At 43.5% G+C, this 144,179-nt stretch overlaps 2 protein-coding genes and 1 pseudogene across 5 annotated transcripts; all 3 read right to left on the bottom strand.

Annotated features, from left to right (window-relative positions):
• Nucleotides 1-15,045: 15,045 nt before the first annotated feature.
• Nucleotides 15,046-16,824, bottom strand: LOC140716756 (tubulin alpha chain-like). Of its 2 annotated transcripts, XM_073029583.1 has the most exons (4): nucleotides 16,587-16,824; nucleotides 16,344-16,492; nucleotides 15,610-15,773; nucleotides 15,046-15,121 (listed from the first exon to the last, which is right to left on the bottom strand). In XM_073029583.1, exons 1-4 carry the CDS (start codon nucleotides 16,822-16,824, stop codon nucleotides 15,118-15,120), a joined length of 555 nt encoding a protein of 184 aa, XP_072885684.1. In that variant the 3' UTR covers nucleotides 15,046-15,117. The 2 variants fall into 2 exon arrangements, with proteins under 2 accessions (XP_072885684.1, XP_072885683.1); XM_073029582.1 differs by lacking the exon at nucleotides 15,046-15,121 and having other exon boundaries at nucleotides 15,442-15,773.
• Nucleotides 16,825-68,135: 51,311 nt separating this feature from the next.
• Nucleotides 68,136-111,019, bottom strand: LOC140716758 (baculoviral IAP repeat-containing protein 5.1-like). Of its 3 annotated transcripts, XM_073029589.1 has the most exons (6): nucleotides 110,972-111,019; nucleotides 108,339-108,379; nucleotides 87,674-87,794; nucleotides 71,160-71,269; nucleotides 68,767-68,884; nucleotides 68,136-68,307 (listed from the first exon to the last, which is right to left on the bottom strand). In XM_073029589.1, the coding sequence occupies exons 4-6, from the start codon at nucleotides 71,267-71,269 to the stop codon at nucleotides 68,212-68,214; spliced, it is 324 nt and encodes a 107-aa protein (XP_072885690.1). In that variant the 5' UTR covers nucleotides 87,674-87,794; nucleotides 108,339-108,379; nucleotides 110,972-111,019; the 3' UTR covers nucleotides 68,136-68,211. The 3 variants fall into 3 exon arrangements, with proteins under 3 accessions (XP_072885690.1, XP_072885689.1, XP_072885688.1); XM_073029588.1 differs by lacking the exons at nucleotides 87,674-87,794; nucleotides 108,339-108,379; nucleotides 110,972-111,019 and adding an exon at nucleotides 76,720-76,808; XM_073029587.1 differs by lacking the exons at nucleotides 87,674-87,794; nucleotides 108,339-108,379; nucleotides 110,972-111,019 and adding an exon at nucleotides 76,581-76,801.
• A 7,909-nt stretch (nucleotides 111,020-118,928) lies between these two features.
• Nucleotides 118,929-121,460, bottom strand: LOC140716755 (WD repeat-containing protein 1 pseudogene; annotated as a pseudogene).
• Between the last annotated feature and the right edge of the window lie 22,719 nt (nucleotides 121,461-144,179).

Below are 144,179 nucleotides of genomic sequence, written 5' to 3'. Positions count from 1 at the left end.
AACCCATTCTAAACCAGCAAGACACCTCATGACATTTATCACATTTTTACATTTAGCAACTACATATCTAACATGTTAATCTCAAGTCAAAGTGCACTCCCAAAAACCAAAAACTTTCAACTCTCTCCAGGTTACTTCCATACAGAGTCAGATTAAGTCCCCTGAGCTTCTTCCTTGTAAAGAACATGGTTTTTGTCTTCTCCACTGAAAATTTAACACCCCACTTTGTCCCTCACTCTTCAACTTGATTAATTCCATCTTGCATTTTCATAACTATATGTTCAATATTTCTCCCTCTTTTCCACAAAGCCCCATCATCTGCAAACAATGACCTCCCCACTTATGTTGGTATATTTACGATATATCATTTATCAAAATGGAGAATAAAGTTGGACTCACTACACTCCCCTGAAGCGTCCCGTTTTCTACAACATACTGGCTTGATAGCTCTAAGCCTATCTTCACCTGAATAGTTCTCCCATTTAAAAAGTCCTTAACCCAATTGAACATTGCCCCCCCAATTCCCATTAAATGCAGCTTGATTAGGAGCACCTCCTTCCATAACATATTATGATATTATGAGCTTTCCCAACATCAAAAAAACCTGCAACCACTGTCTCTTTATTTACTTGTGCTTTTCTTATTTCATTCTCTAGACACACCACTGGATCCATAGTATTCCTTCCTTTCCTGAACCCACTTTGATACGTAGCCACCATACCTCTACTCTCCAGAAACTACACCAACCTCTCATTTATCATACGTTCCATAAGTTTACATATATGAGACATCAAGGCAATTGGCCTGTAATTTCCTGGCCTGCTGGCATCTTTTCCAGTTTCCTTATTGGAATAATTATTGCCTCTTTCCAGCTCCCTGGTATTCTCCCTTCATCCCAGACTTTGTTATACAGAAGCAGTAGTTTCTCCAGACTTCCTTCACTCAGGTGTTTTATCATACTGTAGTATATTTCATCTTTACCAGGTACAATCTTTCCTGTTCTATCTAGTGCCTTCCTTAATTCTCCCATGCTGAAAGGGACATTTTGCACACCGTCAAGGTTAGTTTTCCTTCATAAAGCCTCCATATTTTCAGCTTTTATTCTCTCTCTACCTCTTCTTCCCTTCTCAAACAAATTATCAGAACTATGTACCATAACAAAAGTACTTGCCAACAACTCTACCTTTTCCTTATTTGTTACTGCAGTCACATTTCCTTTTTTTTGTAATTTATTTATTTATTGAAGTTCATCATCAAACAAACATTTCCATAAGATGTATTTCAGATATTGTACATATATCATATATATCACAAATCTCCACAAAGTATTTATCTGAGGTACACACTTATAGAAAAGAGTGGAAAGAAAAACAAGCAAAAGGAAAGAACTATGTACAAGTAGGGAGTGATTTTTTTTTACAACAGATTCATTGATTTGTGAGAATAAAATCAGGCCTATGAGGCATTATGTAGTTAAACCATTTTTCCCAGTATGAATCAAATTGTTCCAGCTTATGATTAACAGATGCTGTTATCTTCTCCATTTTGTAAATGCCCATTGTAATTTCCATCCATGTATTTAAAGTTGGGCTCTCCCGTGATAACCATTTCCTAGTAAGAGTCTTTTTACCAGCCACCAACAGTATATTCATTAAATATTTATCTCTTTTCAACCATTCTTGAGGTATATATCCAAAATACATGGTCTTACTCTCTAAGGGTATTTCACATTGAAAGATGTCTTGTAGGGCATTGTGTATCCCCCTCCAATAGTTTTTGATAACAGGGCAGTCCCAAAAAATACGATAATGATTTGCATTTTGATTTCCACAATTTCTCCAGCAAACAGGGAGGTTATTATCATAATGGGATTTCTGAGAGGGTGAAATAAAATATCTTATCAAGTTTTTCCATCCAAACTCCCTCCATTTCTGTGAACTGGTACACTTCTATTGATATCTCCATATCGTTGTCCATTCTTCCTCAGATATAATTATCCCTCCTTCCTTCTCCCACTTTGTTTTAATGTATGAAGTTGAATGTGTTTTAAGATTTGACAACCCCTTATACATGCTTGAAATGATTCTACTACCATTATCTGAATTATATGCTTTTCTAAAGAGCTCTATCAAGCATGTATTTGCCTTGGTTACATTTTTAAGCATCTTATTAACATATTGTCGCATCTGTAACTACCGATAAATATCTTGTTTTTCTAATAAGTGTTTCTATTTAAGCATTTCAAAACTGAACAGTGTTCCTTCTTTCATTATGTTGCAAAGAACTGTCATTCCTTTAGCAGTCCAGTCCTTAAGTCTAGCATCCAATTTATTTGGTGTAAAATCCGAGTCATATGCACACCATTTAAGAATTGCAATATCTCCCTCTAGATTATATTCTTTTATAGTAGTTTTACATATTTTAAGAGTCAATTTCACCCATGGGTTATCAATAGTATTTATGTACCTTTGCAGGTTGTTATCAGACAAAATTGCTTGTAAGGGGATGGGAAGTACCCGCTCCTCAATGTTTTTCCATTGAGCGTCATATGATGGGTTGCACCAACATATCACAGCTCTCAACAGTGCTGCAAAATAATAATCTCTAAGAGAAGGCAAGCCCTATCCCCCCTTTTCCTTTGCTAATTGCAAAGTTTTGAGACAAACTCTAGGCCTTTTACCCTGCCAAATATACCTTGATAGCATCTTGTTCCATTCATTGAATTGATTTTGATTAATCTCTATTGGTAGGGTCTGAAAGAGATATAACAGTCTGGGCAGTATATTCATTTTAATAGACTCAATCCTTCAACTGAGACTGAAGAAAGGAATCAGGTTCCATCTTGCCACATCTTCCTTAATTTTTTTATATAAAGGCTGATAATTACATTCTGATAATTTTGCCAAATCTTTTGGCATAATAGTGCCCAAATATTTGAAAGACTCTGTGTGCCATGCCCAGGGGTATTGACTTTCAATTTCTCTTGGTGGGCTATAGTAATATGAAAATAATTCGGTTTTATATATGTTGATCTTGTATCCTGATAATTGACCATATTGTTCAAAGGATTGCATCAAATTAGGTAAAGAGTATGTTGGTTGACCTAGATAGATCAAAATGTCATCCGCATAACAAGCCAATTTATGCGCTGTCCCTTTAATAGTAATTCCCCTGATATCTTCATTTTGTCTGATGTATTGAGCTAATGGTTCCAGATATAACGCGAAGAGTAGTGGTGACCATACACAACCCTGTCTCGTGCCCCTTTCTAGGGTAAGACTATTTGATAAATATCCATTGATTTTAATCCTAGCAGTAGGATTGTCATATAGTGTCTGTATAGTTTTAATAATTGTATCTTGGAAACCAAATCTATGTAAAACTCTGTAAAGAAAATTCCAATTAACCAAATCAAATGCTTTTTCAGCATCCACACTTATCACTATTGCTTTGATTTTTTTTGTATATGATCCATAATGTGAAGTGCCCTTCGTATATTGTCTAGTGTCTGGCGTTGTCGTATAAAACCAGTCTGATCATTACATATCAGTATGGGTAGAAACTCCTCTAATCGTTTGGCCATGATGGAGGTAAATAACCTATCATCTACATTAAGAACGGATATTGGTCTAAATAACCCGCATTCCATTTTATCCTTGCCTTCTTTCGGTATAGCTGAGATTATCACTTCCTTCCAACTGGGTGGCATTTGTGCCTCTTTTAGAGCCCAATTCAGTGTGGGGAGTAAAACAAGAATTAACTCATTTTTGAATTCTTTGTACCACTCTGCTGTATACCCATCTGATCCTGGTGACTTGCTTCATTTAAGCCTATTAATTGTAGCTTTTAATTCAACTTCAGTTATGTCAGCAGTCATCGTTCTATTTTGTTCTTCGCTTAAAGTGGGTAATTCTAGAGAATTCAAGGTGGTGTCAATTTGGGTTATGCTTCCCCCTGGAACTTTGGAATATAGAGTTTTGTAAAACACTCCAAAAGCTTCTTGAATTTCACTTAGCTTATTTTTTTTTTATCATTTTCATTCTTGGGTCCCTAATTCTATGAATTGTATTTTCTGCTATCTTTTTTTTTCAGTTTCCACGCCAGTATTTTCATAGATTTTGATCCACTTTCATAATGTCTGTTTCAGAAACTTTAAGTTTTTCCTGATTTCTTGCACAGCCAAATTATTTATTTCATTCCTAATTCTTTTAATTTCCCCTAATGTATCCTGTGCCAAATTCAATTTGTGTTTTTTCTCTAGTTCCTTCAGCCTATTTCCTAATTCCTCTAATGTTTTATTCCTTATTTTTTTCTTATCTGAAGATATCGCTATACTTTTCCCTCTTAAGACCGCCTTCAGTATCCCATAAAATGGGAGGTGAAACCTCTCCATTATTATTAAATTCTAAGTAGAGACCAATTTCTTTTTTAATTTGTTCCTTAAAGTATGGATCATTGAGTAGACTTGAATTTAGTTTCCAAATAGTATTCTTTGGTTGTAGGTCAAAATCAACAGATAAATATATAGGTGCATGGTCACTTACATCTATTGTCCCAATTCCACAGGTGTTTATTTTGTCTTTTCCAAATGTTATGAAACAGTCTATTCTTGTATATACAGAATGGGGAGCAGAATAATGTGTGTAATCCCTTCTGTCAGGGAATAGGTCCCTCCATATATCAATTAAACCAACATCCTCAAAAAGTGTATTAACTTTCTTATGTAAAGATTTTGTTTCATAGGTTTTTCTATTGGAAGAGCCTAAGTTTGGTTGTAGTTGTAAATTTAAGTCTCCCCCACATATCAGGAGACCTTTTGTTTCCGTTACCATAATATCAGTAATTTTCTGAAAGAAACCAATATCACTTCCCGGGGCTGTGTATATATTCAATAGAGTAACTGAATTGCGGTCTATATTCCCCCTTACCAGAATATATCTGCCCTCTTTATCTCCCATTTCGAATACTTTTTCAAAATTTAGCTTACTTGAGATAAGAATAGCAACTCCTCTCCTATGTCCTGATTTATATGAGGAGAAAAACAGATTAGTGAAGCTCATTCTCTTTAGTTTTTTATGCTCATTATCACTTAAATGAGTTTCCTGTAAATAAACTACATGGGCTTGTTCTTTTTTTCCATTTTGGATAAAATTCTCTTACGTTTGATTGGATTTAATAGCCAATTTACATTAAAAGAAATGAATTTTACCTTGTCCTTAGCCATCTGTATTTATGTCACTATATCATTGAAATTAGAATAAAACTTAATTGATCTACTCCCTGAACAAATAAGAACCAAGAAACGCAAATAATAACAAAAATGGCAACGAATGTGTGATTCCAAGGCTGAGGTCTCTAGTAAATGACCCTGTGTTGAGCTAAAGGAAATGTCTAGCTGTGGGGGATACCCCTCCTACTTGTGAATTGAGGGCCCCCATTGTAGTATTCATAAAAGTCAGTGAACAAATCCATTACACAGAAAAGATTTCCCTGTGTACTCCTCATATATATATATATATATATATATATATATACACACACACACACCACACACACCACCCACCACACCCACACCACCCACACACACATATATATTCACATTTTGGTGGGGATAAAGGAGTAAGTGAGCGAATAAAGAATAACAACTAAGTAATATAAAATCCACATTATAATAAGTATTTCTCGAGATAGCTATCTCACCATGTACTTTTGCTTCTGTTTAGCTTCTCAACATTTTTAAAGTTAGCCAAACCTTATGGCTCTTCTGAAGGGGGTGAGAACTGTCTTTGGGAAACTCCCCATCTCTTCCTGATATATTTCTCTCGGCCTCCTCCCTTCTCAATTCTCACATTACTTCCCAAGCGGTGCGGGATAATTCCTCAGTCAGGCTTTCCCTCGTTTTGGTCATGCTGACGGGCAACCCTCTGGCCTTCATGTCTGTAGTCGCCTCTTCCACTGTCTGGTACAACCGCGTCCCGTTGTCATAAAACACTCGAAGTTTAGCAGGGTACGGAGTTTGAAATCTAATCGTATTTTGCTTTAGTACTCGCTTTTCTTCAGAGTATTCTTTGCGTTTCTGGAGGACCATGGGGGGGGGGGAATCTTGGTCGAAATATATTAATTTATCCTCTAAAAACACTCTCTTCTTACCCCAGGCCCTTCGTAGAATCTCTGCCTTGATGCTGAAGGAATTTAATTATTACTGAGCGTGGCTTTCTATCCTGGGTATGTTTTGGGACTAACGCGCGGTGGGCTCTTTCGACTTCCAGCTTCATAGCTGGGGGAAGATCCAGCGCGTCCCGCAGTAACTTTCCGACAAACCTCGTCATAGACGAGCCCTCCGCTCCTTCTGGAACGTTGTAGATTCTGATATTTTTCCACTGTGATCTCCCCTCCAGGTCAAGCAGTTTACCTTCTTGGTGATGTATGTTTTTTATTGTCTTACTCAGTATCCGTTCCACGTTTTGAACGTGATCTTCCACCTTCTCAATTCCAGTCTCTGCCACCGCTATTTTTTGATTGACGCTGGCGAGCTCTGCCTTAATATCACGGAGCTGCTGCTTTATATCTTTCTGGACCTCCATTATTTCTGTCAGGATTTCGAAGATATTCACCGCTTCGTCTGAATGAGGCCCAGCGTCCGCCTCGCTCACACGCGGTCGGGTCGGAGATCCGCTCGCTGCACTCCTCTCAGACGCAGGCTCCGCAGTGTCGCTTTTTTTATTTCCATTCTTGCCCCTCTTTTCAGTTCAAATATTTTAAAAAATATTATATTTGACGGGTTAACGGGGCTTAATACGCGTTTTTCCGGAGGAGCTAGTGACTTAAGCGGCCATTCTCGACGATGACGTCACCGGGAAACCCCGCAGTCACATTTCCATCTACCAGGACTGGGTCCCTCCATTCTCTCCTGTCCCCTCCCATCCTCTTTATCATCCCCCGCACCACCCTACTTGGGTTGTGTTTCCGATTGAATAGCAATACTTTTTCCAGTGCGTCCTTTTAGCATGTCTGATTGTCCTCCTTACTACTGCCTGAGCTTGTTTGTACTGAATCATATGTTGGAAGTTATGAGTTCTTTTAACCAATTTAAAGGCCTTATTTCTATTTCTCACTGCTTCCTTACAATTATCATCCCACTGTTTTATTACTCTCTTCTTTGTTCCTCCTTTACTTTTAGGTATGGATTCTAATGCAGCTGATATTATAGCTTGTTTTAATATGCTGTCAAGTGTTTCTATGTCCATCTCATTGACCTGACTTAGATATCTATTATTTTTGTCCAGAAACTTCTCCCAATTGTCTTTTTCAAGGATCCATTTCCCACCTATATTCTTCCTGACCAATGAGGCAGAAATATTTATCTTGCACCAGATTGGGTAATGATTATTCCCTACAGTTCCTTCTTGGTACACTAACCACTCACATACTGATGCAATAGAGTTTGATACTAATGTAATATCAAGCACAGATTCCTTACCTGTATTAACATCAATTCTAGTACTACTGCCATCATTTAGGCACACTAAATACTTCTCATCTAGCAACTCCTCTATTACTTGACCATTGATGTCTGGTCTGTCGCTCCCCCATAATACATTATGTCCATTAAAATCACCACACCAAACAACGTTACTACTATTCTGCCCTTCTATCTCCACAAGCTTGTTTACCTATAGCCTTTTGCATGGATTATAATAATTCACAATCACCAACTCTTTCCTTTCAGCCCATACTTTTACTACCACATACTCTTGTTCACTTGCTATACCTAGTATTCTATAAGGAATACCTTGCTTTACATAAGTTGCACGTCCTGCTCCTCCCCACCCCGCTTCTGTCTCGCCTTTCTGCCTCATAACCATATAAAACAAAATCTAAATTAGGTTTAACCAGGTCTCCTGGATACACACAACATCTGACTTTTCTCTCCTACTAGCTATAAACTGCTTGAAATCTTGTCCACTACTAATCAGGCTTATTGCATTCCATTGAAGAAGTAGCATTATTGGTAATATCAACCCACACATACTGTCTCTTGACTTGACTGTACCCTGAGTTCATCATTTACCTCTTCCCATTTTAACCCTATCATACCCAAATGGCGCCCTGCAGCTTTCACAATAATCTGAATCCTTTCAGTTTTAGATTTGATCTCACAAGTTGCATTTACCACTCCTGCTATAAAGGTCACCAAGGTCTTCTCTACCCATGCATTCTTCTTACCTTGCCTTTCTTTAGCTGCCACTTGGTCTTTGCTACATCCTCCCTCATTCATTTTCTTCTGTCCTGCCTCAGCATATCAGATATTTTCCTTCACCCTTATCTTCTGCACCTCCACCTCTTTTTTCACCACTTCACATCCCCAGTATGCTACGCTATGGTTACCTCCACAATTACAGCACTTTGGTCCCACTCCCTCTCCACATTTTCCGTATTCATGTTCCCCACCACACCTTGCACATCTTCTCTTTTCTTTGCACACTTTGGCCACATGCCCAAACTCCTGGCAATTGAAACTCCTTATAGGTTTTGGTATATATTCTCTTACATTGTATCTCAGAAATCCAAAATATAACTCCTTTGGAGGCACCTTATCCTCAAATTCTACCAGAACAGTTTCAGTCTCCCTTTTCTCTGCTCCCCTCGTCATTCTTTTCACACTCTTCACTGAACTATTCCTCACCCTTAAGTTCTCCACTAGCTCCTTCATATTAACACTGAGGGGAACCCCGGAGATCACCCCCTTGCAACCATTGACCCTTTGTGCTCCAACTCTTACAACCCTGGACACTTTGACTTTCCCAACATTAGTCACCTCCATTGCCTTCTCCATCTGCTCTTTAGTTTTACATCCTATCAGCAGGTTTCCATCTCCTAAAATTCTCTCATGGCTCACTTCCCCTACTTGCCCTCTGATTATTTTTGTTAGATTAAGCATATTGATTTTCTTTACTCCCCCTTCCCCCTCAAATCTTACCACTACATTTAGCAATTTTGCCCTTGGGCCCTTCTCAACTTCTCTTCCCTCATTTTCTGATACACCTACACTAGACCCACCTCCTTTCTTTCTCTTCCAACCCATCACCTTCCTATTCTTAGTCCCTCTCCCCTCCTCTTCCCACTCAAACTCTGTGCTGCTGCTGTCACCATCAGTCTCCCTCCCTGCCATCCTATCGGAGTTTGTAAGGAACCGTGTATGAATATCATTCCGAACCTATACAGGCTGTCAGTCGATATTCCCACAGAATGCCCCCCACAACACCCCAGCCACAGCCCAGCAAATAAAGTTGAACCCAGGAGCTATTTACGTAGCCAGCCCAAAATGAGAATCAGGTGCCTCAATTAGAGCACCTAACAGAACAAGGGAAAACTGGAAAACCTGGAATAAGGAACAATGGACCAGACCGTGAACCTGAATGCAAATTTCATGGACCGGACCGTGAACCTGAATGCAAATTTCATGGACCGGACCGTGACAATTAAACACTCTGGACATTCTGTTTGGGACAGGTTTTAGATTACCTCCCATTATGCCATCTCTGGCGGTGTTCAAGGCTTCCCTCATCATATCAGTATCTTCTGCTTCCCAGATCCTTTCTGATGCCATCAAAATTGGCCTTTTCTCCAACTTAGAGTCTCAGCCCGCAGACCATACCTATCTTCATTGCATATTTACTTTGAAACTGATGGCATTATGATCACTACATGCAAAGTGCTCCCCTGCACAAATTTCTGGCCCTAAAGCAGAGCAAGTGTCACACATTCTCTCGTTGGGATTTCTACATACTGATTGAGGAAAAATTCCCAAGTATATTTCACAAGATCTTTCCCATCCAGTCCTTTTACAGTATGGGAGTCCCAGTCAGTATATGGAAAGTTAAAATCACCTACTATAACAACCTTATGTTTCTTGCAGCTGTCTGTGACCTTTTCATGAATTTGTTCCTCTCAATCCCTAGAACTGTTGGGTGGCATCTGATTTAGCCCCATTAATGTGGTCATACCTTTGTATTCCTCAGTTCAACAGATAACATCCTAGTAGATGAGTTCGCTGATCTGTCCTTTCTGAGCACTGCCATGATGTTTTCCCTGACTAGTTACACCACTCCTCCTCCTTTAATCCCCCCCCCCCCCCCGGTCTGTCATGTCTAAAACAATGGAACCCCGAAATATTGAGCAGGCAGACCTGTCCATCCAACCAAGGTGCACCATGGATACAATACCATAAAACCAAGATGAAGTAGCAAATTGGATTAGACATTGGCTTTGTGGGAGAAGAGAGAGATTGGCCATGAATGGCTGCCTCTCTGACTGGAGGCCTGTAACTAGTGGAGTGCTGCAGGGGCCAGTGCTGAGTCCATTGTTGCTTGTCGCCTATATCAGCAATCTGGATGATAACTGGATTAGGAAATTTGGGGATGACTCTAAGATTTGGGATGTAGTGGACAATGCGGAAGACTATCATGGCTTGCAGAGGGATCTGGATCATCTAGAACAAGGGACTGAAAATGGCAAATGGAATATAATACCGACAAGTGTGAGGTGCTGTACTTGGTAGGACCAACCAGGGTAGGTCTTACACAGTGAATGGTAGGGCACTGAGGAGTACGGCAGAACAAAGGGATCTGGGAATACAGGCCCACAATTCATTGAAAGTGGCATCACATGTAGCTAGTGTCGTAAAGAAAGATTTGGGCACATTGGCCTTGATAAATCAAAGCACTGAGTACAGGAGATGGAATGCTATGTTGAAGACGTTAATGAAGCCTAATTTGGAGTGTTGTGTGCAGATCTGGTCGCCTACCTCCAGGGAAGATGTAAATAAGGTTGAAAGAGTACAGAGAAAATTTACAAAAATGTTGCCGGGTCTGGAGGTCCTGATCTATAAGGAAAGATTGAATTGGATGGGACTTTATTCATTGTAACGTAGAAGATTGGGATGAGATTTGATAGTACAAATTGATGAGAGATGTAGACAGAGTAAATGCCAGCAGACTTTTTCCACTGAGGATTGGTGGGACTACAACTAGAGGTCACAGATTAAAGTTGAAAGGTGAAACGTTTAAATTGAATATGAGGGTGTTGAGAGTGTGGAACGAGCTGCCAGCACAAGTAGTGCATGCGAGCTCGATTTCAATGTTTAAGAGAAGCTTGGATAGTGATGGTAGGGGTATGGAAAGTTATGGTCCCCATGCAGTTTGATGGGAGTATGTAGAGAAGGCGGTTTAAAAGGTTTCGGCATGCTCTGGATAGACCGGATGGCCTGTTTCTGTGCTGCACAGTTTTATGGCCCTAAATGTGTCGACCCATTTGCTAAGGTCATGACCTTTCCTACAATATTGAAATATACACAGCTCAGGACATAGAACCATAGAACATTACAGCACAGAAACAGGCCTTTTGATACTTCTTGGCTGTGCCGAACCATTTTTCTGCCTAGTCCCACTGACCTGCACCTGGGCCATATCCCTCCATACACCTCTCATCCATGTACCTGTCCAAATTTTTCTTAAATAGTAAAAGTGAGCCCACATTTACCACTTCATCTGGCAGTTCATTCCACACTCGCACCACTCCCATGTTTCCTTTAAACTTTCCCCCCTTCACCATTAACCCATGTCCTCTGGTTTTTTTCTCCCCTAGCCTCAGTGGAAAAAGCCTGCTTGCATTCACTCTATCTATACCCATCATAATTTTATATCCCTCTATCAAATCTCCCCTCATTCTTCTACGCTCCAGGGAATAAAGTCCTAACCTATTCAACCATTCTCTGTAACTCAGTTTCTCAAGTCCTGGCAACATCCTTGTAAAACTTCTCTGCACTCTTTCAACCTTATTAATATTGTTCTTGTAATTCGGTGACTAAATCTACACGCAATACTCCAAATTCGGCCTCACCAATGCCTTATACAAACTCACCATTACATTCTAACTCTTATACTCAGTACTTTGATTTATAAAGGGCAATGTGCCAAAAGCTCTCTTTACTACCCTATCTATCTGTGACGCCACTTTTAGGGAATTTTGTATCTGTATTCCCAGATCCCTCTGTTCTACTGCACTCCTCAGTGCCCTACCATTTACCTTGTGTGTTCTTGCCTTAGTTTGTCTTTCCAAAGTGCAATACCTCACACTTATTAAACTCTGTATTAAACTCCATCTGCCATTTTTCAGCCTATTTTTCCAACTGGTCCAAATCCCTCTGCAAGCTTTGAAAACCTTCCTCACTGTCCACTACACCTCCAATCTTTGTATCATCAGCAAATTTGCTGATCCAATTTATCACATTATCATCCAGATCATTGATATAGATGACAAATAACAATGGACCTAGCACTGATCCCTGTGGCACACCACTAGTCACAGGCCTCCACTCAGAAGCAATCCTCCACTACCACTCTCTGACTTCTCCCATTGAGCCAATGTCTAATCCAATTTACTACCTCACCATGGATACCTAGCCACCGAATCTTCCTAACTAACCTCCCATGCGGGACCTTGTCAAAGTTGCACCCTGCTCAACCTTTTGATTCCAAACTTTGAGTTCTTAACAACACCTGTCTCCACAACTTCTCCGCTAACTGTTCTGGCCCTCTGGTTCCCATCCCCCTGCAACTCTAATTTAAACCATTCCTCTCCGCTCGCCCCCCCCCCCACCCCTCACCGCTAGGATATTAGTCCTGTTCCAGTTCAGGTGCAAATCATCCATTCCAGCTCCTGCCTTAATTGGAAGACAGCCTAATGATCCAAAATCCTTATGCCCCCACCCCACGCCAACTCTTTAGCCACGCATTAAACTGTATAATCGTTCCAGTTCGAGCCTCACTAGCACATGGCACGGGTAGCAATCCTGAGATGACAACCCTGGAGATCCTGCCCTTTAACTTTGCACCCAATTCCCGGAACTCAGTTTGCAGAACCTCATGACTCTTCCTACCTATGTCATTGGTAACTACATGGACCACGTCCTCTGGTTGCTCACCCTCCCACATAAGAACGCCGAGGGCTCGACCCGAGATGTCCCGTCCTTAGCACTGGGAGGCAATCCACGATCCAGGAATCTCATTCTCGTCGACGGTTCCCCCTTTCTGTTCCCCGAACTAACGAATGTCCTATGACCATTAGCTCACCTTTTCTCCCCCTTGCCTTCTGAGTCACAGAGCCAGACCCAGTGCCAGAGACCCGGCCGCTGCGACTTTCCTCTGCTGCCTCATCCAAAGTAGTGTACCTGTTGTTGAGCAGCGTGGCCACAAAGTTACTCTACACTGGCCGTTTAAAGCCTTTCCCCTTCCTGGCAGTCACCCAGTTTCCATGTCCGGCACCTTGGGTGTAACTGCCTCCCTGAGCAGACCGTCCAGCACATCTGGCAAAATGCCTCATCGCCAGACCTCACCAACAGGCACCAGGATCTCGCCTGGTTGGCGGTGAGAGGGAGCTTCCTCGTCAGATTCCTCCTGTACGCCCGGGATGTCATCTCCACATCCCGCTGCCCACGTGAGGACTGCAGTGAGGAGGAGTCGGTGACCCATCTCTTTGCACACTGTGAGTTCGCGGAGGTGTGGAGGAGGATGGAAGGGATAGTGTCGAGATTCATCCCCAGCAGCTGCGTAACCGAGGACTCCCTGATTTACGGGCTGTTCCCGGGGACGCACACGGACCAGCATCCGGTGCTGCTGGCAGATCATCAACTCGGTGAAAGACGCTCTTTGGTCGGCCCGAAACGTGATGGTCTTCCAGCACGTGAAGATCTCCGTGGGAGAATGCTGCCGACTGGCACATTCTCGGCTGCAGGACGATGTGCTCAGGGACGCACTCAAACTTGGTGCAGCCACCGCAAAGGCCCGGTGGGGAAGGACAACAGTTTAAGGAACTAAGGAGCTGATTATGAACTTTGGAAAGTCATGGGATGACGAGTACGCTCCAGTCTACGTTAACGGAGACATAGTGGAGAGAGTGTCCAATTTCAGGGAATTCACATCTCGGAAGACATTACATAGCCCACTAACACCACAACAGTAGTTAAGAAAACACAGCAACGTTTGTTTTTCCTCAGGACGTTGAAGAAAGCTAGTCTACCTGAAAAGATGCTGGTGACCTTTAACCGCTTCACCATAGAGAGCATCTTAACATACTGCATCTCTGTGTGGTATCTCAGTTATACAGCAGCTGACAGGAAAGCACTTCAGCGGGTCGTCTCTAGCACACAGATCATCGGGACGCAGCTTCCAGCCCTGGAGGACACCTACAGCTCACGCTGCCTAAGGAAAGCTACAAGCATCTGTAAGGACAACACACACCCATGCAATAATCTGTTTGAACTTCTTCCACCTGACAGACGTTATAAGATTTTCTATGCCCATACTTACAGATTGAAAAATGGCTTTTTCCCCAGAGCTATAATTGCTCTGAACCAATCGATCAAGCATCATGGATAAATCTGTTACATTGCTACTTTTAATACTGGTGTTATGGCTGCCATGCATCTGAGTTGCGCTTTTGTCCTGCTGTACATTGCATGTACTGGCTGGTTACTTGATTTTATTTATTTATTTTATTTGTTGTTTTATAGCATTGAGTACGAGCGTTGCAAACTCATTCTCGCTGCATTGCTGCATGACAAATTGTGCTGTGCACTGACAATAAAGGTATTTCAATTTCCAGGTTCGTCTCCTGCAGGGTGGCGGGGACTATACCCCTCAACAATGGTGTGAAAAGATGAACCGACATAGTGCTACATGAGTGGTTGAAAGTGTGGAAAGGCTTAGCTGGTTAAGGAATGGGAGCCAACGACTGGTTGATGTTTTATTCTTGACTAAAGATTGGGAGTCAACGCATGATTTATTGTAAAGAACTTTATTTTCTGAATAAGGACTTAGAGTCAACGAATGGTTTTTCTGTAATAATTTTATTTTGTAATATTTATGAATAAAGTATATTTTTGGGGAAAAAATCTGTCACCCCTTCAGCCTCCCGAATGGTCCGGATTTCATCAGCTCCAGCTCCAACTCCTTAGCACGGAGTGTTAGAAGCTGCTGCTGGATGGACTTCTCGTAGATGCAATCGTCAGGGAAACTGGAGATCTCCCTGCCTTGCCACATACCGCAACAGAAGCATTCAACTATCGAGAAAGAAAAGCAATTTCAAAGGCTGTTGAAATCTACCCACTGCTTTTCGCCTTTTCTCAGTCAAGCTTCTCACTGAAGCCTGGTAAAGCTAAAGCCTCTGGATCCCCACTCTGACTGTGTCTACTCCCACGACAGTAGCTCCGACAGCCCCTCCCGCATTTTAATTTGTTGTTGCCGATCAATCCTGAACGCTGATTGGCCGCTGGACAAAACTACCGCGAGTCGCTGCTCTTTCTACTCAACCGGCAAACTTTATCTCAGTTCTCCAAACCCAACAAATAAAATATCGGAACAAACATTACTTAACCACCTTTATTGACTTTATTAAACCATCAATTTCTAAATCACGAGATCTTATTCTTCCTCTCTTCTGTCCAGCTCGGCGGAATCTACCGCCACCTCTTAGTAATCCTTCTCCAGCGAGGCCATGTTCTCCCGAGCGTCTTGGAACTCTCCCTCCTCCAGCCCCTCGCCCACGTACCAGTGGACGAAGGCCCGTTTGGCGTACATCTTGTCGAACTTGAGTTTCAGCCGGGTCCAGGCCATGCAGATGGCGGTGGTGGTGCTCAGCATGCTGACGGCGCGCTGCATCTTGGCCAGGTTGCCGCCGGGCACCACGGTCGGGGGCTGGTAGTTGATGCCCACCTGTGGGAGGTAAATTTGCATCAATTATAACCTCATTCCAACCAACTACAGTAATTCCACTTCATATGCCATTGCTCAGTTGGTGCCTGCCTATTCGTGAAGCGAACACAACTCGCTGACGGGCAGACTGAAGAAACTTGCATACGGGGAATGTATTCAGGCGCGGATGGGTCTCACCTTGAAGACCAGGAACCTCCGCAGCCCCGTGCACTGGTCCGCCTGCGGGCAGAGAATGTACAACTGGATGAGCGGGGTGGGGACGAGAGGAACGTAATGGGCGTGGAATTGCCGTGTGGGCGAGCAGAAGGTGAAATATCCGTTACGGGATGAAACGAGGGAAACGGGTTAAAGAACGGCTGAGTTTTGATAGTGTCTTCAAAGGAAAGGTAAAAGAGGTTCCCGGTACGGAGGGAGATTGTGCCATGAGTTTCTCTGCAAGCGGGAGCTGCGACATTGCGAATCCTGGACCAGCCGGTGAGTTGTGGTTGCGAAGCAGAACTCAGAGACGCATACGGTATGGGATACAGTGGGAGAGGTGAGCGTGGGGCGCCCGACGATGATTTGTAGTACCAGCTTCCGGATGCGATCCAGGACCAGGTCCACGATCTCCTTTCCGATGGAACAGTAGCCCCACGCGTAGTTATTGGCCTCGTCCTCCTTGCCCGTGATGAGCTGCTCGGGGTGGAAGAGCTGCCGGTAGGTGCCGGTCCGGACCTCATCTGTGTGGGGAGAGAGGAAGCAGAGAACGGGCGAATTGAACACAGTCTCTGTTAAGTCAGCGCGAGATCAGAGTTCAATGCCCGCCGGCCTTACCGACCACGGTGGGCTCCAGGTCGATGAAGATGGTCCGAGGAACGTGCTTGCCTGCCGCCGTCCAGTTGAAGGTGTTGAAGGAGTCACCGCCCCCTCCGATGGTCTTGTCACTCGGCATCTGTCCATCCACTTGGATGCCGTGTTCCAAACAGTACAGTTCCCAGCAAGCGTTGCTGATCTGGCACCCAGCCTGGCCGACGTGGACTGAGATACTCTCGCGCTGCAGGGAAGGCAACATATGATATTAAGATACAAGGGAATCGTTTTCCAGAAGTGCACTCCCGATCTGTTTGCCAAGATATTTCTATAATAATTCCAACATATCTCCAGATGCCATTGTCCAGAGCGCCCTCGCCCCATTCGCACACTAAACTCTATCCAATCAGGATTAACTCAATGGAGCGTCCCAAGGTGTAACGATGCAGGTCTGTTCCACCCACCTCTGCAATTCATACACACTCTGCCTTCCCTTCGCCACTGGTACAGTCGTTTCCTTGGGAATAACAGACCCGCTTTTCCTGCGCATTCTCTTAGTGCGCTCTCCTCCTCCATCGCCGGGTCATTTTGGATCTCCCAGAGTTTACAGACCCGCAGTACATTTCCATTTCCCCCGGGTTCACTCAGCCTTCTCGTCCCAGCAGACATTCACTGCCCGGTTCCCGTTCCCGCTCCCGGTGCCCCGCACTCGCGCGCCTCCGATGTTTCTCCCGCGCGCTCTCACCATTTCGCTTTCCTCGAGCAGTTCTCACAGTGGCGACGCGCAGCGCCAATCGGCCCCTTTATAGTCCCCGGAAATGAACGTTGGCTTTCACTCGACCTGTGATTGGACAGAGAGGACAAAGGGGCCCCGGTTTCCGTGGGGAGCAACACCCAAAATTCGATAGTGCCCGTTGCTGATTGGTCCGTTGTGGAAAACGCTGAACAATTCAGCGGATGGCTCTCCAGCCCCTCCCCCACCTCAGTGCACCAAATTAAACCATGCGTCACCAAACTGTTGCCAATTAAATGCAACTCCAGTTAAAATACACCCAACATCTGCATTCTTTATTAATCCACATCGATTCAAACAACCAATTAAATGTAACTCCAGTTAAAATACACCAGCCAATATGTTTACCCAACATCTGCATTCTTTATTAATCCACATCGATTCAAACAGATCAAATATCACCTAGTAGCTTCAGACTAATTGGTTCTTTAGTCTCAGAACCCTTTAGTCGCACAATCCTTTACTTCCAAAAGCGTCACCTGTACTCAGATGTCTCTCTCCCTTAATAAACTCGGAGTTTCGTCTCAGGCTCATCCACAGTGCCGGGCGCGGGAGCGGGGACGGGAAGGCGGAGCGATCTCCGGGGAATGGAAACGTACCGCGTGTCTCCAAACTCCAGGCGATCCAAAACGACCCGGCGATGGGAGGGCAGGGCGCACTGAGCGGAAAAGCGGGCTTGTGATTCCTTGGGAAACGGTGGCGAAGGGAACGAGTCACCGCTGCTAATCACCTGCTAAGGAGCCTCTCTATCCATCTCTTTGCAGCCCTTTCAAACATTGCTTCATACTTCATTGCCATTTACCCAGCTTTAATTCTAATCATTGAGGATATTTCTTCTTCAAATTCCGGCGCGTGGCGTCACGCAATTACCTCGAACATAATTATCTTCATTGCCAGCAATGCAGCCGCGATTCCGGTCCTTATCCTTGCAAAGCATTTCCTTCTAGAGTCTTCCTAACCATGGACCTGTGCAGATTCATTGTTGTAATGGTACCCGCCTGTTCTGGCACATCGTTCCACATCTCCACCAACTTCCGTGTGGAAAATTTGCCCCTCAGAGCCACTTTACCTTTTCATCTTAAACCTAGACCCCCAGGTTCTACAACACCACCCGCTCCACCCCCACCCCCCGCGGGTGAAAAGGACCATCCAGTTTACACGTGCATTCTCGTGGCATTTTAATCCTCTTTACGATCATCCGCCAGCCTCCAATCATTACTGCAGCAGCAGCGCCCATCTCGATAAATCTTCGGACCATTCAATCTTACGCAATCAATGCGATCCCTAATAATCGCTAGTCTAGTTGCGATTTTTTTCCCCATTTGTATTTATTCTGGGGACGAGCAGAGTGTGAGGGAGGAGATTTGGGGGTTTGGGGATTGATGTTGAATCTGACGATACCGTGTGGAGGAACTGTTAGTTTTACTGTGAGGGAGGGAATGAGCAGATTTGATGTTCAATCTGACGTTTCCGTGTGGACGATCTGTTAGTTTTTGTTTAGTGAAGGGATTGAGGAGTTTTGATGTTCAATCTGACGTTTTCGTCTCGACGATATGTTATTTTATGTGTGGGGGAGGGGCTTGGGGAGTTTGATGTATAATCTGAAGCTACGGTGTGAAAGATCAGTTTTTGTGTTAGGGAGGGCAGTGTGGAGGTCTGATTTTCAATCTGATGTTTCCGTGTGGACGATCTGTGAGTTTTTGTCTGAGGGAGGAGATTGGGGGTTGTTTGGGGTTTGATGTTTAATCTGACATTGCCGTGTCGGCGATCTGTTAGCTTTTGTGTTAGTGAGGGGAATAGGGAGGGTTTGATGTTTAATCAGACCTTTCCGTGTGGACGATCTGTTAGTTTTTGTCCGAGGGAGGAGATTGGGGTAGGTTTATGTTCAATCTCACAATTCCCTGAGGATGATGTTAGATTTCTGTGAGGGAGGGGATTGGGGAGGTTTGATGTTCAATCTGACGTTTCCATTTGGACGATGTTAGTTCTTGTGTGAGGGAGGAAAATAGGGGTTTATGGTGCTTGATGTTCAATCTGACATTACCCTGTGGACGATCTCTTAGATCTGTGTGAGGGAGTAGATTGGGGGTTTGGGGTTTGATGTTCAATCTGACGTTTCCGTATGGACGATCTTTCAGTTTTTGTGTGAGGGAGTTGATTGGCGAGGTTTGGTGTTTGTGTCATAGGGATGACGTGGGAGCGGACCCAAATGAAAGACACAGACACTGAAGTACCAGGAACAGGACTAGGCGTGAGAAGGAAGCAAGGGAAGTGGGGAAGAAACGACACTGGACATGACACAGGCCGTGGACGAGACAAGGATTCCAGGCCTGGGCTAGGACCTGGCTAGGATAGGCACCAGGACATGGAACTGGGGACTAAGAGCCTGGGCTTGGACTCCGAGCCAGAGACTGGACAAGGACCCAGAACCTGGGTCTTGACTCGGGCTCGGACTCCAGATCTAGGCGAGGAAAAGACATGGCTACAGGATGAGGAGAGGTGACAGGACTGGACGTGAGAGTCCTGGACAGGACAAGGGAACCCCAGCACCGGGCTGGGCAAGGTACTCCTGGGCTGGACAAGGCACAAGACAAGATGAGAACACAAAGCCGTGGCTTGGACAGGACAAGGTTCTTGGACGTGGCAAGGATGGGACGAGACCCCGAAGCCTTGATTTGGTCGAGGGAGAGATAGGAACGCAGAGCCTTGGTCAAGGGAGACACAGGAACATGGAACACAGAGCCAGGACCCCTCTTTGGGTACAGGATTTAGGGCCGGGACTCATTACACAGAACACAGAGCCGGGACCCCTCCTTGGGCACAGGATGTAGGACCAGTACTCATTACACAGAATGCAGAATATGACGAGACAGTTCCCAACTCAAGGTAGCGGCAGACGGCCGGACCTATCTAGCGAAGGCGTGGACACAGAGACAGTTCAAAACAATGAAAGACAGATCCTTATCTTGCTCTGGTGGTTGAACATGACCGCAGTGAAGGTAAGGCTCCAGGCGAGGCGAGGCGAAGCAAGGATCCAGGCGAGGCAGTGAATCCTTAAAAGCAAGTTTACGGACCCTATACAGATTACGGAGGGGGAGACGCACCACCGCCATCTCCATGGCCTGGACCCGGCTGAACCTCGTTCGACAAGATGTACGCCAAGCAGGCCTTCATCCACTGGTACGTGGGCGAGGGGCTGGAGGAGGAAGAGTTCCAAGACGCTCGGGAGGACATGGGCTTGCTAGAGAAGGATTACCAAGAGGTGGCGGTAGATTCTGCCGAGCTGAACAGAAGAGAGGAAGAGGAATAATAAGACTTTGTAATTTTGAAATTGATTGTTCAATTATATTAACTATATTGTTATATACAGTATCATATTTAAGATAATAAAAATAATTAAGTTATGTCTGTTCTGACTTTTTATTTCTTGAGTCACCACAAGTTTGGGGAAACTTGGGGAAGGGTGGTGAAATGAGTAAAGGCAAATAACTGGAGAAGACGGAAGCTGAGGAGAATGGACTAGGTGTGGCCATTAGTGGTGCAAATTTGTGTCAGATGCACAGTGGCCACTTTATTAGATACACTTGCTCGTCATTGCAAATATCTAATCAGCCAATCACCAGGCAGGAATGCAATGCAAAATAGCCATTGAGATGTTCTTTTCCTTGGCAGTGACCAATTGGAGATCGACAGCTCACTCAGTTTTGCCGATTGAGTAGAAAGTTCATGAACTGGTGTCTGACAGGCCTCAAGGTGAGACCCATCCGCACCTGAATGCATACCCTTCTTATGCAGATTCTTCTGTCATAGAACCATAGAACATTACAGCACAGTAACAGACCCTTTGGGCCTTTTTGGCTGTGCCGAACCATTTTTCTGCCTAGTCCCACTGACCTGCACCTGGGCCATATCCCTCCATACACCTCTCATCCATGTACCTGTCCAAGGTTTTCTTAAATGTTAAAAGTGAGCCCACATTCACCACTGCATCTGGTAGCTCATTGCACGCTCCCACCACTCTCTGCGTGAAGAAGACCCCCAATGTTTCCTTTAAACTTTTCCCCCTTCACCCTTCACCCATGTCCTCTGGTTCTTTCCTCCCCGAGCCTCAGTGGAAAAAGCTTGGTTGCATTCACTCTATCTATACTCATCATAATTTTATATACCTCTATCAAGTGTCCCCTCATTCTTCTACGCTCCAGGTAATAAAGTCCTAACCTATTCAACCTTTCTCTATAACTCAGTTTCTCAAGTCCTGGCAACATCCTTGTAAACCTCCTCTGCACTCTTTCAACCTTATTAATATCCTTCCTGTAATTCAGAGAGCAAAACTGCACACAATACTCCACATTTGGTCTCACCAATGTCTTATACAACCTCACCATAACATTCCAACTGTTATACTCAATACTTTGATTTATAAAGGCCAACATACCAAAAGCTCTCTTTACTACCCTTATCTACCTGTGATGCCACTTTTAGGGAATTTTGTACCTGTATTCCCAGATCCCTCTGTTCTACTGCACTCCTCAGTGCCCTACCATTTACCTTGTATGTTCTACCTTGGTTATAGACAATAGACAATAGGTGCAGAAGTAGACCATTTGGCCCTTCGAGCCTGCACTGCCATTTTGAGATAATGGCTGATCATCTACTATCAATATCCCCATATCCCTTGATTCCCCTATCCATAAGATACCTATCTAGCTCCTTCTTGAAAGCATCCAGAGAATTGGCCTCCACTACCTTCTGAGGCAGTGCATTCCAGACCCCCACAACTCTCTGGGAGAAGATGTTTTTCTTTAACTCTGTCCTAAATGACCTACCCCTTATTCTCAAACCATGCCCTCTGGTACTGGACTCTCCCAGCATCTGGAACATATTTCCTGCCTCTATCTTGTCCAATCCCTTAATAATCTTATATGTTTCAATCAGATCCCCTCTCAATCTCCTTAATTCCAGCGTGTACAAGCCCAGTCTCTCTAAACTCTCTGCGTAAGACAGTCCAGACATCTCAGGAATTAACCTCATGAATCTACGCTGCACTTCCTCTACAGCCAGGATGTCCTTCCTTAACCCTGGAGACCAAAACTGTACACAATACTCCAGGTGTGGTCTCACCAGGGCTCTGTACAAATGCAAGAGGATTTCCTTGCTCTTGTACTCAATTCTCTTTGTAATAAAGGCCAACATTCCATTAGCCTTCTTCACTGCCTGCTGCACTTGCTCATTCACCTTCAGTGACTGATGACCAAGGACTCCTAGATCTCTTTGTATTTCTCCCTTACCTAACTCTACACCATTCAGATAATAATCTGCCTTCCTGTTCTTACTCCCAAAGTGGATAACCTCACACTTATTCACATTAAACGTCATCTGCCAAGTATCTGCCCACTCACCCAGCCTATCCAAGTCACCCTGAGTTCTCTTAACATCCTCATCACATGTCACACTGCCACCCAGCTTAGTATCATCAGCAAATTTGCTGATGTTATTCTTAATGCCTTCATCTAAATCGTTGATGTAAATTGTAAACAGCTGTGGTCCCAATACCGAACCCTGTGGCACCCCACTAGACACCACCTGCCATTCTGAGAAACACCCATTCACCGCTACCCTTTGCTTTCTATCTGCCAACCAGTTTTCTATCCATGTCAATGTCTTCCCCCCGATGCCCTGAGCTTTGATTTTACCCACCAATCTCCTATGTGGGACCTTATCAAATGCCTTCTGAAAATCGAGGTACACTACATTCACTGGATCTCCTCTGTTTAACTTCCTGGTTACATCCTCGAAAAACTCCAACAGATTAGTCAAGCATGATTTACCCTTGGTAAATCCATGCTGGCTCGGCCCAATCCTATCACTGCTATCTAGATATGCCACTATTTCATCTTTAATAATGGACTCTAGCATCTTCCCCACCACCAATGTCAGGCTGACAGGTCGATAGTTCTCTGTTTTCTCCCTCCCTCCTTTCTTAAAAAGTGGGATAACATTAGCCATTCTCCAATCCTCAGGAACTGATCCTGAATCTAAGGAACATTCGAAAATGATTACCAATGCATCCGCAATTTCCAGGGCCACCTCCTGTAGTACCCTAGGATGCAGACCATCTGGACCTGGGGATTTGTCAGCCTTCAGTCCCATCAGTCTACTCATCACCGTTTCCTTCCTAATGTCAATCTGTTTCATTTCCTCTGTTACCCTATGTCCTTGGCCCATCCATACATCTGGGAGATTGCTTGTGTCTTCCTTAGTGAAGTCAGATCTAAAGTACTCATTAAATTCTTCTGCCATTTCTCTGTTTCCCATAACAATTTCACCCAATTCATTCTTCAAGGGCCCAACATTGTTCTTAACTATCTTCTTTCTCTTCACATACCTAAAAAAGCTTTTGCTATCCTCCTTTATATTCCTGGCTAGCTTGCGTTCGTACCTCATTTTTTCTCCCCGTATTGCCTTTTTAGTTAAGTTCTGTTGTTCCTTAAAAACTTCCCAATCATCTGTCCTCCCACTCACCTTAGCTCTGTCATACTTTTTTTTTAATGCTATGCAATCTCTGACTTCCTTTGTCAACCACTGTGGCCCCTTTCCCCCCTTTGAATCCTTCCTTCTCCAGAGGATGAACTGATTTTGCACCTTGTGCATTATTCCCAAGAATACCTGCCATTGCTGTTCCACTGTCTTTTCTGCTAGGATATCCGTCCAGTCAACTTTGGCCAGCTCCTCCCTCATGACTCCATAGTTTCCCTTGTTCAACTGCAACACTGACACCTCTGAGCTGCCCTTATCCTTCTCAAATTGCAGATAGAAACTTATCATATTGGACGAACTGTTAGTTCTTCTGTGAGGGAGGAGATTGGGGGCTGTTTGGGATTTGCTTAACCTGACCGTTCTGTGTGGACGATCTGTTAGTTTTTGTGTGAGGGAGGGGATTGGATGGTGTTGGTGTTGGGGTTTGATGTTTAATCAGACATTTCCGTGTGGACGATCTGTTAGTTTTTGTGTTAGGCAGGGGATTCGGGTGGTCTGATGTTCAATCTGACATTTCCGTGTGGATGATCGGACAGTTTTTGTATAAGGGAGGGTTTTGGAAGGGGTTTGGTGTTGTATGTTTAATCTGACGTTTCCATGTGGACGATCTTTTCGCTTTTTTGTGAGGGAGGGGGCGGGGGTGGTTGGTGTTTGAAGTTTAATCTGACTCTTCCGTGTGGACGATCTGTTAGTTTTTGCGCGAGGGAGGGGATTGATGGGGTTTGGGGATTGAGGTTCAATCTGACGATTCCGTGTGGATTATCTGTTAGTTTTTTGTGTGAGTGAGGGGACAGGGGGTGGGGTTTGGCGTTTAATCTTTAATCTGACATTGCCGTGTGGACGATCTGTTAGTTTTTGTGTGAGGGAGGAGATTGGGTTTTTTAAAAAATTCCTTTATTACAAATATCAGTGCCATACAATATATACAAAACAGTGACTAACGCAATTACTTCACTACAAATAGACAATAGACACTACACCAAAATGTTCCCATCTCAATCAATAATGGCATTCACACCCGCGGAGCCCAACCGTCTCGGAACGCCTCTAAGGTCACCGTGGACTGCGCGTGTTCCTGTTGAATATTCATCCGATCACGAACATATCACGAATGATCCCCTAAACATTGCCAGGCAGTCTGCTCGGGGAGATCCTCCCGCCACCCGTTTCCAAGACCCTCGGATGGCTGATTTCACCAGCTCCAGGAGCAAATTAACAAGGACATCCTCATCCCTCCTTAATGGATGACCATATATAAATAGGGTGGGGCTAAAATGCAACCAGAAGGCGAGAAGCAGCCCACGTAAATACGCAAAAAGGGGCTGCAGCCTCACACACTCCAGGTACATGTGGTACACGGTCTCCTCCAGCCCACAGAAGTGACATGCGGGTGGGAGATCTATGTACAAACTAAAGAACTTATTACAGGGCACCGCTCTACGCAGCACCCTCCAGCCGAGATCCCCAAGATGCATGGAAAGTACTCCCTCGTAAAGGGACTTGCATTGGGGACCCCCTGACCTCCAGGTTGAAAGACCGACTGCCATGGCATGTCGGGACGGTGGACAAGGACGAGGAAGTAGAGGGTGTGGAGAAGCAGCCCATACAGATACCTCCTACTTGTATCCCTGAATGGGATTGTGGGTGTCCAGGAGAGACGTCTCAAGTTGTGTGGACTCGGCTCTCAGATAAGGTTGCGGGGCCTGGGCCCGACAAGCAGCTCAGCCTGAGTAGGGCAAGTGTCGGCCAGGACTCCGCCTCTGCCAGAGGAGGGGATTCCCGGCCTGGGGCAACCACGTTCCAGACTCTCAATAAGTCCTGAGGTAAACCGGGCAGACTCCGCAAATTAGCACGGCTGATGCCCGCCGGTGGTAGCCGCATCTCTTCGTGAAGACAGCAGCCCCTCCAGAGGAAGAATGTCGCCAACTCGTGCCACCTGGGAGGGTGCTCGGCATACAGGAATCTCTGCAGAGTCCTGAGGCGGAGAGCCACAAGTCACGTACGTACACACGCCAGTGACTGTCCGCCCTCTCCCACTGGGAGACTCAAGACCGCTGCAGAGACCCAGTGCTTCCTGTTACCCCAGAAGAAGTCTACTAACTTCTTCTGCATTCTCGCAACAAACGGGGCAGGAGGGGCCAAGGTGACCATCCGGTACCACAGCCTGGAGGCCACCAGCTGGTTTATGACCACCACCCTGCCTCGATAGGAAAGCACCCTGAGAAGGCCTGACCAGAGCCCCAGCCGGGGCATGACTTTCGTCTCCAGGTCCTGCCAGTTCACCAGCCAGGTCTCCCCAGAAGGACTCAGGTAGACTCCTAGATAGAGGAGACGTCTAGTGCTCCACTCATAAGCTCTCATCTCCTCCGGCAGGGAGTCCACCTGACACTGACCCACTAAGAGTCCGGAACATTTTGCCCAGTTGATCCTAGCGGAGGATGCCGCCGAGAAAACTTCTTGGCACTCGCGCATCCTCCACAGGTCATTGGGATCTGTCATCATGTGGAGTACGTCGTCGGCGTAGGCCGAGAGGACGACCTCCATGCCCGGTTCATGCAGAACCAGACCTGTCAGCCTTCGCCGTAGGAGGCTCAGGAATGGCTCAACACAGATCGCGTACAATTGACCGGACATGGGGCATCCCTGATGTACTCCTCTTCTGAAGGGTATGGGCTTGTTAAGATCCATTGATCTTAACAAGGCACTCTGTGGCAGAGTATAGAAGCCGAACTCGGGCCACAAAGTGTGGTCCGAGCCCAAAGGCCTGCAGAGTGCCCACCAGGAAACTGTGGTCTACCCGGTCAAACGCCTTCTCCTGATCAAGAGAAAGAAACGCTGTCGGGGACCCAGTCTCCAGTTGCAAGTGGATCAGGTCCCGTACTAGGTGGACATTGTCCTGGACGGAGCGGCCCGGGACTGTGTAAGATTGGTCAGGATGGATCACCTGTCTCATTACTGAACCAAAACGGTTGGCCATTGTCCGGGCGAAGATTTTGTAGTCCGCGCACACGAGGGAGACCGGGCGCCAGTTCATTAGCAGGCGGTCTCCCTTCTTGGGTAGTAGAACCACAAAAGCTCTCCGACATGAGAGGGGCATTTCCCCAGTGGCTAGGTTCTCCCCTAGAACAAGGTTGTAATCACCCCCCCCCCAGGACATCCAAAAAAGCATGATAAAACTCTACACTCAGACCATCTAAACCAGGGGATTTACCCCTCCGGAGTTGCCGAAGGGCAGTAGACAGCTCCTCCCGAGTCAGGGGAAAGTCCAGACGCGCTGCGCCCTCTAGGCTGACCTTAGGCACATCTTTCCAGACCTCATTGCAAGTCTCTGTATTTGACGGATCTGGTGAGAATAGGACCGATAGAATGAGCAGACTTCTTTGTTAATTTCATCGGGGTCCGTGATGGAGGAGCCATCAGCAGCCAATAACTCCACTAGCTGCTTTTGAACTCCCCGCCACTTCTCCAGCGAGTAGAAGAAGGGAGAGCCGCGGTCCAAATCTTGCAGTATTTGGATCCGTGACCTCACATATGCACCTTGGGACTGCTGGAGCTGCAGATTCCTTAGAGAATCCTTCTTCTCCTGGTATTCCTGCGGTAGCTGTTGGTCCTCAGCGGTCGGACCAAGACGGGATTCTATGTCAAGCAACGCTCTCTCAAGCCGCTCAATCTCAGAGCCCCGCCTCTTTTTCGACCCCATAGTGTATCCCGACATAAAAACCCGATGTGGGCTTTGCCCTCATCCCACCACAGCCGTAAAGAGCAGAACTCCCTCTGTCTCTCTCTGACCAAGAACGCTCGGAACGAATCCCGGAATCGGCTGTCCTCCAGCAGCCGGTTGTTAAAATGCCAATACCCTGATCCCACTCGAGGGTGCAGAGGAGTAAATTCCATCCACACAAGGTGATGATCCGAGCACGAAACCGGCCGCATGGAGGACGCAGACACGCAGGAGACATAAGCCCGATAGATATACAGGCGGTCTATCCGGGAACCTCCCTCTCTAGATCTTCTGGAGAAGGCGCTGGAGTCGGGGTGAAGATTCCGCCAGCTGTCCACCAAGTCAAAGGAGCCGACTAGCTCCTTTAACTTTTTTGCAGATGCTGGGTCGCGTTGGAGGCCCGAGCGGTCCTCCACCTCGAGGGTACAGTTGAAGTCTCCCCCGAGGATGACGCAGTCCCCAGGATTGATGGAACTAAGCAGAGTGGGCAGCTGACAGAATAGGCGCGTCTGCATCACCCGCGCCTCGGAGCATACGCATTTATAAAATGCAGAGGTACTCCATCCAGGCACACAGCCAGGTGGAGCAGACGGCCTGGCACAACATCTTGGACTCTTACGATTTCTGGCTGGAAGGTCGAGGTCAACAGAATCGCCACCCCGCTAGAGTTGGAGCTGAGGTGGCTCATGTAGACCCCGCCCTGCCACTCCAGCAGCCAAGAAGGCTTGTCCCCCGGGATGGTATGGGTTTCCTGCAGGAAACTCACCGCAAATCTCCCATCCCTGAGGATTGTTATATCTGTGGAGAGAGCCCTTGCTACCGTTTACATTTAGACCAGCTATGGTAAGTTTCATGGCAGAAGCACACTAGGCCTCAGCACCAGCACCCTTCCCGCTGAGAGCGGAAGCGCCCTCAACCACACTACTCCGAAGAAAACCAAGAATTTTTTTTTGCTTTCCGGGCCCGACTGGTACCATTGCTACCCTGTGACCCACCACCTCCCAAAGGAGCGAGGCTGCTTTTCACTCTGATTTCCCTCACCAGATCATCCAGGAAAGATTTCAGCTGCCGCCTGTCATTCCCCAACACAGCATTCCTCTTCCCCTTCCCCTTCCGTCTGAGGATGACTCGCAGGGACTTCACGAGCCTCAGCATGCTAGACCAGCGAAGCGAGGCTAGTTTAGGCCGATGCTTTGCACCCTCAGAGGTGAGAATTAACTCTCTAATCTCCTCCACATGTATCAATGGGGATTTCTCAGGAGGGGCGAGGAAGTCCATTGACTCGCTATCAAAGGAGTCTCCCTCCAACCCCTCACTGCAAATAGATCCCCCATCTTCCTCCTCGTGTGTTCTAATAGGTGGCTGCACTTGTGACCCACACTACGCAGCGGGTCCCTCACTCATACCTTCCTGCTCCACCGTCGCATCAGTCTTATCCACAGTAACGACAATGGAGGGATAATCCCCAGAGATTCCTTGCAGGCCATTAGTTGATGGGGTTGGCATGCAGAGGATATGACAGGTATGAAGGGGACCCCAGTAGCTCTGGTCCAACAGATTCACCGGCAGCCTGATGCTGACAGTGAGAGAGCTTGGCCTCCTCTCCGTTCATATTATTCAATACACTTGCCTCCAGGGAGGCGCTTACTACCAAGTCCTGCGTGGAGGGCTCCAGGTCTGTCTTAGTTGTGCAAACAGGCCTAGCACTAGCTTCCTGCACAACCACACCACCTACCACAGGAGTGGTGGCTACATCTGGGGATTCAGGGTTAGAACCAACCTCTACCCGGATTCCCACCCCTTCCTGGGACTCCCCCGCATCTACATTCCCTGCCCTCTTGGGGGTACATTCGCTTCTCCTCTTCAAGCCGGAGGAGCACACAGGTGCGGGATTCACGATGAAGCAGTACTCTCCGCTTCCACCACCCCGTCCAACGGTGCACTTCCCCAAGTCTCCCGCTCCACTTCAGGGCAAATGGGAGTGAGCTCTGCGGTTTCGGGGGCCGACTTCTTAGAGTATTTGGACTTCTTCGCTTTCTTGCCCCGCACAGGCTCCACCCCGTCCCTCGCCTGAGCCTCCTTGCACCTAGCCTCAAGATCTCCACAGGGGCAGGAGCAAGGACTGAAACAGACGTAGGAATAGGGGCAGGGGCAGGAGCAGGGGCAGGCGCAGATGCAGGCGCAGGAATGGGATCGGGGCAGAGGTAGCTGGGGCACTGGTGCCCGAAGTGGACTCCCTAGGGTTTCCGGTATTAGGACAGTCCTTCCGAAAGTGCCCCACCTCCCAGCACGCATGGCACCGTGGGCGCTCAGAGCTCCAATACACCTGATAGTCTACCCCTCGTCCCGGACAGTAAACCTTTATTAAGTTCAAATAAAGGTGACCTGCCAATTGTCTTCAGTGAGGGATTGTTCAAACTGCGGAGTCTGATGGAAGAAGCCATGAGAGCAAAAGCAGTATTATAAAACAAAAACGATTCAGTGATGTACTGTTTCCAGAACAATATAGGATTTAAAACCAAGTATGAAAACTTTAAAATCAATTCAAAGAGAAACAGGAAGATTTGCAGAGTGCCAAGCACAGGAGTAACACGTTTCCCTCATTCTGGTTTAAGTTAAAAGTCTAGCTGCGGCATTCTCAATGAGTTGAAGTTTGTCGATAGGTTGGTTTGGAAGGCCAGAGAAAAGTGCATTCTTGTCATCTAGTCTGTTCAATGCAAAGGTGTGAATGAGTCAAAGTCAAGTTTATTGTCTTTGCCAAGTCTGAGTATGCACAGGTTCAATGAAAACATTGCCTGCAGCAGCATCACAGGACAGATCATCAGATACACAGCTTTCACATGTGAGGCAGAAATATAACATGGAACATAGAGAAGCACAATGCAGGAACAGGCTCTTCGATCCATGGTGCTGTGTTGGACAACGTCATTACCTCATTAAACACGTTCTTTCTGCCTATACAACGTCCATAGAAACGGTTTATTATTGTTCCATCTCCAGTGAAAGTCATTGTTGTGCATGGCATTGATAGTGGTCATTTCATTTCAACAGCACAAGGGAAAACAATAAGAGAAGCCATAATCAAGTGTGACCGTTACAGAGAAAGTGGTGTGCAGGCAGACAGTGAGAAGCAATGGCCACAACCAGATAGATGGTGAGGTCTAGTGCATCTTGCTGTGTTATAACAGCAGGGTAGAGACTGTCATTGAGCCTGATATGATGTGATTTTAGGGTTTTGGATTCCGACCCTGGGGGGGGGGAGGGAGAAGAGACAATGATGTGCTTCATCCTGTGCAGAGTGGGGTGGAGGGAGCAAAGTGTCAAACGTTCCTTCTAATTATTACCCGATGCAAGAACACACTGTACTACGGAAGGTAAAGCAACAGCTTTTTTTAATTAGTAGCTCGCTACTGGAGAGAGCTCTCTCCAGGCCCACAGCAACCCGTTCCGAGGGTCTCTCTATTCGCACACAGATAGAGTTTTTTTTATACCCTTTCTGTCACGTATCAGGAAACAATTTTCTAGCTACCCCACAGTCACATGCCCAGCAACAGTGGTAGTTTAAGACAAAGACCCTTTGGTTGCCTTAATAGGCCAAAGGTCATCAACCACAGACAATGTGCATGATGGGATCATCTGTCGTAGTTCCATTTTTTGGACAGTATTGCCACATCCCGTTCTGCAGGTGCACAAGCCAGCAGAGCTCAGCTTGAAATCTAATTTTTACCTGTCAGCAGAACATATTAGCCCTTTACTATCTCATTCCCTCCTTTTGATCATCTCATGACAACACAATTAAATTGGGGCTGAAAACAGTGCCGCTAATTTGGTAGTGAAAGCCTTGCAGCAATGTTTAAACATGTCTACGGTACACAACACACAATGATAATCACGACAAGAATGACTAACTCATGTGGGAAATAAGAGGCCCATGATTCCCCTAGCAATCAACTGAGCCACCCTTCTCCCGCGGACCCTTGCCTAAAACTATCTAATGGCTCATGAATCTCTAGAATCGCGTGGCAGATGTTATAGGACTCATCCCTGACATGGGTGATGTACTTATCTCCAACTATGGCACACACCCCTCCCTGCTGTGCTAACTGGCAGTCCACAGCATACCGGGTCTGCAGAGCGTAAAGCCGAAGTTCTGCCATTTCTTGGTTGATTGCCTCCAGGCCCTCCATTATGCTGTTCCTCGATGCCGTCAGCCTTCAGACGGGGTAGTTTCGATTCCTGGCAGCTATGGCCCCTGCAGTTCCCCCAAGGGAGAACGTGCTGAGCCAGCCATAGCCTACCGCCAGTCCCAGAGTGGTCGGGTCCTTATAATCCGCACAAAATTCTTTACTGATGGATCGAGCCACCAGTTGTTGTCAAATGTGAGCTTCCTGTGGGCAAGGAACGGTGAGAGGGCTGATCGTTCCAACTGCGAATAGTGGAGGCTGAACATTGGTAGCCGTGGTATAGGTTCCGTTAAAGAGGAACACGCATCTGTTCTTTGCCCCATAGCATGTGGAAGTGTCAGAAAATAATTTCTGATACCAGATATTTTCAGCACGGTATATTGGGGTGAAAGCAGGTGACATTTTCCCTTTAGAACTGTGGGTCCGATTACAATAACCACATACGTACTGACGCCCTTTGGGTACAGAAACACATGAAAACTTCACTCTTTTTATTCCGTAATCATGATTCACACTGCCTTTCAATGCAGGGGATGTTCTTAGGGACTTTAACAACTACACTCCCCCATCCTATTCTTCAGTAATCGGTCTACCCGAAGGAACAGAAGGCAGCCAACCAGCGAAGTTTTTTGAGGGCTGGCTGCCTAATTTCCTTGATTTGGAAACCAAGGCTGGACACATTAAAGTGGAAAGAGCTCACCGTACGCTGGGCTCCAAAACCAGGCCCAGGCCAATGCCCTTGACCCATCCTCGTCCGGTTCCATAATTTCCGTGATAAGCAAAGAGTGATGGAGGCTTCGTGACACCGCGGGACTGATGGCCAGGCTTTAATATGAGGGATTCAGGCTTATGTTTTTTTTCAAGATTTTTCGGCAGCCGTTATTCGGAAGCGCAAGGAATTCGACCAGGTAAAGAAGTGGCTGAGAGAATCCGGAATCCAGTACTGTATGCTGAAAATCACCTACAACGGGACCACCAAGATATGTGATTCTCCTGGCAAAGCTAAAACCTTTGTGGACACATTGGGCTAAAGAATGTATACAGTATGTTATGTAGCCCTGGTTATGGATGATAACATGCTCGATGGTCGCTTTATTTTACCTTCTCATTACTCGACGGCAAGATCTCTTATAGGATGGGTAACGTGTTCGTTTTGATTAAACTAGCGGTGCTGCTCCAGCCTGAAGGAGTTTAAACATGACGGTAGCAAATCGGTGGATTGATAAATTATGCCCTGTTTTCATTTTTGACTATGTTAAATGCCACATTGGCAGTGGAGGCAGAATATGAGGTGCTAGAAGGTTCAGATATCCCCTTTAAGTCTGGGGTAAGTCCTCTTGTTCAGCGCTGTTAGCGCTTTGTTTTTGTGTGTGTGTGTGTGTGTGTGTGTGTGTGTGTGTGTGTGTGTGTGTGTGTGTGTGTGTGTGTGTGTGTGTGTGTGTGTGTGTGTGTGTGTGTGTGTGTTTTTAATTTACTTATTGCTGCTCAGCTGATCTTAAGTCGGGTTTTTCCCCCCTTCGGAGTCACATGATTGTTATAAAGGGTTATGACCAGTAATATATTACAATTGTGCACTTGGAACATTAAGGGGAGTCATTCACCAATCAAGAGAAAGAAAATCCCACTAATCCTATCCACCCTGAGAAAGGAAAGGGTGGATAGAGCCTTATTGCAGGAGACTCATTTAAATGATAAAGAACATCTAAAACTGCAACAGAGTGGATTTGATCAAGTCTCTTTTTCATCTCTTAATACCAGGAGTAGGGGGAGGGGGGTGGCCATTTTAATTATGAAGAACTTGCCTTTTAAGTTATTACACTGCATTATGGATAAGGATGGGAGATCTGTGATTGATATATGGAGAGGAATACGGTATTCTCAATGTTTACTGCCCTCCAGCTCATCCTCTCAAATTCCTAATAGATGCTTTTCCCAACTTACAAGCTTTTCAATACAAAATATTATTGTAGGTGGGGATTTTAATTGTCTCAAGGACCCATTGATGGACAGAGTGCCTAGTGGTCCCCCATTTCTCTCCTCACGGTTGTTAGGGTTAATGTTAGGGTTAATTCGAGACTGCCATTACAGGTCAGGAGTGGCTCACGTAATGCGAGGGAGGGGGGAAGCGAAACTGGGGACTCCGCTACACCGAAACTACTAGTGTCACGCGATTCAGTAAACAAAAGAAACAGGTAACTCGTGAGTGTATGGCGTCGGGCCAATAAGATGGACACAAGTGCCCGATATTACCTAATATGTAGCGGGGGGTTGTGCTGGGGGGAAAAGGGATATAAATAAGAGCAGATTGTAAGGGGAGGTCGGAACGCGCCTTCTCCAGCGACTCCGTCGATTCGCTGTGCCAGTTACGAATTCTGCAATAAACCCAAGTTTTGTAATATTCCGGTGTTGGTTGTCTCTCTTCCTAAACGAACACAGGGCAGAATTTCAAGCCCAACATTTGGTGACCCCGACGTGGGGAGGGAGAGACAACACAGGCTGGCGGGTCCGACAGCAGACAACTTGCGGCCGCAAGCTCGACTAAGGTCAGGAAGTGCCTGTTATATCGAAGACTTCCACTAGATAGTTAAATCACTGAGTTAGATCTTGTCTGCTGACGGATCCTCACCAACCCCAAATTACCCTGGGAGAGATCATTCCCGGTGCAGAATCGTGACTGGTAAGTACTAACTCTTATCTGTTTTTAGGAAGATCCTCCGCCCGTGGAAAAGTCTTCTGAGTGAGGGTACCCGCCGCCCACGAAGGGCATAAAAGTCTCAGGAGTGAGGAGGAGAAGAGAAAAGTGTCGCGGTACACCGTAGTACACAGGGATACTGACGGCGCCTACCTTAGACTGGTTGTTAAGAGGAGAAATCTCCCACGCGAAGGTCAGGTTTTGAAAGGCGACCGTCCCACATTTGATCCTCTCTGTGTACTAGGGAGCCATGGAGCACTTCAATTTCGAGTTACCGAAACTCAGACATTTGTGTGTTGAGTAACAGAGTATATGAGAGTTTTTAGAAATATGGTAAAATTGATAACTGTGCGAGTTCAATAATCTAACAGTGAGCAGCCGCAGGGGTCGGACACCATCAAGGTAGGAGTGGAAGTGTTCCTCCGAGGCCCGGGGAAGCTCACCTGGAACGGAAAACGGTGGCATGGTCCATACCCTGTCACCGAGGTCTCCAACAGGGCATTAAAAGGTAAGAAGGGAGGGGGACAATAACTGGCATCATTTTCTACTGGCTAAATAAAACCTTTGGTAAGTGGGGAGCGTTTCCGGGACAGTCGGCTCTAGGACTGTCTATTTCAATTGCTATCTTTATTACGTGTGGTTGTTGTTGCGGGACTATAGATCGAGCCTTGACCGGAAAGGATGGACCTCCACCGGCGTACCAGGCACCCTTGTTCCCGGTGGAAGGGGAGGACACGGCCCTCCCGGAAAGCGGACGCGCTATGGGAGGACACGGACTGAAATGGACCATGGCAAGGGGGGGATTGTGAATTTGTTCTTGAATAAGTTTTCTGAAATGTTGCATGCTACTTGTAAAAATTGCGGATGTTTAGGGAACCCCTACCCATATTTTGTGACCCTAGGTCGGACAAATCAGGATAAGCAAATAGGGAGGACACGCCAAAGAGTGCCGGGGGACGCTCACCTCCCTGCCTGATCCCGGCAGCCGCGGAAAAGCTTGTAAGGGATGTGGCCTCTGGGAGGCCAAGGGAGGGAGTGTTAGGGTTAATGTTAGGGTTAATTCGAGACTGCCATTACAGGTCAGGAGTGGCTCACGTAATGCGAGGGAGGGGGGAAGCGAAACTGGGGACTCCGCTACACCGAAACTACTAGTGTCACGCGATTCAGTAAACAAAAGAAACAGGTAACTCGTGAGTGTATGGCGTCGGGCCAATAAGATGGACACAAGTGCCCGATATTACCTAATATGTAGCGGGGGTTGTGCTGGGGGGAAAAGGGATATAAATAAGAGCAGATTGTAAGGGGAGGTCGGAACACGCCTTCTCCAGCGACTCCGAGGATTCGCTGTGCCAGTTACGAATTCTGCAATAAACCCAAGTTTTGTAATATTCCGGTGTTGGTTGTCTCTCTTCCTAAACGAACACAGGGCAGAATTTCAAGCCCAACACGGTCCAATCAAATCATGGGCTTATGTGGAGAACTAGGACTTGTGGATGTCTGGAGGTTGTTACATCCCTTAGACAAGGACTTCACATTTTTTTCTAATCCACACAAGTATTACACCAGAATAGACTTTTTTCTAACCCCCAAAATGCTCCTAGATTTAATTGTATCCTGCACAATTGGAAATATTGCTATTTCTGACCATGCAGCAGTATATTTAAATACTATGCCCAAAGATAATTCAGCACAATCTAGACATCGGAGCCTGACATTGGTGGTGGGGAAGATGCTAGAGTCCATTATTAAGGATGAAATAGTGGCATATCTAGATAGCAGTGATAGGATTGGGCCGAGCCAGCATGGATTTACCAAGGGTAAATCATGTTTGACTAATCTGTTGGAGTTTTTCGAGGATGTAACCAGGAAGTTAGACGGGGGAGATCCAGTGGATGTAGTGTACCTCGATTTCCAGAAGGCATTTGATAAGGTCCCACATAGAAGATTGGTGGGTAAAATCAAAGCTCAGGGCATCGGGGGGAAGACATTGACATGGATAGAAAACTGGTTGGCAGATAGAAAGCAAAGGGTAGCGGTGAATGGGTGTTTCTCAGAATGGCAGGTGGTGACTAGTGGGGTGCCACAGGGCTCGGTATTGGGACCACAGCTGTTTACCATTTATGTTAACGATTTGGATGAAGGCATAGAAAATAACATCAGCAAATTTACCGATGATACTAAGCTGGGCGGCAGTGTGACGTGATGAGGATGTTAGGAGAATTCAGGGTGACTTGGATAGGCTGAGTGAGTGGGCAGATACTTGGCAGATGACGTTTAATGTGAATAAGTGTGAGGTTATCCACTTTGGGAGTAAGAACAGGAAGGCAGATTATTATCTGAATGGTGTAGAGTTAGGTAAGGGAGAAATACAAAGAGATCTAGGAGTCCTTGTTCATCAGTCACTGAAGGTGAATGAGCAAGTGCAGCAGGCAGTGAAGAAGGCTAATGGAATGTTGGCCTTTATTACAAAGAGAATTGAGTACAAGAGCAAGGAAATCCTCTTGCATTTGTACAGAGCCCTGGTGAGACCACACCTGGAGTATTGTGTATAGTTTTGGTCTCCAGGGTTAAGGAAGGACATCCTGGCTGTAGAGGAAGTGCAGCGTAGATTCACGAGGTTAATTCCTGGGATGTCTGGACTGTCTTACGCAGAGAGGTTAGAGAGACTGGGCTTGTACACGCTGGAATTAAGGAGATTGAGAGGGGATCTGATTGAAACATATAAGATTATTAAGGGATTGGACAAGATAGAGGCAGGAAATATGTTCCAGATGCTGGGAGAGTCCAGTACCAGAGGGCATGGTTTGAGAATAAGGGGTAGGTCATTTAGGACAGAGTTAAGGAAAAACTTCTTCTCCCAGAGAGTTGTGGGGGTCTGGAATGCACTGCCTCAGAAGGTAGTTGAGGCCAATTCTCTGGATGCTTTCAAGAAGGAGCTAGATAGGTATCTTATGGATAGGGGAATCAAGGGATATGGGGACAAGGCAGGAATCGGGTATTGATAGTAATTGATTAGCCATGATCTCAAAATGGCGGTGCAGGCTCGAAGGACCGAATGGTCTACTTCTGCACCTATTGTCTATTGAATCCTTTTATTCTAAAAGATAATAAATTTATAGACTACTTTACTTCCAAATTCAAAACTTTCCAATCTATTAATTCCAAATCAGCTAGTAGTTCATCGATGCTCTGGGAAACCACTAAGGTCTATGCAAGGGGATTAATTATCTCCTACTCTGCTAGTAAGAAGCGACAAGTTGTGGAACAACAGTGCCTAGTGGAGGCAAGGATTGCGGCAGCTGAAAAGGATTATATTATTAAGCTTTCTGCAGCCATGTTACAGAATATCACAGCCCTACGCTGTACACTAAACTTTTTACTTACACAAGCAGCCAAAAGAAAATTTGACATTTGCTAAACAACGATTGTTTGAACATGGTGAAAAACCAGGTAGGTATTTGGCTTATTTAGCTATTAAGAAAAATGCCTCTCAGACCATTGTTTCAATTGTTGTGTTTAAGAATTTTTATTCTAAACTGTATCAATCTGAGCAATGTAATGATGGGCAATCTAGGATGGAGTCCTATTTCAGGAATGTAGATCTCCTAGGCATTTCTTCTGAACAAGAGTCCGTCCTCAATGCTCCGTTATCTATACATGAGATACAGGAAGCTGTGAGACAGCTCCAAAGTGGGAAGGCCCCTGGTCCTAATGGACTCACTAGTGAATTCTATAGGGTTATTAACAGAGCCTATGCTAAACATGTTCAATCATGCATTTAATTCTGGTCTCCTCCCACCATCATTGAGAGAAGCTAATATCTCCCTAATTCTTAAGAAAGGAAAGAGCCCTGAAGATTGTGCCCCCTACAGGCCTATTTCATTGTTAAATGTTGACTTTAAAATCTTATCTAAAACCTTAGCATTGCGATTAGAAACTGTGTTACTTTTATCATAAAACAGGATCAAACGGGTTTTGTAAACAGCTGTTGATCATCTAACAATATCAGAAGATTACTTAATGTGATTCAGGCATGTCAGCAACTGGCAGTGGTTTCCTTAGATGCAGAAAAGGCCTTTGATCGTGTCAAATGGCCATATCTTTTTTCACTTTAGAACGATTTGCTTTGGGCAATAATTTTATTAAGTGAGTGAAGGTTCTTTATAATGACCCTTTGGCTGCGATTCTCACTAGTGGTATTAGGTCGGATAATTTTAGTATTCTGAGGGGCAGCCGATAGGGCTGCCCTTTATCACCACTACTTTTCACACTAGTGATCGAGCCATTGGCTGAGCCTATTCGGCTCCAGACATAGGACTACAGTCACATAAAATTACATTGTATGCGGATGATGCTCTAATTTTCTTATCAAACCCTGCTATATCAGTGCACCACCTTATACAATGCATCAATTCATTCAGTGCCTTTTCAGGTTATAAAATCAGCTTTACTAAATCAGAGGCTATGCCTCTGGGGAATCTGCAGCAGGTACCTGACACTCAGGGTGTTTTCCCCTTTAAATGGTTGCAGACAGGTTTTGTTTACTTGGGCATATTTATCACACCTATGTTTGATCAATTGTTCAAAGCTAACTTTACACAGTTATTTGACAAAGTCAAACAGGGTCATGAGTGATGGAGCACTCTTCCCATTTCTTGGCTTGGCCAAATATCCTTGCTCAAAATGAACATTCTTCCTCGTCTCCTCTACCCAATACGAATGATTCCAGTCATTTTTACCCAACAAATACTTTAAAAAATAAATGGCTGGTTTGTTTCTTTCATCTGGAACAAAAAAAGACCCTGTATTAAAATGTCTAATTTACAGCTTCCCAGTAGTCTAGGGGGTCTGGATTTTCCAGACATCAAAAAATATCAATTAAGTTCCTTTTTATCTTAAGTGGTTGATTGGGTTTGCAGGGACCCCTCCTCAATTTGGCTAGACATTGAAGCTTCACAAGCAAAATACCCTCTTATCAATTTGCTTTTCCTCAATAAGATGAAACTAGTTAAGGAATATTGTCGCAATCCAATAACAATTGACGCAGTCAGGGATTGGAGGGTGGTGCGACAAATGGAGGGCAACACAGCGAAAGTATCAGCATTCACTCCAATAACCGGCAGTCCAGATTTTCAGCCTGGCATAATGGATTCTGGATATAAACTTGGGATTTCTAAGGGTATTTTCCATCTAGGAGATTTGTTTGATGAAGGAACGATGATGTCTTTTAGTCAAATAGTACAGAAATTTAACATGCCCAACAAGGACTTTCGTCATTTCTTTCAGATAAGAGATTATATACAGAAAAAGAACATCATTGTTAACTGATTTCTCTAGTTCTGACATAGAAAAGAGGGTGTTTTGTTCTAAGGGTGAAGTCTCCATTAGTACTTTTTACAGCATCCTGAGGGAATGTTCTTGTGGAGAGGCTGAGCAGCTGGGAAGGGTCTGGGAGGAAGAGCTGGGAGTAGAAATTACAGCTGAAAACATGGGAAAACATCTGTGATAATGCAAAGAAGATTTTAGTTTGTAATAGAACCAAAGCATTGCAACTCAAAATTCTGCATAGAGCCCATCTGATTCCAGATCATCTCTCAAAATTTAAGACAGGGGTTTCTCCAATGTGTTCTAAATGTAAAGTAAATACTGGAACTTTCACACACAGTTTTTTGACTTGTCCCAAACTTCAGGCATACTGGAGTGATATTTTGGGTGAAATGGAAAAGATTCTGAAGATGAGCTTGAACTGGACCCAATGTCTTTTCTCTTAGGCTGACCCAGCAGTCGTATTATTAATGCATATCAGAAAATACATTTTAACATCCTGACTTTTTGTGCGAGGAAGAACATTTTACTTTGTTGAATATCCAATAAGGCCCCTGGACTTTTTGGTTGGCGTAAATTAATCATGGAATATATTTCTTTGGACTTTTTGACATGTATGGTACACTCAAAACCAAATAGCTTTCATAAAACATGGCAACCTTTTCTGCAGTATGTAGATGTAAACCTGTCCAATATACTAATAAGGGCTTTTGTATAGGATGTTGTGGTGATGTCCGTACTTTGATGTAAGTGTTCTGATTGCTGATATCTGTGAGGGGAAGAAATGTAAATGTTCCAAACACATCCTTCCAAAAATTGTTTAAACTTACTCATGACCAAAACATATGGGTTAGAGTAGCCACTTCTGCGTTACATCTGTCACAAATAGAGCTTATATTAGGAAAAATATGCGCCAATTCATCTTTGGACATATGGGCTCTGTGTACTATCTTAAACCGAATTAAGATATGGCGTGCGCAGATAGATGAATTATTGACTAAATAATAAATTTTACTCCATTGATTGTCTGAAAGTGAATGTTGAAGTTCTACTTCCCTGATGCGTTGAACCCTATCATTAGGCGACATACGAGCATTCATTAACTGTTTATAAATGATAGCTATTAATCGTTTTTGAAAAGGTTTAAGCTGAAAAATAGCATAAGCCAAATTTAAAGAGCAGGCCGAGGGGTAATTCAGTAAAAAATCACGTAAAAAATTCCTAACCTGCAAATATCTGAAAAAATGTGTATTAGAGATATCATATTTATCCATTAACTGTGAAAAGGACATTAAACAGTCTTGTAAAAACAAATCTAAAAAAGTTTTTATTCCCTTAATTTTCCATGTTAAAAAGCCTTATCCAAAGTTGATGGTTTAAAAAAGAAATTAGAATAAATATTACTCGAAAGTAGAAAATCATTTAATTCAAAAAATCTACGAAACTGAAACCAAATTTTTAAAGTATGTTTAACAATAGGGTTAAGAGCTTGTCTACCTATTCTGGAGAGCGAAAACGGAAGGGGAGCTCCTAATAAAGAAGCTAACGAAAACCCCATTACTGAATTTTCCTCCAACTGTAACCATGATGGGCGATCTTGGTCGTCTATATCATAAATCTAAAAAGTAATATAACGAATATATATGAAGGATGTGGTTGGAATATTATCTAAAGTTATAGATGTGGATGTTCAACCTAATTCACTTACAGCAATTTTTGGGATTATTCCAGAGGAAGCAAGCAAAGTGTCTGCTTCCGCTCAACATGTGATAGCTTTAGCAACTTTACCGGCTAGGAGAGCTATTTTGTTACACTGGAAAGAACCTAACGCACTTACTGTTTTTTATTGGCTCTCCTCCATTATGTCATGTCTAAGCTTGGAGAAAATTAGAAGCCGGACATTTGATATACCCTTTAATTTTGAACAAGTCTGGCGACCATTTATTCAATATTTTCATGTGATCTTATTTATTTATTTATTTTTCTTTATTCTCTTTTGGGGAAAATCCTTATCCGTGAAGGTTCGGAGATGACTGGAAGGATGATTTTTTTCCCTCCCTTTTTAAAAAATGTTATCCTCAATTGCACTGCCCAATCTTTCATTTTCTTTTTTTTTTCTTCCTCTTTATTTTTTATTTCAGGTTAGTTAGTCAGGGTTTTTTTCCTTTATCAAATAAAATTACCATTTTTTTATCATTGCTATGAGGAGTGGCAGTTTTTTTTACCATTGTATATATAACAGCGTAATATTTTACCTATTTGATTTTGACATTATATACTTTCTGTTTTTACTATTGCTGTTTATATGCCTTTTATATTATCTGTTTGCTAAACTCCTCCTCTGATTTGTATATTCTTTATTTGAAAATCAATAAAAAGATGGAAAAATGAAATGAAATGTAAATGTAAATGGAAATTGAAAGTTTTGTTAAGATGAGCAGAATAAAATTAAATTACTAAAAAGACCTGGTTGCCAATGTTATGTTTTGTAACTTCAAAATTTTGTACTAATTTAAAGGAGACTCGGGAGGATGAAAATATTGGTGTAGCTTCATCTTTACTTTCAGCAAAGTGCACAGATATAACATGCTAGCGTGATGATGTATGCATGCAATGTATTGTTACATATGACCTGTAATTAATTATTGAAGTGAACAAGAATGCTATATTTTATATATAAAAATACACACACAAGCTTACTCAAATATTACTTAAATATTAAATACACAAAGAAATTGGCTCTCTCCCCACAACACTAAGTCAGTCCCCAAACTACAACACATGCCCCGCACACTTTCCACAGCATTACTTTCCTAAAAGCAATACCAAATCCCTGCTCTCTCCCCACGTCTTAAATCAATACACAAAATAATCCGACTGAACCATTCACCCGACAGCCCCGTGTCAGATCTCAAATTAATCCCACTGATCCCCAGTCCCCACAGCACCGTGTCAGATCTCAAATTAATCCCACTGATCCCCTGTCCCCACAGCCCCGTATCAGATCACACAGTAATCCCACTGAACCCCTCTCCCCACAGCCCCGTATCAGATCCCAAAGTAATCCCACTGATCCACTCTCCCCACAGCCCCGTATCAGATCACACAGTAATCCCACTGAACCCCTCTCCCCACAGCCCCGTATCAGATCACACAGTAATCCCACTGATCCACTCTCCCCACAGCCCCGCATCAGATCCCAAACTAATCCCACTGATCCACTCTCCCCACAGCCCCGTATCAGATCACAAACTAATCCCACTGATCCACTCTCCCCACAGCCCCGTATCAGATCCCAAACTAATCCCACTGATCCACTCTCCCAACAGCCCAGTATCAGATCACAAACTAATACCACTGATCCACTCTCCCCAGAGCCCCGTATCAGATTCCAAACTAATCCCACTGATCCACTCTCCCCACAGCCCCATATCAGATCACACAGTAATCCCACTGAACCCCTCTGCCCACAGCCCAGTATCAGATCCCAAAGTAATCCCACTGATCCACTCTCCCCACAGCCCCGTGTCAGATCACAAACTAAACACATCGACCGACTCTCCGCACAACCCCGTATCAGATCCCAAAGTAATCCCACTGATCCACTCTTCCCACAGCCCCATATCAAATCCCAAACTAATCCCACCGACCCACTCTCCCCACAGCCCCGTATCAGATCCCAAATTAATCCCACTGATCCAATCTCCCCACAGCCCCGTATCGGATCCCAAACTAATCCTACTCACCCATTCTCACCACAGCCCAGTATCAGATTCCAAACTAATCCGACTGACCCAATCTCCCTAAAGCCACGTATCAGATCGCAAACTAATCCCACTGATTCACTCTCCCCACAGCCCCGCATCAGATCCCAAAGTAATCCCACTTATCCACTCTCCCCACAGCCCCATATCAGATACCAAAGTAATCCCACTGATCCACTTTCCCCACAGCCCCGTATCAGATCACACAGTAATCCCACTGACCCAATCACCCCACAGCCCCGTATCAGATCCCAAACTAATCCCACTGATCCACTCTCCCCACAGCCCCGTATCAGATCACAAATTAATTCCACTGACCCACTCTCCCCACAGCCCCGTATCGGATACCAATGTAATCCCACTTATTCACTCTCCCCACAGCCCCGTATCAGATACCAAAGTAATCCCACTGACCCACTCTCCCCACAGCCCCGTATCAGATCCCAAAGTAATCCTACTCACCCATTTAAACCACAGCCCCGTATCAGTTCCCAAACTAATCCCACTGACCCACTCTCCCTAAAGCTGCGTATCAAATCGCAAACTAATCCCATTGATTCACTCTCCCCACAGCCCCATATCAGATACCAAAGTAATCCCACTTATCCACTCTTCCCACGGCCCCGTATCAGTTACCAAAGTAATGCCACTGACCCACTCTCCCCACAGCCCCGTATCAGATCCCAAAGTAATCCCACTGATCCACTCTCTCCACAGCCCCGTATCAGATCACAAAGTAATCCCACCGACCCACTCTCCCCACAGCCCCGTATCAGATCCCAAAGTAATCCCACCGACCCACTCTCCCCACAGCCCCGTATCAGATCCCAAATTAATCCCAATGCCCCATGCTCTCCCCAGTCCCTGATACAGTGACGAAACTGATCTTACTGTACAGATCTCTCCCCTCAGACCTGTGTCCGTCTTCAAACTAATCCGACTGTGCACTCTCTCCACAGTTTTGCATTAGGTCCCGAATTAATTCACCTCGCTGTCTTCCATAGCTCTATGTCAGTCCCTAAAATAATCCTTCTGCCACATTCTTTCCCCCACAGTCCTATGTCCATTACCAAACTAATTGCACTAACCCACTCTCTTCCCACAGCCTTCAGTTCCAAAAATAAACCCACTGTATCGTTCTCTCCCTATGTCTCTTGATCACCTTTGACTAATCCCACTGCCCTCTCTTTCTTCAGCAGCATGTCAGTCCTCAAGCTAAGCTCTCAGCCTCAATCTCTTCCCACAGCTCTGTCAGTCCCCAAACTAGTCACACTGCTCAAATCTCCCCCTCAGACCCGCGTCTATACCCAAGATAATCCCACTGCCCCACTCTCTCCACAGTACTATGTTCATTACCAAACTAATCCCACTGCCGCACTCTCTTCCCACGTACCCCGTGTCAGTCCTCAAACTAATCCTACTGCTCAACGCTCTCCTCTTAGCCCTGTATCATTTTCCAAACTAATCATACAGCCCTACTCTCTTGTGCAATTTTTCAAACTAATCCCACTTACACATTCCCATCCTAAAGCCCTGTATCAGATCCCAAACTAATCCCAATACCCCAGTCTCTTCCCACAGGCATATATCAGTCTCCAAATTATTCCCACTGCACCACTCACTTCCCACAACCCCAAACTTAGGCCATTGCCACTACTCCCTTCTCAAAGCCCTGTGCCAGTCCCTCAACTAACCCCACTACTCCACTTTCTGCCCTCAGTACTGTCAGTCTCCAAACTAACCCCACTGCCCACATTCTCCCCACAGTTCGCAAACTATTTCCACCTCCCACTTTCTTCTCACGTCCCCACGTCCGTCCCAACACATTCCGCTGCTCAAATCTCTCACCACAGCCCTGTATTAGTCTCCAGATTACTCCCACTGCACCACACCCTTCTCACAGCCCCGTGTCAGACCCCAAACTAATAGCCTTCCGAACAACCCTGCATAATTGCCTGATCTTGCATGAATACATTCGCCATTTTTTCTTACTTTCCTTGGTATGATGAAGAGGCAATGTCAGAACCAACCCCAAGCCTTTGCTTCAGAGAACTTTGTGTCTGGATTTGACCTGTATCCCTGGCTCAGCCCCACACTGCAAGCATAATTTGCATCCATACCCTGGGTCAGAACCACAGCAGGAGCAACATGCACTGATCCATACACCTGGATCGGACCCACACCTGGAGCATCATGCAGAGATCTCAATCCCGAAACATCAAGTATCCCTCCCTCCCTCCCTCCACAGATGCCACCGAGTCGCTCAGGAGGAGACATGCGAGATACAGATGCTGGAGTCAGGAGCAACACACAGAGTGCAGCCCCTCTCTGACTGGGACGGGTGTAGGGCTGGTGGGGTTTCCAGCAGTAATAGGCTGTAGGGACTCGATGGGATAATAGAGACGGAGGAGCTTAGGTGCCAGAGGGAGTTACAGAAACAGAGAGAGGTAGGGTCTCAGGGAGTCTCAGAGATGGATGGACGGTATAACCCTCCAGACATCATATCTGTCCCTGTCAGAGAAAGGCTACAAAATCTGTTATTCCAGATTCCAGCATCCACATCCCTCCTGCCTCCATTGGAGGGGCTCAGTGCTTCGAGCAGCATCTGTGGAGGCAGAGGGACGTTTGTGGTTCTTGACCCCAAGATATCGAGTCGGAATAAAAGAGTGCAGAGACCAGTCAGAGCTCGGAACCATAAGGCCTTGTCTAGTGTCTCAGGGCTGGGGGTGACTGCAGTCCACCTCCCGTCCCACACCACTGCTTCCCCAACGTCCCTCTCCTCAACCCTTTGAGGAAGTGATGAAAATAAATTAAGCCACAGGTGTGATTTTAACATGGTCCCCATAGTAGGTTCATTCAGAAAGTCATGAGGCATTGGATCCTGGGAATCTTGGATGTGTAGATTCAGAATTGGCTTGCACACAGAAGGCAGAGATCTGGTGTTCCGCTATTCTTTGTGATTTTTATAAGTGATGAAGTGGAAGAGTGGATTATCAGTTTGCAGATGACACAAAGGTTTGATTGTATTGTGGGCAGGGTGGACATGTGTTGTAGGTTAAACCAAGACATTTTATGGGATGCAGAGCTGGGTTCTGAGGTGGCAAATGGCGTTCAATCCAAGGAAGTGTGAAGTGATTCACTTAGGAAAGACAAACCTGAAGGTAGAATGCAGATTTGCGGCAAAGGTTCTTGAGGAGGAAGAGGGGGATCTTGGAGTCCACATCCATAGATCCCTCAAAGCCGTAGTGCAAGTTGATAGGGTGGTTAAGAATACACATGTTGTGTTAGCCTTTATTGGGTGTGAGGATTGAGTTCATGAAGTAATGTTGCAATTCTACAAAACTGGTTAGACTACACTTGGAGTATCATGTTCCGTTCTAATCAGCTCATTCTAGAAAGGATGTGAAAGCTCAAGAGGGTGCAGAGGAGATTTACCATATGGAAGAAAAAGAAAACTGGAGGGCTATGTGAGGCAAATATTCAATTAATCTTGGAGTAGGTTAAAGGATCAGGACGACATTATGGACAAAAGGACCTGCACTGTGCTTTGTTCTACACTAGGTGGCCACTTTAATAGATACACCTACTCATTAATGCAAATATCTGATCAGCCAATCATGTGGCAGCAACACAATGTATAAAAACATGATAGAGAGATTCAGTTGTTGTTCTGACCAAACATCAGAATTGGGAAGAAATGGGGTCGAAGGACTTTGACTGTGGAATGATTGTTGGTGCCAGACAAGGTATTTCAAATTGATGATCTCCTGGGATTTTTAAGCACAATAGTCCCTAGAGCAGGGGTTCCTAACCTTTTTTTATGCCATCAACCAATACCATTAAGCAGGGGTTCGTGGACCCCAGGTTGGGGACCCCTGCTCTACAGTTTACAGAGAATGGTACAAAAAAACATGCCGTGAGCTGCAGTTCTGTGGGTGAAAATGCCTTATTAATGAGAGGACAGTGGAGATTGGCCAGAGTGTTTCAAACCGACAAGAAACAATAGGAACTCAAACAACCACACGTTACAACAGTGGTGTGCAGAAGAGCATCTCTGAATGCGCAACATGTCAAACCTTGAAGTGGATGGACTACAGCAGAAGACCATGAACATACACTCAGTGACCACTTTATCAGGTACAGAATGCTAGTAACATGGCTACTGAATGCACATGCAGTATGGTCACCTGTGTGGGCCTCAAAAGTGAATGTTTTGTAAAGTTCACCCCGCAACTCCTCACGATAAAGCTCACGCAAATCATTTTGGGATTGGAGAGGTGGGAAAGGCACTGTGCAGTCCATTGTGTATTAGGAGGAAGACTGCACGGTAGGAGGTGGGAAGATCAGTATACATCGAGATTTGGTGGAGTTTCACCATTGCCCGTGTCTGAATATATCCCAAGGTTGGTGGTTTGGGGAAGGAGTGGAGATGGGTGGAACAAGGGAGCCTTTGGATTTACCACAAGCCAAGTTTCTGGCTGTTTTGGAGAGGCAGCAGAGAGACAGTCTGTGACTGTTATTCTTTGCCAGTGTGGTCAGTGTTCCATTTTTTCCCATTGCTTTGAGAAGCCTCTTGCCTTATCTAAGTTTCACACCTCTGTAAAGTTTTATTTTCGGGTATGGATTGCAATTTGGATCTGGCTGCACCTCTTAGGCAGTGCAGAGTTACAATTCTGTTCCAAAGTTTAGCTTGCGTTGCTATAAACAAACTGCAAAACTTTCAACGTTCTAAAATCATCCAAAAGAGAATAAAGTCAAGCCTCAGTCACGCTGAAAACAACAGTGGTGCAAAATGCTTCCCAGCTTAAGGATGAGATGTAGTCATTCATACCTCTGTGCTTCGTCTCATTACAGTTGTTCATGTGCTGCGGTTCCCTTTCTGGCCGCTTGAACAAGTCTGCAGCGGCATCACATATTTCACTCACTATTGAACTCTTCAGATTGCATGTTTTGACTTTTAAAGTTAACAAAGAGAAGTTGCTCTCCTCACTGCTGGGCTGGTTTGTACAGGAATGGGGGGAAAACAGTATTCTGGTTGGAGAGGTGACAAATGGGAGACAGGCTGGAAACACCCAGGTACGGTGGATTTTACAACAAAGTGATCTGTCACCATCGGCTCACTTTGGATGTGATGCTAAACACATCTGACATCTCTCCATGGCAGTATTCAAACTCATCTGGCAGGGGAGTACAGGGTTATGGGTAACAAATAAGTTCAAAGTTCAATGTAAATTTATTATCAAATTGCATGTTATTGATATCGTACCTTACAATTCATTTTCTTGCAGGCATTTACAGATAAAATAAATGTTCATCAATCCTGCCTCTCAGGATCTTCTCTATCAACTTACCAACCACTGAGCAAGACTCAGTGGTCTATAATTTCTTGAGCTATCCCTACTCCCTTTCTTGAATAAGGGAACAACATCCGCAACTCTCCAATCCTCCGGAACCTCACCTGTCCCCATTGATGATGCAAAGATCATCACCAGAGGCTCAGCAATCTCCTCCCTCGCCTCCCACAGTAGCCTGGGGTACATCTCAGCTGGTCCCAGTGACATATCCAACTTGATGTTTTCCAAAAGCTCCAGCACATCCTCTTTCTTAATATCTATATGCTCAAGCTTTTCATTCTGCTGTAAGTCATCCCTACAATCGTCAAGATCCTTTTCCGTAGTGAATACTGAAGCAAAGTATTCATTAAGTACCTCAGCTATTTCCTCCGGTTTTATACACACTATCCCATTTCACACTTGATAGGCCCTATTCTCTCACCTCTTAACCTTTTGCTCTTCACAAACTTGTAGAATGCCTTGGGGTTTTCCTTAATGCTGCCGGCCAAGGCCTTCTCATGGCCCCTTCTGGCTCTCCTGTTTTCATTCTTAAGCTCCTTCCTGCTAGCCTTATAATCTTCTAGATCTCTATCATTACCTAGGTTTTTGAACCTTTTGTAAGCTCTTCTTTTCTTGACTAGATTTACAACAGCTTTTGTACACCACAGTTCCTGTACTTTACCATCCTTTCCGTTTCATTGGAACATACCTATGCAGAACACGCAAATATCCCCTGAACATTTGCCACATTTCTTCCATATGTTTCCCTTAGAACATCTGTTTCCAATTTATGCTTCCAAGTTCCTGCCTGATAGCCTCATATTTCCCCTTACCCCAATTAATCACTTTCCTTTTTTTAATTTATTTTTTATTGAAGTTCATCATCAAACATTTCCATAAGATGTATTTCAGATATTGTACATATATAATATAATCATATATATCACAAATCTCCACAAAGTATTTATCTGAGGTATACACTTATAGAAAAGAGTGGAGAGAAAAAACAAGCAAAAGGAAAGAACTATGTACAAGTAGGGAGTGATCTTTTTTTTAAACAACAGATTCATTGATTTGTGAGAATAAAATCAGGCCTATGAGGCATTATGTAGTTAAACCATTTTTCCCAGTATGAATCAAATTGTTCCAGCTTATGATTAACAGCTGCTGTTATCTTCTCCATTTTGTAAATGTCCATTGTAATTTCCATCCATGTATTTCAAGTTGGGCTCTCCTGTGATAACCATTTCCTAGTAAGATTCTTTTTACCAGCCACCAACAGTATATTCATTAAATATTTATCTCTTTTCAACCATTCTTGAGGTATATAACCAAAATATATGGTCTTACTCTCCAAGGGTATTTCACACTGAAAGATGTCTTGTAGGGCATTGTGTATCCCCCTCCAATAGTTTTTGATAACAGGGCAGTCCCAAAAAATATGATAATGGATTTGCATTATGATTTCTACAATTTCTCCAGCAAACAGGGAGGTTACTATCATAATGGGATTTCTGAGAGGGTGTAATAAAATATCTCATCAAGTTTTTCCATCCAAACTCCCTCCATTTCTGTGAACTGGTACACTTCCATTGATATCTCCATATTGTTGTCCATTCTTCCTCAGATATAATTATCCCTCCTTCCTTCCCCCACTTTGTTTTAATGTATGAAGTCGAATGTTTTAAGATTTGACAACCCCTTATACATTCTTGAAATGATTCTACTACCATTATCTGAATTATATGCTTTTCTAAAGAGCTCTATCAAGCTCTATCAATAATAGACTCAATCCTTGAACTGAGACTGAAAAAAGGAGTCGGGTTCCATCTTGCTTAATTTTTTTATATAAAGGCTGATAATTACATTCTGATAATTTTGCCAAGTCTTTTGGCATAATGATGCCCAAATATTTGAAAGACTCTGTGTGCCATGCCCAGGGGTATCGACTTTCAATTTCTCTTGGTGGGCTATAGTAATATGAAAGTAATTGGGTTTTATCTATGTTGATCTTGTATCCTGATAATTGACCATATTGTTCAAAGGATTGCATCAATTTAGGTAAAGAGTATGTTGGTTGCCCTAGATAGATCAAAATGTCATCCGCATAACAAGCCAATTTATGCTCTGTCCCTTTAATAGTAATTCCCCCCTGACGAATGAATTAAAAACTATAAGAACAGATATGACGAATGAATTAAAAGCTACAAGAATAGATTTGACAAATGAATTAAAAGCTATAAGAACAGATATAAAAAGGATGCAGAATACACTTGATAATGTGGTGAAAAACAAAAGAAGATGGAGAAGAAAGTTAAAGAGATGGAAGTAAAAATGGAAGAAAACACTGAAAAAATAGACAAAATAGAAAACGATAATCTTGTCTGGACAACAGAAAGAAAACGGATGTTTGAAAAAAATGGATGTGCTTGAGAACTCTAGTAGATGAAATAATATTAAAATTGTTGGTCTTATGGAAGGTACAGAGGGAGAAAATCCAATAAAATTCTTTCAAGAATGGATTCCGAAAATTTTGGAAATGAAAGAAGGAAGTCAAGTAATTGAAATTGAAAGAGCACACAGAGCTTTAAGACCAAGATCTCAACAAGATCAAAATCCAAGATCAATTTTGATAAAATGCTTCAGGTACCAAGATAAAGAAATGATCTTGAAGGCAGCTACTCAGGGTGCTAAAGAGAGAAATGGGCCATTGATGAGAGTTTTTTTTTATCCAGACATAAGTTACGATCTTCTGAAGAGGCGGAAATAATTTAATCCAGTGAAAAAATCTTTATGGGAAAAGGGCTATAAATTTTTATTGAGCTACCCAGCAAAATTGATAATTTTTTTGGAAAATGGAGAAAGAAGTTTTTTTGTTGACTACCAGAAAGCGGAGAAATTTGTACAAGAATTACCTGATGTTCATGAAGAGGACTAAAGAATTATAGAAATGAAATGGACTAATAATGAAGATTCAAACAAGGTTGGACGATGGACATTTATAAGGAAAAAATAGTCGAGGAGAATTAATTGGGAGTAGAGACATTAATTATTTTCTTTTTTTTTCTTCATTAATATTTTTTTTTCCTTTTGCGGGGGAGCTGGAGGAGCTCCTGATCGATGGCTGCGAGTTTCACGTGTACAATCATGGCGATTGCCATGACCCGTAAAATGGGGGGGGTAATGTTGTGTTCTTTTTATTCGCAACATTAGTGGGGGGGTATTTTGTTTTTTTTTCTTATATATTAGTTATCTTTTTTATATTTTTCTTCTTTTTTGCCTGGATGGTTGGGGAGAGACTCATAGCAACATGGAGAATTTTAAAGAGTTCCCAAGGTACTATGAATGATTAATTTGCTTAATTTATTAAGTTTTAATGTTAATGGAATTAATGGACCTGTGAAAAGAAAAAGAATTTTAACATATATTAAGAAAATGAAAGGAGACATAGCTTTTTTTTTTACAAGAAACGCATTTAACAGAAACAGAACATAAGAAATTAAAGAGAGATTGGGTTGGAAATGTTATTGCAGCTTCATTTAATTCAAATCGAGAGGAGTTGCAATTTTGGTTAATAAATCTTTACCAATTAAAATACAAAATGTAATAATTTATTCTGGGGGAGATATGTAATTATACATCGTCAAATTTTTTCAGAATTATGGACTTTTATGAACATTTATGCACCAAATGAAAACGATGCAAAATTCATACAAGAAGTTTTTTTGAAATTGGCTGATGCACATGATAAAATATTAATAGGTGGAGATTTTAATTTTTGTTTGGATCCAGTTTTGGATAGGTCAACTAAAGTTGCTACAAAATCAAAAGTAACAAAATTAACTTTATCATTAATGAAAGATTTAAACCTGATTGATATATGGAGAAAAATTAATCCAAGAGAAAGAGATTAATCATTTTATTCAAATAGACATAAAACTTACTCAAGGATTGATTTTTTTTTACTATCAAAAAATATTCAAGATAGAGTGAAAAGTGTGGAATATAAAGCAAGAATACTGTCAGATCATTCTCCCTTGATAATGACAATGATAATGATGGATAAGGAGGAATCGATTTATAGATGGAGATTTAATTCAATTCTATTAAAACGTCAAGATTTTTGTGATTTTATGAAAAAACAAATTCAATTTTTTTTGGATACAAATTTACATTCAGTAGAGGATAAAATTGTATTATGGGAAGCGATGAAAGCATATTTAAGGGGTCAGATTATAAGTTATACATCTAAATTTAAGAAGGAATACGCAGCAGAAATAGATCAGTTGGAAAAAGATGTTACAAAGTTAGAAAAAGAATCTCAAAGACACATGACAGAAGAAAAACGAAGACAACTTGTTAACAAAAAACTACAATATAATACACTCCAGACATATCATACAGAAAAAGTAATTATGAGAACTAACCAGAAATATTATGAATTAGGTGAAAGATCACATAAAATTCTTGCTTGGCAGTTGAAAACAGAACAGGTTTCTAAAACAATAAATGCAATTAGAACAAGTGTAAATAAGGTTACTTCTAAGCCTTTAGAAATTAATGAAACTTTAAAAAAAATTTACACTGAACTATATCAATCAGAATCAAAAAATAAGATTGCTGAGATAGATAAATTTTTATCACAAATAACCCTTCCAAAATTAAATTTGGAAGAACAGAAAGGATTAGATATGCCCTTTACATTAAAAGAGGTTGAAGAAGCTTTAGCATCACTTCAGAGTAATAAATCTCCAGGAGAAGATGGTTTTCCTCCTGAGTTTTATAAAAAATTTAAAGGTTTATTAATTCCTCCTTTTATGGAATTAATATATCAAGTGGAAAGAATGCATAAACTCCCACAATCTTTTTTAACAGCGATCATAACTGTACTGCCAAAAAAAGATAGAGATCCTTTAAAACCAGCATCATATAGGCCTATTTCTTTGTTGAATACAGATTATAAAATAATAGCAAAAATTTTATCTAATAAAACATCTAAATATTTACCAAAATTAATACATATGGACCAAACAGGTTTTATTAAAAATAGACAATCAATGGATAATATAACCCAGTTAATTAGTATAATTCATTTGGCACAAAAAAAGAGAGGAAATGAATGTGGCAGTTGCTTTGGATGCAGAAAAAGCATTTGATAGATTGGAATGGGATTTTTTATTTAAGGTATTGGAAAAATACGAATTAGGAAAATCTTTTATAAAATGGATAAAAATTTTAAATACTAATCCTCAAGCTAAGGTATTTACAAATGGTCAGATTTTAACACCATTTTGTTTAACGAGGTCAACTAGACAAGGCTGCCCATTATCATCTGCTTTATTTGTATTGGCAATAGAACCATTAGCTGAATTAATTAGAACAGATTCAGATATTGGGGGCTTTAGAGTTAATCAAGAAGAATATAAGATTAACTTATTTGCTGATGATGTTTTGATTTACTTAACAAACCCATTGCAATCTTTGCAAAGATTATCTTTTAGATTGGAAGAATATGGGAAAGTATCGGGTTACAAAGTAAATTGGGATAATAGTGAAATTTTACCCCTTACCAAGGGAAATTATAATCAATGTCGATTAGCAACTCAATTTCGATGGTCAATAAATGGGATAAAATATTTAGGTATTAGAGTTAATAATGATGTAAAAAATTTATATAAACAAAATTATTTGCCATTATTAAAAAAAGAGGATCTTGATAAATGGATGATGTTACCAATAATATTAATAGGTAGAGTTAATGCTGTAAAAATGAATATATTTCCTAGATTGCAATATTTATTTCAAACTTTACCAATACAATTACCTCAGAAGTTTTTTCAAGAACTGAATAAATATGTAAGGAAATTTCTTTGGAAAGGAAAGATGTCAAGAATATCATTGGAAAAATTGACATGTAAATTTGATTTAGGAGGGTTACAACTTCCAAACTTTAAGAATTATTATAAAGCAAATCAACTTAGATTTATTGCGTCTTTTTTTGATGAAGAAAAACCGGCATGGATTAGAATAGAATTAGATAAGATAGGAGAAAATATACCAGAAGATTTTATATATAAATGGGAATCCAAATGGATACGGGAAAAAAAGAATCTCCTATATTAAGACATTTGATTGATTTATGGAATAAGGTAAATATGGACGATGAGATAAAGAAATCTTTATTAGCAAAAAGGACTTTAATTCAAAATAGGTTTATTCCTTTTACAATGGATAATAAACTTTTACATAATTGGTTTCAAAAGGGGATTAAATATATAGGTGACTGTTTTGAAGAGGTATATTGATGTCGTTTGATCAATTAAAAAATAAATATAAAATATCAAATAACACTCTTTTCTGTTATTTTCAATTAAAAGCCTATTTACGAGAAAAGCTGGGACAAACAATGTTGATGCCAAAACCTAGTGAAATAGAAATATTAATTCAGAAAGGAAAAATTTTAAAAATTACATCTTGTATGTATAATTTGATTCAAAAGCAGACAATTAAATTAGGAATTCATAAATCAAGACAAAAATGGGAATCTGATCTGAATGTTAAAATTGATGGAAAAAATTGGTCAAGATTATGTTCTGATAGTATGAGAAATACACTAAATGTTCGACTTAGATTAATACAATATAATTTTTATATCAATTATATATAACACCACAGAAAATAAATAGATTAAATTCAAATATGTCTGACCAATGTTTTCGATGTAAACAAGAAATTGGTACTTTTTTACATTCTACTTGGTCTTGTTTTAAAATCCAACCATTTTGGATTAATTTAAGACTTTTATTGGAACAAATTACTGGAGTACAACTCCCACATAGTCCATTATTATTTTTATTAGGAGACATTGAAGGGACAATAACAAAATTTAAATTGAATAAGTATCAGAAAAAATTTATAAAAATTGCATTGGCAGTAGCCAAAAAAGTTATCGCAGTTACTTGGAAATCTGATTTAAATTTAACTATGGATCATTGGAATAATGAAATACATAGTTGTATTCCACTTGAAAAAATTACGTATAATCTAAGAAATGAATATGATATATTTTTGAAAATTTGGTCCCCATACTTACAAAAGATAGGATTAGATACATAGGTCCTTTGAAGATAAAATTATAGTAATTGGGGAAAGTGAAAATAAATATCAAAATTATTTTGAACTCCATGGAGCATGTGGGGATCCTCCGATATCCAGGCAATCTTTCTTTTCTTTCTTTTTTTTCTTTCTTTAGATAAGGGTTAAGGGGAGGGGGGGAGGGTTAATATCATTTTTCTTACTATTTTATCACCACATTTATTCTTTGTAATCTCTAAAATTTAATAAATAAAATTTTAAAAAATAGTAATTCCCCTGATATCTTCATTTTGTCTGATGTATTGAGCTAACGGTACCAGATATAACGCGAAGAGTAGTGGTGACCATACACAACCCTGTCTCGTGCCTCTTTCTAGGGTAAGACTATTTGATAAATATCCATTGATTTTAATCCTAGCAGTAGGATTGTCATATAGTGTCTGTATAGTTTTAATAATTGTGTCTTGGAAACCAAATCTATGTAAAACTCTGTAAAGAAAATTCCAATTAACCAAATCAAATGCTTTTTCAGCGTCCACGCTTATCACTGTTGCTTCAATTTTTATTTTTTTTGCATATGATCCATAATGTGAAGTGCCCTTCGTATATTGTCTTGTGTCTGGCGTTGTCGTATAAAACCTGCCTGATCATTACATATCAGTATGGGTAGAAACTCCTCTAATCGTTTGGCCACGATGAAGGTAAATAACCTATAATCTACATTAAGAACGGATATTGGTCTAAATGACCCGCATTCCATTTTATCCTTGCCTTCTTTCTGTATAGCTGAGATTATTGCTTCCTTCCAACTGAGTGGCATTTGGGCCTTTTTTTAGAGCCCAGTTCAGTGTGGGGAGTAAAACAGGAATTAACTCATTTTTAAATTTTTTGTACCACTCTGCTGTATACCCATCTGATCCTGGTGACTTGCTTAATTTAAGCCTACTAATTGCAGTTTTTAATTCAATTTCAGTTATGTCAGCAGTCATCGTTCTATTTTGTTCTTCGCTTAAAGTGGGTAACTCTAGAGAATTCAAGGTGGTGTCAATTTGGGTTATGCTTCCCCCTGGAACTTTGGAATATAGAGTTTTGTAAAACACTTCAAAAGCTTCTTGAATTTCACTTAAATTATTTTTTTTTATCATTTTCATTCTTAGGTCCCTAATTCTATGAATTGTATTTTCTGCTTTTTTTTTCCAGTTTCCACGCCAGTATTTTCATAGATTTCGATCCACTTTCATAATGTCTCTGTTTCAGAAACATTAAGTTTTTCCTGATTTCTTGCACAGCCAAATTATTTATTTCATTCTTAATTCTTTTAATTTCCCCTAATGTATCCTGTAAAAATTCAATTTGTGTTTTTTCTCTAGTTCCTTCAGCCTATTTTGTAATTCCTCTAACGTTTTATTCCTTATATGAAGATATCGCTATAATTTTCCCTCTTAAGACCGCCTTCAGATTATCCCATAAAATGGGAGGTGAAACCTCTCCATTATCATTAAATTCTAAGTAGAGACCAATTTCTTTTTTAATTTGTTCCTTAAAGTACGGATCATTGAGTAGACTTGAATTTAGTTTCCAAATAGTATTCTTTGGTTGTAGGTCAAAATCAACAGATAAATATATAGATGCATGGTCACTTACATCTATTGTCCCAATTCCACAGGTGTTTATTTTGTCTTTTCCAAATGTTATGAAACAGTCTATTCTTGTATATACAGAATGGGGAGCAGAATAATGTGTGTAATCCCTTCTGTCAGGGAATAGGTCCCTCCATATATCAATTAAACCAACATCCTCAAAAAGTGTATTAACTTTCTTATGTAAAGATTTTGTTTCATAGGTTTTTCTATTGGAAGAGCCTAAGTTTGGTTGTAATTGTAAATTTAAGTCTCCCCCACATATCAGGAGACCTTTTGTTTCCGTTACCATAATATCAGTAATTTTCTGAAAGAAACCAATATCATTTCCCGGGGCTGTGTATATATTCAATAGAGTAACTGAATTGCGGTCTATATTCCTCCTTACCAGAATATATCTGCCCTCTTTATCTCCCATTTCGAATACTTTTTCAAAATTTAGCTTACTTGAGATAAGAATAGCAACTCCTCTCCTATGTCCTGATTTATATGAGGAGAAAAACAGATTAGTGAAGCTCATTCTCTTTAGTTTTTTATGCTCATTATCACTTAAATGAGTTTCCTGTAAATATACTACATGGGCTTGTTCTTTTTTTTCAATTTTGGATAAAATTCTCTTACGTTTGATTGGATTTAATAGCCAATTTACATTAAAAGAAATGAATTTTACCTTGTCCTTAGCCATCTGTATTTATCTGTCACTATATCATTGAAATTAGAATAAAACTTAATCGATCTATTCCCTGAACAAATAAGAACCAAGAAATGCAAATAATAACAAAAATGGCAACAAACGTGTGATTCCAAGGCTGAGGTCTCCAGTAGATGACCCTGCGTTGAGCTAGAGGAAATGTCTAGCTGTGGGGGATAACCCCTCCTACTTGTGAGTTGAGGGCCCCCATTGCAGTATTCATAAAAGTCAGTGAACAAATCCATTACACAGAAGAGATTTCCCTGTGTACTCCTCCTATACATGTATACACATTTGTACATATATATGCACATGCACAAATATATATATATATATATATATATATATATATATATATATATACACACACACACACATTACACTCATATATATATTCTCATTTTGGTGGGGAAAAAGGAGTAAGTGAGTGAATGAAGAATAATTAAGTACGGTAATATAAAATCCACATTATAATAAGTATTTCTCGAGATAGGTATATCACCGTGTACTTTTGCTTCCATTTAGCTTCTCAACATTTTTAAAGTTAGCCAAACCTTGTGGCTCTTCTGAAGGGCATGAGGACTGTCTTTGGGAAACTCCCCATCTCTTCCTGATATATTTCTCTCGGCCTCCTCCCGTCTTCTGCCTTCTCAATTCTCGCATTACTTCCCAAGCGGTGCGGGATAATTCCTCAGTCAGGCTTTCCCTCGTTTTGATTATGCTGACGGGCAACCCTCTGGCCTTCATGTCTGTAGTCACCTCTTCCACTGTCTGGTACAACCGTGTCCAGTTGTCATAAAACACTCGAAGTTTAGCAGGGTACAGAGTTTGAAATCTAATCTTATTTTGCTTTAGTACTCGCTTTTCTTCAGGGTATTCTTTGCGTTTCTGGAGGACTGCAGGGGGGAATCTTGGTCGAAATATATTAATTTATCCTCTAAAAACACTCTCTTCTTACCCCAGGCCCTTCGTAGAATCTCTGCCTTGATGCTGAAGGAATTTAATTATTACTGAGCGTGGCTTTCTATCCTGGGTATGTTTTGGGACTAACGCGCGGTGGGCTCTTTCGACTTCCAGCTTCATAGCTGGGGGAAGATCCAGCGCGTCCCGCAGTAACTTTCCGACAAACTTCGTCATAGACGAGCCCTCCGCTCCTTCTGGAACGTTGTAGATTCTGATATTTTTCCACTGTGATCTCCCCTCCAGGTCAAGCAGTTTACCTTCTTGGTGATGTATGTTTTTTATTGTCTTACTCAGTATCCGTTCCACGTTTTGAACGTGATCTTCCACCTTCTCAATTCCAGTCTCTGCCACCTCTATTTTTTGATTGACGCTGGCGAGCTCTGCCTTAATATCACGGAGCTGCTGCTTTATATCTTTCTGGACCTCCATTATTTCTGTCAGGATTTCGAAGATATTCACCGCTTCGTCTGAATGAGGCCCAGCGTCCGCCTTGCTAGCACGCGGTCGGGTAGGAGATCCGCTCGCTGCACTCCTCTCGGATGCAGGCTCCGCAGTGTCGCTTTTTTTATTTCCATTCTTTTTCCCCATTCTTGTCCCTCTTTTCAGTTCAAATATTTTTCAAAAAATATTTTATTTGATGGGTTAACAGGGCTTAATACTCATTTTTCCGGAGGAGCTAGTGACTTAAGCTGCCATTCTCAACGATGACGTCACCGGGAAAACCAATTAATCACTTTCCTAACTTGTCTACTCCTATCCCTCTCCAATGCTTTGGTAATGGAGATAGAATTGTGATCACCATCTCCAAAATGCTCTCCCTCTGAGAGACTCGACACCTGACCAGGTTCATTTCCCAATACTAGATCAGGTACAACTTCTCTTCTTGTAGGCTTATCTACATATTGTGTCAAGAAACCTTCCTGAACACACCTAACAAACTCCACCCCATCTAAACCCCTCACTCTAAGGAGATGCTAATCTATATTTGGGAAATTAAAAGCTCCCACCACAACAACCCTTTCCAGAATCTGTCACCCTATCTGCTCCTCAATGTCCCTGTTACTATTGGGTGGTCTATAAAAAAGGAAGGAGGTAGAGGAGCCTTTGGACCCACACCACCTTGTTCAGGAATAGTTATTAGCCCTCAACTATCAGGCTCTTGAACCAGAGGGGACAATTTATTATGCATTTATTATTATTAATGGCATGTACTGTTTTACTCAGTGAAATGACTGTACTGTCCTATCGATTGGCAGGCAGGTACATGCATATTTGACATGCCATTGATGTGCTAAACTATCACTTGACAGGCTGTCACCTTCTGGATCTCCATCAGTCTTTTGCACTGTTTAGTTTTGTAATAGTTGTGTCTTGCACTGTACTGCCGCCATCAAACAATGAATTTAATGACATGTCAATAAGAAACCTGATCCTGATGTATGGCAATTGGATGAACCAAACTGGCAAAGCTCTCATTGACAAAACGATAGAATGCACCAGTGATCGACTCCTAGAGGTGAATGTCACAGAGCCTACCCAGGAACAGATCATCTGAAATTTGGTGTTACCTTTAAGACATTTGGCTCATTAAGTCTGCTCTGCTATGCCATCATGGCTGATGATTTATTGCCCCTCTCAACCCCATTCTTCTGCTTTCTCCCTGTAACCTTTAACACCCTTACTAATCAAGAACCTATCAACCTCTGTTTTAAATATATCCGATGACTTCACCTCCAAAGCTATCTGTGGCAAGTAATTCCAGAGTCACCACCCTCTGGCTAAAGAGATTAAAGAATCCCAGCTCTCATCCATGCCAGGTCTTCACAATTCCCTCTGACCTTCCCGAGGCAGAACGTTCACTTTGTCTCCCTGCACCTGCCATGACATTAAACTCTTTTTCCGTCACCTCCATTCCTACTTCTTTGATAAGGACTCTCCACCCCACACCGATTACCCCTTCTCCCATTTTCAGCCCTCCTCCTCTTCCTGGCCACCCCTCCGGTCTGGATCTTTTCATTGCAAACGGTAGGCGAGACATCAAACATCTTGACTTTAACACACTTCTCCCCGATTCTAATCTTACTCCCTCTGAATGTGCTGCTCGCCACTCTCATCCCACTTCAACATCAAACCTGCCAACAACAGGGGTGCTGTAGTAGTCTGCTGGACTGAGGCCTGGTGACACCTCTTACTTGCCCCCTGAACCAGACCCCACTGAGGAGCACCAGGCCATTGTCTCCTGCACCATTGCTGACCGTATTAACTCCAAGGATCTCCCATCCACAGCCACCAACCTCAGTTTCCTTACCTCACACTTCCGGTTTCCAACTCCTACCCAAGGTCCACAAACCTGCTTGTCCAGGTAGACCCATTGTTTCTGATTGCTCCTACCCCACCAAACTTATCTGCATACTTCCACTCCGTTTTATTCCATGCCCCAGTTCAGTCCCTTCCCACCTACATCTGTGGCACTTCACAGGCTCTGGATCTTTTCAGCAATCAAGTTCCCTGGCCCCCATCGTCTTATTTTTACTATGGATGATCACTCCAATTTTTCCTACGCTACATCAACAACTGCATTAGTGCAGCTTTCTGCACCCATGCAAGCTCATCAACTTTGCCTCCAACTTCACCCTACCCTCAAATTCACCTGTCCATTTCCAACACCTCCCTCCCCTTTCTCCATCTCTGGAGACAGTCTATCTACAGATAACCCACTGACTCTCACAGCTACATGGCATGCCTCTTCCCAACATTACTTGTAAATAAAAAAAAACACCACCCCTTCTCTCATCTCCTCCATCTCTGCCCCATCTGCTCTCAGGATGAGGCATTTCATTCCAAAATTGAGATGTCCTTTCTTTGAAGGGGCTTTCCTGCCTCCACCATCAACACTACCCTCACCTGCATCTTTTACTTTTTGTGCATATCTGCCTCAACCCCATCCTCCCACCACCAGGGGTAGGATTCCTCTTGTCCTCAGCTACCACCCCACTAGCCTCCACATCCAGCACATAATTCTCGTAACTTCCACCATCTTCAACAGGATCTCACCGCCAGGCATCTCTCTCCCTCTTTCTTCCCCCCCACCCCCAACCCCAACCCCCAGTTTCCACAGGGATCACCCCCCCCACATGACTCCCTTGTCCATTCATCCCTCCCCACTGATCTTCCTCCTAGAACTTATCCTTGCAAGCAGAACAAGTGCTACACCATCTCCCTACTATTCAGGGCCTTAAAAAGTCCTTCCAGGTGTGACACTTCACCTGCTAGCCCACTGGGGTCATTTACTGTATCCAGTGCTCTGTGTGGCCTACTGTATATTGGTGAGATCCATTGATTGGGAGACCACTTCACCTTCAGTCTGTCTGTCAGAGAAAGTGTGGTGAACTACATATACCTGTCTGGACTGCTCCTGTGGCTCCTCCCACAGACCCCTGTATAAAGGCGATTGAGGCCTGTGCCCAGCCTCATTCTCCAGGATGTAGTGTTGTTCATTCTTCCAGTCAATAAAAGCCGATATCTCGCTTCTTATGTCTCAGAGTGAGTTTTTGATGGTGCATCAGAAAGCAGGATCTCCCACTGGCTGCCCACTTCAATTCTACTTCCCATTCTGACATTTCAGTCCATGGCCACCTCAACTGTTGTGATGAGGCCCCACTCAGGTTGGAGGAGCAACACCTTATATTTCCCCTGGGTAGCCTCCAACCTGATGGCATGAACATGGATTTCTCAAACTTCTGGTAATTGCCCCCCACCCCCTCCACCATTCCCCTCTCCCCTTTCTTCCATGGTCTTCTGTCCTCCATTAGATTTCCCCCTTCTCCAGTCTTTCTCTTCCACCAATCAACTTTCCAGCTTTTTACTTCACCCCTTCCCCTCTCCCAGTTTAACTCATTACCTGCCACCTTGTAATTCCTCTGACTTCAGGACTGGAAAGGAAGGCAAGAAGGATCTCAGCCTGAAACATCAACTGTTTACTCTTCCACAGATGCTGCCTGGCCTGCTGAGTTCCTCCAGCATTTTGTGTTGCTTTGGATTTCCAGCATCCACAGGTTTTCTCATGTGAAAGAAATTCATTCTCATCTGTTCTAAAGGGATATCCTTTATTGAGGTTGGTGCCCTCTGGTTCTCGATTCCTGTACTGTAGGAAACATACTCTCCATATCCACACTATCAAGGCCTTCCAATTTGATAGATTTCAATGAGATCCCCATGATTAGTTATGAGTGGTATACTGTAGATAGGATAAATGCAAGCAGGCTTTTTCCACTGAAGTTGGGTGAGATGAGAACTAGAGGTCATAGGTTAAGGGTGAAAGATGAAATGTTTAAGGGGAACTTCTTCACTCAGAGGGTAGTGAGAGTGTGGGATGAACTGCCAATGGAAGTGGTGGATACAGGTTTGATTTGAACATTTAAGAGAAATTTGGATGAATAAATGGATGGGAGGCTATCATTTAAAAAACCCACTATACTTTTATTCCTTCTTCCAAAGTGCATGACCATACATTTCTGGACATTATTCCATCTGCACTTTTTGCCCATTCTCCTCATCTGTCTTAAAGACTTCTAGACATTCCACCTATCTTTGTATTGTCCGCAAACTTATCCAAAGCCTGATCCACTGTTCCTCCAGCAACACCTCCGTTGCGACACATTTGTAAAGCCACTGTATCAAGCCACATTCTTCTGGCTTGGTTCTGTCAGTTAATTTAATTCATGTTGCCAGCTGATACAGATATTGAAAACAAAATAAAGCATCTGAGACAATTCCCATTGTGGGAGCACTACTTTAAAATGCATTTGTATACACCCAGCAGCACTCACTCTGGGTATAGCTCAAGGCTAGCCTATCCACTGGTTGAGATGTTGTCGGGGACAACTCCAGATGCCTTTGGACTTGCTCCTGATAAAAATCTCAACCAGCAGAAAGACCAAATCAGTAGACAATTTGAGCAGCTGAAAGGCATAAAATTCAAGGGACATCATTTAGACAGGTTTAAAGTATTTTAAAAAATTGCTCCGATGCCCCTGCTTTTCCTCCACCTTAACCAGCTTTGTTAATGCACTCCTTCCCCAGGAGCCATCACTTGACAACTGACTTATAAAGAAGCAAGCCTGCGCCAAGATCCATCTGCACCTGAATTCATCTACTATATTTTGTTCTCTTGATGTGGCCTCCTCTAACAAAAGCAATGCCACATCAAGCCTGGGCAACCTGAAAGACTGGCACTCTGTATCCCACCTCATTCCCTCAACAACCTAAACGTCCTCCCTCCTCCACAAGGAAAAGCACCGACTAGAACACCATTTTGCCAGCAGGATAGTGTGAACTCTGATTTTCCCCAATTTCGGGTTTCTCTTTCTTCCTCTTACAATCCACGTGTCCACCAGGTTCGTACTCTGTTACATTCCCAACTAAAATCCAGGAATACTGAAAGCAGTTTGAAGTGTTACAAGCGTGACCTGCTGAGTTCTTCCGGCAGATTAACTGTTGCTGGTGATACAAGTGGTGCTTGAAGGCAGAGAAAGGCTGCAATTGATTGGCCTGCAGTTTCTCACGATATCCCAACTCCAACATCCTGTGGAGACAATTGAACCTACCCATTTCAGAGCTTCAAGAGACATCGCACCCCACATTTACCTCGGGCCCCTCTCACTTACCACTGAATACAGTACGATATAACAATTACAGCACAGAAACAGGCCATCTCGGCCCTTCTAGTCCGTGCTGAATGCTTACTCTCACCTAGTCCCACCGACCTGCACTCAGCCCATAATCCCCCATTCCTTTCCTGTCCATATACTTATCTTTTTTTAAAAAAAGACAATATCAAACCTGCCTCTACCACTTCTACTGGAAGCTCGTTCCACACGGCTACCACTCTGAGTAAAGTTACCCCTCGTGTTACCGCTAAACTTTTGCCCCTCTCAACTCATGTCCCCTTGTTTGAATCTCCCCTACTCTCAATGAAAAAAGCCTATCCATGTCAACTCTATATCCCCCTCAATTTTAAATACCTCTATCAAATCCCCTGCAACCTTCTACACTCCAAAGAATAAAGACCTAACTTGATCAACCTTTCTCTGTAACTTAGGTGGTGAAACCCAGGTAACATTCTAGTAAATCTTTTCGGTACTCTCTCTATTTTGTTGACATCTTTCCTATAATTTGGTGACCAGAACTGTGCACAATACTCCAAATTTGGTCTTACCAATGCCTTGTACAATTTTAACATTACACCCCAACTCCTATACTCAATGCTCTGATTTATAAAGGCCAGCATACCAAAAGCTTTCTTCACCACCCTATCCACATGAGATTCCACCTTCAGGGAACTATGCACCATTATTCCTAGATCACTCTGTTCTACTGCATTCTTCAATGCCCAACCGTTAACCATGTATGTCCTATTTGGATTAGTCCTACCAAAATGTAGCACCTCATGCTTATCAGCATTAAACTCCATCTGCCATCGTTCAGCCCACTCTTCTAACGGGCCTAAATCTCTCTGCAAGCCTTGAAAACCTACTTCATTATGCACAACACCACCTTAGTATCATCTGCATACTTACTAATCCAATTTGTAAAGGGTGCAGAATTTCATGAAAAGAACACTTCACTACAACCAACTGTTAAGCAAGGGGGTGGATCGATCATGCTTTGGGCTTGTGTTGCAGCCAGTGGCATGGGGAACATTTCGCTGGTAGAGGGAAGAATGAATTCAATTAAATACCAGCAAATTCTGCAAGCAAACATCACACCATCTGTAAAAAAGCTGAAAATGAAAAGAGGATGGCTTCTACAACAGGATAATGATCCTAAACACACCTCAAAATCCACAATGGACTACAAGAGGCGCAAGCTGAAGGTTTTGCCATGGCCCAACCTAAACATCATCAAAAATCTGTGGATAGACCTCAAAAGAGCAGTGCATGCAAGACAGCCCAAGAATCTTACAGAACTAGAAGCCTTTTGCAAGGAAGAATGGGCAAAAATCCCCCAAACAAGAATTGAACGACTCTTAGCTGGCTACAGGAAGCGTTTTCTAGCTGTGATACTTGCCAAAGGGGGTGTTACCAAGTACTGATCATGCAGGGTGCCCAAACGTTTGCTTCAGGCCCTTTTCCTTTTTTTGAAACTATAAAAGATGGAAATAAAAAAGTAATCTTGCTTAAAATATTAAAGAAATATGTCATTTTTAACTTTATGCCTTTTGGAAATCAGGTAATCTTTTACCCACTTAACTATTCACAGTAACAGAAGTTTTGACCAGGGGTGCCCAAACTTTTGCATACCACTGTACAACTGTTTCCCGGGTGCTTCACCAGTCGCAGCTTTATGGGAAAGAGGCAAAGAGAAAGCCACTGTTTAAAAACTCACATGAAATCTCAGCTAGAGTTTGCCAGAAGGCATGTGAGACACCCTGAAGTCACCTAGAAGGTTCTATGGACTGATGAAAATTGAGCTTCTTAGCCATCACACCAAACGCTGTGTTTTGCGCAAGCCGAACACTGCACATTATCAAAAAGACAGCATCCCTACCGTGATGCATGGTGGTGGCTGCATCATGATTCACTGCAGCAGGCCCTGGAAGGCTGTGAAGCTAGAGGGTAAAATGAATGCAGCAAAATACAGGGAAAGCTTGATGCAGTCTGCAAGAGAACTGTGACCTCTGAGAAGATCTGTTTTCCAGCAAGACAATGATCCCAGGTGTAGAGCCAATGCTACATAGGAATAGCTTAAAAACAAAGCTATGTCCTGGAGCAGCCAAGTCAGAGGCCAGCCCTCAATCCAATTGAGAATGTGTGGTTGGACTTGAAAAGGGCTGTTCACTCACGATCCCCGTGCAATCTGACAGAGCTTGAGCAGTTTTGTAAAGAACAGGGAAATTTTGCAGTGTCCAGATGTGCAAAGCTGATAGAGACCTAGCCACACAGACTCAAGGCTGTAATTGCTGGTTCATCTATTAATAGGTTCATCTATTATATACACTGACTTGAGGTGGGTAAATACTTGTGCAAGCTATGTGTTTTTATTTGTAATTTAAATAAATCACTTGTAGAGATTTGTCTTCACCTTGACGTGAAAGACTTCTGTTGATCAATGTCAAAAAAAGCCAAATTAAATCCACTGTGAAACATAGAAACCCTACAGCACAATACAGGCCCTTCGGCCCACAAAGTTGTGCCAAACATGGCCCTACCTTAAATTACTAGGCTTACCCACAGCCCTCTACTTTTCTAAGCTCCATGTACCTATCCAAAAGTCTCTTAAAAGTTGTAAACTAAAACATGAAAACTTCTGGGGCTGTGGGGGGGGGAAATACTTTTTATAGACACTATACATGGGCTTTTGAGAGGTATGGTCTGGGTGCAGATCAGATTGGCATGGACTAGACATGTACTGTGCGCTCTACATTTGACTAAGATGCAGTACCAAACTAACCATGTGGAGACATGGGTTTGTGCAAACCTATTCGGTAGACGGAATGACATACCGATATCTTTAACATCTCACATTGGAAACTATGAAGGTGAGCAGATACTAATTTTCTATAAGCAGTCTGCATGAACCCGTAATGGCAAATGATGTTGACATGGCATGCTTCCTCTCTCCACCACCCCGAGGAAAAGGAATTGGAACTGCAGTACTGCGCAGTTGACATGCTCAGTTCAGGAAGATTGGGGAAAGCAAGCAGTTATTAACCATTTCCTCAGGGAGCTTAAATCCCAGGACAGAATCAGCTCATTTCAACAATAAACCCCTCTCTTGCAAAGTTTAATCTATTAAACTGTTGCAACAAATGAAAACTTTCCAAAGCAACCACAGTAAAATGCATACAACTTTATTATCAACAGTTAATGTCCGGTGCGGTCCGTTCCAGCTCAGCACTTCAATAAGGGAGTTACAGGTCAGCTCCAGTCAGCTTTCCCAAGACTTTCACTCTTGCAGCTTTCACCGACTCTCGGTAGATGCTGACTTGCTCCGAAGCAATTTTTTTCTAGGGAAAAGAAACGGCATCAAACCTTTCATGGATTGCGGCCTCCTGGGCAGAGACTGGATCAAGCAGATACAGACAACCATACACCTCTCTCTCTACAGCTTCAACAACCTGATTACAGAAAGCTCCTGCAACTTAGAACTTTTATTTATTGACATACAGCGTGGAACAAGCCCTTCAAACCACGCCACCCAGCAACCCCCAATCTAATCCCAGCCTAATCATGGGACGATTTACAATGACCAGTTAACCTACCAACCAGGAGGCCTTTAGACTATGGGAGGAAACCAGAACACACGGAAGAAACTTGTGTGGTCGCAGGGAGGATGCACAAACTTTGTACGTGCAGAGGCAGGAAATGATCCTGGTTGCTAGTAACAGTGTGTGCTAACCACTACTCGACAGTGCCACCCGACATTTAGAATGCCAAAGGCCAAGTAAATAGATTGACCCTCTCACCAGGTACAACTTCAGCCAGTCCATCTCCAGCTTGAAGAAGTCTTCCACTGTCAGATCCAATACATCCATTTTCAGTGCCAGGAATTCACAAGATGGAGAGTGACTTTGGTGTACTGCCCTTTTGGCAAGTTCAGAGGAAGAATTGAAATAAAACAAGACAATTAGCCAGAGCTCACCATGAGCCATCTCATTAACACAGCAAGCAGCCATTTGCAGTCACCACACAGAACAAATCAATACCAGACCATATTAGAATAGTGTTGATTTGTCCATTTTATCCCATCCACAGTTGACATATATTGAGATGCAAAGAACCACTGATTGCATTGCTACACATCCGAACGTCACTGTTTGCAAGGAGGAAAACAACTGAGCACTCAGGAGACAAAGCAGGAAGAGGCCCAACTGCAAGTTGGAATCAGAATAAACTGTGCTGCCTGGCCAGTTTATTCCTCCCCTGTTACAGGCCATGTTATAGTCAATAACCTACAGTGCCCTGATACTGAAAGTACTTACACAATTCATTTGAGAGCCTCGCTGCCTTCATCCCCTCACTCAGCCAGCTAGCTCCAAATTCAAAGTCCCTCTCCCCCCCACCCCCCCCCCCGCCATACCTCCTCCCACTTACCTTAAACGCAAGTTTATGGACATTTGCCTAGGGGAAAATAGTAACTAGATTCCTGGTAGTTTTGTACATCTTCCAGTTCCCCAGCCTTCCCACTTCAAAATCCCATCCAGACAACATCCTGCAGGATCTCCTCTGCGCCCTCTCCCATGCAATCTCATCCTTCCTCTGGTGAGAGCAGAGCTGGACACAGGAACCCAGTTGTAGCCCAATGACCACTTGATGCGTGTGTACTTGCTTCCCTTCTCTCGAGCTCCATACTAACTACCTATTCTACCCATGCTGCCACCTTCAATGATCCTGTCCAGCAGTACTTCAAGATTCCACTTGTATACATCCTGCAACTTGGGTCCCCAAACATACACCACCCCTTTGGTGCTGAAGGGAAGGAGGAATACAAGATGAAGCCTAGTAGCTGGGACAGAGAATACAACACCAAGGAGTTTACGGTACAGCTCCTCAAAACAGTGATAGTATATTATTGATCTTATTGAAACGTATAAAATTCTAAAGGGATTGGACAGGCTAGATGCAGGAAGATTGTTTCCGATGTTGGGGAAGTTCAGAATGAGGGGTCACAGTTTAAGGATAAAGGGGAAGCCTTTTAGGACCGAGATGAGGAAAAACTCCTTCACACAGAGAGTGGTGAATCTGTGGAATTCTCTGCCACAGGAAACAGTTGAGGCCGGTTCATTGGCTATATTTAAGAGGAAGTTAGATATGGCCCTTGTGGCTAAAGGGATCAGGGGGTATGGAGAGAAAGCAGGTACAGGGTTCTGAGTTGGATTATCAGCCACGATCATACTGAATGGTGGTGCAGGCTCGAAGGGCCGAATGGCCTACTCCTGCACCTATTTTCTATGTTTCTATAACAATGTATCACAGCTTTTCAACATTATTGAGGTGGGGATAGGAATGAGGCAATTTGTTGTATTTTTTAAAAAATCACTTTGCCAATCAAGTAGTTGGCAGATCTTTCAAGACTGGTAGAACAGGTAAATGATAGATGAAAGTTAGTGCAGAAAATGGGAGGGGCATTGTGATTCAATGTCACTGGCAAGGCACAGAACTACTGAGATTTAATAATCACCAAAGTGATTATGCCAAGTGCTCCAAGCACCAGCCAGACATCTACTGAAGCAAGTCGTCTGTGGAACCAGAATCATACAGAACATTATTGGTTATGATACAGTGGGAAAAGCTTTTTACACACCATAATGAGGTGTTCCAGAAAGTGTAATGCATGCAGACAAGATGCAAGGGCTACAGCAAGGTACAGTAGATTGAAAGACTGAAACAGTGTCTAGCCACAAACCTGCTAAGTGAGATAGAAGTTGCCCATGTGAATATACAACCCTTTTATCTCCTGCCCAGTGGAAAGGAGCAGAGAGCAAACAGGGGTGAGAGCCCTGAATTACATTGGCTGCTTTCGCCAAGGCAATGGGAAGTTAAGACTGAGTCAGTGGAGGAGAGTACAGGACAGATTTGTGTGCATTGGGATTGGGGAAACTCAGGAGCAGAAAACCCAAATAAGAGAGAAAAGTTAATTATCTGAAACACACTGTCCAGAAGGGTAGATGAAACAATTCTTATCAGCTTTGAGGCATAGCTGCAATGGGTGAAGAAAGGAAAACAAGTTAATTGGATGACCCTTTTAACATTCCTGTAGGCATGATAACCTACAGGCATGAAATGTTCTTTCCTACCCCAGTTCAATCCTATCTCACTTTCAGAGCTGGTGACAAGTTTATCCAATCCATACACATACCAGGGATCATCTTCAGGCTCCCAGCTTTCCAACTCCTTCAGACAGAAGAAGCACATAACAACATCCAGTTCATCCTCAGTTGGACAATGTAGAAAACCAGCCTTGGCCATCTCAAAGAAACAGATACAGGTATCATTGGTCATCTTATTTTCCAAGCTAACATTTAATTCTTCAGAGAATGATTAATTTTGCCTCTGCCATGTATTTGCCAGATAAAACTCAAGGTAAATGGAACTTTTGCCTGTCCTCATCACCTTCTCAGTCCTCTTTCAATCAAAGTTGCCAAATGTATATTCTATGGGGAACTAAACATTCCAGCATACAAGTGTGAAAGGCAGAATCAAGGGAGAAGACATGTTTTGATTAAAAAGGTCTTCATCTGATAAGGTAGGGACAGGAACTTCTGAATGAGCTGTAATGGAGAACTGACCTTGTTTTCAATCAGAAAGCAGAACAAAGTAGCAACAGGGAGATTTAAAGAGCATTAGTAGCTTATCTTGTTCAGTTGAAGGCAGGAAGTTTTGTACGAACTTTAGTGGAGAGCCCACCTTGTGGGCTGCAAGACAGGAGATGGAGTAGAGCAATCCAATTGGCTAGCTTGTGAAGAGGATAGCCAATCAAAAGGCAAGTAAAGTCAGCAGGACACTGCGCAAGGAATAGTTGCCGAGCTTTAGCAAGAGGAGCCTGGGCAAAGGAAACAAGCCCCGAGTAGTCCTTTACAAACCTTAGTGTAATTACAATGTAGTTAAGGCTGTGGCATGCTCCTCCTACAGGCTGTGGGACATCGGGCAGACTCCATGAGCGTCACAGACAAGAAGTTTGAGGTGGTCACACCCAAGGTATATCACTGGCATAAGGAGTGACATTTACTGTGGGCAGCAGTACATAAAAACTGCAAGAAATGAACAAAATCAAATGAAGTACAGGCTGCAGCTAGCTTGGTGGCCACAGGAAAGGCAGACAGTGCAGGGTCTCCCTATGGCCATTCACCCATACCAATACTGGGTGGAAGGAGTGGGAATTACCATTCTGGGCACTGCACGGCAGCAGCAACCTCAGTGGCACCGAGAGCACCTCTGAAGCTCAGAGGCGAAGAGAGAGGGCAAGCAGGGCGATAGCAATCGGCAACTTGATAATTAGAGGAAAAGATGGGAGATTCTGTTGCTACAAAAGAGAAACAGGGTCAGGGATCTCTTGGAGTGACTGCAAAACTTTCCCAAAAGGGAGGGTGAGCAGCCAGAGGTCACAGTGCACATAGAAAGAGGGATGTCCTGTGCAGTGAGTTAGGAAAGAACCTAAACAGCAAGACTCAAGGGTAGTGATGTCTGTGTTACTGAGGGTAGAATAGAAAAATTGCTCAGATGAATGTGTGGCTGAGGAGCTGGGGGTGCCAGGGATTCAAGCCCTTTGGTCATTGGGACACCTTCTTGGGAAGGGGTGACCTGTACAAGAGAGATGGGTTGCACCTAAACTGGAGGGAAACCAGTATCCTGGCTGGGACATTTGTTAGTGCTACTCGGGATAATTTAAACTAGAGTGGCAGGATGTGGGCCCTGAGCAGTGGAGTGGATGGTGTGATATCAGGAGATAGTACTGTAGCCAATGAGAGCAAGTTTAGTCATCAGGGTACACAGGAGGAATGGGAGAGCAAAGACCATTCGTTCAAACTTCATTTCTTTCGATGCAAGTGGCTTAACAGGTGAGGTGGGTGAACTCTGTGTGCATTGGCTCTGAAGACCAAGGCTACATCCACACTAGACCGGATAATTTTGAAAACGCCGGTTTCGCGTAAAAACGATAGGCGTCCGTACCAAGCGTTTTTGAAAATACCTCCATCCACATTAAAACGGGTATTTGGGCGAATCATTGGGCATGCGCAGGACACATCTACGGAAAACAAGCAACACGTTTGGTGTTGAATCTCGCAGTTAAAGTCCGCGTTTGTGCCGTTACAGACTAGAAAAACTTAAAATTGCCAAACGATGAATAGCTGTTTGCTCTCACGCAGGAGCACTTAAAACTAAAAAAAAACCAAATATTGGAGCGTATGAGCGCAACCAACAGGGAGTTCACGGACAGTATGACCCGGCTGACGATGAACATTGAAAAACTGACTAACTGTTGCATTAATAAAGCACCTTGTTAAATGTATAAAACATGTCTGCATCAGCGTTATCTTGTATTTCCATACAATGTTACATTAGGCAGTTATACATCTATCGTCAGAGAAGTACTTGCATAAATAGGTAAACCACCTTCATACGAGCAAGGACAGAAAACATGGCAAAGTGAGTATACTTATTTATTCAGTAAGTTATGGGTCAAAGTATTTGGTGAGTACATTTCTAACTCTTCTAGCTTCAGTCTCGTTGCTGTCTGTTTTAAAATTGTTAGGTTGTGTGGGGGGTTGCATTAGGGAAAACAATGAAATGCCGCCATGTGTTCTGGCATATCATGACAGCGTTTCTAGAAATCTCCGGTTACCCCCATCCACATTACTCCTGCACAAGCGGCATTTTCAAAATTACACACTCTGGGGGGTGTTTTAGAAAAGCTCAGTTTTCAGGGGAGGAAAACGCCGTTTCAGTGTGGACAGAGGATCAAAACGAAGAGAAAAAGCTTTGGTTATGAATTTATCCAGTCTAGTGTAGACGTAACCTGACTTTCAGAGCACTAACAGAAGCATTGTGAGGACTGCAGCTGAAATGTTCTAGGATTCAGATGCTACAGGCATGACAAATTTGCAGGGAAGAGGGGAAATTTCCCCTTCTTGATGGAAGAATATAACAATGGTTCTTGGAGAGGATATTGTTGGGAGATCATCCGGTGATGTCAAATAGGTAAACCATAGAATTATGAAAGGGAAAGTCACTGACATTTACAAGAATTAGAGCAGATATGCAGATATATTGTAGACAGTTGTAAACTTAATTGATAGGATTAGTGGGAAATTTTAAAACTTCCCCAATGTTGACTGTGCGAACCATACTGCAAAACAGAGTGGAATTTGTGAAGTGCATCCAAGAAGGCTTCCTTTCTCAATATAGAGAAGGGGTGAAACTGGGTCCACTTCTTACCAATGAGATAGGGCAAGTGAAAATCTGTCAGTAAAGGACTTTGGGGCCAGTGATAATTCTATTAGTTTTAAAATAGCTATGGAGAAGTAATTGACAGGTAATATCCCCAAATTGGGGCAGAGTCAATTTTAGAGCCATTACACAGTATTCTTGCAGAGGCTGGTAGGGACACAAGTCACAGGGAATGGAGTGTCAAGGAGGGCTTTTGAAGTGTGATGCCAAGAGCGCAAGGCCTGCATGTTCCTGTCAAGGTGAAGGGCAAGGCTAGCAGAGTTCAAGAATGCTGACGGACAAGCCATAACAAACCATACTAAATCTATCCTGCATGTCAACAGCAATGCCCCTCTTCCTGATACCGAATTCTTTCTATGGCTATGGATCAAATGCAGCAGGTGGGACTAGCCCAGTATGGGCAACATTTCTATGCTGACAAAGGGCCTGTTTCCAGGCTGTAGGACGATATCAATAGTCTGAAGAAATTATTGAAGGATCATCCAGTGAGGCTTTGTGTGGAATTGAGACACAAGGGGGATGGTCACTTTATTGGCATTGTACTATCGTCTCCACGTATAGTCCATAGAAATTCAAGAAACAAGTGCAGATATTGCAGGAAGTTACAAGAATAATAGGGTTGTCAGAGTGGGGATTTAAAGTTTCCTAATAGACAACAGGACTGCCACGTTACACAATTAGATGGGGTAAGAATCAGTTCAGAAATATTTGCTCAGGCAATATGGGTCCTACAAGGCAAAGATATGCTTATTCTTGGGAAATGAAGCTGGATAAGTGACTGAGGGATCCATGGAGGAGCATGTTGGGACCAATAACCATTGTTCTATTGATTTATGGAAGGGGCAAATACATTAACATCCAAAATGCACCAGAAGAGGCATGTGGATAACAAAGGGTTAGACTCTAAACTTTAGAGAGATCTGGCATGAACACAGACAAATGGAGCTAGCTCAGATGTGAAGCCTGGACTAACTGGGCTGAAGGGCTCATTTCTGTGTTGTATAACCAATACACAAATGAAGTGATCATAATTAGCGAAGAGTAGTTGTGCTGAATCAAATGCAAGACATGGGAGAAAATAGTAGTTCCATGCATTACAGTGCCCAAAGAGGACAGTCTCTTGCTTAGATATTAAAATAGAATATGTAAAAAAAAATACAGATGAACGACTCTTGATTAGAGGTTAAAAAATAAAGAGCACTGGAAGGGAATTAAACAGAGAATATGGTTGCTGGCAGAAAAAAAAATATTTTTCCCATAGGTATTAAACTGCCAGATCAAGAGACAATTAACATTCACAAACAAGTAAGTTTGTATTAGAACATTACTGTGTAGGACAGTGGACATTTGAACTAGCTCACCAATAAGAATCAGTGGCAATTTTGTAAAAGAAGATAATCTGAGGCAATCAGCCATCAAGATCACAAATATACATTTCTTAAGGATATTACATTCAATTCTGTTTAAATCAGGAACAGACTTCACCATTACAAGCCAGCCCAATATTTTAAACTAGAGGATGCTAATTTTCTCATCCACAGGATGAATCCTACTAATGTAGTATTTCCAATTAACCAAATTAAACAACAACTTCAGCTTCTTTACTAATCGCCTGTTTATTTCTCCCAGCCCACCAAGGACAGGCTTCATTTGGGGACAAGACCTTTAATTTCTTTTTCCCATTTGAACAAGGGAGAAACAGTACTCGATCCAGTGGAAGGCAGCAGGTAACAAGCAAAATAATTGCTGGCCAGGATTTGGTGATGGGACCAAGGATTTTAACACTGGGAGATCACTACTGGCGTATACCAGGAACTAGAATCTGGTCTGGTCCAACTGGCTGAAAGTTTACTCTGAATTATGTATGCAATCTTTAATGCACAAAGTTTAACAGTTACAACTCTTATAATATAGCTACTATGATGTAATAATTATCATGGTCACCCAAAACAATTTATGGGCCTTCATCTAATGGCTTGATGTATGCCGATTCAAACCAGGTCATTCAAATCAATAGGTGACCACAGTCATTTCCTCTGAAAGTTTGGATTAATCACCATTTAAGTTTTATTAACTCCAAAAAGCTTACATGCCACATTGCAGCCCAAACACATAAAATGGCTTATTACCTACTTCAAGATTTCTCAGATAAAAACAAAGTTCTTCAAAAGAAAAATAGTTGGACTGCAGAAGAAAATAAACACTAACCTATTTCACACAATCAAAAATCACATTTTACATCAGGAAATAGGCCCTAAATTGATTTATTTGTTCACATTCACTCTACACACAAGATATATTAACAGCTGTTGGCCATTGGCTCCTTACTCACATTTTCTGGTGTACAACAACAGCTCTCAGTGAATGGCCAGTTTATGAATGTAGCTAACCGGTTTTCATAAAAATACATTAACCTATGCTCCAACAAACAGGAAACATGGTCCACCATTTTGATGGGGGGAAAAAATAACCTGGAATAATCAGCTTTCCCAGTCATCCTTCAGGGTGATATTCAGCTACAGCTGATCAGCCACAATCACATCTTGTCAGAAGAATAAGCCAATAAAGGAGGCCTCTACATTGGAAGGGCACCACCTTAAGTCAAATGCCACTGAATGGCTTTCAGCTGTCTCCTTTTAGTAATAAATTGTGATTGAACAGAAACAGTGGAATGTCTGTTGTCTAATGATTGGCTTCAGCACATGTTTACAACAGGGAGAGATAAAATAAATCAATTTGAATTCCAGGCTTTATTATATCTTAATACATGTAGAAAGGGAGAGACCATAAGACATAGGAGCAGAATTAGGCCATTGAGTTTGCTCCACCATTTTAGCATGGCTGATCCATTCCATTCTCCTTCCTGCCTTCTCCCCATAACCTTCCATTACTTGACTAATCCACCTTAAATACACCCAATGACCTGCCCTCCACAGCTGCCTGTGGCAATGAATTACACAGACTCACTGCCCTCTGGCTAAAGAAATTCCTCCTCATCTCCATTTTAAATGAACATCTGTCTACTCTGAGACTCTGCCCTCTGGTTTTAGACTACCCCACCATAGGAAACACCCTCTCCACATTCACTCTATCTAAGTCTTTCAATATTTGGCAAATTTCCATGAAATCACTCCTCATTCTTCTAAATTCCTACAAGTAAAGGCCCAGAGCCATCAATCGCTCCTCATACGATGAACATTTCATTCCTGGAATCATTCTCGTGAACCTCCTCTGAGCCCTCTCCAATGTCAGCACATCCTTTTTTTAAATAAGGGGGTCAAAGCTGTTCACAATACTCCAAGTGAAACCTCACCAGTGCCCTGTAAAGCCTCAACATTACATCTTTCCTTTTATATGCTGGTCCTCTCTAAATTAATGTATCTGCCTACCTCACCACCGACTCAACCTGCAAATTACCTTTTAGGGAATCCTGCATGAGGGCTTGCGTGTCCCTTTGCACCTCAGGATTTTGAATTTTCTTCCCATTTAGAAAACAGTCCATGCTTTTATTCCTTCCACCAAAGTGCATGACCGCACACTTCCCGACTCTGTTCCATTTGCCACTTCTTTGCCCATTCTCCTAATCTGTCTGAGTCCTTCTGCAGACTCCCTGCTTCCTCACACGACCAGCCCCGCCACCTATCTTCATATCATCTACAAACTTGGCCACAAACCCATCAGTTTCACCATCCAAATCATTGACATACAACATAAAAAGAAGTTGTCCCAACACCAACCCAACTAGTCACTGGCAGCCAATCAGAACAGGCTCCCTTTATTCCCACTCTTTGCCTCCTGCCAATCTGCCAATGTTTGATCCATGCTAGTATCTCTCCTTAATACCCTGAGCTCTTATTTTGTTAAGCAGCCTCACATGCGGCAACTTGTCAAAGGCCTTCTGAAGATCCAAGCACACAACATCCGCTGATTCTCTTTTGTCTATCCAGCTTGTTATTTTCTCAAAGAATTCTAATGGAATTTGTCAGGCAATATTTTCCCTTAAGGTTACCATGCTGACCTTAGTATATTTTATCATGTGCTTCCAAGTACCCTGAAACAAACATCCTTAACAATCGAGACCAATACCTTCCCAAACACTGAAGTCAGGCCTATCACCTCCTAACCTGTACTCTTTCCACTCCCACAACCTTCTTATTCTGGCTTCTTTCCCCCTTGTTTTTCAGTCATGATGAAGTGTTTTGGCCTGAAACGTCAGTCATTCCCCCCCCCCCCCCGCCCCCCACAGATGCTGCTCACCTGCTGATTTTAAATCAAGAATCAAATCAAATTCTAGTTTAGTTATCATTCAACCATACATGAAAACAGCTGAATGAACCAGTGTTCCTCTGGGGCCAAGGTACAAAACGTACACAGCACATTCAAAATACCGAGCAAAAAAATAGTCACGCAAAATTACACAGATATAGTCCAAGTCTCTGAGCGACTGTCCCACAAATTGATGCTACAGTTCCTGACAGTTAGCAAATACTGCAATCCAGCCTGTTGCAGCACCGGTGGGCGAGGCCAGCCACAACCGAGCATAGTCGCCAAGCTACACGGCCTCCACTGCCCCCTCTTCTGGACTGCAGCAGCAAGCAAGCCTGCGGCTTGAGGCCTAGTGCCAGTATTTGTGAAATGCTGGAATAGGATTGAGCAGAGATAACAATGCTGTAGGAAATGGAAAAGGCATTTTAGTATCAGCCATTGCATTCCTTTAGGATGTCTTGAATAAATAGATTAGGGGAAAATGTGGATGTGGAGGTTTGAATTTTTGGAAGCTCTCTATTGTAAACCTCATCAGGGGTTTTTGAACAAGGTAAAGTTACTTGGAGTCACAACGTCATATAGCACAGAAATTGGCCCTTTGGTGCGTGATTAACAAGATTCACATCTAAGCTAGTCCCCAGCAGGTCCAGATCCCACTGTAAGCTTTGATAGTCTTCCTTGCTGTCCAGGGCACACCCAATTTTGGCGTCAGCTGCAAATTTGCTCATCCAGTTAAACACATTATCACCCAGATCATTGATGTAGATGATCCAGCACCGATCCCTGTGGTGCTCCACTAGTCACAGGCCTCCAGTCAGAGAGGCAATCATCTACTACCACCCTCTAGCTTCTTCCATGAAGGCAATATCAAATCCAACTTACTACCTCATCTTGAATACCAAGTGACTGAGTCTTCTTGACCAGCCTCCCATGCAGGACCTTCTCAAAGGCCTTACTATAGTCCATGTAAATAACATCCACTGCTTTGCCTTCATCAACTTTCTTGGCAACTTCCTTGAAAATTGTTAGGGAAATTAACTTGCTAATGGATTTTAATTAAAGTTGGTCACTGATAAATTGGACATGGACTTCGAAGTGACTAGAGAATACCTTTGTTCATGAATAAGGGAAGAATGACTCGCTAACATGTCTTCCAAAGAACAATAGTCACAGTCTTTTTTATACATGCACATAGAAAGTCAATTACATCAGTCAAAGTTAAAATATATTCATTCCTGTGTGTCTTATCAATTCCCACAAAAATGCCAGCGATAGACTCTTTTCTGCCTGCAACACACAGAGGTAGTTTGTCAGCACATCCTTGATACCAAGATAGATTACTGCAAGCGTGCTGAGATCCCAGGCCGAATGGCGAGTATTTATCAAATAAAGAAGTTTCAGTAAATCCTTAGATCCAGTCAGTCATTAAAGTAAAAAGGTATAACTTGTTTTATATGTTGATACCAGACAGGTGAAGGGAAAGCAGACACGCTGTTTAATTGTCAGAAACTTGACAGCCCACAGGGTCCTCCCTACAATTCATGACCTTCACTGTCTCCATCTTGTTCATACTGCTGTGTTATGCACTAAGATCAGCACTAGGCATTTTGTTAGTTAAAGGAAGGTGCAGGGTGTTAACAAATACAAGGGTATTTTACCCTTTATTCAGAATTTTCTTCCACAATTAAGTCATGTAGCCTCGTGGTATACAGCAGTATGCTAGAGGGTAGCAGCACGATTCTCCTCTGATCCAGGCATTAAGCAATACCGACACACAAAGGCAGTTACCTGACCCAGTTGGCCAAAATCCTCCACAAAAACTCTATAAGACTGGTTAAACATGACCTAGCAGACACAAAGCCATGTTGACCATCCCCATCTATTCAAATACTTACATATTTAGTCCCTTAGAATAACTTCCAATTAATTTCCCACTACTGATGTCAGGCTCACCAGCCTATAATTTCCTGGCTTATCCTCAGAGCTTTTCTTAAACAATGAAACATTAACTATCCTCCAAATTCTCCAGCACCTCACCTGTGGCTGAAGATGATTTAAGTTGCCCCTGCAATTCCTGCACTAGACTCACACAGGTTCCAAGAAAACACCTTATCAGGCCTTGGGGATTTATCCACCCTAATTTGCCTCAAGACAACAAACACCTCCTCCTCTGTAGTCAGTATAGGGTCCATAACCTCACTGCTACTTTGCCTCAATTCTGTAGGCTCTGTGTCTGTCTCCAGAGTAAATAAAGATGCAAAAAATCCATTTAAGATCTCCCCCATCTCTTTCAGCTCCATACATAAATTGGTCCTCTGGAAGATCAGAGTGGCAATGTTGTCCCTTGTCATCCTTTTGCTCAAAGTCCTTTGAATTCTCCTTCACCTTTTCCGCTCAAGTAACCTCATATCTTTTTTTTAGCCCTCCTGATCTCCTCCTTACGTGTTCTCTTGCATTTCTTGTACTTCTCAAGTACCTCATTTATTCCTGCCTGTCTAAACCTGCTCTGCACCTCCTTCTTTTCTTAGCCAGGGCCTCAACACCTCTTGAAAATGAATGTTCCCTAAACCTATTATCCTTGTCTTTCATACTGACAGGAACATACAAGTTCTGTACTTGAAAATTTTCACTTCTGAAGCTAAAGTATAACTTTGCCAGAAAGCAATATGTCCCAGCCCACACCTACCAGATCCTTTCTTATACCATCAAAATTGGCATTTTTCCACTTTAGAATCTCAATCTGAGAACCAAACCTATCTTTTTCAATAATTTTCTTAAAGCTAATGGCATTGTAATCGCTTGATGCAAAGTGTTCTCTTACACAAACTTCTGTCATCTGCCCTGTCTCATCCTATTGGAGATCTAGTATTGCACTCGACATGGCACTTAATGAATAAATGAGTATCTCCCCCTCTCTGGTTGCAACTTCCATGTACTGATTAAAGAAACTTCCCTGAACACATTTGACAAACTCTTTCCCATCCAGACCTTGAATAGTACATTGTTAATCATTACATTGTCAACCACTTCCTCTGGCAGCTAGTTCCATACACTAACAACTCTCTAGGAGGAGAAGTTGATCCTCAGGTTCCTATTGAATCTCTCCTCTTTCACCCTTAATCTATGCTCTCAAGGGAAGTAGGCCTACTTTCTGAAAGGGAGAACAGGATAGAAGGTGTAACCGTGGTAGCTACAAGAATTTGTGAGTTTGTTATAGATGTCAGTGCAAAGTTTGTTTTCTGAGGTGGATGCAGAGAGATGAAGAAAAAGGAGAGAGGTGGACCAGTAAACATAGAATAGAACATAGAATAGTACAGCACATTACGGGCCCTTCGGCCCACGATGTTGTGCCGACCCCTCAAACCCTGCCTCCCATATAACCCTCCACCTTAAATTCCTCCATACACCTGTCTCGTAGTCTCTTAAACTTCACTAGTGTATCTGCCTCCACCAATGACTCAGGCAGTGCATTCCACGCACCAACCACTCTCTGAGTGAAAAACCTTCCTCTAATATCCCCCTTGAACTTCCCTCCCCTTACCTTAAAGCCATGTCCTCTTGTACCGAGCAGTGGTGCCCTGGGGAAGAGGCGCTGGCTGTCCACTCTGTCTATTCCTCTTAATATCTTGTACACCTCTATCATGTCTCCTCTCATCCTCCTTCTCTCCAAAGAGTAAAGCCCTAGCTCCCTTAATCTCTGATCATAATCCATACTCTCTAAACCAAGCAGCATCCTGGTAAATCTCCTCTGTACCCTTTCCAATGCTTCCACGTCCTTCTTATAGTGAGGCGACCAGAACTGGACACAGTACTCCAAGTGTGGCCTAACTAGAGTTTTATAGAGCTGCATTATTACATCGCGTCTCCTAAACTCTATCCCTCAAATTATGAAAGCTAACACCCCATAAGCTTTCTTAACTACCCTATCTACCTGTGAGGCAACTTTCAGGGAACTTGAGGGGAGGGTGGAAGTTGGGTGGCAAAGTTAAGGAAATTGACCAGCCCAGCGCAGGAAGCAGTCATCAAATGAACAGAGAAAGATTTGGGGAGCGTTACCAGCTCAGGGTTGGAAGATAGACTGTTCCACGTAGCCGATGAAAAGTGAAGCCAGACACATACAGGGGGTCTACTTCATTGAGCACCTTCATTCTGTCCACTCTTGCAGCCACGATGACCAGCCATTTCAGTTCCACTCCCGATTCCCACAGAGACATGGGGAGACAACCTACCAGAGGAAAGCTGCAGAGACCAGGTCTCTGGCACTGAGTCTGGCTCCATAGCTCAGACGAGAAGTGGGGAGAAGAGGAGTGCAGTCATGACAGGGGATCTATAGTTAGAGAAGAGACAGGAGATTCTGTGGTTGTGAAGGAGACACCTGGATGGCATTTGCCTCCCAGGTGCCTGTGTTATTATGTGTGGACATTATCAGGAACTTCAACTCCCAGTGTGCAATGCGGGCAGTTCACCCCGTGGACCAGAAATGACTATGATGCCATTCTGTAAATAAAACATTCTAGCATTAAACCCACACTAAGCTTGTTTTCATTGAGAACAACCACAACGTGGTGTTAGAAGTCGGTATGAAGTCTAAACACGGAGAATAAATGTGCACTTCTTAGAAGAAGAAGGTTCTGATGGAGAGAAGCTGCCAAAGTTCACCAAATTCACCAAGAAATTCAGGTGAGAGGCCAAAAATTCCTGTCATGGATAGTACTCCAGCACCTGAAATGCTTAATTCAATATATACTTATCGGCTAGTGGTGCGGGAGGGGTTGATGAAAAATTGAAAACGTTCATTTTTCTACATTAATTGGCAAAGATGCTTTGGATATCTATAACTGCTTTCAAATTGTTGATGCAGCCTTTACATTGGATGCTAATGACAACATTTGAGGTGTATTTTGTCCCAAGTAAAAACATCCTGTTTGAGAGAGAGATTTCCTCTGCTGTGTCCAGAAGAAGAGCTTATGAAAGGTTCAAAAGGCTGTGAATATGTGTAGGGTAGTGGCGACCACACAAACACAAGCTATGGCGATGCACAGAGCATGCTGTGAAAACAGAGGAACAATGTACAAGACGTTTCCCAAAGTAACATCAAAGCCAAGAGGAAGGCTCAAACAGCAAATGTGGAGATAGTCTCATTCCAAAGACGTGTCCTGCTTATGGAAAGTCCTGCAATAATTATGGGATGAACAATCATTTTGCAAAGTGCTGCAAAGCTGGGGACTCCCAAGAGAAAGGTGTGCAGTGTTTGTAAAGAAATGGAGGAAGTCTTTGTGGATTCTCTGCAGGCGCTGGTAAAACAGAATGGATCACTCCAGTGACTGTGAGTGAGACAGTTATTCCATTCAGGCTTGATACCGGAGCCCAGGTGAATCTTCTATCTATGGGTGATTACAAGACTCTCCAAGTAACGAGCAAGATTTACCCAGTGAAGTTAAAAATGACAGGCTGTACTGATTGTGGTAATGATCTGATCATTCTGCTATGGTCTACATTTGAAACCAATTCAGGCAGAATATTGGATCTTAAACCATTCTATAATTCAGAAATTAATCTGAAAAGGAGACATACTTGTATTTGATGCCACAGAAAGGAAAACAGCAATTCTGTCAACTCTCCCTCACCTAATTTCATCTTTTCATCATCCTCTCTCCATCTTGCTCTATCACCGACAGCCTCTGTACCCCTGTCTCCCTCATCCAGTTCCAGCTGCCCCTCATCCTGTCCCTATCTAGTTCCACCCATTACCTGCCTCTATCCACACCCCTATGCATTGATAAGCTGGCAATGCTTCCTGTTTCCTCTCGATCCTGATGCAGGGCTTTGACCTGACACATTAAATTACACATTTGGCTATTGCACTTTGTGAAGCTAAAGATATTCATGGAATTCTTATAAATGGGACTGTTCATAAGATCTCCCTTTATGCTGATGATCTTTTGGTTTATATTTCGAACCCTGAAGAATCTATTCCTAGTTTATTGAAACTATTAAACGATTTTGGAAAGTTTTCGGGATATAAACTAAACCTTCATAAAAGTGAATTATTTCCCCTGAACAATTCTGCTTCTATATATGATGACATTCCTTTTAGAGTTATGGACTCATTTAAATATTTAGGTATTATTATCACTAAAAATCATAAAGATCTTTATAAAGCTAATTTGGTTCCTTTAGTGGATTTTATGAAGTAATTATTTTGTAGAGGGAATCCACTTACACTTTCATTAGTTGGCCGAATTCATGCAATTAAAATGATGATTTTACCAAAATTTTTTATATGTATTTCAAAATATCCCTTTTTTTAAACTAAGAAGTTCTTCGATCAGGTTGACTCCATTATTTCATCTTTTATTTGGAATAATAAAAGACCAAGAATTGCTAAATATCATTTACAAAAATTAAAAAAGATGGAGGTCTTGCTTTGCCTAATTTAAGAATGTATTATTGGGATGTTAATATACATTATATGTGTTTTTGGTTATATTGGGCTGATAGAGATGAACGACCTCCGTGGGCTGATTTGGAATTGAATGCTGTGAAACAGTTTCACTTAACCTTATTATTAGGAGCTTCTCTGCCTGTACAACTGGCCAAAATTACTAATTTAAATTTATATCCTGTGACTAAGCAGTCATTACAAATTTGGTTCCAGTTTCGTAATTTTTTTTAATCTTAAAAAATTTAAACTTCTTATTTTAATTTATCGAAATCATTTACTTAAACCTTCATTAAGTGATCCTATTTTTCTTCTTTGGAGGAATAAAGGGGTTTATTCCTTCATGGATTTGTTCCAAGATGGCCGACTGATGTCTTTTGATAAATTAGTAACTAAATACTCTCTCTCATATTCACATTTCCTGCAATATCGTCAGGTCAGACACTTCTTACAAAAATACTTATGTAATTTTCCATATATACAAGATTCGGACCTGTTAGATATTATTTTAAAAATGAATCCTTTAGTGAAGGGTTTTGTTTGGAAAATTTATAATTTATTGTTACAACAGCACAATTACCCTTCACTTAAGATTAAGCAAGATTGGGAGAGAGAGCTTAACATGACCCTGATAACAGAAGATTGGTTGCGGATTTTGAAGTTGGTCAATTCTTCTTCGATTTGTGCCAATCACTCTTCAATTCAATTTAAAATTGTACATCATTACTATCTGACAAAGGAGAGACTGTCAAAAATGTTTCCTAATGTTGATAGTCAGTGTGACAGATGTAAAACTGAGACAGCCACATTGACACATATGTTTTGGTCGTGTTATGTATTGAAACATTTTTGGAAGTCTATTTTCTCTACAATTTCTAAAGCTTTAAAAAATTAATTTACAACCTAATAAATTGACAGTTTTATTTGGTATAATTCCTCAATATATTCATGGTATTTCTCCATCAGACCAACATGTAATTGCATAGTGCATAGTGGTGGCATCCGTCGGTCTTGAGAGACCATGGATCTGCACCTGGAGTTAATTGCATTTGTTACGTTATTGGCCAGAAGGGCTATTTTGTTGAAATGGAAAGATGCTTCTGCTCCGACTTTGATACAATGGTTTTCTCAGGTGATGCTATGTCTTAGTTTGGAGAAAATCACAAGTCAAACTTTTGATCCTCGATTCAATTTTGAGAAAAGGTGGGTTTCATTCACCTGCTACTATCATCTGATTTGAGTTAATTAATATGGTTTCCTTCTGATTTTTTCCTTAAGTGGATTTGAGTTGCGGATTGATGTGGGTTTTTTTTGGAAGCTTGTATGATGTATAGCTCCGGGGTTGTGCTCCCAATGGTTTTTTTTTTTGTTTTTGTTTTTTTTTTCCAGTTAGTAGGGATTTTTTTTAGTTAGGTTCTTTTTTCCCTTCTTTTTCTTTTTCTTAACACTTTATTTTTTCTTATTATTGATATATTGCTTAGCTTTGTTAATCAGTTATTTGCTAATTTAATTCTTTATTGTACATAATGACATATTGACTTAATGTATCTTTTTTTGTTAATCTTCAATAATAATTAATAAAAAAGAATTTAAAATGCATGAACACCCCTTGATGGATTTTCATTCACATAAACAACAAATTGTATCTAAAATAGAAAAAACAAAACCTGTGGTAGTTGCAATGAAATTATAATATATGTATCCAATACAAGCTGTATTGTACAGCAGGTATTTCGAAGGGCTGGAACAGTGCTATCTACATGCTCTACACAGAATTCTACAGATCCACATAAGGACATGCAAATCAACTCTTCCAAGACAACATCCAGCTGTCCGTATTCAGCAGTAATCTTAATCTTAACATCAAACTCCTAAATCTGTCCTGAACTTCAACATGAAAAATGATTATCAGATGGATAGAGGAAAAAAAGTTGCAGAGATGTTCTTAAAGTACCCTTGAATATATGCAACATCCCCATTGAGTGCTGGGAACCACTAACACATGAATGCCCAAAGTAGAGAAGGAATGTACCGGAATGTTTTCAGAAGCTCATGTTTGTCAGTGTACATGGAAGCCTTGTGTAAGTTTTGGAAGAAGTTCACTACCTCACTGACTGCCTATCTGTGGAAGGGTCTACAGTCGCACATTGATCTCATCAGTCACCTCAAAACCCATGAAACTGGAGTGGAGGTGAGTGACCCTCAATCCTGATGGACTACCTAAAAGCAAAAGAAGGATGTTGGGGGGGGGGGTGGAGGAGGAGGTTGGGGAATGATGTTGGTGTGGTAATCAGAATTCCTAAAAATGCTGAGCTTCAGTCAAGGAGCAATGATTCACAATAACAAATCAATGCAGACCATGTGCTTTGTTATGTTATATTTATGGCTAGAAACTAAAGATTTTGCATCCATATTTTCCGAGTTGTGAGGAGTTTCAGGGAAGTTCAATGCTTTCTCATGAACCAAGGGAACAAAATATAAGCTCACCCATCACACTGAAGTAAATGAAGCAACTGATAAACTTTAACAATAAACAGTCTGAAATGCAAAACTTATTGAGAGAAGGTGTATACTGCTGAAATTCTAGTGATGAAAATGAAAAATAAAATACGTTTAGGCTTCATACAGAATCAGAGTTACAAACTGTTACCACATAAGGAAGCCATTCGGCGCATTTACGTCCATACCATTTTTACTGTAACAACGGGCAATCCTACCTGTTCCGTTTTCCAACACTGCTTGAATTCTTTCCTTTCAGGTAATAATGCAGTTCCCTTTTGAACATCACAACTGAATTTGCCTTCACCCCAAGCTCCATCAGTACTGCAGATTCAATTCCTGTTATGTTTAAAAAAAATGTCCTGATGTTACTTTTGGTGCTTTTGTCAGTCGCTTTCAGAAAAAGACACAGAAGATCTCATGGAAATAGGACAGAACAGTGGTTCTGGAGCAATTTAGGACTTGGAGGAAACTACCATTGATTAAACAGCAATTATTGGAGAAACTAATGGAACAGAAATGTAATATATCTCCAGGATTTCACGACATGCATCTGTTTTGCGAGAGGTAGCTCTGAAGATAATGGATGTAGCATGTCTGTTCTTCCAGAACAGTTCCTCCAGACTGGAAGGTAGCAACTGTATCAGTCCTCAGTTATCATTGTTGAATCTACAGAAGTTTGAAAGGTTATGGCCAGAGTCTTTGCATTTTCTTCTTCCACTTGGCAGAATATTCTCTCTCTCTAGCATTGCAGCACTCTCCATCAATGCTACCAAATCTCCTCTATTTTTCAATGCCCTCTCCTTCTGGAACACCTTCATCCAAGAATATTCCTGTTTTTTTCATATCTGTTTTTATCACAATACCATAAATCTGCATGGTCAATTGGTCTTGCAGCTCAATTGTTAAGTGGAATTCTTGCATTTATAATCACGTACTGTAAACTTAATGATTTGAATGTGCTCTTTTTGTCTAGCCCTGTCTAAAAACTTGCTCTTAACGTTTTCTGGAACTGTATTCCTGTCAATTCTTTATGCTCCCTATAAAATTCCCTGTAACAATTACTTCCTTGACCCTGGTCCTCCTTTCCTGTCCAGATGGCCTACAGTACACATGACACAAAGGCCATGGCTCTGGTTGCTTCTCCCATTAGTACTCAGAACTGAATGGCATTAAGAGAGTATGATGTCCTGAAAGTTCTCTGAATTATCAGTTGTGTTTCTTTTTACCCCTTCTGGCATCACCCATTGCTTCTCTGCTTGAACTGTGATGTAACCATCTGTTGAAACGTGCTAGCCCAAAGTACTGAGCTTCATGGATAGGCCACAGTGTTGCCAGCTACTGTTTCAGGATGCACCCTGAAATCAACTCATTGTTCCCCCTGTTCCTTTTAGACTCTTTTATAAGCATTCTGCTGGCATCGTAAAACAGGTATATAAATCAGAAAGCAGCACTAAACCTCAGTAGATATTATAGATTCTTGCACATCCATCACAGAACAGTAATCAATGACACAGTTAAAGATGACGCGTATCAACTGAATTGAGTCATGAAAAGTTTAGTATAGTTTTTCAAATCAACAACTATAATACTTACGGGAAGGCCGTCTATAAAAGCCTACTCATCACAGGTTATACATTCTCCTATCACCAGGTAAAAATGATATTTATGATTCAGACTTATTGGAGTAGAATAGAAATAGAACTAAGTTTTATTTAGCATTAAAGTACAATATACTTTTGCTTTGCATTGCTTATTACAATCCCAGGATCTCCACCAGAAAGTGTAATTACTCACTGAGATTTAACAGCAGAGAAGCCATCTGCTTTGTGCTGCCATGCCTGGGGATTTTATTCTCAGAACATCTCGATGAAATGGCTGCATCTCCACTATGCTCAGGCTTCAAAATCAGATGTTAAAATTACAGTGAGACGCTCCCCCTTCAGCGACTTAGATGACACATTTAATACCACCAATCAAGTGAATTATACTCCCACCTTGCAAGACCATAAGATAATCCATATTTGTCAGGATCCTCACACAAAGAGAATGGATAATAAAGCATAAACAGTAAATGATCATCTCAGGGTGGAGAATATGCCTCTAGCTGAGGGAAGGATGTGTAAGGCGCTCCTTACCTCTGCTAGCCTGCAGGTCACCCTTGGGCAAGATGTAGCACCTGCTTAACCACCACCCCCTTCAATCAGGGTCATGTGAAGCTAAGGTGGTGGATGGTCGTATGAGCAGCTGGTGCATGTCCCAAGTCCTGGTTATACGACCACTGATGTATAACCAGTGGTTGACGCAGACAATCTCTGAAGAGTATTGATAATGGCTGGGGGTCACCCATCTTGTAAAGACACTGCCCAGAAGAAGGCAATGGAAAACTACTTCTGTAGGAAAATTTGCCAAGAGCAATCATGGCCATGGAAAGACCATGGTCACCCACGTCATATGACATGACACATAATGAATGAACAAAGGAATGTTCATTTTATGATCTTTAGTCATAATGTACAATTATGTAACATACTTCAAACTGAGGTAGACTGGATGCTAAATACTTCACTTTTTAAATGAGTAAGTAATGTTCGAACTGATGCAATAGAGCAAAATGTCCTTTCACCTTGAGCTCTCAAAGCAGTTCAATTGACTTGAAGATCTTAGGCATCTTTAATTCTAAATAAATTATAAATAATTTCTTTAAAATGAAATAGTACAGGTAAAAACACAAACATAGATTTAACATTAAATATATTTTCTCTTTAATGAAGTTTGGAGACCAAATTGCTTCAGGGCTACTTGGAAATAAGGAGAGGGGGAACGGCACTAATAGCTGACATGGACCGAATGGGTCCTGTGGTCGCTTGTATTATAACATGTGATCTGGTCATGGAGCTAAATACCACAGGTTTAAAATAAGTGGTTAAAGGATTACAAGGAAATAAAGGAACACTTTTTCACACAGAAATTTGTTGAGATGGGGAATGTTTTGACAATGCAACAAAATTGAATAGGAACTCTTAAAAGGGCAATTGGATATGTGGAAGGACTAGCTTGATGCTTATGAACAAAAGCTGGGGCCAGATTGTATTTCTCTTTCGAAGTGCCAGCACTGGTTCAACTGGGCAAATGACCTTAAGCAATACATTCATTATTATTAATCAAAATGTTGTTTCCATATCTACTTATAATAACAGGTTAAAAATAAGACAAAATTACAATTGGGCTGACAATGGACAATTTTTGAAGCTGGAATGTGAATAAAATCAATGGAATTGCAGCAGAGATACCGAACAAGTCTATTAGCTGTACTTCTAAAAGCAATCCTGTGAAAATGAACTATCTAATATATATACACATACAAACAGTATAAAATTAAAGAGTTACTAACTTGAAGTGTCTCTAGATAATAGAATATATTAACATATATGGCTTTGTATGTTACTTATCAAACAAGATGATCAGGATCACTATAGTAAGAGAGGAAGGAAAACACAGACATTAAATCGGCCTGTTCAGTGGTTCAATTTAATATCAGAGAATGTATACAGTATACAACTTGAAATTCTTACTCTTCACAGACATCCATGAAACTAAAGAAAACCCCAAAGTATAAATGACAGAAAGCATTAGAACCCCAAAGCTCCCTTCCCCTCCTACACACAAACAGTATCAAAGCATGAACCCTCCCTTCACCTGCCTCAGGAAAAGCATCAACACCCTCCCCCACCACTCACCATGCAAGCAATAGCAAAGTGGCCGAAGAGACTATGATCCATTGAAGACCACTGTTCCTCCCTACAGTTCGACTTGCTACAGGCTCCCCCTCTCACCAACGAGGAGGGAGGGAGAGGGAGAGAGAGAGAGAGGGGGAGAGAGAGAGAGATAATAGAGACACTCTGAGTGTCGAGATAACGATGAATTTCTGGGTCAGGGGTCTTGGGGTTTATGATACAGTACTGTGCTAAAGTCTTAGGGGATAGGTCTTAGGCAAGGGGATAAAAGACTGTTTGTACAGTACTGTATTTGACAACATGAAGCAGAAAGTGAGGTTACAAATCTGGCGGGATTAAAGGATGTTGGGAATAGCGAAGGTGAAGCACTGTGGGAGGGATGTGAGACAGGGGGCAGAGACGGAGTGCCCGGGGTGAGGGATGAGGTTGGCGTGGATGCAGACACACCCAGCCCTGTGACACTTGGCAAGGTCATTTGGTTCCAAACAATTGTTTTATGGTCATTACAGAATATCTCACTGGTGTTTGCCACTCCCTCCTCTCTCCCTTCCCCTTTTCCCAACCATGATTCCCCTCTCCCTGCCCCCTTCCCACTCTCGGTCCACAATAGAGACCCGTTTCAGAATCAGGTTTATCATCACTCACACACGTCATGAGATTTGCTCAATTTGCAGCAGTATCAGTACAGTGCAATACATAAAATTACTACAGTACTGAGCAAAGTCAGGCACCCTAGCTATATCTTTGTGCCCAAAACTTTTGCACAGTACAATATCTGTTCAGAATGTGGAATGGAGGCCAGGTCTTTGTTCAGGAAGAGTTAAGACAGCACTCCTTCACTCTATAGTCCTGGAGAAGAGGCCCTTTCACTTTGTATTTACCTGAGACACCCTCCATCACTTTTCTTCCCTTTAGACTGGGTGTAATTCAGGGATAAAGAGTAAAATAAAGATGAACCTTCCTCAACTTTGAAGCTTTTTGCCCCATTGATGATCGACTATGCTGCCCCTCCGCAACATTCATAATCAAACTCCTTCAGTTGGCTGGAATTGAAGTGAACTTTCCTCTCAGCATCCAACTTCCAGTCAGAGCTGCTAAACTAATCTGACCTTGTGTCATGGATGTTTAACACTGTTAAAATAGTTAGATTCAGGAACAGACTGCACATTACGGAGGGTGCACTGGTCTTTCCTCTTGGTTTTCCCAGCTGCCAGTCATGCAAGCCCCGGGTGGAGACTCAGGAATACCGTTGCACTCAGATGTAGAAGGATTCTTTATTGCTGTTTCCATCACAGTTTTGTTTGTCCACTCAGTGGTATTAGCCCTGTGATGTATCCCTGGACCTGCAGGACCAGTGAACTGTTCTTCACCTGGCTTCTGCCCTTTGACCTGTTTGGCATGGGTGATCATACCAAGATCCAAAGCATAAAACCCTGACTAGTCAACATAGCTCTCTGACGTATTGAGGCACGCAATCTCTACGACAAGGTTGTTGTCCTCTTGTTAGTCTTTGCACTGGGATAAGTAAACTATTGTTAGGGCCAACAGTCTCTGTAAGACTGAGGGGTGGGCAGAGAAAGCAAATCCTCCCATTGGCAAAATCATTCAATGGCACAGGTTGCTGTGTCGAAACAGCTAAAAAAAGGACTGAGGTACTTTACTGTCTGGCTGAAAGATTATGCACTGAGGTCGATTCAGAAACAGAAAGACGAATTAGTAGAAATTACATGCAGTGGCATTGCCCGGAGATTCCCAAAATGGAGTGCGATGGGATGGATGTGGGTGGGTGGGTGGGTGTATTTCTACAGAAGGATCATTTAGATCAGATCAAAATACACAAAAAGTCATTGAGGGTAGACATGGCCAGAAGTCAGAGTGTTCATGTTGAAAGTGTGTATTGGAGTCCGTTGTCACTTACTGACTTGAATTGACTTTATTTTTTACATCCTTCACATACATGAGGAGTAAAAACCTTTACGTTACATCTCCGTCTAAATGTGCAATGTGATTATTGTGATGAGAATTAGCAACAAGCTGCTTAGGGGAAAGTTCTTTCTGTAAATAAAAAAAAGGATAAAAAGACATTGTATTAGTAAATGGGGAAAAATAGTCATATGTGGAAGCTTTTTAACAACATGAGATAGTCACACACTGGGACAGAAAAATGGTGAGATTCCATTTTGTGGTTTAAACTGTTGCTTTGTGAACATGATTAACTGTACATTGTGCTCCCAGTGTTGGTGTGATGGATGGATACAGAGATGGGAACTGTACATGGTGCTCCTGGTGATGGTCTAACTGATGGATACAGAGATCGGAACTGCACATGGTGCTCCCAGTGCTGGTGTGACGGATGGATACAGAGATGGGAACTGTACATGGTGCTCCCAGTGTTGGTGTGATGGATAGATGCAGAGATGCAAACTGTACATGGTGCTCCTGGTGTTGGTCCAACTGATGGATACAGAGATGGGAACTGTACATGGTGCTCCCAGTGCTGGTGTGACGGATGGATGCAGAGATCGGAACTGTACATGGTGCTCCCAGTGTCGGTGTGATGGATGGATGCAGAGATGGGAAGTGTACATGGTGATCCCAGTGTTGGTGTAACTGATGGATACAGAGATCGGAACTGTACATGGTGCTCCCAGTGTTGGTGTGATGGATGGATGCAGAGATGCGAACTGTACATGGTGCTCCCATTGTTGGTGTGACAGATAGATACAGAGATTGGAACTGTTCTTGGTGCTACCAGTGTTGGTGTGATGGATGGATACAGAGATGGGTGGTATAGAGTGCCCAAGGCATTCCCATTCCAACCAATCTCTTGAGCCAAGGTCTGAAATTCGATTGTGTAGTCAGCCACTGACCATCCCACCTATTGAATCTTCATCAGGTGGTCAAGCTCCAGCAGGGAGATGAAACACCTTCCTCATGTCGGCTGTGAATTCCTCCAAATCCAGGCAGAACTTTGACCTACATTCCCAATGCACATTGACCCAGGCCAGGGTTCTTCCAGTCAGGAGAAAGATAAAGGAGAACACTTTTCCAAGCTCCGAAGGGAACCGGGGCGGCTGGAGTTCAAACACTAATGAGCATTGTGTGAGGAACCTGAGGCAAGAACCTGGGTCATCATCGAATCTCTCCGGAGTTGAAAGATGTGCTGGCTCCACAAAGCGAATGACTGGCTCCCCGGAGCGAATCTAGCTTCCTCCATGTGAAAGTTGATAAACAGCTGCCCGGAGGTTGTAACTCATGTAACAGCCTCCTTCAGTCTCACTCTTTGCCTCCTGGCAGTCAGCCAATCTTCTATCCATGCTTGTACCTTTCCTGTAATGCCATGGTCTCCTATTTTGTTTAGCTGCCTCATTTGTTGTATCCTGTCAAAGTCCTTCTGAAAATCCAAATCCAAATAAACATGATCCTCTGACTCTCTTTTGTCTAACTTGTCTGTTATTTCCTCAAAGAATTCCAGCAGATTTTTCAGGCAAGATTTCCCCTTTAGAAAACCATGCTGATGTTGGCCTGTTTTATTATGTGCCTCCAAATACCCTGAAACCTCAACCTTAATAATAGGCTCTAACATTTTGCCAACCACTGTTTTCAGGGTAACTGGCCGATAATTTTCTTTCATCTGCCTCTCCCCTTTTCATGAATGGAGTGACATTTACAATGTTCCAGTCCTCATAAACCATTCCAGAATCTGGTGCATCTTGAATGATCATCACTGATGGTTCCACAATCTCTTTACCCACCTCTTTCAGAAATCTGGGATGTGGTCTATCTGATCCAAGTGGCTCATCTACCTCAGGCTTTTCAACTTTGCAAGCACCTTCTTCTTAGTGATAGCAACAACACTCACCTCTGTCCACTGGCACTCTCACAGTTGTTGCATTCTGCTAGTGTCTTCCAGAGTGAAGACTAACGCAAAATAGTTATTAGGTTCATCAACCATCCCCATTACTACCTCTCCAGCATCATTCTCCAGCAGTCCGATATCCACTCTTGTCTCTCTTTTGCTCTTTCTATATCTGCAAAAACTTTTTGTATCCTCTTTTATATTATTCACTGGCTTCCCTTCATATTTCATCTTTTCTCTCTTCATGGCTTTTATAGTTGTCTTCTGTTAGTTTTCAAAAGCTTCCAAATCCTCTACTTTCCCACTAATTTCTGCTATATTATATGCCCTCTCTTTTGCTTTTATGCTGGCTTTGAATTCCCTTGTCAGCCATGTTGCCTTCTCATGTTCTCTTTAGAATACTTCCAGGTAACAATCTCTGGATTGCTCCCTGTGCCATGTGCCAGTGAGAGCAAGACTAGGCTAATTTGGCAGATAAATGCGTGGCTGAGGAACTGGTGCAGGGGATAAGGTTTGTGATATATGATCATTAGGATCTTTTTTGGAAGGTATGAACTGTACAAAACAGATGAACTATACCTGACCACCAGGGGTACCAATATCCTTGTGGGCAGGTTTGCTGGAACCATTGGGGAGGATTTAAACAAATTTCACTGGTGGATGGGAGCTGGAGTGATAGGGCTGAGGATAGTGTGCGAGACTGTCAGGAAAGACAAGCAGATGACGGTAAAATTACAGTCAGTGGGATGGGATGCAGTGTAACGGGAGGGCAAAATTACAAATACAGGACTGAAGATGTTATGTTTGAATGCATGCAGTATATGAAGTAAGGTAGATGATCTTGCCGTTCAGTTAAAGACTGACAGCTGTGATGTTGTGGGTACCACGGAGGCATGGCTGAAATATGAATGTAGTTGGGAGCTTAATATCCCAGGATCAAATCTTTAGAAAGAATTGACATAGGATCAGAAAATGTAGACTCCTTGTGGGTAGAGCTCTGAAACAGCAAGTGTAAAAAGACCCTGACGGGAGTTATATGCAGGACTCCAAACAGTAGCCAGGATGTGGTCTACAAATTACAGAGGGAGATACACAGAAAAAAGCATGTCAAAAAGGCAATGTTATGTTCATCCTGCAGATGGATAGGGAAAATCAACTTGATAGAAACATAGAAAACCTACAGCACAATATGGGCCCTTCAGCCCACAATACTCTGCCAAACATGTCCTTACCTTAGAAATTACCTCAGGTTACCCGTAGCCCTGTAGTTTTCTCAGTTCCATGTGCCTATCCAGGAGTCTCTTAAAAGACCCAATTGTATCCACCTCCATCGCCGGCAGCCCATTCCACACACTCACCACTCTGTGTAAAAAAACTGACCCCTGGCATCTCCTCTGTACCTATTTCCAAGCACCTTAAAACTGTGCCCTCTCATGCGAGCCATTTCAGCCCTGGGGAAAAGCCTCTGACTATCCACACGATCAATGCCTCATGATCGATTGATGCTGGATACCAAGAAAGAGAATATGTGGAATGCCTTTCCAAATGGATTTTTGGAGCTGCTTGTGGTTAAGCTCACTAGGGGATCAGCAATTCTGGATCGGGGGTTGTGTAATGAACCAGATATGATTAGGGAGATCAAGGTAATGGGACTTTAGGAAACAGAGATCATAATATGATAGAACTCACCCTGCCGTTTGAGAAGGAGAAGCTAAAGTCATGGAGTAATGGGAATTACAGAGGCATAAGAGAGGAAAATCTCAGAGCTGTATGTGGTGACGTGTATGTACTTTGATAGTAAATTTTACTGTGAACTTTGATGAAGAGAGGGAAGCAGAAGAAAGGAAATTATAGTTCAGTTAGCCTGACCTCAGTGGTTGGGAAGATATTGGAGTCGATTTTTAAGGATGTGGTTTTGGAGTACCTGAAGGCACATGATAAAATAGGCCAGAGTCAGCATGCTTTCCTTGAGGGGAAAACCATTGGAATTATTTGAAGAAATACAAACAGGATAGACAAAGGAGAATTGGTGGGTGTTGTGTACTTGGACTTTCACACATAAGGCTACTGAAAAGAGTATTACAGAAAAGATTCTATCATGGATACAGATGATTGAGAGGAGGCAAAGAGAGGGAATAAAGGGATACCTTTTGGATTGGCCGCCAGTGATGAGTGGTATTCCACAGGAGTCTTTTTAAAGTCTATGTCAACGACTTGGATGATGGAATTGATGACTTTGTGGCCAAGTTTGCAGATGATACGAAGATAAGTGGAGGGGCAGGTAGTGTTGAGGAAGCAGAGTGGCTGCAAGAAGGACTTGGACAGATTAGGAGAATGGGCAAAATGGTGAAAGGTCATTTAAATCGTACTGTTCCTGACTTCTGGCTTCTCAGTTTAACACTAAGAAGAGAAATGGCGAGAACACAAAGACCTTTTCAAGTGCCCGTCACCATGGTAATGCAGTGGTCAGAATGTCCCTGCCCTGCTTGTGAACGAGTGCAAGAGAAAATTTTACATATGTTACGTGTGATGAGAAAACCATGGGGAGATGGGGTCCAAAGTTGACCCCCCCCCCCCCCCATGAACTATGCTGCTAACGAGAGAGAGATAAAGAGGGGGAGAGGTGCCATGCTGCACATGCTGATAATGAGAGAGACACAAGGATTTAAAATTATGGCTTCTCCGCTGATTGTTGACTTTACTTCCAAGGACTTTTGCCACTTTGCCTGCTTGTGTGAATCCTTGCTGACACAGCAGAGTGATGCCAGGTGCTTGCTGAGACAGCAGGGAGTGGCCCAGTTTGATGGACATGGTCAGTTGATGGATGGCTGGTACCCCGGCAGGGGAGATAAAAGACGAGCCTGCTGAGACACAGGCAGACACGCCACTGGACACTGAAAGAGTGTTGTGCACCCACAGTAAGGTGGGGGCTTGGAGGATCGATTCGGGGGAAATTGGTCAGAGGCTCACAGGGTGTGAAGGCAGGCCGGTGGGGGCTTGTGTGTGTGTGTCCACCCTCGCCTGGGTGACAAGTTCATCACTGAAGAACGGTCTGGCTTGGAACGGAAGGGTCATAATCGGTGACCACAACAGTACAACGGACCAAGAAGACAATGGAAGGTTTGCCTGCTGCAGCTGCTCATCTCTCGCTCGCTCTCTCTTGATTTTGAGCTTGGTTTTGATTCTTATTCCTACACTTCTGTATTTATCATTGCTAACCTGATTTATATGTATATTTGCATTTTTGATACTGTAGTACTTAGTTTACTAATAAACACCTTTAGTTACAGTATCACCAGACTCCAACGTATCATTCCATTTCTGCTGATTTGGTAACCCAGTCACGGGGTACGTGACAAATACAAGATAAGCAGCACTGTCGCGTAGTAGTTAGCGCATCACTTTACAGTGCCACTGACCAGGGTTCCGTTCCTGACGCTGTCTGTAAGGAGTTTGGATGTTCTTGCCACGACCACATGCATTTCCTTCAGGTGCTCTGGTTTCCTCCCATGTTCCAAGGACGTAGGGGTTGGTCGGGTAATTGGTCTCACAGATCTAATGGGGCAGCATGGGCTCGTTGGGCTAGAAGGCTGTATCTCCAAGTAAATAAATTTAAAGAATAAATAAGATGGGTTTGAAAACACATCTGACAGTGCAGGCAGTACTCGTTCATCTCTGTACCAGAGAGTTCAGCCAATCTTTGTGTAGAATATCAAACTAAAGTGCTGCTGATAATCTCTAAAAGAATGCAGAATATAGATCGGTAAAGAGAGCAGCGTGTGAAGGAAGGTCTTTGACCTGAGGCATCCCATCCCCATTAATGCTGATTGGCTGGCTCAGCATTTTCAACCTACTTGCTATATTTGGCATTACGTTTTGTAATTTCAAAACATTAAACTAATTCAAAGGAAGACACAGGAATCCGAAATGTGAGTCTAACTTTGTGTTCACTTTAAGTGAGGCATGCACGTGTCATGTGTTAGCTTGATGACGTATGTAATTCACGTATATATACATATAACCCGTAATGAAATACTTAAACAAGAATGCTTAATCAACCTATATATTTACAAGATTACTCAAATATTACTGAAATATAACTCAATGTGAGATACGGTAGATAAACTGATGGGAGGTGAAAGGGGAGAAGGATGCTTTGGGTTTTACATTTAACGACAGTCTAGTCCTGTTCTGACATGAATTCTACCCCCACTATCAAATGTCAGGCCTGCACAGGCAGGCGCCTCCCAATCTCCACCCAGCTAACAGGAATGAACAGCCACTGATTTCCAACTCATCACCTGTAGCCTATTTCAACCCAGCTCTCACCCTCAGCGCTTGTTCATTCATCGAACCAAGCAGCCTTAACCAGTTGTTTCCAGCTTCAGTTACCGTGCTGCTTGTGGTGTTTAGTACCTGTTATCTCTTGTTTACGGTCTTGTTATTTTGCAGTTTATTAGTACAGCTATCGCTCACCGCTCAATCGTTTCCACTACTCTGCTTTTGGGGTCAAGCCTCCTGACACACACCAGACTTTCATCCCAAACACCCAACTTGCTTGGTATTGATAAGAGTTTCTTAATGTCAAACTTATCAAGATACAGGGCAATGTTTTGTGTGCGTGCATTTCATCCAGACAGACTATTCTGACGTAAGTACATTGAGGCTATAAAAGGAAAACAAAGTGTAGTATATGTGAAAGCGCAGTGCGGGTAGACAAATCAGGTGGAAGGGCCACACCAATGTAGATAGGCAGGTCAAGAGTCGATAGACTCTTTTGCATATTAGGGGTCTATTCAATAGTCCGATAATAGTGTTCAAAGCTGCCTGAACTTGGTGACACTTGCTCCCAGACTTTCATATCTTCTGCCTAATAGGAGAAGGAAAAAGGGAGAAAGTATTGGCCCTTGATTAGGTTGATGCTTTCCCAAGGTAATGGGAAATGGAAGTGGAGTCAATGAAGGGAAGGCTTATTTGCATGATAGACTGGGCTGCGTTCACAGTTCTTGGCAATTTCCTGTGCTCCTGGGCAGAGCAGTTGCCAAACCAAGCTGCAGTATATTTACATAGGATTCCTTCTGTAGTGGATTGATAAAAAATGCTAGTAACAGTCAGAGTGGACATGGGGAATTTCCTTAGATTTCTGTGGATGTAGAGGCATCGGTATGCTTTCTAGCATCCACATGCTTGGACCAAATCAAACTGTTAGTGATAGTTACAGCTGGGGACTTGGAGTTCCCATCCATGTCCACTCAGCACCAGGACATGTCCTCCACCTCGCTTTCCGAAGTCATTTTGCTGAAAATGAAGGACAAGTTCTTGCCGTAACACTATGCCACTGGGCTCCTTTTTCCTTCCTGTACTCGGTCTTGTCATGGTTTGAGATCCATCCCACCGTGGAGGTGTCATCTCCCACAAAGCTGTTACTCTTCTGTCTCCCCTACTCTCACTCCACTGCCCACTCGCACCCCCAACCACCCTCCGCCATTCTGGGAAGATCTTTGTGAATCATGGTCTTTCTTTCTTCCCTAAAAAAAGTTTGAGAATTGAAACAAGGATTACCTGAGGTGCTTCCTCAACTATCACCATTCACACATCATCTGTACGATTATTTATTGATCCACAAAACGAACAATTCACTGTCTGACAGAGAACAAGAAGAGGAAGCAGGTCGAATGAAGATGAGGCTGAGTACAGGGCTACGGTGGGAAACTTTGTCACACGGTGTGAGCAGAATCATCTGCAGCTTAATGTGAAAAAGACTAAGGAGCTGGTGGTGGACCTGAGGAGGGCTAAGGCACCGGTGACCCCTGTTTCCATCCAAGGGGTCAGTGTGGACATGGTGGAGGATTACAAATACCTGAGGATACGAATTGACAATAAACTGGACTGGTCAAAGAACACTGAGGCTGTCTACAAGAAGGGGCAGAGCTGTCTCTATTTCCTGAGGAGACTGAGGTCCTTTAACATCTGCTGGACGATGCTGAGGATGTTCTACGAGTCTGTAGCGGCCAGTGCTATCATGTTTGCTGTTGTGTGCTGGGGCAGCAGACACCAACAGAATCAACAAACTCATTCGTAAGGCCAGTGATGTTGTTGGGGTGGAACTGGACTCTCTGACGGTGGTGTCTGAAAAGAGGATGCTGTCCAATTTGCATGCCATCTTGGACAACGACTCCCATCCACTCCATAATGTACTGGTTAGGCACAGGAGTACATTCAGCCAGAGACTCATTCCACCAAAATGTAACACTGAGCATCATAGGAAGTCATTCCTGCCTGTGGCCATCAAACTTTACAACTCCTCCCTCGGAGTGTAAAGCCAATAGGCTGGTCCTGGACTTATTTCCACTTGGCATGATTAACTTATTATTATTTAATTATTTATGGTTTTATATTGCTATATTTCTACACTATCCTTGGTTGGTGCGGCTGTAACGAAACCCAGTTTCCCTTGGGTTAAATAAAGTATGTCTGTCTGTCTGAATCTTGACGCCACTCTACTGGTGGAGATACCCTGTCATACCCATGGAACACCTAAATCTAACCAGCAGCCACAGGCCAGTAATACAGCAAATCATATCAGTGTCAGCTACGGTAACTTGATGTTCACTTTAATGGCATTAATCTTTGAAAGGATCCCACAGGGTAATTCCAAGCGTTCCTTATGATGGAATGACTCATGCTTTGCAGGCTGGTTTCTCAATATTTCTACTTTCACTGTTGTTGTTTCTAACCTTGAATATCTGGGTTCTGATCAGGAGTGAAAGGAAGGAATACTTACTAACTGACACGAGTTTGGCCAAGGTACAATGCAAAGTGCGCCATCCTCAACAGACAGCTCTTCACAATACCAGCTAGCTTTAGGGGAGATTTTGAACAATTTCTTTTCTTCGGTATTCACTAAGGAGAAGGATATTGAATTGTGTAAGGTAAGGGAAACAAGTAGGGAAGTTATGGAAACTATGACAGTTAAAGAGGAGGAAGTACTGGCACTTTTAAGGAATATAAAAGTGGATAAATCTCCGGATCCTGACAGGATATTCCCTAGGACCTTGAGGGAGGTTAGTGTAGAATTAGCAGGGGCTCTGACAGAAATATTTCAAATGTCATTAGAAACAGGGATGGTGCCGGAGGATTGGCATATTGCTCATGCGGTTCCATTGTATAAAAAGGGTTCTAAGAGTAAACCTAGCAATTATAGGCCCGTCAGTGGTGGGTAAATTAATGGAAAGTATTCTTAGAGATGGTATATATAATTATCTGGATAGACAGGGTCAGATTAGGAAGAGTCAACATGGATTTGTGCGTGGAAGGTCATGTTTAACAAATCTTATTGAATTTTTTGAAGAGGTTACGAGGAAAGTTGACGAAGGTAAAGCAGTGGATGTTGTCTATATGGACTTCAGTAAGGCCTTTGACAAGGTTCCGCAAAGAAGGTTAGTTAGGAAGGTTCAATTGTTAGGTATTAATATTGAAGTAGTAAAATGGATTCAACAGTGGCTGGATGGGAGATGCCAGAGAGTAGTGGTGGATAACTGTTTGTCAGGTTGGAGGCCAGTGACTAGTGGTGTGCCTGAGGGATCTATACTGGGTCCAATGTTGTTTGTCATATACATTAATGATCTGGATGATGTTGTGGTAAATTGGATTAGTAAGTATGCAGATGACACCAAGGTAGGTGGCGTTGTGGATAATGAAGTATGATTTCAAAGCTTGCAGAGAGATTTAGGCCAGTTAGAAGAGTGGGCTGAGCGATGGCAGATGGAGTTTAATGCTGATAAGTGTGAGGTGCTACATTTTGGTAGGAATCATCCAAATAGGACATACATGGTAAATGGTAGGGCATTGAAGAATGCAATAGAACAGAGTGATCTAGGAACAATGGTGCATAGTTCCCTGAAGGTGGAATCTCATGTGGATAGGGTGGTGAAGAAAGCTTTTGGTATGTTGGCCTTTATAAATCAGAGCATTGAGTACAGGAGTTGGGATGTAATGTTAAAATTGTACAAGGCATTGGTAAGGCCGAATTTGGAGTATTGTGTACAGTTCTGGTCACCGAATTATAGGAAATATGTCAACAAAATAGAGAGAGTACAGAGAAGATTTACTAGAATGTTACCTGGGTTTCAGTACCTAAGTTACAGGGAAAGATTGAACAAGTTAGGTCTTTATTCTTTGGAGCGTAGAAGGTTGAGGGGGGACTTGATAGAGGTATTTAAAATTATGAGGGGGATAGATAGAGTTGACGTGGATAGGCTTTTTCCATTGAGTGTAGGGGAGATTCAAACAAGAGGACATGAGTTGAGACTTAGGGGGCAAAAGTTTAAGGGTAACATGAGAGGGAATTTCTTTACTCAGAGTGGTAGCTGTGTGGAATGAGCTTCCAGTAGAAGCGGTCGAGGCAGGTTTGGTATTGTCATTTAAAGCAAAATTGGAAAGGTATATGGACAGGAAAGGAATGGAGGGTTATGGGCTGAGTGCGGGTCAGTGGGATTTGGTGACAGTAAGCGTTCAGCACGGACTAGAAGGGCTGAGATGGCCTGTTTCCATGCTGTAATTGTTATATGGTTATATGGTAATATGATGATGTTTAACATCGGTAGCTGAGCGAAAGGCGCTGAGTAGGCTACGGTCAATTATGGAAAACTCTGAACATCCTCTACATAGCACCATCCAGAGACAGAGAAGCAGTTTCAGCGACAGGTTACTATCGATGCAATGCTCCTCAGACAGGATGAAGAGGTCAATACTCCCCAATGCCATTAGGCTTTACAATTCAACCGCCAGGACTTAAGAACTTTTTAAAAGCTATTATTAATGCTTTTTGAGATAGTGATTTAGATGCATATCATATTTTTTACTGAGTTAAGTATTGTATGTAATTAGTTTGCTACAACAAGTGTATGGGACATTGGAAAAAAAAGTTGAATTTCCCCATGGGGATGAATAAAGTATCTATCTATCTATCTATCTATCTATCTTTCCATGGTGTAAAATGCCCTGAATCATTTTACAGGCAATGTATTAAACCATACTTATCACTGAGTCACAGACATAGTTCTGGGTTAGAAAAGGAAGTTGGCCAAAGGGGTAAAGTTAAAGTAATGTGTTAGTGGAAAATTGAGAGGTGGGCTGATGCGATTCATGATTCGGATGGCCGGGTCAGTTTGAAAATATCAGGGTGTTGGGGCCAGAGGGGAGGTTCAGGCCAGTTCAACTTGTTGCTTTGTGACGTTTGCTAATCTCTGCACTGAACTGAGGCTGTGGCCAGCTCCTGACTGGATGGGCTGAATGGCCCATTCTGCTCCTATCTCTTATGGTCTTATACAGATAAAAACAATAGAATCAATGAAAAACAACACACAGACACGGCCGAATAACTAACGTGCAAAAGACAAACTGTGCAAATACATACACATACAGAAGCATTGAGGACATGAGTTGTAGAGCCCTTGAAAGTTAGTCCATAGGTGGTGGAACCTGAATTGAGTGAAGTTATCCGCACCGGTTCAGGAGCCTGATGGTTGTAGGGTGATAACTGAAACTTATGGTGTCAGATCTACGGCTCTTGTACCTTCCTCCTGATGAGAAGAGAGTGTGGTCTGGGCAGTGGGTGTCCCTGATGATGGACGCTGCTTTCTTGTGGCTGCACTCATTGTAGATGTGCTCAATGGTGGGGAGGACTTTTCCTGACATTGTTTTGTAAGCTTTGTGGACTAGACTAGTTAGGAGATGCTTCTCTAACCACACCAACCTCCCCCCACAGACAGAGTGGTTAGCTATTGGCTGGGGTTAGGAACGGCAACGGCAAGATCCCACCCGAGTCTATTACTTCCATACAACAGTGAGATAGGCAAGAATTAACCTCTTATAAAAGTACTTTCACAGAATTAACTGTATCTCCTAAAGATAAGTCAATGTGTCACTTACTAAATTCTTTTCAGTGGGTTCAGAATACTTTGTAGTGACAAAGCGGATCAGCCCTCATTGTAGAAATATATCCGCAGAGGGTCACAGGAAGTAACCAAGACGTAGAGCCTGAGGTCAGACTTGAAACCATCCAAAATGAAGAGCTGCACAAGTAGAGGGAGATTTAACACGCGGTGAGGTTCAAAGGTTTCACTTAATATCAAAGTATGTATGCAGTATACAACTCTGAGATTCATCTTCTCCAGATAGCCACAAAACAAAGAAAGAACATGGAGGTTGTTGAAAGAGAAAGATCAAACCCATGCACCCACCCCCCTGCAGAAAAAAGAACAGCAACACAATCATCAACCCCTCCCAAATCCCCGACCCCTGCACAAAACAAGAACATCAACCCCCAAATCCCCCCACCACCCTCTGCCCACTCAAATACAAAACAGGAAAGAATGGGCAAAAACCCAGAATATAAAATCCAGAAAAAGTCCAGTCCACGAACCCAACGGTTCACAGGAACTACTGGTACACCTCTTCCCACCCTGACACTTGTAAAAACGCCATCCCCATGAATACTGATTTTGCAGACATCTGCTAATTCCCCGCGCCCCACCAAACTTCCCCTTCACCATTCCCCATTCCCATTTCCCTCTCTCACCTTATCTCCTTACCTGCCCATCAGCTCCCTCTGGTGCTCCTCCCCCTTCCCTTTCTTCCATGGCCTTCTGTCCTGTCCTATCAGATTCTCCCTTCTCTGGCCCTTTATCTCTCACCAATCGACTTCCCATCTCGTTACTCCACACCCACCCCTTCTATCATCTACCACCTGGTACTTCTTCCTCTCTATCCCCCACCCTCTTAACTCTGACTTCTCATCTCGTTTCCAGTCCTGATGAAGGGCCTCGGCCCGAAACGTCGACTGTTTAGTTATTCCTCTCCGCGCCTCGTGGAGCATCGGACGACAACCTTGCCGTTTCTTTAGCATCTGCCTGTGTTTTACGAGGCTGAGTCGCTAGCTCGACGCTCAACCCAGCACGGATGGAAGGCGTGCGAGGAGCCAGCCGGACTGGAACTCGGGACCACTCGTCTCGAAGTCCAGTGTGGATGCCACCACACCACCGGCCGGCATAGATGCTGCCTGACGTGCTGAGTTCCTCTAGGATTTAGTGAATGCCGCAGAGATTACTGTGGCCAGACTTTGTACTACTCACTCTGAATTGGCATTTTCAGATGTTTATAGCAAAATCTGTCCTTTGTTTTGCTCTGGGGTCTTGGCATTCATCTCCAAGCGCAGGCTCAGGAGAGGAGGCCAGAACATTGGCTACTGAGGATGATGCAACCTTCCAACTGATGTTCTGGGGCAAATTCTGTGACATTCTTGTCCCTGTTTCCTTCTCCAGCTGGGGAAGATCTGTCCCAGCTTGTCCTCCTTTCCCCCCCCCCCCCCACCTCCCCCTCCTTATTCTGGCCTCTTCTCCCTTCCTTTCCAGTCCTGACGTAGGGTCTTGGCCGGAAACAGCAACTCTTTATTTCCCTCCATAGCTGCCCCTATCGTTCCCCCGGATGAAGCACCCAATTGAGCATGGGGACAGATTTATTTGTTCAGCCTTGGAAAGTTGTTTCCCCAACTAAACAGTTGTGAGACACAAAATGCACACCGAGCTCACTATTCACATGAACAAGAAATCTCCCGTTATAACGGGTACTGCGGTCCCTCACTATCTTTAACACAAGAGATCCTGCTGACACTGGAAATCCAGAGCAGCACACACAAAATCCTGGAGGAGCTCAGCAGGTCCGGCAGCATCTGTGGAGAGGATTGAACAGTCAACATTTTGGCCTGAAACCTTTCATCAGGGCTGGAAAGGAAAGGGGGAATAAGGTGGTGTGGAGGGGAATGAGTACAAGCTGGAATGTGATAAGTGTGGGTGTGGGTGTGGAACGGAGGATGAAATAAAGAGCTGGGAGGTGATAGGAGGAAAAGATAAAGGGCTGAAGAAGAAGGAATCAGATAGGAGAGGGGAGAGGGCCATAGGAGAAAAGGGAGGAAGAGGGGAGGTGATAGGCAGGTGAGGTGGAAAAAGGATGCCAGAATGACGAATTGAAGAAGAGGGAAGGGGGAGGGGAAAAATTACTGAAATTTAGAGAAAACTAACTTCAGAGGTGGAGGGGAGATCTGATGGAGATGTATAAGATTATGAGAGGCATGGAGAGTGTAGACAGACAGTATCTTTTTCCCAGGATTGAAACGTCTAACGACAAAGGGCATACACTTAAAGTAAGAGGGGGTAGCTTCAAAGGGGATGTGAGGGGCAAGTTTTTTTTCCCCCACACAGAGAGTGGTGGGTGTCTGGAATGCACTGCCTAGAGTGGTGGTAGAGGCAGAAACATCAGGGACTTTTTCAGACATGTTTAGATAAGCCCGTGAATGGGAGGAAAATAGAGGGATATGGACATTGTGTAGGCAGAGGAGACTGGCTTAATTGACCATTATATTGGATCAGCACAACGCTGTGGGCCAAAAGGGCTTTAACAGTCTAAAAGAAGCCTAAGAATTAGACCTAAAAGCAACACTTACTCCCCAAATTCAACCTAATAACAGGCCTAAAAATATGGATTGGCTCCGTAAAGTTAGAGCATTGAGAATAGGATTACTCCCTGTTAATTTAATCCAGACTGAGGACCCCTGCGCACCCTGATACGAAAGAGATCACGGAAAACCACACAAACTAGGGATGACCTACTTTGAACTCAAGTACTGTTCTATATTCTAAGTTCCAGGTCGATGCTGGAGGCTTCCCAGATGGAATACAAGGTACTTGCTCATCCTCCATCCTGAAGGTGGCCTCACTGAAGCTGTAGATTATCAACACCAGGCAATTATCTCCGCAGGTCTTGCAACAGCTCAGTATACACTTGGGTGGAGACACGTCCCTACCAAAGGAGGTGTAAGGTGCTCCTTCCCTCCGCTAGCCTGCAGGTCACCCTTGGGCAAGGGGTAACACCTGTTTAGCAGCACACCCCCCACCCCCCGAAGCCTCGAATCAGGTTCAGGTGAAGCCATGGGAACAGGCATGAGCTGCCGGCATATATCACAAGCTATGCGGCCACTGACAATCTCTGAAGAGTATTGATAATGGCTGGGGGGTGGGTGGGTCACCCATCTTATAAAGACACTGCCCAGAAGAGGACGATGGCAAACCGCTTCTGTAGAGCCACTTGCCAGGGCAGTCACGGCCTCGGAAAGACCGTGATCACGCACGTCATCCAGGCAGAGCACGTAACGAATGAATGAACGGATGTATACAACCAGAAATGGGCTACAGGTTACACGCGGAGTCAAAGGGAACTGCACATACTCACCACTGGATTGCTTGCTGTTGGAACGATTAATCCATATTCATCTGAAATAGGAAAGATGCAGAGAGATTGACACATCCACAAGAACACTGCCTCAAAGCAAAAAGGCAACAGTAGTTACTTAAACCTCGTATCTTTCTTCATAAAATACCCCACGTCTTTCCCATCTACAATGGCCGATGTCCTCCACATTATCAGACATTTTTTTAAAGTTAGCACGGAGAGCAAATAACTTCAGCAACTGACTTCAGCCGCCAATCTTCAGATCTGAGTATGGACTGTAGAGTAAACTGAAAATGCAGCTCAGAACAATGGGTCCCTAAGAAGCATGAGGCACACTAATTGGAAAAAAAGACACAGCTGATGTACATTCATCATGTGGCTGCAAAGAGGGAGGGGTGAAGGTTGTGTGTAGTTCAAGAGAAGCATTATAAGGGCATTGGGACTAAATAAATAGTTCTGTTACCTTTCATCTTTAACATGGGTGCTGTAATGTGAGATCAGAGAATCTCTCTCTCTCTCCGTTTCCTTCTCCTCTCTTTCTCCCACTCCCCCTCATTCCCTCTCCCCTCATTCCACTCTCTCTCCCTGTTTCCCCTCCCTCTCTTTCCTTGCCTCTCCCACACCCTCTGCCCTGTCTCCCTCTCTCACCGTCTCTGTATTTCCATCTCCTCTCTCGCCTTTCTCCCTCTCTCCCTCATTCCCTCTCTCCCCGCCTTTCTCCCTCTCTTTCTTCCTCTCCCCCTCATTCCCTCGCCTCTCTCTCTGCCTTTCTTCCTCTCCCCCTCTCTTCCACCGGTTCATATTGCAATATTCTAACACAGACAGGTAATTATCCTGACTTCAAATGGTGGAGTAGTGGTCCTCCCATCACGGTAGAGTATCGGTCAGCACAGTGCATTACAGTGCCGGTGACAACGGGTTTAATTCCCATCGCTGCCCGTAAGGAGTTTGTACCTTCTCCTCCTCCGGTTTCCTCTCACACTCCCAAAGTCCTAACGCTTGGTAGGTTGGCGGGTTGTTGTGGGTGACTCTGTGTTTGGGCCAGGATTAAATCGGGAGGATTGCAAGGCAGTGCGGCTCGATGGGGGCCAAAAGGGCCTATTCCGCGCTGTATTATCAGTCGCCTAAACGCAGTGACACCCGCGCGCCAGGCGTCAGATTAAAGATCAAACACCAAACTCCCTCCAATCATCTCCGTTATACAAAAACAGACCGATCATCCACACAGAAACGTCAGGTTGAACGTCAAACCTCCCTAACTCAAAAACTAACAGATCATCGACACGGAAATGTCAGTTTAAACATCAAACCCAAACACCCCACATCCCCTCTCTGACACATAAACTTACATATCGTCCACACGGAAACGTCAGATTGAACACCTTCCTAACACAAAAACTAACGTTGTCTACAAGGAAACATCAGATTGAACATCAAACCTTGACAGTTTTCCTCTGCAGGCCTCAATAGCAGACAGAGGATTGATAGCCCAATTGGAAAAGTCTAAAAACAGCTGGATAAATCTTACATTAAAAGTATGGCAGAAGGTGGCTAATTCATGTGGAATTAATAACATGTTAAAACTTTTTAGATGGTGTGCATACGATACCGAATTTCTTCCCAACAGAGTAGATAAAAGAATTGAACTATGGATGAAGAAAGGTCTTACAACCTATCTCTCATTTACACAGAAAAGAGTATTACAAAGTTTCCAATCCTTACAGGAGAAACATGGCCTAGAACATAATGACTTTTTTTTTTTTTTTTTGGTACCTTCAAATACGACATTATGTTAACCAGAGTTGTAGATATACAGATTTATCAACAGTAGAATTAGAATTTTTCAAGATTCTGAATTCGGCTTACAGTTCAATGCCAAGTAAATCAATTTTTCGATTATACGATGTACTCTTACATGCTAAAAATGAAAACACATTGTATATTAAAGAGAAGTGGGAGAAAGAAGCGAGGTTGGTACTTTCAGAGGAGGTTTGGGGGAAAATATGCAGCTTTCAGTGGTCTTCGACTAACTCTTTGATTTGGAGAGAACATTGTTGGAAAAATATTATAAGATACTTCCAGACCCCATATCATGAAAAATACAAAGATACAAGCGTGACGTGTTGGAGAAGGTGTGGCTCCAAGGAGGCAAATCATTTCCATATTTTCTGGGATTGCCCTAAATTAAGTTTATATTGGAAAGGTATTCATAGAACTTTAGGTCAGGTATTTAAGACCCAGATACCTCTGAACTTAGAGACGCTCTATTTGGGACATGTACTGTTTTTGGATCAGAAGAAAGACAAAGTTGCTACAGGTCCTCTTAGTGGCAAGTAAAAAAATCAATCACCAGAAAGTGGCTAAATCCAATACACATACATTAGAAGAATGGCATGAAATTATTTTGGAAATATTTAAAATGGAAAAGATGACCTACTCTGTGAGAATCCATTAATTTGATAGAAAGTTTCATTGGAGCATGATCAGAAATGGCAATAATGCCATAGTGTCGGGTTACAGTGGGACTCAAGTGCAGACCAATGAATGCTCTTTTACTAGGATTTATTAGGGAGCACAAAGGCAACAAAAACAGGAAGCAGGCACGAATCCAAAATGGCAGGCAGAGGTCTTACCCAGGAAAGGCAGTCTGGCGAGGGAAGACGATCCAGAGCGCACGGGCAAAAATCAGGTCCAAGAACAGGCAAAAATCGGTTGGCAGCAGTCACAATGACAGGCTAGAACGACACAGGTCAGAGCTGGGACAAACTGGCACAGAATGCAAGTCAAGGTAGGTTTAAATGGACAGGGTAATGAATGAAAATTAGAAACAGGTGGGTGCAAGTGAGGAGACAAGCAGGTAATTGGAGAAAGTCCAAAAGGAAAGGGGCTGGGCCAAAACCCACATGGCCAGGTGAAAGAAAACAGAAATTAAACACTGTCATGGTCCAGAGCTACCAGCAGAGGCCCTTCGACCCAGTGTTCAGGCCGGATTCTTAACAGTACCCCCCCCCCCCACCACGGGTGTCTCCAGACGCCCTTCTTGCCGGTACGGGATGGCTCCTATGAAAGTCCCTAATGAGAGAGGGATCCAGGATATCTCGAGCAGGAACTCAAGACCTCTCTTCGTGACCATAGCCCTCCCAATCAACGAGGTATTGCAGTCCACGACCTCTGCATCGAACGTCCAGTAATCAGCGCACAGTTGAAGGTCTCTGAGCCATCGATGAGATGGGGAGGGGGAGGGGGCTTGGGGGTGGGACAGAGGGGGCTGCAGACAAAGGGCTTAATCCTTGAAACATGGAAGGCAGGGTGAATCCTGCAAAGGGTAGGGGGTAGTTTTAGACGTACAGCCGAAGGGCGGATCACCTTGGTGATGGGGAAAGGTCCAATGTAGCGTGGCGCCTGCTTGCGGGAGTCCACCTTTAAGGGGATGTCACGCGAAGATAACCACACCTTCTGACCCTGGCGGTAACGAGGGGCCTCGATGCGGTGACGGTCTGCTTGCTGCTTCATTCTGGCTATAGACTGAAGCAGCACCTTTCGGGCTCATCTCCAGGTCCGTGAACAACTCTGGACAAACGCTTCAGCTGAGGGAACACTTCCTCCTCCTGAGGTGTGAATAAGGGGGGTTGATAGCCAAGACAGCACTAGAACGGTGACAGACCTGATGAAGCAGAAGGCAAGGAATTGATGGCGTACTCGACCCAGGGAATTTGCCGACTCCAAGAGGAAGACTCCCGAGATGTCACACAACGGAACATCACCTCCATCTGCTGATTAGCCCGCTCGGTCTGGCCATTACTCTGTGGATGAAACCCAGATGAGAGGTTAACCCTGATCCCGAGTAGTTTGCAAAAGGCCCTCCAAAAGTGGGAGGTAAATTGCGAACCTCTGTCAGATACCACTTCAACGGGGAGACCTTGAATACGGAAAACATGCTGAATCACCAGGTTGGCAGTCTCCTTGGCAGAGGGCAGCTTGGGAAGGGGAACTAAGTGGACCAATTTGGAAAAACGATCCACTATGGTAAAAACGGTAGTGTTACCGTCGGACGGAGGGAGTCTGGTGACAAAGTCCAGTGCAATGTGTGACCAGGGCCTTCTAGGAACTGGCAGGGGTTGCAGGAGACCAGTTGGTGGCTGGCTGGAGGTCTTGTTCTGTTGTTACGTACCTGTGACATGTGACAGTGGTGTACTTGTCACATGACAGGTGTTGAAGCTATACTGGACTTGAGGTAATGGTCTTGTGATGGTGGAGTGACGTCATTTTTTTTTCTTTTTTTTTTAAAGCAGGGTATAAAAGGAGGGCCCCTCCCTGTGAGGTGGGGCAGTTCGTGGCTGGATTTGCCATGTTGACTTCATGCCACTGCGTGATTTAATGTTATGACGCAGTTTAGTTGAAAGATGAAGTTTTATTTAATGCCTAAAGTTTAAAAGGTCATTGCCAGCAGTTTCTTTATAATACTGCTAGTTGAGAATCAGTGGACAGTGAAGATTGGAGTTCGAGAGTTAAAGGATCGAGGAGAGTCGATTTCGATGGTGAAACAGGTTCGACCTTGTTTGATCCTCATTTGGAAGGAATTTGTTGACTGTGCCCGTGTTAATCCCTGTGAATAGCAGAAAGGATTGGGAACAGTTTTGTAAAGGAAAGGTCAGTGCCTTTAAGCTGTTTCATTTTCCACCTCCGTAAAATTCTTCGAGGGAAAAGTAGTTCGACTGGGAACTGCAAAAACATGACGTGAAAGAGAATTTAAATCGTCTTAAAAAGTCTCTCCCTTAAATGGACTGTAAGCATTTTGAACTTTTGCAATACTACTTTGAAGAACTGTTTTTGCAACATCGCTTTAAGAACTGTTTTTGCAACATCGCTTTAAGAACTGTTTAAGCTTCATCGCTTTAAGAACTGTTTAAGCTGCCGCACAGCAGCTGATTTCCAGTTGCGTTAGTGATTTGTTTACTTTTGGGGAGTTTGTTTTCAGTGTTTAATAAACATGTTATTTGTTATAAAACCCCCTGCCTCACTCATATATTTATTGTTGCTTGAATCCGTAACACTGTGCACAGACTGGGCAGGCAGAAATGAAGCTCTCAATATCCTTCCTCAGGGATGGCCACCAAAATCTTCGACTGATGAAAGCTGTTGTGCGTCTGATGCCAGGGTGACATGCCAGTCTGGAGGTGTGTCCCCACTGGAGAACTTGGGAGCGGACAGACTAGGGAACATACAATAGGTTAGCAGGACACGCATCAGAAACCGACTCACCCTTCTGGGCTGACTGGACCACAGATTCAATCTCCCACTGTGCTGCGGCGACCAGACATTGCTTGGGGAGAATGGTTGTAACCTCGGGCGCCTCATCAGTTGTTGGAAACTGCCTGGACAGCATCAGGCTTGCTGTTCTTAGAGCCAGGACTGTAGGCCAGGGTGAATCTAGAATGGGCAAAAAAAACAGGGACTACCAAGCCTGGCGGGAGTTGAGGCGTTTGGCTGAACGGATATATTCCAGGTTCTCGTGATCCGTCCAGACTAGAAAAGGAGTAGTCGTTCCCTCAAGCCAATGCCACCATTCCTCAAGAGCAAGTTTAACAGCCAATAACTCTCGATTGCCGATGTCATAGTTGCGTTCTGCGGGCAAAAATTTGTGGGGAAAAAGGCAGACGGGTGTAGCTAGTCGTCCTCTGCTGAACGCTGTGACACTATAGCCCCTACTCCTACATCAGAGGCATCAGTCTCTACAATAAACTGCCTGGTAGGATCGGGCTGAAGGAGAATAGGTGCCGTGGTGAAACGAGTCTTTAGATCCAAAAAGGCTTTCTCAGCTTCTGGATTCCAAGCGAACTTCGACTTGGAGGAGGTTAGGCCAGGATACTGAAATTTCGAATGAATCAGCGATAGAAGTTGGCAAACCCAAAAAAGCATTGGACATCTCGTCGAGAGGCGGGTTGTGGCCACTCCTCTACCACCTTGATCTTCCAAGGGTCCATCTGGATTCCTCCAGCGCTGATCACATATCCCAGAAATGAAGTTGAACTCCGGTGAAATTCACACTTCTCCGCCTTCACAAATAACTGGTTCTCCAGGAGTCGTTGGAGTACCCGGCGGACGTGCTGGATGTGTTCAGAGAGGGACCTAGAAAATATCAGAATGTCATCTAAGTACACAAATACAAATTGGTTCAGCATTTCTGAGGACGTCATTTACCAGGGCCTGGAACACAGCAGGACCATTAGGAAGTCTGAAAGGCATCACCAAATATTCGTATTGCCCAGATGGCGTATTGAACGCGGCCTTCCACTCATCCCCCTCCCATATGCGGACCAGATGGTAAGCATTGCGGAGGTTGAGCTTGGAGAAGACAGAAGCACCTTGGAGCAATTCAAATGCAGATGACATAAGAGGAAGAGGATAGCGGCTCTTAACGGTGACCTCATTAAGACCTCTATAGTCCACGCAAGGGCGCAGGGACCCGTCCTTCTTGGCTACAAAGAAGAACCCTGCGTCTGCTGGGGAGGAAGAGGGACGGATAGTTCCTGCAGCCAAGGCCTCCTGGATATACTTGTCCATCGCTTCCCTTTCAGGTGGAGACAGGGAATACAGACGGTCCCTAGGTGGCGAGGTTCCCGGAAGGAGATCTATAGCGCAATCATAGGGGCGATGTGGGGGTAAGGTGGTGGCCCGAGTCTTGCTGAATACCAGCTTTAGGTCCAGATATTCTGGGGGTACAGAGGACAGATCGGGAATCTCTTCTGTAGGCAGAGGAGCCGGACTTAGAGTAGCATGAGCAACACGCAGACAATGATTTAGGCAGAAAGGACTCCAGCTTAACACTGTTATTAGACCAATCAATGTGTGGACCGTGCTGAGCTAGCCATGGGTGGCCTAACACAACTTCAGCTTTTGGGGAATCTATTACATGAAAAGCAATGCTCTCCTGGTGATTGTCAGAAATGAGGAGACTCACTGGAGCTGTAGAGTGGGTAACCATGGCAATTTTCACTCTGGTTAAGCTGCTGGCCTCCAGGAGTTGCTTCAGACGGGAGAGTGGCATCCCGAGATTGGCCGCAAAACTGGAACTGATAAAGTTTCCCTCAGCCCCGGAGTTGATAAAAACTGAAACGGTGTGTCTCCTCCCTTCAGCCAGTATAAAAGCAGGTAGCAGGGTTCGCGTGACGGGGAACCGGGGGAAGGAAGTACTGCTCGCCCGTAGACCCCTCTTTACGAGTGAGCGTTGGCTTTTACGGGACAGATAGATACATAGTGACCAGCCTGACCACAATACAGACAGGAGTTGGTACTGACTCTCCTCCTCCTTTCCGAAGGAGACAGACGGATACAATCAATCTGCTCCGTTGGGCTGGATGGGGGTGACTGAGGACTCGGGGAAGGAGATCTGGGTGCGGGCTGGGAAGATGTCAGACGCCCCCTGGTGGTTCTTCATGACCCCCCCCCCCCCGGATATCACTTTCCTGCTGACGCTGTTTTATGCGGCTGTCAATCTTAATGGCCAAATCGACCAGCTCTTGGAATCCGGCAGGCAGGTCGCGGGTGGCTAGTTCATCCTTAACCTCTTCGCTCAGCCCATAGAGGAACACGTCAGATTGGGTCACCTAATCCCAGTTGGTAGTGGCGGCTAGTGTGTGGAACTGAATGGTGTAGTTGGAAACAGAACAGTTACCCTGATGAACTTGCAATGTCTCCCTTGCTGCCTCTCACCCCTGCTGGGAATGGTCAAAGACTCTTCTCATCTCCTCACAAAAGTCCTTAAATGTGTGGCAAAAAGGGGCTCTGCTATCCCACACAGCCGTACCCCACTCTCTTACTCTTCCCGACAGCAGTGTGATAGCATAAGCAATATGGGATCAATCAGTGGGGAAAGTAGCGGGCTGCAGCTCAAAAACCAGCGAGCATTGAGACAGGAAGGATCTGCAGGTGCTTGGTTCACCATTGTAAAGTTCAAGTGGAGGTAAACGGGGCTCTCGGGCTGGTTGGGTTGGGGTCTGTGGGGCTGATGGTGCCGCAACAGAAGGCGGGTTAGAGCTCAGCGCCAGCTGAATCTGCTGTAGCCGGGAGGCTATGCTGGTCAGAGTGTCGGAGAAGGCTTCCATCGACTGGTTGATAGAGGTGAACTGTGTTTCATGTCTCCCTAACAACACGCCCTGTTGGGAGAGGGCCTCACACACCTGGTTGGGGTCTGCTGAGTCCATCTTGGCCAGTTCATTCTGTCAGGTTACGGTGGGACTCAAGTACAGACCAATGAATGCTCTTTTACCAGGATTTACTAGGGAGCACAAAGGCAACAGTCTTTCAAAAACAGGAGGCAGGCACGATTCCAAAATGGCAGGCAGAGGTCTTACCCAGGAAAGGCAGTCCAGCGAGGGTAGACGATCCAGAGCGCACGGGCAAAAATCAGGTCCAAGAATAGGCAAAATCCAAAAACACAGAATCAGGCAAAATCAGTTGGCAGCTGTCGCAATGACACAGGTCAGAGCTGGGACAAACTGGCAGAGAATGTGAGTCAAGGCAGGGTTTAAATGGACAGGGTAATGAGTGAAAATTAGAAACAGGTGGGTGCAAGTGAGGAGACAAGCAGGTAATTGGAGAAAGTCCAAAAGGAAAGGGGCTGGGCCAAAACCCACATGGCCAGGTGAAAGAAAACAGAAATTAAAGACTGTCATGGTCCAGGGCTACCAGCAGAGGCCCTTCGACCCAGTGTTCAGGCCGGATCCTTAACACATAGTTACAGTCAATCACAGATGGGATGAGACGAGAGTCAATAAAAAAGTAATCAATTCTAGAGTAAGAATGATAAACATGTGAAAAAAAGAAAACACTTTATCCTTGGGGTGTAGAAATCTCCAAATATCCAAAATTTCAGAATCATTCATGAAGGAATTGATAAGAGTAGCCAACTTGTTTGGTAAGGCTTGAGTAGATATGGATCGATCCATCGAGGGATTCAGAGAACAATTAAAATCATCACCCATTATCAGCATATATTCATTTAGATCAGGGAAAGCAGGAAACAAATTCTTAAAAAATTTGGGATCATCCACATTTGGAGTGTAAACATTAGACATAACCACTTTTTATTACAAAGTAACCAAGTAATATACAAAAATCTGCCATTCGGATCGGAAACAGTATCATGATGAACAAATGTAATTGAGGAATCAATAAAAATTGAAACTCCTCTCACTTTAGCATGCGAATTCGAATTCGAGTGAAACTGTTGTTCCTTCCAAAACGCTGATTATCCTCTTTCCTCACTTGAGTTTCTTGTACAAAAATAATACGAGCATTCAGTCTTTGGAATACTTTAAAAGTCTTCTTCCGTTTAATCGGATGATTTAAACCATTTGTATTCCAGGAGCCAAATTTAATAATCTGAGCCATAATTTCATAGAATCAACCCTTTGGTATGTAAAGAGTTAACCATAATGTGAACTCATGAACCCGGAAGAGGAACAAAAGCTCAGGGAGGAACCAGAGGTGATGACACTGCAGACATCTTTGTAGTTCTAAGTCAGCCCGAATAAGGACATGATGTACATCAGCTACTCATATGACCACCCACCACCTGGCCCAATGGGTCCACATGACCCTGATCGGGGGGCTAAGTAGGTGCTGCACCTTGCCCAAGGGTGACCTGCAGGCTGGTGGAAGGAAAGAGCTCCTAGCACCTCTGTTGTTAGAGATGTATCCCCACCCCACCGCCCGAGCCCAGCACAACCCTCGCTGATTTAATTTGAGGCAAACAAGACATTTCAATATATGTTTCAATGTACACGTGACAATCTCATAAAATCTTCAAAGTTCAAATTTCAAAGTAAATTTATTATCAAAGTCCGAATCTATCACCAGAATCTAGCCTGAGATTCCTTTTCGTGCAGGCATTCACAGTAGCCACTGGTTGGCTGCCGGTCTTGTGTCCCACAGGGATCGGTGTTGGGGGCAGGGAGTGACTGCTTCTTTCTATGTTGTATTTCAGTGATTCAGAAGACAGTTGTTGGTTTTGTGGCCAATTTGTGGACGATATGAAGGTAGTGTTGAGAAAGCAGGGAGTCTGCAGGACTTGGACAGATAAGGAGAATAGGCAAAGAAACCGACACAGAACAGAGTATAACAGTTACGGTGTCGGGAAGTTTATGGGCATGCACTTTGGCAGAAGGAACAAAAGTGTAGACTGTTTTCTAAGTGGGCGAGAAATCCAAAAATCTGAGGTGCAAGGGGACAAGAGAGCCCTCATGCAGGATTCCCTAAAGGTTAATTTGCAGGTTGGGTCTGTGGTGAGGAATGTTAGCATTCATCTCGAAAGGACTAGAATATAAAAACAAGGAATTAATGTTGAGGCTTTATAAAGCACTGGTGAGGCCTCACTTGGAGAACTGTGAGCCCTTATCTAAGAAAGGATGAGCGGACATTGGAGAGGGTTCAGAGGCGGTTCACAATAAAGACTACAGGAAAGAAAGGTGTATCATTGGAGGAGAGCTTATGATTCTGGGCCTGTACACACTAGAATTTAGAAGAATGAGAGGTGATCTCATTGAAACCTATTGAATATTGAAAGGTGTAGCTAGAGTGAAGAGGATGTTTCCTTTTTTTTGAATTCTTAAAGCATTAAATAGTTTATTAGGTATTTTTCTGATCTGGAGAACATTTGAGGCAATAAATGTGCAGTAAAGATTTCAAAAGCAAAAGAAATAACATGTACAATATACAGTAGCTGCACTTGCATCAATTCCAATCACATATTATCTTGCCACTATACAGAAATATTCTTCAGTTGTAGTTTGACACTGTCAATTTAATTCAATACGTCATGGATCTGGTCTTCAACAAAAAAAAAAGCTGCAAGTAGGGGTGATAGGAATAAAAATAAGGCTGTTGCCTCTGGATTGTTGAACATACAAGACTAAACTCCAGAGATTATGTTAACAAGTGCTTTATGCGTGCCAATTTATTTCTGCTAAAGCTTTCCAAACATAGTATATTAGAACTGAGATTGTGATGTGGGCCCACTGGGCAAAGAAATATTTTGCTCCAACCTAAGTTTCTACAGCAGCAACCCCAGTCCTTGAAATTCTAGGCACCCTCCCAAAATACACCAGCTTGTTCAGTTGTAGGTGATGGTCCACCGCTTTACAGAAGCATCATGGGATGTTGTCACCAAAGTATGTTCATCTATCCAAGCAACACAGGCAACATGATACAATCGATGAGAATCTGGGATTTTGATTTTTCTAGTTGAATCCTCCAGATTCCAAACAAAGACCAATCCATCCATTCCAACAGTTGCAAAGTGCTCATTGTCTGGAGACCATCCGATACAGATAATTTTAGCATGATGGCCATAGAATTCATCTGCTTGCTTATAATCATCTCCAACCGTGAATGTTGTTACTTTATTTCCAGAACAGACAGCAAGGGTCGCACCATCACGTGAATAAGATAGATCAATAACAAGTGCTCTGCTATCAAGCTCCAAAACTTTTTCATTTTTCTGCAATGTGTTTCCTTCAATAGAATATAGGTGTACTTTGCTATCATTTCCTCCAACAGCCACAGTTACTCCTCCAGGATGAATTGACACAGATTCTGGGTCGTAACCAGGATTTTCAACAGTAAAAACTTACTTCTTGTTCTTCAGAAGTATAATCTGGTTAATACAAGTAACCACTGTATAGTCACCAGGGCCAACTGCTAATTTCTTGGGTTGGATATCCAGCTTTACTGTATTTTCAGCATTGTACTCTTTGTTGATCAATTTGGTGTAACGCACAGTATCATCCATACCACAACTGACAAGTTCACCTGCATCATTGATCATCATAGATGACACCATATTGGTATGGCCTTTCCCTGAAAAAGCATCATTCTCTCCAGATGGAGCATCCCAGTAATTTAAATGACTATCATGGCTGCCCGAGTAAATAGATAGCTTCCCATCATCAGTGTGAACAGTCAAAGACTGAATTGACTTGGAGTGTCCCTTGATAACACAGAGAGGCTTGTTGGGATTTGCTGTATCCAGATAGTTGATATATCCAGAAAGTGAAATACTCAGCAGATATTTTGGGTGCCACATGCAACCTAATTGTTGGTCTAGTATAACAGATCCCATGTTAAATGTTGTCACTGCAGTATTGGTTTCAACATCCCATAGTTTAACAGTCTTATCACCAGAGGCAGAAGGGAGATATTTTTCATCATCACTCCAACTAATAGCATATATACCTCCACTGTGGGCCTCATCATGTCCAAGAGAACTTAACTGAGTTGCATCTTTCCCATCATAGAGAAAAATCTTCCCATCCGCACCAGCTGAAGCAAACAATTTTCCCTTAGGAGAGTATCGCACACAGTTAACGAACTTTGAGTGGCTATTGACTGTAAACTTGAACTTCACAGGATATGCTTCATAGAACACACAGCAATAATCATCACTACCAGTCACAGTGCGGAATGGGCGACTTGGTTTAAGAGAGATGCTGTTTATGACCTTGCTATGTCCTGTCACGTTCCCAGATGAAGTTCCTGTATCCCATTGTAAGACTCCAGCATTCTTTTCCTTGCCTTCTCCAGCAACTCCAACCCTTTGATTATCTGAAGACCAACATATATCTTTGATTGTGCCGCAGAATGGTTGGTATTCATATTTGACCAAATGTTCCTTCTGGGTAGTATCCCAAATTTTAATTTTTCCAGAAATATCTCCTGAAGCAATGTAATATCCACTGGGTGAATACTGGGCAACTTGAACTTGACGAGCATGTTCAGTAAATATATCTGCAATTCCTGGATTCTCGATGTTCCTTATGATGACACTTTTGTTATTGGTGTAAAGAAAGTTGATTCCTTCAGGATCACTTCCAAGAACTTTTGAAACACCTCTTTCCACTTGAGGGAGGCATGCAAACACTTTACTCAGCTCGTAAGGCATCGTCACACGATCAGCCGCTCGCCGGCCCGGAACACAGCGGAAAGGAAGAGTAGCGCAAACCGCCGCTAACGCACTCTTTTACTCTGCAACAACCACTCCACTCCACTCCACGTTGCTGGCCGGCTTTCCCTCCCCGCAAGTTTGCAGAGTGGGGAGCGAGCGCACACCAAACCCAGAAACAAGCGCTCCAAGAGAATGTTTCCTATGGTGGGGGACTCCGGCACCAGAGGGCACAGCCTCAGAATAGGAGGACATTCATTTAGAATGGAGATGAGGAGCAACAATGCCTTCCTAGCTCTAAGAGAAATAAAAGCCAAGATGTGCAAATCAGGTGTCTCCAAGATAATATCTCTTCCTCTAACAATACCGAATAAGGCAGTCAAAGAGTTTGGTTTAAACTTTACTTTAAAAAGTACAGAAAAAGTTTGAAATACTTCCTTCCAATATTTTTTAAGACTCGGGCATGTCCAGAACATATGAATTAATGAAGCTTCTCCATTGTTACATCTATCACAATAGCGAAATATCTCCGAATAAAAACAAGACAGCTTATCTTTAGTCATGTGGGCCCTATGGAGGGCATTGTTGCTTAGGTGGAAGGATGTTGCTCCGCCTACTCATGCTCAATGTCTAAGCGATGTTATGGCATGCTTAAATTTAGAGAAGGTTTGTTGTTCAATTTCTGAATCAAGACAAGACTTTCTAACATTGTGGGGAGCTTTTTTGAATTATTTTCAAAATCTTTGATTTGTTATCAAGTACAGATGTTGGCTAATAATATGTTTTACTAGATGGTAAGGAATTTATTTCCTTTTTTCTTTCTTTACCAAACAGCTTTTCTTGGTAGTGGGTTCAGATTTCTTTTGTATAATAAAATTATTACTTTTCAATATTACGATTCAATTTAATTTACGTGAATATGGGGTAATGAGACTATAAGTGTGATTCAAATATATTATAATTGATATATGATATATATCCTCCTGTACTCTGTATTCTTTTTTGTAAGAAATCAATAAAAATATTGAAAAAGAAAAGAAAGAATGGAAATGAGGAGAATTTCTTTATCCAGAGGATGGTGAATCTGTGGAATTAATTGTGCAGATGGAGGGCTGTGGAGGCCAGGTCATTGGGTATATTGAAGGTAGAGGTTGACAGACTGTTGATTACTCAGGGCGTGAAAGGTTACAGGGAGAAGGTGGGAGATTGGGGTTGAGAGGGAAAATGGATCAGCCATGATGAAATCATGGCAGACACGATGGGCTGAATGGCCCATTCTGCTCCTATCTCTAATGCTCTTGTATAGATAAATACAATACAGCTATTGGCTGGGGTTGGGAACGTAACAGCAAGGTCCCACCCAAGTCTATTACTTCCATACAACGGTGAGTTCGGTAAGAATTAACCTCTTATAAAAGTAGAATCATACTTTCACAGAATTAACTGTATCTCCTAAAGATAAGTCAATGTGTCACTTACTAAATTCTTTTCGGTGGGTTCAGAATACTTTGTAGTGGCAAAGCGGATCAGCCCTCATTGTAGAAATATATCCGCAGAGGGTCACAGGAAGTAACCAAGATGTAGAGCCTGAGGTCAGACTTGAAACCATCCAAAATGAAGGGCTGCACAAGTAGAGGGAGAATTAACACGCGCTGAGGTTCAAAGGTTTCACTTAATATCAAAGTATGTATGCAGTATTCAACTCTGAGATTCATCTTCTCCAGGTAGCCACAAAACGAAAAAACTTGGAGGTTGTTGAAAGAGAAAGATCAAACCCATGCACGCATCCCCCTGCAGAAAAAAGAACAGCAACACAATAATCAACCCCTCCCAAATCCCCGACCCCTGCACAAAACACAAGAACATCAACCCCCAAATGCCCCCACCACCCTCTGCCCGCTCAAATACAAAACAGGAAAGAATGGGCAAAAACCCAGAATATAAAATCCATCAGACTGACAAAGTCCAGAGTCCACGAACCCAACGGTCCAGTCCATGAACCCAACAGTCCAGAGTCCACGAACCCAATAGTCCAGTCCACGAACCCAACGGTCCAGTCCATGATCCCAACGGTCCAGTCCATGAACCCAACAGTCCAGAGTCCACAAACCCAACAGTCCAGTCCACGAACCCAACAGTCCAGTCCACGGACACAACAGTTCACATGAACTACTGGTATACCTCTTCCCACCCTATCACTTGTAAAAACGCCATCCCCTTCTCTCAGTTCCTCCGTCTCCGCCACATCTGCTCTCAGAATGAGGCTTTTCATTCCAGAACAAAGGAGATGTCCTCCTTCTTCAATGAAAGGGGCTTCCCTTCCTCCACAATCAATGCTGCCCTCAACCGCATCTCTTCCATTTCACGCACGTCTGCTCTTACCCCATCCTGATGCCACTCCTCCAAGGAGAGAGTTCCTCTTTTCCTCACCTACCACCCTAGCAGCCTCCACATCCAGCACTAATTTTCCGTAACATCTGCCATCTCCAAAGGGATACCTCCACCAATCACATCGTTCCCTCCCCCCGCTTTCCACAGTGATCATTCCCTACACTACTCCCTTGTTCATTTTCCCTCTCACTGATCTCCCTCCTGGCACTTACCCTTGCAAGCAGAACAAGTGCCACACTTGCCTCTATACTTCCTCCCTCACTACCATTCAGGGCCCAGACAATCGTTCCAGGTGAGGCGACACTTCACCTGTGAGTCTGTTGGGATCATCTTCAGTGTTCAGTGCTCCCGGTGAGGCCTCCTGTATATCAGTGAGACCCGATGTGGATTGGGAGACTGCTTCACCGAGCGTCTGCCTGAAAAAGGATCTCCCGGTGGCCACCAATTTCAATTCGACTTCCTATCCCTATTCAGACATGTCAGTCATGGCCTCCTCTGCTGCCACAATGTGGCCAGACTCAGATTGGAGGAGCAAAACCTTATATTCCATCTGGGTGGCCTCCACCCTGATAGAATGAACACTGATTTCGCAAACTTCTGCTAATTCCACACGCCCCACCAAACTTCCCCTTCACCATTCCCCATTCCCATTTCCCTCTCTCACCTTATCTCCTTATCTGCCCATCAGCTCCCTCTGGTGCTCCTCCCCTTCCTTTTCTTCCATGGCCTTCTGTCCTCTCCTATCAGATTCTCCCTTCTCTGGCCCTTTATCTCTCACCAATCGACTTCCCATCTCGTTACTCCACACGTACCTCTTCTATCATCTACCACCTGGTACTTCTTCCTCTCTATCCCCCACCCTCTTAACTCTGACTTCTCATCTCTTGTTTCCAGTCCTGATGAAGGGCCTCGGCCCGAAACGTCGACTGTTTAGGTGTTCCTCTCCGCGCCTCGTGGAGCATCGGACGACAACCTTGCCGTTTCTTTAGCATCTGCCTGTGTTTTACGAGGCCGAGTCGCTAGCTCAACGCTCAAACCGGCAAGCACGGATGGAAGGCGTGCGAGGAGCCAGCCGGACTGGAACTCGGGACCACTCGTCTCAAAGTCCAGTGTGGATGCCACCACACCACCGGCCGGCATAGATGCTGCCTGACGTGCTGAGTTCCTCTAGGATTTAGTGAATGCCGCAGAGATTACTGTGGCCAGACTTTGTACTCCTCACTCTGAATTGGCTCCCTTCCCTGGCACGGTGGCAATGTTTTCAGATGGTTATAGTAAAATCTGTCCTTAGTTTATAGAATAACCTTGTTTACTGCTCCATCGCTCAATGCAACAGCTTCCCCAGTCCCTCTCCCTGCAGCTGAAGCCCCTCGCGGCTGGGTGCATTCACACAAATCTCCTGCGCACCAACTCCGGGGTCTTGGCATTCATCTCCAAGCGCAGGCTCAGGAGTGGAGGCCAGAACATTGGCTACTGAGGATGAGGCAACCTTCCAACTGATGTTCTGGGGCAAATTCTGTGAAACTCTTGTCCCTGTTTCCTTCTCCAGCCGGGAAAGATCTGTCCCAGCTTGTCCTCCTTCCCCCCACCTCCCCCTCCTTCTTATTCTGGCCTCTTCTCCCTTCCTTTCCAGTCCTGACGTAGGGTCTTGGCCGGAAACAGCAACTCTTTATTTCCCTCCATAGCTGCTCCTATCGTTCCCCCGGATGAAGCACCCAATTGAACAAGGGGACAGATTTATTTGTTCAGCCTTGGAAAGTTGTTTACCCAACTAAACAGTTGTGAGCCACGAAATACACACCGAGCTCACTATTCACACGAACAAGAAATCTCCCGTTATAATGGGTACTGCGGTCCCTCACTATCTTTAACACAAGAGATCCTGCTGACACTGGAAATCCAGAGCAGCACACACAAAATCCTGGAGGAGCTCAGCAGGTCCGGCAGCATCTGTGGAGAGGATTGAACAGTTGCCATTTGGCCTGAAACCTTTCATCAGGGCTGGAAAGGAAAGGGGGAATAAGGTGGTATGGAGGGGAATGAGTACAAGCTGGAATGTGATAGGTGAAGCCAGGTGTGTGTGTGTGGGGGCGGGGGTGGGGGTGGAACGGAGGATGAAATAAAGAGCTGGGAGGTGATAAGAGGAAAAGATAAAGGGCTGAAGAAGAAGGAATCTGATAGAAGAGGGGAGAGGGCCATGGGGGAAAAGGGAGGAAGAGGGGAGGTGATAGGCAGGTGATTCTGGCATAGAAAGGATGCCAGAATAAAGAACTGAAGAAGAGGGAAGGGGGAGGGGAAAAATTACTGGAATTTAGAGAAAACTAACTTCAGAGGCGGAGGGGAGATCTGATGGAGATGTATAAGATTATGAGAGGCATGGAGAGTGTAGACAGACAGTATCTTTTTCCCAGGGTTGAAACGTCTAATGACAAAGGGCATGCACTTAAAGTAAGAGGGGGTAGATTCAAAGGGGATGTGAGGGGCAAGTTTTTTTTCCCACACAGAGAGTGGTGGGTGTCTGGAATGCACTGCCTAGAGTGGTGGTAGAGGCAGAAACATCAGGGACTTTTTCAGACATGTTTAGATAGGCCCGTGAATGGGAGGAAAATAGAGGGATATGGACATTGTGTAGGCAGAGGAGACTGGCTTAATTACCATTATATTGGATCAGCACAATGCTGTGGGCCCAAAGGGCTTTAACAGTCTAAAAGAAGCCTAAGAATTAGACCTAAAAGCAACACTTACTCCCCAAATTCAACCTAATAACAGGCCTAAAAATATGGATTGGCTCCGTAAAGTTAGAGCATTGAGAATAGGATTACTCCCTGTTAATTTAATCCAGACTGCGGACCCCTGCAGATACGAAAGAGATCACGGAAAACTACACAAACTAGGGATGACCTACTTTGAACTCAAGTACTGTTCTATATTCTAAGTTCCAGGTCGATGCTGGAGGCTTCCCAGATGGAATACAAGGTACTTGCTCATCCTCCATCCTGAAGGTGGCCTCACCGAGGCTGTAGATTATCAACACCAGGCAATTATCTCCGCAGGTCTTGCAACAGCTCAGTATACACTTGGGTGGAGACACGTCCCTACCAAAGGAGGTGTAAGGTGCTCCTTCCCTCCGCTAGCCTGCAGGTCACCCTTGGGCAAGGGGTAACACCTGTTTAGCAGCACACCCCCCACCCCCCCCCCCGAAGCCTTGAATCATGGTCAGGTGAAGCCATGGGAACAGGCATGAGCTGCCGGCATATATCACAAGCTATGCGGCCACTGACAATCTCTGAAGAGTATTGATAATGGCTGGGGGGGTGGGTGGGTCACCCATCTTATAAAGACACTGCCCAGAAGAGGATGATGGCAAACCGCTTCTGTAGAGACACTTGCCAGGGCAGTCACGGCCTCGGAAAGACCGTGATCAAGCACGTCATCCAGGTAGAGCACGTAACGAATGAATGAACGTATGTATACAACCAGAAATGGGCTACAGGTTACACGCGGAGTCAAAGGGAACTGCACATACTCACCACTGGATTGCTTGCTGTTGGAACGATTAATTCATATTCATCTGAAATAGGAAAGATGCAGAGAGATTGACACATCCACAAGAACACTGCCTCAAAGCAAAAAGGCAACAGTAGTTACTTAAACCTCGTATCTTTCTTCATAAAATACCCCACGTCTTTCCCATCTACAATGGCCGATGTCCTCCACATTATCAGACATCTTTTTTTAAAGATAGCACGGAGATCAAATAACTTCAGCAACTGACTTCAGCCGCCAATCTTCAGATCTGAGTATGGACTGTAGAGTAAACTGAAAATGCAGCTCAGAACAATGGGTCCCTAAGAAGCATGAGGCACACTAATTGGAAAAAAAGACACAGCTGATGTACATTCATCATGTGGCTGCAAAGAGGGAGGGGTGAAGGTTGTGTGTAGTTCAAGAGAAGCATTATAAGGGCATTGGGACTAAATAAATAGTTCTGTTACCTTTCATCTTTAACATGGGTGCTGTAATGTGAGATCAGAGAATCTCTCTCTCTCTCCGTTTCCCTCTCCTCTCTTTCTCCCACTCCCCCTCATTCCCTCTCCCCTCATTCCACTCTCTCTCCCTGTTTCCCCTCCCTCTCTTTCCTTGCCTCTGCCCTGTCTCCCTCTCTCACCGTCTCTGTATTTCCATCTCCTCTCTCGCCTTTCTCCCTCTCTCCCTCATTCCCTCTCTCCCCGCCTTTCTCCCTCTCTTTCTTCCTCTCCCCCTCATTCCCTCGCCTCTCTCTCTGCCTTTCTTCCTCTCCCCCTCTCTTCCACCGGTTCATATTGCAATATTCTAACACAGACAGGTAATTATCCTGACTTCAAATGGTGGAGTAGTGGTCCTCCCATCACGGTAGAGTATCGGTCAGCACAGTGCATTACAGTGCCGGTGACAACGGGTTTAATTCCCATCGCTCCTCGTAAGGAGTTTGTACCTTCTCCTCCTCCGGTTTCCTCTCACTCCCAAAGTCCTATCGGTTGGCGGGTTGTTGTGGGTGACTCTGTGTTTGGGCCAGGATTAAATCGGGAGGATTGCAAGGCAGTGCGGCTCGATGGGGGCCAAAAGGGCCTATTCCGCGCTGTATTATCAGTCGCCTAAACGCAGTGACACCCGCGCGCCAGGCATCGCGCGGCCGGCCGGCGGGAAATGCCGTTGGTACCGGCCTGGAGCGCGGACACTGCATGAGCGCGCGCCCTGCCGCGCTCTCCGGACTGCAACCGCCGCGGCCCCGGCACGGAGACCTTGTTCTCTCACGAAGAAAATATGTGTTAGATCCAAATGTTACTTAAAGTCTTATGATGCTATTGACTTGTGAGTTATAATTGATTTATCACTATATTCATGTGAGGAAAATATGCGCTGTGTGTTAGATCCAAACGTTACTTAAAGTCTTATGATGCTATTGACTTATGTGAGTTATAATTGACTTATCACTGTATTCATGTGAGGAAAATATGCGCTGTGTTTCATTCGTTAGATAAACCCTTTCAGAAACGAAATTGAGCGTATTAGCCACTTATAAGTGACTTATCGTTGACTTATCACCTATATTCCGGTCGTGATCAATCCTGCCCTCCCCGTCGGCCAATCCGCAAGAATATTGTCAATATTAAACGGGTGCGTGGTACAAAAAAGGTTGGTGACCCCTGGATTAAATATCAAACTCCAAACCCCCCTCCCCAATCCCCTCCCTCACACAAAAACTAACAGATCCTCCACACGGAAACATCAGGTTAAACACCAAACCCCAATCGCCCCCCCCACAGAAAAACTAACACATCGTCCACACGGAAACGCCAAATTAAAGATCAAACACCCCGGTCCCCTCCCTCATGAAAAACTAATAGATTTTCTTTATCTTTGCTCCCAAGAGTCGACCTTCTATTCTGAGGATAAATGTAAGAACTCAACTTGGATTAGGTAGAGACTGGCCCACAAACACTGCCTGTCCACCATCCGCCCACAACACTACTGCCAGTGGCCGCACAACACCCACGCAATACCGGATTGCTTGCCATTTATTTGGTAGTTACCTCCTCTTCCTCATCTTCTTGGCTCATGCTTTATGGGCACCGCAGAGAATTCATGTGTCAGTTTGGAGAGAGTCTGGCGGCCTCTCGCAGTCAACTTCCTTTTTGCTGGCAGCCACAGTCCCCGAGCTCCCTTTTTGAAGACCCTCCTTTGAGGACCCTTCGGACAGAGCCTTCAGGGAGCCTTTCATGCTGCTGAAAGATCAGAGAGAGAGAGAAAATCTCCTCGTCAGACCTGAGTTTTCCGAGCGGTCCTCCCTTGAGGAAAGACTGACAGAGCCCTGACAGGATTGTTGACGAGCCACCCACTGTCACAGCTAAACTCCGTTGTTGGGGTGGGGGTTGGAATTCATCTGCACCAAGCACATGCACTCAACCCTGAGGTTACACATGAAGCGGGCCTTAGGCCTGGCAGTTTGCCCGTGTGGCTTTGGGATTTGGGAGCTTCGAGGGGCGAGGACAAGACCCGACAACTGAGAACAGAATTTCAGGAGTTTGACAGTTGAGCCCCATTAGAGAACAGAACGGACATTTTGTGCTCTGCGTTCACCCAGCGACCTGGGACTCAGCGTTCCGTCCCCAGTGGATTGAAGATGTCTTTCCCGTCAGAGCAAGGCTGCCGGAATCCCAAGCAGAAGCTGCAGTTCCAGGTTATTCTCGGTCGTCATGCCGATCGGCGTCGCGGGTTAAGCAGGAGGCGGTGCACAGAAAGGATCATCTATCATTCTAATATGACAGAAACGACAGACACGCCCAATCCTCTCCCTCACAAAAACTAACAGATCGTCCACACAGACATGTCAGATTAAACATCAAACACAACCCCCCATCCCTTCCCCCAGAGAAAAATTAACAGATCATCCACACGGAAACGTCAGAATAAACTCCAAACACCAGAACCCTCTCCCCAATCCCCACCCCCACTCAAAAACTAACAGATTGCCCAAGCGGAATCGTCAGATTCGCCATCAAACCCCAAACCCTGCATCCTCTTCCTCACACTAAAGCTAACAGATCATCCACACGGAAACTTCAGACTGAACATCAAACCCCAAACCCCCCACTAATTCCCTTCCTCACACAAAAACTAACAGATCATCCACACGGAAACTTCAGACTGAACATCAAACCCCAAACCCCCCACCAATCCCCTCCCCCACACAAAAATTAACAGATCGTCCACACAAAAACGTCAGGTTAAATATCAGACCCCAAATACCTGCACCAATACCCTCTTCCAAACAAAAATTAACGGATCAGCAGACCAGCAAACCCAAACCCCCCCCATCCCCTCCCTCATACAAAAACAATATCAGGTCATCCACACAGAAACGTCAGAATAATCAGCAAACCCCCGCCCAATTCCCTCCCTCACACAAAAACTAACAAATCATCCACAGGAGAAACGTCAGATTGAACATCAAACATCCCCCAATCTCCTCCCCCACAGAAAAATTAACAGATCGTCCACAGGGAAACGTCAGATTAAACATCAAACCCCACCCCCAATACATGAAATTAAACTTCAAACCACAAACCACCTCAATCCCCTCCCTCAGTCCAACACTAACAGATCGTCCACATGGAAACGTCAGATTGAACATTGAACCTTCCCAATCCCCTCCGCCAGATAAAAACTTACAGATCGTCCACACGCGAACATCAGATTGAACATCAAACCACAAACTGTTCCAATCCCCTCCCCCACACAAAAACTGACAGATCGTCCACACAGAAATGTCAGATTAAACTTCAAACCCCAAACCACCCCAATCCCCTCACTTACACAATAACTAACAGATCGTCCACACGAAAACGTCAGGTTAAATATCAGATGCCAAAACCCCCCAATCCCCTCACTCACAGAAATATTAACAGATCATCCACAGGGAAACGTCAGATTGACCAGCAACCCCAAACCTCTCCAATCCCCTCCCTAACACAAAAACTAACAGATCATCCCCACAGAAATGTCAGATTGAACATCAAAACCACTCTCTCAAACAAAATCTAACAGATCGTCCACACAGACACGTCAGGTTGAACATCGAACCCCAAAGCCCCGAATGTCCTCCCTCATAAAAACTAACAGATCATCCACAGGGAAACGTCAGATTGACCAGCAACCCCAAACCTCTCCAATCCCCTCCCTAACACAAAAACTAACAGATCGTCCACACAGAAATGTCAGATTTAAAATCAAACCCCAAACACCCCCCAAAACTCTCCCTCACACAATAACTAAAAGATCATCCACAGGGAAACGTCAGATTGAATATCGAACCCCAAACACCATCCAATCTCCACCCTCACACAAAAACTAACAGATCGTCCACACGGAAATGTCAGAATGAATATCAAACCCCAAAACCCCCAATCTCCTCCCTCACACAATAACTAAAAGATTGTCCACATGGAAACGTCAGACTGAAAATCAAACCTTGAACACACCCCAATCTCCTCCCTCACACAAAAACTAAGAAATCGTCTACACGGAAATGTCAGATTAACAATCAAATGCAAAACCCTCCCCCCAATCCCCTCCCGCACACAAAAACTAACATATCGTCCACACGGAAACATCAGATTAAACATCAAACCCAAACCCCCCCCCACATCCCCTCCCTCACACAATGACTAACAGATTGGCCACATGGAAACGTCAGATTAAAGATCAAACGCCTCCCTAACACAAAAACTAACGTTGTCTACAAGGAAATGTCAGATTGAACATCAAACCTTGACAGTTTTCCTCTGCAGGCCTCAATAGCAGACAGAGGATTGATAGCCCAATTGGAAAAGTCTAAAAACAGCTGGATAAATCTTACATTAAAAGTATGGCAGAAGGTGGCTAATTCATGTGGAATTAATAACATGTTAAAACTTTTTAGATGGTGTGCATATGATACCGAATTTCTTCCCAACAGAGTAGATAAAAGAATTGAACTATGGATGAAGAAAGGTCTTACAACCTATCTCTCATTTACACAGAAAAGAGTATTACAAAGTTTCCAATCCTTACAGGAGAAACATGGCCTAGAACATAATGACTTTTTTTAGGTACCTTCAGATACGACATTATGTTAACCAGAGTTGTAGATATACAGATTTATCAACAGTAGAATTAGAATTTTTCAAGGTTCTGAATTCGGCTTAAAGTTCAATGCCAAGTAAATCAATTTTTCGATTATACGATGTACTCTTACATGCTAAAAATGAAAACACATTGCATATTAAAGAGAAGTGGGAGAAAGAAGCGAAGTTGGTACTTTCAGAGGAGGTTTGGGGGAAAATATGCAGCTTTCAGTGGTCTTCAACTAACTCTTTGATTTGGAGAGAACATTGTTGGAAAAATATTATAAGATACTTCCAGACCCCATATCATGAAAAATACAAAGATACAAGCGTGACGTGTTGGAGAAGGTGTGGCTCCAAGGAGGCAAATCATTTCCATATTTTCTGGGATTGCCCTAAATTAAGTTTATATTGGAAAGGTATTCATAGAACTTTAAGTCAGGTATTTAAGACCCAGATACCTCTGAACTTAGAGACGCTCTATTTGGGACATGTACTGTTTTTGGATCAGAAGAAAGACATAAAGTTGCTACAGGTCCTCCTAGTGGCAAGTCAATCACCAGAAAGTGGCTAAATCCAATACACATACATTAGAAGATAGGCATGAAATTATTTTGGAAATATTTAAAATGGAAAAGATGACCTACTCTGTGAGAATTCAAAAAGAAAAATTTAATCAAATTTGGAATAAATGGATTGAATTTATAACCCCAAAGCGAGCAGACTTTGGATGACTCTCCTAATGATTTATACTGCTTTTCTCATCAACACAGTAATATTGCTAATGTTGGTTCGATTGTTTACTGTTTTTTTATGTAAATAGGGAATTAACAGAAGTAAAGGAAAAGATTTGGGAAAGGGGAAAAATATGAAAAAATTAAGTAAATAAGTACATAGGGATTGGATAACAACACACGCAAAATGCTGGTGGAACACAGCAGGCCAGGCAGCATCTATAGGGAGAAGCGCTGTCAATGTTTCGGGCCAAGACCCTTCGTCAGGTCTCGGCCTGAAACGTCGACAGCGCTTCTCCCTGTAGATGCTGCCTGGCCTGCTGTGTTCCACCAGCATTTTGTGTGTGTTGTTTGAATTTCCAGCATCTGCAGATTTCCTCGTGTTAGGGATTGGATAATTATGTTTGGGGGTGGAGCAAACATGAACGAGTTAGGATATAAATTCCTACAATGGTAGTTACATAGGGTTACATATAATATTTTGGACCAGAAGTAATGGTTCAGAAGAGATACATGGGAATTATTATTAATCCACTATTATTACTATTTTTCTTAACAATTATTGTCATTGCTTAGTCTAATAGGGTGGAATTACAACTGCACATAATTATCTATTTAAGTGCCTTATTACTTTTTATATTACATCAATCTGTAGTTATGAATGTATAAAAATTATAGATTAAAATTAAATTTTAAAAAATTTAGAAAAAGGAAATGTCAGATTGAACATTAAATCTCCCTAATCCCCTACATAACACAAAAAGGAACAGATCATCGACACGGAAACATCAGATTAATGATCAAACCCAAACCCCATACAATCCCTCCGTTATACAAAAACTGTCCAGTCATCCACACAGAATCGTCATGGAATTTGTGTTAAGGAGGGGATTAGGGAGGTTTGATGTTCATTCTGACGTTTCCGTGTGGACAATCCATTAGTTTTTGTGTGGGGGGGGTGGATTGTGTTTGGTGTTTAACGTTTCCGTGTGGACGATCTGTTATTTTTTCTGTGTGGGAAGGGATTGGGGGGGTTTGCGGATTGGTGTTCCATCTGACGTTTCCGTGTGGACGATCTGTAAGTTTTTGTGTGAAGGTGGGGAATGGGTGTGGTTTGGGTTTGGTGTTTATTCTGACGTTTCCATGTGGATGATCTCTTAGATTTTGTGTTAAGTAGGGGATTGGAGAGGTTTGATGTTCAATCTGACGTTTCCACGTTGACGACAAGTTAGTTTTTGTCTGAGGGAGGAGATTGGGGGTTTTTTCTCTTTGGTCTTTAATCATACGTTTCCGTGTGGACGATCTGTAAGTTTTTGTGTGAGGGAGGGGAACGGGGGTGGTTTATGTTTGGTGTTTATTCTGATGTTTCCATGAGGAGGTCCTTTAACATCTGCCGGACGATGTTGAGGATGTTCTCTGAGGCTGTGGTGGTCAGTGCTATCATGTTTGCTGTTGTGTGCTGGGGCAGCAGGCTGAGGGTAGCAGACACCAACAGAATCAACAAATTTATTCGTAAGGCCAGTGATGTTGTGGGGGTGGAACTGGACTCTCTGACAGTGGTGTCTGAAAAGAGGATGCTGTCCAAGTTGCATGCCATCTTGGACAATGACTCCCATCCACTCCATAGTGTACTGGTTAGGCACAGGAGTACGTTCAGCCAGAGACTCATTCCACCGAGATGTAACACTGAGCGTCATAGGAAGTCATTCCTGCCTGTGGCCATCAATCTTTACAACTCCTCCTTTGGAGTGTCAGATACCCTGTGCCAATAGGCTGGTACTGGACTTATTTCCACTTGGCATGATTAACTTATTATTTAATTATTTATGGTTTTATATTGCTATATTTCTTCACTATTCTTGGTTGGTGCGGCTGTAACGAAACCCAATTTCCCTTGGGATCAATAAAGTATGTCTGTCTGTCTGTCTGGACAATCTGTTAGATTTTGTGTTAAGGAGGGGATTGGAGAGGTTTGATGTTCAATCTGACATTTCCTTGTAGACAACGTTAGTTTTAGTGTGAGGGAGGGGATTGGGGGTCTTGGGATTTGATATTCAATCTGACATTTCCATGTGGACGATCTGTTAGTTTTTGTGTTAGGGAGGGGATTGGAGAGGTTTGATGTTCGATCTGACGTTTCCTTGTAGACAACGTTAGTTTTAGTGCGAGGGAGGAGATTGGGGGTCTTGGGATTTGATATTCAATCTGACATTTCTGTGTGGATGATCTGTTATTTTTTGTGTGAGGGAGGTGTTTTGATGTTCAATCTGATGTTTCCCTGTGGACGATCTGTTAGTTTGTGTGTGAAGGAGGGGATTGGGGGGGTTAGAGGTTTGATGTTCAATCTGACAATTTTTGACACGGAAATGTCGGATTAAACACCAAACCCAAACCCCCTGCATCCCCTCCCTGACACAATAACTGACAGATCGTCCACACAGAAACGTCAGGTTGAACATCAAACCTCCCTAATACTCTCCCTAACTCAAAAACTGAGATTGTCAACACGGAAACGACTGAAGAAACATCAAATCCAAACCCCTACGAATCACATCCCTCACACAATAACTAACAGATCATCCACAGGGAAACATCAGATTCAACATCCAACCCCAAATCCCCCAATCTCCTCCCTAACACAAAAACAAACAGATTGTCCACAAGGAAACATTAGATTACACCTCAAATCCAATCCACCCCCCCAATCCCCACCCTCACACAAAAACTTACAGATCATCCACACGGAAACATCAGATTGAACATCAAACCCCCTCCAATCCTCTCAGTTATACAAAAACTGTCTGATCGTCCACATGGAAACGTCAGATTGAACATCAAACCTCTCCAATCTCCTCCCTGACACAAAAACTAATAGATCGTCCACACGGAAACGTCAGATTGAACATCAAACCCCCTCCAATCCTTTCAGTTATACAAAAACTGTCTGATCGTCCACATGGAAACGTCAGATTGAACATCAAACGCCTAACCCCCAATCCCCTCATTCACACACAAACAAATAGATCATCCACACGGAAACATCAGATTAATGATCAAACTCCAAACCCCCAACAATTCCCTCGGTTATACAAAAACTGTCCAATCATCCACATGGAAACGTCAGATTGAACATCAAACCACACCCTCACACAAAAACTAACAGATCGTCCACACAGAAACGTTAGATTAAACATCAAACCAAAACCACCCCCGTTCTCCTCCCTCGTACAAAAACTAACAGATCATCCATATGGAAACATCAGATGGAACATCAATCCCCAAATCCCCCATTCCCCACCTTCACACAAAAACTAACCTATCGTCCACACGGAAACCTCACATTGAACATCAAACCTCCCCAATCTCCTCCCTCACACAAAAACTAACAGATCGTCTACACGGAAATGTCAGATTGAATATCAAAACTCCAAAACCCCCAATCCCCTCCCTCACACAAAAACTAACATGTTGTCCTCTCAGAAATGACAGATTGAACATCAAACCTTTGCAATCCCCTCCATAACACAAAAACTAACAGATCGTCCATACTGAAACATCAGATTAAACATCAAACCCAAACCTACCCCATTCCCTCCCTCACACAAAAATGTACAAATCGTCCACATGGAAACATCAGATGGAACATCAATCCCCAAACCCCACAGACCCCTCCCTCACACAAGAAGTAACAGATCGTCCAAACAGAAACGTCAGATTAAACATCAAACCCCGAACACACCCCAAACTGCTCCCGCACACAAAAACTAAGAAATCGTCCACACAGAAACGTCAGATTAAATATCAAATGCAAAATCCCCCAATCCCCACCCTTACTCAAAAACTAACATATTGTGCACAGGGAAACATCAGATTGAACATCAAACCCCAAACTCCCCAATCCCCTCCCTCAGACAAAAACTAACAGATCGTCCACATGGAAATGTCAGATGGAACATCAAAACCCCTCCCTCACAGAAAAACTAACTGATTGTCTACAGGGAAACCTCAGATTGAATATCGAACCCCAAACACACCCCAATCTCCTCCCTCACACAAAAACTAACTGATCGTCCACAGGAAAACCTCAGATTGAACACCAAACCCCAAACACACCCCAATCTCCTCCCTCACACAAAAACTAACTGATCGTCCACAGGAAAACCTCAGATTGAACACCAAACCCCAAACCCCCCAATCTCCTCCCTCACACAAAAACTAACAGATCGTCCACATGGAAACGTCAGATGGAACATCAAAACCCCTCCCTCACAGAAAAACTAACTGATTGTCTACAGGGAAACCTCAGATTAAACACCAAACCCCAAACACACCCCAATCTCCTCCCTCACACAAAAACTAACTGATCGTCCACAGGAAAACCTCAGATTGAACACCAAAACACAAACCCCCCAATCTCCTCCCTCACACAAAAACTAACAGATTGCCCACAGGGAAACGTCAGATTAAACATCAAACCACCCATCCCTTCCCCAATCTTCCCCACACAAAAACTGTAGTAGAAGTGATTTGGACATTTCAGTTATTATCTTTGGTTAATGTGTTCATCAATTGCTGGGATTTGATGTTACTGCTAACAGATTTTACTGCCCCACCCTGGTGGTTTTTCCGATCAAGGGAGTTATATGATTTTTCCATCTGTGTTCCAGCAAGTTGGGCACACTGTCTATTGTCCACCCCTTTGTTGTATCACAGCATCAGCATTGACCCTATCCCTGATCATCTGTACCCCTGTTCTCTCTCCTCTACAAGAGCAGACTTGGGCTGAATGGCCTAATTCTGCTGTTTACAGTCTGTGCAAACGTCTCGGGCACCTGTATATACCTGGGGTGCCTAAGATATCTGCACGCAGTACTGTGTTTGTCAACGTGGAGCGGAGATCGTGCTTTTAAATCCGGCGGGATCAAAGGGATGTTGGGAATTTTGCACGTGGAATACCGCCGTAGGGGTGTGGGGATGGGTGGAAGAGATGGTGTGTCGGGCAGGGGTGGGGGGTAAACTGACACACCCGACCCTGAGACACCAGGCAAGGTCATTTGATTCCAAACAATTGGTTTATCGATCATTACAGAATGTCTCTCCGATGCTTCCCGGTCCCTTCCTTTTCCCAACCATGATTCCCCTCTCCCTGCCCCCCTTCCGAGTCTCAGTCCACAATAGACACCCACATTGGAATCAGGTTGATCATCACTCACATATGTCATGAAATTTGTTTTATTTTGTGTGGCTACAGTGCAGTGCAATAAATAAAATTACTGCAGTGCTCCTCAAAAGCTTTATGCTCCCTAGCTGTGTATGTATATACCGTACATCTTGTGTGTTGTAAGGTCTGTTGTTCTCAATGTTATAAACTCTGTCTGTTTCCTAGTCCCAACTTTTTGACTGAATAGACGGCGAATGGTTAATGTCAGGTTTTCATGAGATCCTGTCTGTCACCATTGTCCATCGTAAATGCTGGTCAGCTGCAGTATTTCTAGCTGTTTTACAGTTTGATCCCTGCAATTTCTTTTTCATTCCCTTTCATGTCACTTGTGTGTGAATTTCTTTCTTTGCACAGACTGATCCAAGTCGGTCTCATTTTCTTACATGATAAATGAGGGTCAGATTTGATTAATTTTTTTAAAAAGCAATCCCTGTGTTCAGATCCCCAGCTCTCATCCCTGAATGACGGATTTACTGGCTTTGTGGACGATACAAAGACAGGTGGTGGGGGCTGGTGGTGTTGAGGAAGCAGGGAGTCTGCAGGAGAACTTGGACAGATTAGAAGAACGGGAAAACAAGTGTCGGATGGAATGCAGTGTCGGGAAGCGTACAGACATACACTTTAGTAGAAGGAGTAAAGGCATGGGCTATTTTCGAAACAGGGAGAAAATTTTAAAAACCTGTGATACAGAGGGACTTGGGAGTCCTCGCGCAGGATTCCCTAAAGGTTAAGTTGCTGGATAAGTCAGCGGGGAGGAAGGCAAATGCGATGATAGGGTAGTTAAGAAAGCTTATGGGGTGTTAGTTTTCATAAGTCGAGGGATAGAGTTTAAGAGCCGCGGGGTAATGATGCAGCTCTATAAATCTCTGGTTAGGCCACACTTGGAGTACTGTGTCCAGTTCTGGTTGCCTCACAATAGAAAGGATGTGGAAGCATTGGAAAGGGTACCGAGGAGATTTATCAGGATGCTGCCTGGTTTAGAGAGTATGCATTATGATCAGAGATTAAGGGAGCTAGGGCTTTACTCTTTGGAGAGAAGAAGGATGAGAGGAGACATGATAGAGATAGACAAGATATTAAGAAGAAGAGATAGAGTGGAGAGCCAGCACCTCTTCCCCAGGGCACCACTGCTCAATACAAGAGGGCATGGCTTTAAGGTAAGGGGTGGAAAGTTCAAGAGGGATGTTAGAGGAAGGTTTTTTACTCTGAGAGTGGTTGGTGCGTGGAATGCACTGCCTGAGTCAGTGGTGGAGGCAGATGCACTAGTGAAATTTAAGAGACTACTAGACAGATATATGGAGGAATTTAAGGTGGGGGTTATATGCGAGGCAGGGTTTAAGGGTCGGCACAACATTGTGGGCAGAAGCGCCTGTACTGTGCTGTATTGTTCTATGTTCCACGTCGGCATTCACCTTGAGAGGAGTAGAATACAAAAACAAGGATGTGATGATGAGGCTTTATAGGGCACTGGTGAGGCCTCACTTGGAGTTAATTATGAGCAATTTTGGAGCCTTATCTGAGCAAGGCTGTGCTAACATTGGAGAGGAGGTTCACGAGGATGATCACTGGGATCTAAGGGTTAACGTGTGAGGAGCATTGCAATGCTCCGGGCCTGTATTTGCCAGAGTTCCGACGGGAGGTTCTCACTGAAACCCATCAGATATTGAAAGGCCTAGATAGAGTGAACCTGGTGTGCATGGCCTCAGAATTGAAGGACCTCTCTTTGGGACAGAGATGAGAAGGAATTTCTTTAGGCAAAAGGTGATGAATCTGTGGAATTCATTTCACAGAATCACGGTCTTTGACCATGATTTTCCTTGGCATATTTTTCCACAGAAGTAATTTGTCACTGCTGCCTTACGTGTGGTGGGTGGAGATGCATCCCTACCATAAGAGGTATAAGGCGCTCCTTCCTTCCGCTAGCCTGCAGGTCACCCTTGGGCAGGGTGCAGCACCTGGTCAGCATCCCCCACCCCCAAATCTAGGTCACACGAAGCCACAGGAGCACGTGATGGACAGTCGTATGAGCAGCCGGTGCATATCACAAGTCCTGGTTATGTGACCACTGACGCCAGGCAGACGATCTCTGAAGATTATTGGTAATGGCTGCGGGCACCCGTCTTCTAAATAGCAAGGGTGTCAAAAGATACAAGGAGGAGGCAGGGAATGGGGTCAAGGGGGATCGTACATTTTGAGGAGAGATTGAGTCACCTGGGACTGGGACGGGAATTCAGAAGAATGAGAAGAGATCTTATAGAAACAATATAAAATTATGAAAGGGATAGATAAGATAGAGGCAGGAAATTTGTTTCCACTGGTAGGTGAGACTAGAAGTAGGGGACATAACCTCAAGATTCGGGGGAGTAGATTTAGGACAGAGATGAGGAGGAAGTGCTTTTCCCAGAGAGTGGTGAATCTGTGGAATTCTCTGCCCAATGAGGCAGTGGAGGCTTCCTCAGTAAATGGGGAAATTTAAGCCTGTTTAAGACAAGGCTGGATATACTTCTGCAGAGCAGGGGAATTAAGGGTTATAATCCATGGTCTCACGAGACTGACCAATGCCACCACCAGTGTAACTGTCTCAGAGACATGTTTCATGGAGAAGTTTATTTTATGTTTTTGTCATAAATTCATGATTATTTTATAATTTCAAAATATTTTATGTAAGGTTTTATTTAATGTAGAGTTTAACGGGTCACATGACCAGAGTTTAATAAAAACATGACTATGGGTCAGAACCAACATGGAAGCAGAGAAAGACATATGGCCCTAAAATAACCTTATTCTGCATGTGGTCCAAGAGGTGCACACGGTAATTGTTTTATTTGTTTTATATTGTGTACATTGTTGTTGATGTGCCTGAATATGGACAGTGTGATACTTTTTTAGGGATTTATTTGATTTCAGCGCACATTTGTTGTGATAACGTGTTTGGGCCTGTTTATCGGTGGACACTAGCTTGAGAGACTTTAAAAGACTGAGAGATGTATGTTTCAAAACTTTTATGTCCTTTATTTTCTTGTAGTTTTCACGGTGTCTACAGAAGAAAGAGAGAGAAATAAAATAAATCTTCAAGGGCATCTGTCTGTTGCGTGGCCATTATTTCATCGGACCGCTGCAGTTACAGTGAAAATGTGAAGCCAACACGGCCGAGAGGTCAAAGTAAGGAGCGCCGCATGTCCGGGAAGAAAGTGAAAATGTCCGCCGCCCCTCGCGCCGAGTCAACAGAGACATGAACTGCTAATTCCACACTTAACAGTTTATACCTGCTGTCCATTTCTATTGTTTGCTGCATTTCTCTCGCTTGTCCATGCATGGGTGGAGCTCTCGAACATTACATCTTGTGGTTTAATTAACCAGAGGACATCCATTTGAGTGTAACTGTTTGAGAGAGTCGAACCCAGGAAATCTTCACGGGAAAGAAAGTTAACCCCCAAAATGCTGGAGCTTAAGCAACAAGGGGCTTCTCAGAGGGAGAGTAATTTCATCAAGCTTTATGAAAGCTGGAAAGAACAAGTTAGAGCTACATGTACTAAACTTAAGGATGAGTGCTCTCTCTGACCAAGACTTAGGCGACATGATGAATGCTGTTGAAGGGCTGGAGACACAAGTGAGAGCTGTGTATGAAAATACACGATCTCATTCGGCAACTTCTACTGAAATTAGAAGAAAGATGGATTCCTGCACGGCAGTAACAACAGATTTGATGGGGCTAATGAAAGTAGGTATGAGTGAAGTGGGGCAAGAGGAGTTTGATGCTAAGGCAGAAATCGCAAGACTTTGTATGGTACTCCATAAAGAGTACGCCCAGTCAATATTTGGGACTACAATCTCCAGATCCACTGTTCGTAGCCACCACTCAAGCCGTTTATCAGAACAGCAAAGTATTATAGCAAAAAGAGCAGAGTGTGCTGCACAGTTTGCTGCGAAGCAGGCCAAAATGGAGATGGAGGAGGCTATCGCTGTACAAAGGCAAGAACAAAGAAAAGAGGAAAATCAGAGAGATCTTCACGTAATAGTCACAAAGCTTAAGGCTTACACTGAAGCTGACTCACACGTAATAACGATAACAATGAAGAGACAAACAATACTAACAATGAAATGTCATTAGTACGAGCCCTACATGACACAATGGTTCTCACCAGACTTCCTACACCCAAGCCCTCAGGTTAGGTTCTTACAACTTAGGTTCTTAGAGTGGAGCACAAGTTTGAAGGCATTGATAGAACGGCAATACACAAATGCAGCTGACAGGTTGTTCTACCTACAAAAATACATCAGTGGTGTGGCACGATCTGTATTGGAAAGAAGCTTCTACAGAAAGGATGATGAAGCCTACGACCAAGCATAGGAGGCTTTGAATGCTCGGTGTGGCCACCCCTTGGTAATCCAGTGCGCATTTAGAGGAAAAACTGAATAACTGGCCAAAGATTGGCTCAAGGGAGTCAGTGAAACTGAGACAGTTCAGTGATTTTCTAACAGCCTGCAGCAATGCCATGCCATACATCAAAGGACTCCAGGTGTTCAATGGCTGCGAAGAGAATCAAAAGATACTCAGAAAACTTGGGTGACCCTTCGCTGGAATTGTCATGTCACAAAGCAGCTGCAACAAATGGGGGAACTCCCTGATTTCAAGGAGTTTGCTGATTTTGTGGCACAAGAAGCAGAAATCGCTTGCCATCCTGTAACATCCTTTCACGCCTTGAAGCCGACTGAAGAAAAGCCATCTAGAGACACGAAGGGCACAAAGGCTAATGTGTTCATCACAAATATGAAAGCGTCAGATAAATCAAACACAGTGATGGAAACATATAGTGCAGTGGAGAACAGCTCAAAGGATTCAAACGGATTCAAGAAGGTAAGCACTTTGTTTTTATCTTCAAACCCAGACACATGCATGTCCTGTGGAGAAAGCCACTCCATCCAGAAATGCCAGAAGCTCGCCAATAAGACTGGAGGACAAGAGAAGGTTCATATTGGACAATAACCTGTGCTTTGGCTGTCTTAGGAGAGGACACAGTACAAAGGACTGTAAGAGCAAAGCTACTTGTGGCATATGTAAGAAACATCATCCAACACCACTTCCTGAAGACCGTCCTTCTGCTGCAGCAGACGCATCCTCTCATGTTATGCAAGCGGAAGGAAGCACATCTTCCCTTTCTTGCAGCGTAGACAGAGGCGATGGTGGGAGCACACCCATGAGAGTGCCTGTATGGATTTCTTCAATCACCACCCCTAAAACAGAGACCCTAGTGTATGCCCTACTGGATACACAGAGTAGCAACACCTTTGTGGACCAAGAGGTATGTGAGAAGATGGGGGCAGGATTAGAGCCAGTCAAGTTAAAACTTACCACTATAATGGGAAAAGATTCCATTGTTCAGAGTGGAAGAGTTAGTGGGCTTAGAGTTAGAGGGTCTTCCTCGCAAAATTTCATCAACTTGCCACCTGCCTACCAGAGATCATCCCACTTGAATGTTCCCACATTCCTACCCCTGAAACGGCCAAAAGGTGGAAACATCTGAATAGAATAGCACAGGAGACACCACAGCTGATGGATTACGAGGTAGGACTCCTTATAGGCTACGACTGCACGAGAGCATTGGCACCACAAGTCATGACAGGATGTGATGATGAGCCGTATGCCATGAAGACTGACCTGGGCTGGAGCCTTATCGGCAGCTCAGCACGGGTTGCAAAGTCAGCTCCAGAGCTTCTGGAGGGCAATCCTGAAGTCAAAATGACACACGCATTACAAACAAAGGTGGTAAAAGAGCACAATTTCTTGGAGAGACTTAAACGGTTCTCAAAATGGCATAGGGCATTGAATGTGGTTGCCCGGATCCAGCAATTAGCAAAGAGAGCCAAAACAGCAAAATGTCGAAGACAGAAGAAGGGACAGTTTTGTGC

This window comes from Hemitrygon akajei, chromosome 26 (assembly GCF_048418815.1).
Source record: "Hemitrygon akajei chromosome 26, sHemAka1.3, whole genome shotgun sequence".
Lineage (NCBI taxonomy): Eukaryota > Metazoa > Chordata > Chondrichthyes > Myliobatiformes > Dasyatidae > Hemitrygon > Hemitrygon akajei.
Note: the sequence above shows the minus strand (reverse complement) of the source record. Positions and strands in the feature narration are given on the sequence as shown.

Coding starts and splice junctions, on each gene's coding strand:
- LOC140716756 (XM_073029582.1), bottom strand. CDS start 16,824: ATGTTGCCTTCCCTGCAGCGCGAGAGTATCTCAGTCCACGTCGGCCAG. Junction 16,493..16,586: donor CCTGGAGCCCACCGTGGTCG/GTAAGGCCGGCG, acceptor CTCCCCACACAG/ATGAGGTCCGGACCGGCACC. Junction 15,774..16,343: donor TGGATCGCATCCGGAAGCTG/GTACTACAAATC, acceptor TACCTCCCACAG/GTGGGCATCAACTACCAGCC.
- LOC140716758 (XM_073029587.1), bottom strand. CDS start 76,745: ATGACTGGGAAAGCTGATTATTCCAGGTTATTTTTTCCCCCCATCAAA. Junction 68,885..71,159: donor GAGCCTGAAGATGATCCCTG/GTATGTGTATGG, acceptor ACTTGCCAAAAG/GGCAGTACACCAAAGTCACT. Junction 68,308..68,766: donor ACTGGCTGAAGTTGTACCTG/GTGAGAGGGTCA, acceptor TCTTTTCCCTAG/AAAAAAATTGCTTCGGAGCA.